The 105,539-nt window shown below is 40.1% G+C and overlaps 3 protein-coding genes across 4 annotated transcripts; 2 read left to right on the plus strand and 1 right to left on the minus strand.

Annotated features, from left to right (window-relative positions):
• Positions 1 to 496: 496 nt before the first annotated feature.
• On the plus strand, positions 497 to 31,426 carry nckap1l (NCK associated protein 1 like). The gene is made up of 31 exons (XM_087841063.1): positions 497 to 650; positions 1,824 to 1,934; positions 2,329 to 2,421; positions 6,646 to 6,702; positions 7,649 to 7,791; positions 8,400 to 8,490; positions 8,885 to 9,022; positions 9,422 to 9,470; positions 14,778 to 14,934; positions 15,401 to 15,457; positions 15,554 to 15,650; positions 15,831 to 15,940; positions 17,123 to 17,255; positions 17,348 to 17,429; positions 17,514 to 17,572; positions 17,665 to 17,810; positions 19,504 to 19,636; positions 20,038 to 20,157; positions 20,553 to 20,692; positions 21,293 to 21,424; positions 22,140 to 22,358; positions 22,536 to 22,666; positions 24,710 to 24,807; positions 26,328 to 26,421; positions 27,220 to 27,302; positions 27,548 to 27,628; positions 28,525 to 28,618; positions 28,702 to 28,818; positions 29,385 to 29,494; positions 30,666 to 30,755; positions 30,986 to 31,426. Exons 1-31 carry the CDS (start codon positions 561 to 563, stop codon positions 31,100 to 31,102), a joined length of 3,372 nt encoding a protein of 1,123 aa, XP_087697189.1. The 5' UTR covers positions 497 to 560; the 3' UTR covers positions 31,103 to 31,426.
• A 4,896-nt stretch (positions 31,427 to 36,322) lies between these two features.
• Positions 36,323 to 58,277, plus strand: LOC102783642 (dual specificity calcium/calmodulin-dependent 3',5'-cyclic nucleotide phosphodiesterase 1B-like). 2 transcript variants are annotated; one of them, XM_087841064.1, is made up of 14 exons: positions 36,323 to 36,564; positions 38,309 to 38,422; positions 40,977 to 41,159; positions 42,601 to 42,667; positions 42,791 to 42,907; positions 43,283 to 43,423; positions 44,719 to 44,819; positions 47,034 to 47,159; positions 49,366 to 49,467; positions 49,681 to 49,801; positions 55,101 to 55,182; positions 55,557 to 55,674; positions 57,132 to 57,268; positions 57,654 to 58,277. In XM_087841064.1, the coding sequence occupies exons 1-14, from the start codon at positions 36,512 to 36,514 to the stop codon at positions 57,746 to 57,748; spliced, it is 1,557 nt and encodes a 518-aa protein (XP_087697190.1). In that variant the 5' UTR covers positions 36,323 to 36,511; the 3' UTR covers positions 57,749 to 58,277. The 2 variants fall into 2 exon arrangements, with proteins under 2 accessions (XP_087697190.1, XP_087697191.1); XM_087841065.1 differs by lacking the exon at positions 36,323 to 36,564 and adding an exon at positions 37,214 to 37,699.
• A 4,357-nt stretch (positions 58,278 to 62,634) lies between these two features.
• LOC102792220 (protein phosphatase 1 regulatory subunit 1A-like) lies at positions 62,635 to 101,165 on the minus strand. The gene is made up of 7 exons (XM_087841066.1): positions 100,797 to 101,165; positions 85,725 to 85,785; positions 74,619 to 74,656; positions 74,389 to 74,452; positions 71,876 to 72,058; positions 68,123 to 68,251; positions 62,635 to 65,343 (listed from the first exon to the last, which is right to left on the minus strand). Exons 1-7 carry the CDS (start codon positions 100,875 to 100,877, stop codon positions 65,273 to 65,275), a joined length of 627 nt encoding a protein of 208 aa, XP_087697192.1. The 5' UTR covers positions 100,878 to 101,165; the 3' UTR covers positions 62,635 to 65,272.
• Between the last annotated feature and the right edge of the window lie 4,374 nt (positions 101,166 to 105,539).

The raw sequence follows: 105,539 nt of genomic DNA on the forward strand, positions 1-105,539 counted from the left end.
TGCATAATGTTGTTGTGTTCTCATGAGCAGCTGCGCACCCCAGAGAGCTTCAGTGGGTAAATATCGCCACCTTGTGTTGAAGTAGAGGATTCACTCCTGCTGTTCAATACTAACTCAATAGTTTATAAAGTTTAATATTCAAAGTGATCATTGTAAATTCTGTTAATATAATTGTACTGTAACTTTTCTTCGTTTTTCCTGTTTACAATGTTTGTTTGTTTGTTCTTGGTTTTTTTTACAAAGCAAAAGGAGGTGATGAGCACTGCACACAACAAAGGAGTGCATCAGTGTAAGTTTAACAGTAAGATAACACCTTTTGCCATTAATTCACAAATCAGTAACATTTTTTCTTACAATTTTATTTGCAGTTGTCATTTTGGCATATAATTAACACAACATGCGTAATTCACACTCTCTGCTCTGTCAGTTCCTGTCTCCACCTACACCATGTGACTTTTAGAGGGTGAGGCACTTGTGTGCACTTGTTTCACAGGGTTCAACCGCTACGCAGGACTAGGCCAAGGCTTGGACGGAGGGAGAGGCATCTTGTGCCCAGAGCCATGGACTACCAGCAGAAACTGGCTGAAAAACTCACCATCCTCAATGAGAGAGGAAATGGGGTGCTCATACGAATGAACTACATTAAGAAGGTGAGGGGGAAAAGAGGAAGAGTTAAGAGACGAATGGTGTGATCTACAAAGATGAGAAATAAGGAACTTCTTGTTCATTTAATTTATTTTGGTGTAAATATGAGTTAGCAAATGATAAAAATGTATCTAAGAGCAAACACGTAAGAACACACTGATTCAGCGCTTAGCGGTAAATTAGATTTGAAGTTATTGTGAATCATTTTCTTTTCAGTTTCCTGATAACCTTTACAAAGCAGTGATAGGTTCACTGTACAGATCACATCCTTATAGCAGCAATAAAAACAATAACAACGTTTGCTAATAGTTTAAGAGCTGAACATGTTTCATTTTTAATGCACGGAAGTAACAAACTTCAAACAGGAGCTATACCAGTACAGATGACATGAAATTTACAAATTCTCAAACTCAAGAGGGTTTTCTGAAGGTGGAGTTTAAACTCTGGTTATGAGATATAGAGATATAAAGAGATAAACTATGTGCTGGGGGCACTGTTTTGTGTGTTTACTGGCTTTGCAGGATGGGAAAACTGTCAACTGAGGCTCTAGCTGAATGTATTTTTGAGGAGAGGAAGTGCAAACAGGAAGTTGGTCTGTGCTGTCAGTCAACTCAAATTTCAGTTACTTTGAACATAAAGCTGTAAAACTCCCACAAAAGCAGTAAAATTAGTGAATAAATAAAAATATACGATCGTTTTAACCACATGTGTGTCGATAGCGCGAGTCTTGGCAATTGTAAAATGACTGGAGAGACTAATGGATTCACACCGACAACCAACACATTTCGAGAAACGGCAGTTTGCATCCATGTGCATGCACATACTGTATGTTTCTGTTCATCAAGGGGAAGTGGATAAACAGCTGAGACTTCAGCAAAACCCCAACAAATGCATTTTTCCACTTCTGCCCTCACACTTGTGAGCTTTGAGCGAAGCCTTTTGCTCTCAGCGTCTAAACAGCCCTACAGGAACAGTTTTATGTTAATGATCTTGCTCAAGAGGTTGTTTAAAGGGGTAGTGAAAGCACAGCCAAGTTACTTTACTTGTTTTCTTGTCATTGGCATTTTCTACCTAGCGTCTATCGACTCTTAAAAATAAAAACAAAAAATAAAAGCTATGAAACTGAAATGTGAAAACATGACATGTTCCTGTCCTTAATCTCCACACCGCTCATCTAGACATGTGGAGATCCCAAACTGCGCCCCTCCTTCCTGACAGATAAGGCCATGGAATCTGCCATCAAGTATATCAACAAGAAATTCCCCAACATCGACTACAGGGGAAACATTGTAAGTGCAAACCGCTTTTGTTCAACTTTACTTTTCCCCGAATGTTCGTCTCGATGTTTTTCTTCTTGTTTTGTTGGCTTGTGTTCATAAAGGTTCTGTTTCTTGAAATGAAAATGAAAACATCATTAAATATGCCAGAAAGTGCTTTGCTTGTGTTGTACCAGAAAGATTAACGTGCGAAAATGAAAGTTTGAGCTCTCGAGAACATAAAATTGATTTATGAAAGCAACACTTCTGTGTTTTTTTGCAGTGCGCTGTAAAGTATTTACCAATTTGCTGATGTTCTTTATGTATTATGTTCGTGTATTTCTTGTAATTCATCAATCACTGTCAACAACAGAGGAAGTTAAACATCACCTCACATCTAACCACTGATGTCTTCATTATTGTTTAGCAAAATCTGACCAGCATCCAGCGACAGAAATCAGAAGTGCTGTCCAACACAACGAGCTACTACGAATCGTTCCTGGATGTCATTGAATTCAGGGTGAATATAGTTGTTTTTCATCATCTCACATTTAAAATCTCACAGTTGTTTTTTGATATTGAGTATGTTATTGAAACATAATATATGGTAAATGGCCTGTATTTGTATAGCGCTTTTACTAGTCCCCCCTGGGGACCCCAAAGCACTTTACACACACATTCACACACTGGTGGAGGCAGCTACAGTTGTAGCCACAGCTGCCCTGGGGAAGCGAGGCTGCCATATCGCGCCATCGGCCCTTCTGGCCAACACCAGTAGGCGGTAGGGTGAAGTGTCTTGCCCAAGGACACAACGACCGAGACTGTCCGAGCTGGGGCTCGAACCGGCAACCTTCCGATTACAAGGCGAACTCCCAACTCTTGAGCCACGATCACCCCTAACCCTAACCCTATATGATGATTGAAAAAGTGAAAGTTAATCACAAACACTGAAAATTACTTGTGCATCATTTCTTATGTAGACCTGTGAAGACATCTTGAGCCGCCGCTCATTTCTTTATATTTTGCTTTTAAAGAACCCGACTTTCTTATAATTTTTTAAAATTGTCTTGAGCAATAGTTCTGCAGGCTTTCTGGAGGTTATTCAGTCTCTATTATGGTTGTGCTGTGTGGCAGGCAGGATGTAGGACACAGAGACAAAGTAATTAACAAAAAGGCAGCAGTTTTATTGCTGGAAAATAGACACAAACACTGGGTACATGATCACTGAAAAAGAAACAAACAAAAGATTAACTTCAACTAAGAATCATGCACTTAACTACAAATGACTAGACAAGACTTGAGATCATATGATGTGGCTAGCAGTGTTGGGAAGGTTACTTTTAAAATGTATTCCATTACAGATTACAGAATACATGTCCCAAAATGTATTCTGTAATGTATTCCGTTACGTTACTCAATGAGAGTAACGTATTCTGAATACTTTGGATTACTTAATATATTATCATGCTGTTTACAACTACATGAATGTACTATTGCTGTGATTTATTACTGTTACTGAAGGTCCGCGGCTCCGAACCGTAGTAAAGGGACCTCTGGCTAATACGGTGGGTTCTGTGTCGGGCTGGTAGCCGAAAACTAGCTTTACTTTGTTGTCTGGGTCAACTTTGCTAGCGAGAGACAGAGAGAGGCGTTGAAAGGCTGCTCCAACAGAACTTATTGTTTTTGGAGGAAAACACGAACACGGTGTACAGTCGAGTCTTAATAGCTTACTTACAACTGGGCTCGTCAGGCACTCTTCTTGGCTGCAGTGGTTATTATTATATTTACATGCTTCCAGCTCCCGTTTCTGCTCGATGACAGCTCGTACTTTTCCTTTTTCTCCCTCCCTCGCTCACAGACACATAACGTGTATGGCAGTCCATTCTCCCTGCAGCACGGACTACACTGCCTATGATGCTACATTCTTTAGAGCTATACCTGTAGCATTCTGCCTATTAGCTTAGCACAACAACAACAAAAAGGCCTCTCTCACCCAGGACACACGCAGAGAGAGAGCGGCACCCTGTAACCATGGCAACCGTAACGCTGCCGCCTGGAACAACAGAACGTAGCTGTCAAACAAAAACCAAACAGTCATGACCCGCCACAATATGAAACAGGGAAGTACCGCCGTGTAATCCATTTATTTCAACAAAGTAACTGTATTCTAAATACCACCTTTTTAAACGGTAACTGTAACAGAATACAGTTCCTCATATTTTGTATTTTAAATACGTAACGGCGGTACATGTATTCCGTTACTCCCCAACACTGGTGGCTAGGGAACCTGGCACTTATGCAGGAACACACAGCAAAAGAAGAGGACGCGACAACAAACAGGGGAAGACTGAGGACTTAAATACACAGGCAGGATAACGAGAGGATGGGAAACAGGTGGAAACACAGCTGGGACGAATCAGACAAAAATAAGACAAAGGGGAAGCAAAACTGAACACACTAATATAGTGTTACTTTGACAGAGACTGTCAAAGTAACACTTGGCATATGCACAGAGACACAGAGGCATGAGTGACTGGATATGAAATGTGGAACACGAGGAGGACACCGTGACTGAAACTAGAAGCTAAAAACAAATATAACATGAACAGAAAACCATCAAGAGAACAAAACCATGAATAACAATAATTGAGGGATAGAAATTAAACACAAAACACTGGGCCACAGACCCAGTGCCGTGACAGTGCCTCTTAAAGTTTTTCTTTGGCTGCTTTTTCACTCATTTTTTGTTCTGTCCAGACATTGTACCTGATCACTTTCAGAGGAATACTTTTGTTTGTTAAGCCACGTAACATTGACCTATGAATCATTCAAGAATAAAAAAGACACATAAATCAAGGGCTGAACAAGCATCTACACATAAACCAATTTTTATCTCGTTGGAAAGAACAGCTTTTTCTTATGTCTTTAGTTGAATCTATAAAAAATACTAAAGATAAGCATAAAATGAAACCAACAAAATGAATCTCAAAGAAAATTAGCCAAAAACCTGGCACTATATGATGAACGGTGTCTGAAAGTCCTCATGAAACAGGAAAAAATTCCAACAGAGACCAGGATTAGAATCCGAGACGTGCACCTGGATCTTCAGTTCATCCATCTACCAAAGTCCCATCAGATATGATGGTGGAACTGAAAATCAGTGAGAGTGATGAAATTAAATCATTTCTGTGCAGAGGAGTTTTTTTGTTTCCTGTTCTCATGCTGTCCTCCTATAGCCCAGCATGAGTAGAGGTCTCTTTTTTTCCTCTTGTACTTTCCCATTGTAGTGTACATTTCAGTGGTTTTTCTGTAATGCAACCGTTCTCTGACTTGTATCCCCATGTGATGTCTGTGTCGTGTGTGTAAGGTCGGGGGGCGGGTTCATTCCACTGCAGGGCAACCTACCACTGCATGTGGCGAATAAAATTTGAACTTGAACTTAAATCTGGAAGGAGAAGATCAGCAGAGAGGTACAACAGCGAGTGTCCATAGTGATCTATAACACATGGTGGAGGCTCTGTCATAGTTTCAGTCAGTGCTGTTGGGGATCTTGTGATTTCAGGCCACCATGGAAAGTCTCTGATTGACAACAGATTAATTTTTCAGCTTAGCAAACACACTGTGACCTGAATAGAAAAATATACCGTGGAACGTTATCAGTCATGGACTGTCCTCCCCAGAGCCAGGACCTCAACATTACTGAGGCAGCCTGGGATCATCGGGAATGGAACAAAGGGCATCCAGAATCCTAAGAGGACATTTGTGATGTCCTTTGAGAAGCCTGACCTATTCCTGAAGACGACTTAACCTCCTAGGACCTGGCGTCCACATATGTGGACATCACATTTTGGGTTATTTAGACCAAAATACTGAATTTTGCTCTACAAGGGCCTGATATCCACTTACGAGGACATTATACTGCTACTGTTCTATCAAAATTTTAAACGAATATCCTCATATTTGGCTCTTATTTTTCTTAAAAACAAAAATAAGGTTAAAAAAAAATCTGGTAATTCTTTGTTTTTACATTCATCGGGCCCCAAAATGACCAAATATCAAAGAGAAATTAAAAATACATGCCGTGGAAGAGTTCGGGTCTTAGGAGGTTAAAGAAATTACAAGACAGTCTGAGAGAGTTCAGCCTGTGTTGAAGAATAAAGGCGATCATGCTGAATATTGACTTACAAGCTCATTATATTTGTACAAACTCAGTTTTGGCCTTATTTGTGGTATTTCTATGTATTCTTGCATACGGTTCAATAAAATGAACCCATTTCCTGGTTTCATAGCAAAATATAGGATATAGAAGAAATGAGTGGTGGCTCAAGACTTTCACTCTACTGCATAAGAAAAGACAAACCTGAAAATAGAGCGTAGTGCTGGCTGTAAACAGAGTGCAGTTTGTCTCGTTGTTCGCGCTGCACATTCACTATTTCAGACCTTTTGTTGTTAGAATACATTTACATATAGAGTGGTTTATTGTGACCTAAGAAAGCAATTGATTATATTGCATACACCGAGGGCAGTTAGCTCATTGTGGTTTTAACACCTTTCTCAAAATATTCATTTTTCTCTGTGTGGGAGGTTGCAGCAATGCCAAGACATTCGTGGTATTTGTAAGACTTCAATCATGAAGATACAAATTATTCATGATTATAAAGTTTTCTTTAAAAATGGACCAAAGGCAAATTTTCTTATTATGCAGGTCTGTCATTTGTAATCCAATCCTCCTTTTTCCATTCAGGACCATGTTTATGAGTTGCTGAACACCATAGACGCCTGTCAGTGTTTCTTTGATATAGTAAGTATTCACTGTGTGGGTAGTGTTTTGGTGAAAACATTAAAGTTGTTACCTGTTCGCTTTGGTCACCAGTCTGCTGCTGTGTTTCTTATTCCTGCAGCCTGATGACACATTGCACACTATGTTGCTTTTTCTTCTCACGCCCGAGCTTCATCTTCTTCTGCTATTGCCACATTTAAAATTGCACCTGTTCTTTATATTTCACACCAAACTCATCCAAAATAATCTTTTTGCCTTTAATATGTGATAGGGATGCACCGATACCAATACTGGTATCGGGTATTGGGGCCGATACTGTAAAATGTGTGTGTACTCATACTCGTAAAAGTTAACCGATACCATGAACCGATACCAACTTATTTCATTAATCAGAGGGTGACTTGTCATTTCTGTTGTAGTTTGTTAGATTGGCCACTAGGGGGCCAATTATTATTTTATTTATTATTTATTTTATAATTTTTTATATTTTATTATTTATATAATAATTATTATTTTGTTTGTTTACAATATGGACACTCTGCAATAATTTAAAAGTTTATTTTATTCACAAACCTAATTTGTATTTATTTTATTCCAAACAGAAGTGTTTATTTATTATTCTGAAAGCTCGAGACAGTGCCAATAGTTCAGTGATATTTTGTAAAATTACAATGTGGAGACTCTGCAATAATTTAACAGAAGTGCTTATTTTTCAATTGAAATTTTTTTGTGGTCATTTTTATTAAGATTTTATTTTTTATCGGCAGGGAATATAATAAAACCTGTCTTCCAATTAATTGTATTCGTGTGTGTGTGTGTGTGGTAGAAGTATCGTTTTTTGTACTCTGTATCGGCAAGTACTCAGATCCAAGTATCGGTTTGAAAAAATTGGTATCGTTGCATCCCTAATATGTGACATCTGAAATGGAACGTAGAGCAAATGATGACACTAAAATTGTGATTTCAGACAACCAACTTTGACTTCACCAAAAACTACTTGGATCTGATCATCACGTACACGTCCGTTATCATCACGCTCTCTCGCATCGATGATAAGAAGGCCCTGGTGGGAATGTTCAACTGCGCCCACGAGATGACGAATGGAAGCAGGTGGGAAAAGATGGACGCCTCAGCAAACGCCGTGCAGCTTTTTAAAGCGGCAGCAAACAATTCAAATGCTAAACCAGGGGTGTCAAACTCAAATGCTCAGTGGGACAAAATTCAAAACTGGAACAAAGTCGCGGGCTAACGTTAATATTTATTGAAATATATTTATTCCTCCAGATATAAGAATGAATCTTTTCTTATGGACTCAAAGACGTTTTGCTGAAAAACTGAATATGGAACAAGCAAAGCTTAATACTAAACAATATATACATTAGCTGTATAATACCAGTAGGCCAGCTCTGATAGTAAATTGGTATGGCTTCGCGGGCCAAATGTAATTAGGCTGCAGGCCAAATTTGGCCCGCGGGCCAGAGTTTGACACCTATGTGCTAAACGCTTCATCCACAAATACTCCAATTTTTCTAATCATTATAATAAATTTGAATTTTAAGCATTAGTTACTACTTACTTTAAAAGCCACACTTTGTTTGGCTAATGCAAGGCCATTTGCAGCAACCCCAGTCAGATGTTTCTATTCTCATTAAAACCTTGTAAGTTGGATTAAAATAGTACTGCTCTTATCATGCCTATACTGAATGTGACCCTTACAGTGACCCCTCCTACCCTCGGCTGGGCCAGATGTTTCTGGAGTATGATCATCCCTGGAAGAAGCTCACGGAGGAGTTTGGCCCTCATACAAAGGTAAATTCAAAAATGTGTCATTAGCTGTCCAAGTACAAAGGTAAACTTTAAATACAGTAAAGTATTCAAAATGCTAGTTCTTTTATATAAAAGGTGTTTTTCTTTTTACCTGAAGAACCCAAGTTATTTTGCGCCTTCACCACTCTATGAAATAAAAACCTTTCTATTATAGTTTGCCTTTTTCTCCACTATTTTGTTTTTCATTGATTAAAAGGGTTTAGTCATGGGTTATCTTGAAATATGCCCGTGTGCGTGCAACAAAACAAATCACCATTTATGAGGTTTTTAATGCGTTGCCTTCTCTCAGAATTTCGTCCTTTTGGCTTTTTAAATGTTCTCACTTTCCCTCCGTCTTCCTCACTCGGTGTCCTTTGCACCTCTATCCCTCTGTCAGGCTGTGACAACAGCATTGCTTTCGCTGAAGATGGTCTACCCACGGAGGAACCTGCCAGCAGAGCAGTGGCGAAGCGCCCAGCTCCTCAGCCTGCTCAGCGCTCCAGCTGCCATGCTGGACTCAGCCTGTTGTGACACTGTGAGTCTCATTTCCTCTCATACCCTCAACTCCTGTTTTGAAATAGTGAGACGAGGTGTAGCGAAATATGACAATGTTTTACTACCAGCATAAGAGTGAACGCATTTATTCAGGTTATTTATGTGAGTTCTGTTTTTATTCTGCATCTTTAAAACACTTAATTATGAAAACTGTGTGCCTTTACCTTTTTTCTGCTTATGCCCCGACTTTTGTTATATTGAATATACTTTGTCTTGTATAAAAATCTACACTTTGGAAGGCAGCGAATACTCCTGCAAATGAAAAAGGACCAAAACACAGTATAGAAAAGGGATGTATAACAGCTGAAGTAAAGACTTTATTCATGTTGCTAACAGTAAATGAGTCTGTGGGAGTTAATAAGTTGGTTGTCTTCTACAGATGGCGTGCGAATACCTGTCTATGGAGACAATGGAGCGTTGGATTATTAGTAAGTGTTTCTATCTTTCCAATTTAAATGTATTTGTTACAGAATTTAAGTGGTTTGAGAACCTATTGGATATACCTGTTACACTGCTGAAATGATGGGCCAACTCATCTCCAGTGCAACATATTTATTTTTACAGAAAACTGTAAAGACAGAAAAATGTCTGATTAATCAGTTCTTTCGGCACGCAGGCCATACGCTGCCTCTTCACCACTGACACTACTTCTTCTAGTGTAGCTGGCATTACTTTATACAAGTAGCTTATACAGTTTCATATTCACATGCACCACTCTTATAAACTGCTTAAATCACAAAAATACATTTTACTATACGCATGAATAACATAGTGAACTCTCATTACAGTTTTATCTTGTTTTTACTTCTGTTTTGATCTATTTATAAACCTGTCTTATTAACTGTATTTATCAAACTAATCTCTTTCAAATAAATGTTTTTCTTAACATATTTTTATAGCATTCACTCTTCATGAACTAAACATAAAGCAATTCACATTTTCTCTTATTGTGCAAAATATATCTTGTGGCTTTAACCCAAAAATACACCTGCAATGAACTCACAAACTTTAGGTACAGTCTAACACTTGGATCGGCACAGGCTAACAACTGGACCAACTTGGAAATTAGATCTTTAGCTTAACATTCACCACAAACAATACATTTATCATTAATCGCCACTGCTGCCTGTCACGTTTAGAACCTCTGTTTTACATTATCAACCACCCAGCTTACCTGTAAAAACACAAAAATGTCTGATTAATCAGTTCTTTCGGCGCGCGGGCCGTACGCTGCCTCTTCGCCACTGACACTACTTCTTCTAGTGTAGCGTCAGCTACCGATGCGTACAGGACTGAGCGCCCTCTGCTGGTGGAACTTATACAACAGTAAAACTGACATTACAGTGGCCTTACTAAAAGAAAATGTCTCTGAGCATCAAATAAAATGGGGGGCTACTATTTTCATGTCTCTGTCTTTAACATAGTGCCACATACCCACATGTAACACACATGAGAAAAATGGGTGCACAGTAATAGTTAAGCCACCCCTCATTTATTTATGATTTTGTGAGGAAAATGGGAAATAGATGCAGTGATTTATAGAAATGTGCAAACATGAATAAAAACACGGCATGTAAGTTAAAAATTGAGTGTGTACACTTCTAAGGAACCTGGGCTCTCTGTCTTGTCATTTCTTTAAGTAGTCTTCATTCTCTCACCCCAAATGGTCGCGGCAGATGGCCCCGCCCCTCCCGGAGCCTGTTTTTCCTGGAGGTTTCTTCCTGTTAAAAGGGAGTCTTTCCTTTCCAATGTCGCCATATGGGGGTCATATGGTTGTTGGGTTTTCTCTGTATCTATTATTATAGGGTCTACCTTACAATATAAAGCGCCTTGAGGCGACTGCGTTGTGATAAACAACACTGTAGAAATAAAGACTAATTTGAGGCTCTTCGAAGGGTCCAAAGCTCTTCTTTGGATGATGCCTGTCTTTTGTTCTGTTCTGTGTTAAAATGATCCCACACTGCTCCAGGAATGTTGAGGTCCGGGCGCTAATTTAGCACACCTCAGCCTCTGTTCCCTGTTGCCCTTCATGAGAATGGCTTCTTGACAGCCAGTCTTCCACAGACACCAATTCTAATGAAGGTTCAGCACACAGTTGATGGTTAAACTGAAGCTCTAGATGCGTCTCTGAGGTCCTGTGTCATATCTTTGTTGGCTTTTTTTTGCACCATTTCCTAAGATCGTCACTGTCAGATACTGTTTGTCTGCTGTAGATAGTAGTTTAATCAGGCCTGGTCCTTCTTTTGTAATTCACTTTTCCAGTTTCCTCATTTTTTTTTAGGACATACTGCACACCATCCCAGGACTAGCCAAGCTTTGGACTCATAGCACTAACGAAAGGTTAAAAAACTGTGTTTATTCTCTAGGTATTGGGATACAGTGTAAAATGTAAATAAAAACATGATTCAGTGATTTGCAAATCTCATAAACCCATTTTTATTCACACGTGGAACACAGAAAACATATCAAATGTTCCAACTGAAAAAAATTAAGAAAAAAATAGAGTTAATTTTGAATAGGGTCATTTTTCCCACTGTGTAGCACCCCTCTTCTTTTAACAACAGTAAACATCTGGAGCTGAGGAGAGCAGCTGCTGAACTTTAGGGAGAGGAATGTTGTCCCGTTCTTATCTGATATTGGATTGCAGCTGCTCGACAGTCTTTTTTGTTGTATTTCTCGGTTGGTGAAACATCTGGAAACAGGCTAGTTCAGCACTTGGACTCTTCTACAGCATGAAGCCATACTGCTGTATGAGATGCAGTATGCGGTTGTCATGATTCAGCTGTGTGCAGGCAGGAATTGGACCCAACCGCAAACTCAAGGGAAACAGGACTGAACTCAAAATGCCAGCTTTTATTGCTGAACAGAAAACTTTACCAAACCTAAACTGGGAAGATTCTAAGAAAACACACACAGGGAGCCGCAGAGAGAAACACACAGCATGAGGGAGGACGCAACGCTGAACGCAGGAAGACAGAGGACTTAAATGCACACATGAGATGATCAGGAGAAGTGGCAACACATGGGGAAACAGCTGACACACATGAACATAACGACATCATAGGGGAAATGTAAAACTAAACACAGGAACACAGGACCTCTTTCAAAATAAAACAGGAAACATAATGAAACACAGACCTGACAACATGAACTTAACAAAAGACATGAAACATATGAAGGGCAAGGAAGACTTAACACTAGGGCTCCTTGAAAAATAAATAGGGGACACCTCATGGCCAGGGTTGGGCGACCCGATTGTCTTCACCCTTACCAGTGTGTGAAATTATTTTTTTAACCATTTGACAAAGTGCGTCCCTTTTCAGCTCAATACTTTTGTTTCTAAATACGGAACGATTCCGTTTTTCAAGGGACGGTTGGCAACCCTACTTAACACAGGGGATGAAAACACAAAGGGAATCTAATAAACAAATGAACTTCACCAACTTAATGAGCTTAAACAAACATCAACATCCAAATAAATTAGAACGACAGACCCAGGGACATGACAGCGGTCATGGGGCGATCGTGACTCAAGAGTTCGTCTTGTAATCGGAAGGTTGCCGGTTTGAGCCCCGGCTCCGACAGTCTCGGTCGTTGTGTCCTTGGGCAAGACACACTGTGTGTGAATGGGTGGATGATTGTGTATGGTGTAAAGCACTTTGGGGTCCTTAGGACCAAGTAAAGCGCTATACAAATACAGACCGTTTACTATTTAGAGTCATTATCTGGATGGGAGCATATGGTGTTCTAAAAGCTTTCATCACTGTTGGTGCCTTTCTAGATGTGCAAAATGCCAATTTCACAGGCACTCATAACATTCATAACCATCAGAAATGCAGACTTTTGAACTGACCTTGACATCAAGATGGTTTCTCTTCTCTTTAGTCCAGAGGATGTGGTGTCCATGTTTTCCAGAAATAACTCCAGATTATGATTCCTCTGACCCAAAGCTTTCCACTTTGCCTCAGCCCATTTTAACGACTTCTGGCCCAGAGAAGAGGGCAGATGGAGTATCCATCTATCCATCTGACAGAGGCTTATCCTGCATTTGTGTGAACCGTGTCCACAGACAGTGATTTCTGGAAGTGTTTCCGAATCATGCTTGTTTTTAATGAAGAGCCACCTGAGAGCCCAAACATCACGAGCACCTTATTTTAAATTTTGGCCGTGGTTTTGCACACAGAGATTTCTCCAGAGTCTTGGAACCATTTGATGTTTTTATGTAATGAAATTTTACGTTAAGGAATATTATCCTGAAATTGCGCCACATTTTGTGGATGCACTTTTTTGTATACTGGCAAATCTCTGTCTATCATCAACCCAGTTATATTACAGAGTGTTGGAAATTTACCTTATTAGAGGTAAAATGCTCCTTCAGCTGTAGCTTTAGTATCAGTTATTTCTTCTATGATTTTCTTAGCCACATTCCAGCTTTTCCAAGATGTGTTGTTGCCGTTAAATTCATACTTGCTATCTTAAAACTAGGGATGGGTATCGTTTAGGTTTTATCCGATACCGGTGCCAAACTGGTACTTTTGAAATGGTGCCGGTGCTTAAACGGTGCTCAAACCGGTGATTAAAGAATGGAAAACACAAAATTGGTCCAAAAACCTCTCGTGTTCAGCTGTTTTTTTTTGTTTTGTTTTTTAAAGATAACAATGTTAGCCTTTTCTGCAGCTATGGGGCATATATGGTATCACTCTGGGCTGGAAGCAGTGCTTAAACAATGGAAAAAACACAAACTTTGTCCAAAAACCTCTCATGTTTAACTGTTTTCCACTTTTTCTTTGGTCATTTTAGCCTTTTTGTCCAGGGTGAAGGGAGTATCTGCCATCAAACAAGAAGACAGCCGCATGTAGCTATGATGATGTTTGCTAGTTCACCTTACATGCATTAATTTAATAACGTGGTTAGCCTACTCAACGTAAATTACACACAAACAACATTAAGCTACTCACGCAGAGAAGAACGGCTGCTGCTGCATCATCATCCGTCATCATTTCTGCTACACTGGCAGGGCTAGGGGCCAGGACTCTCCTCTTCGGTTTTTTGGGGCATGTTGCTAACTCCGGGTCGATAACAGGCAACCCACAAGCAGTAGATGTGCTCGGTGTGAGGTCTCGCAGCAAGCTATCAAATACGGCGCATTTCTCGGCTTAAAAAAACGCTACGCGTCGCCAGGTGTTTCATCGGATTTGAGGTGTTACCTCCTTTGACAGCATCACAGTATCAGCTTAAAGCACTTGTTGCAGCTGCTGAGTTTGCATATTTTGCTGTGAAGTACAGCCAGACTTTGACCGCTTCGCCTTGGTCATTTTTAATCTGTAGCTCTGCTCTAAAAGAACATACGTACCTGGACCCGCCTACTATCCTCGGAAACGTAAAATGATTGGCTAGAATCTAAAGTGTATCATTCCATACCAGTTGGTGGCGGTAATGCACCTTTCCGTTGTTTGCCAACCGCCAATACAAATGTAAGGAAGAAGAAAGTGTATCACAGCTCAGGAAAATAAAGCACCGAAATGTGCGCTGCTTTTCGGTCTGGTTACTACCGTTTATGTCCGGTACCCATCCCTGCTTAAAACGATACATTTTCTCAGCTTAAATATCAGATACTTTTGGGAATTCGAGTTGTGAAAAGAAAGAAAAGAAAGAAATATGTAACATAGTAACTAGCAGTATTCCTTCAGTTGTGTAGACTGTTTGATGACAGTTGCTAACTGTCCTTCCTGTAGTTGGCTTCCTGCTGTGCCACAGCAGCCTGAATTCAAACCAAGCCTCCCAGGAGCTGTGGAAGATGGGCCTGCGAAGCGGCATCTACCTGACCCTCACCAGAGATGAAGTCCTCAACATACACAAAGTGTCAGAGGACCTCTTCGACAACATTAAAGGGTACGCAGCCGACGCTGCTATAGTGTACTCTGCATTGTGGACTGTGAGAAAAAGCCCCTAATTAAGAAATCGGATCATGAGTATGAAATAATGCACTCTCACATATCAGCCAGGTAGCGAAGATGAATAGATTTTGAAATGTATTTTACATGTTCTGAGATTTCAAGCTGTCAAAGCTGACAACCAGAGCAGATCGGCTCCTTAACAGACTCGCACTGTAATTGAAATTAGGAATAGAGGGATAAACCGTCTATTGATAAGAAACAGATCTTTCTGTGATTGTGGTGTGATTTACAGTATAATGTTTAGAGTATCCTCTTGATTTATAGTGCAGTATCTTTTCATATATTAATTTCTAATAAAAACTGAGACTGAGGTTAACATGACGCTAATAAAGAAAATGAAGACACTTTGTCATTATCGCAGCAATATTTGATCTTATTAACATTTTTTTCTTTTTCATCAGATATAGCAAACGAATTGCAGACATCAAGGAATGCCGTGAGCATGTTTTAGTCAACGGGTAAGCCTGGCAGGAGATTACATGTTTTTATTTCATGTGTTTTATCTGTGACATGAGCTATAACACCAGTAACCTTGTGTATTTTTCTCTGGATAGCGGGGCCATGCACAGAGAGAGGCGGCATTTCCTCAGAGGGGCATTGAAGGAATTATGTAAAGTTCTGGAGGATGAGCCTGGACTTCTGGGACCTAAGGTAGACCAGCGACGTCGTTATTTCACAAAGACACATTCACATTGTGATAATTGGCCGTAGACATCACACATCCAGCAGTCTCACATTTCATGGTAATTTAACTGCTACCAAACCAAATCTGAAACTTTTTCCTGACATTCATTTTTCTTCTGTGTTCTGTGTGCCAATCAAATCCCCAAGGCGCTGTTTGTCTTCATGGCTCTTTCATTTTCCCGTGACGAGATCCTTTGGCTCGTCAGACACTCTGAGAATATGCCAAAGTTAAAGGTTCCCGAGGACTACATTGACAAGTAAGTGCAGAGAAAATAAAGCGTGGCTATGGGCTGCTGTAGCTGCTAATGATGCTGACGCTGGGCAGAGATCAGCAGCAGTGAAATAAATGAGGCATGCCAGTCACAAAAAAAACCCTTTTTGATTTGTATATCCAGTGTTGGGGAGTAACGGAATACATGTACCGCCGTTACGTATTTAAAATACAAAATATGAGTAACTGTATTCCGTTACAGTTACCGTTTAAAAAGGTGGTATTTAGAATACAGTTACTTTGTTGAAATAAATGGATTACACGGCGGTACTTTCCTGTTTCATATTGTGGCGGGTCAGGACTGTTTGGGTTTTGTTTGACAGCTACGTTCTGTTGTTCCAGGCGGCAGCGTTACGGTTGCCATGGTTACAGGGTGACCTCTCTCTCTCTGCGTGTTTCCTGGGTGAGAGAGGCCTTTTTGTTGTTGTTGTGCTAAGCTAATAGGCAGAATGCTACAGGTATAGCTCTAAAGAATGTAGCATCATAGGCAGTGTAGTCCGTGCTGCAGGGAGAATGGACTGCCATACACGTTATATGTCTGTGAGCGAGGGAGGGAGAAAAAGGAAAAGTACGAGCTGTCATGGAGCAAAAACGGGAGCTGGAAGCATGTAAATATAATAATAACCACTGCAGCCAAGAAGAGAGCCTGACGAGCCCAGTTGTAAGTAAGCTATTAAGACTCAACTGTACACCGTGTTCGTGTTTTCCTCCAAAAACAATAAGTTCCGTTGGAGCAGCCTTTCAACGCCTCTCTCTGTCTCTCGCTGGCAAAGTTGACCCAGACAACAAAGTAAAGCTAGTTTTCAGCTACGAGCCGACACAGAACCCACCGTATTAGCCAGAGGTCCCTTTACTACGGTTCGGAGCCGCGGACCTTCAGTAACAGTAATAAATCACAGCAATAGTACATTCATGTAGTTGTAAACAGCATGATAATATATTAAGTAATCCAAAGTATTCAGAATACGTTACTCTCATTGAGTAACGTAACGGAATACGTTACAGAATACATTTTGGGGCATGTATTCTGTATTCTGTAATGGAATACATTTTAAAAGTAACCTTCCCAACACTGTGTATATCTGATGTTATCATGGCTTCAACTTTCAAATCACAGTTTTCCGTGTCCTTTCATTCTTTTCACAATATATTTTTTTAAATTTTCCAGTCAGCTGGCTGAGTTGCTGTACTACATGGAGAAATTAAGAGGTCTAATGAGGAAGTACAACAACGTAGTTCAGCGTTACCATGTTCAGTACCTGGCACAGTTTGATGCCTTAGTTCTCAACGACACCATACAGGTACCTGTGTGTGAATATACAACAGTAGTTTAAAGCACACAGTGTTTGTTTATTAGAGTTTTTATAAGAGTATTTTCTTTTTCCCATCGTAGAACATGTACGTGTGTCCGGAGGAGGAGTCAGTCCTAATGAGCTCGTTTGTTTCAACTCTCTCTGGTCTCTCAGTCAAACAAGGTAACACAAGCAATACTGAGCATTTACCTGTGAATAGATAAATAAAGACACTTATCAGTAACCATGACTGGCTTTCCCCTGCAGTGGACAACAAAGAGGAGTTTGACTTCAGAGCTCTTAGATTGGACTGGCTAAGATTACAGGTAAGCAAGTTTAATGCATAGACTGTGATGTAGAGTTCAGGTAAAATGCATGTTTGCAGCAGAAACCAGCGTCGCATCTTCATCTTTTTTAGGCCTACACAAGTGTGAATAAGGCCCCCCTTCCGCTAAAGGACTATCCCGACTTGGCGAAAGTGATGAACTTGACGCAGTTTCACACGAAGATGGTGGACGCTGTAGAAGAAATGCTGTATGAGACATCTGAGCTGTCCATCTTCTGGTCAGTGTAAATGTTAGACCATGTGATTTTTAAATCTGTGTTTTTCTCAACACAGTTCAACTGTCAGACAAAGTTGGAAGTTGTTCCATCTCTGTCTGCGATTCTCTTCTTTCATGTTTTGCATATTTCATTAGGGTTTTTTTTGACTACTTCATAGCTTATGTACCTAAAAATAATAACTCCTTGCAGCAGTTTTTAAATTTTTTTTTTTAAATCTGGTTAATTTGATTGGCTGTGCTACAGCTCACGCACACATACGTACGGAGTGTGGTTTGAATAAATGAATTGAATTAATGGTGCACACTTTCTATATAATATGCGTGTTAAATTTTATATTTGGGGTGAAATATCAAGTCTCTTCAAGTAAACCGGTTCAAGTCCAATTCAAGTCCCAGGTCATTGGTGTAAAAGTCCAAGTCAAGTCACAAGTCTTAGAATATTTTTTCAAGTCAAGTCTAAAGTCATAAAATTAATGACTCAAGTCTGACTCGAGTCCAAGTCATGTGACTCAAGTCCACACCTCTGCTTCCCTTCTCTTCTCCTCTCCTCCCCTCCTCTCCTCTCCTCTCTTCCCTTCTCTTCCCTTCCCTTCCCTTCTCCTCTCCTCTCCTCCCTTCCCTTCTCCTCTCCTCTCCTCTCCTCCCTTCCCTTCCCTTCTCCTCTCCTCCCTTCCCTTCTCCTCTCCTCCCTTCCCTTCTCCTCTCCTCCCTTCCCTTCCCTTCTCCTCTCCTCCCTTCCCTTCTCCTCTCCTCTCCTCCCTTCCCTTCTCCTCTCCTCTCCTCCCTTCCCTTCTCCTCCCTTCCCTTCTCCTCTCCTCTCCTCCCTTCCCTTCTCCTCTCCTCTCCTCCCTTCCCTTCTCCTCTCCTCCCTTCCCTTCCCTTCTCCTCTCCTCCCTTCCCTTCTCCTCTCCTCTCCTCCCTTCCCTTCTCCTCTCCTCCCTTCCCTTCCCTTCTCCTCCCCTCCCTTCCCTTCTCTTCTCATCTCCTCTCCTCTCCTCCCCTCCTCTTCTCCTCTTCCCTTCCCTTCCCTTCTCCTCTCCTCCCTTCCCTTCTCCTCTCCTCTCCTCCCTTCCCTTCCCTTCCCTTCCCTTCCCTTCCCTTCTCCTCTCCTCTCCTCCCTTCTCCTCTCCTCCCTTCTCCTCTTCCCTTCCCTTCTCCTCTCCTCCCTTCTCCTCTCCTCCCTTCTCCTCTCCTCTCCTCTCCTCTCCCCTCCCCCCTCCTCTCCTCTCCTCTTCTCTCCTCTCCCCCCTCCTCTCCTCTCCTCTCCTCTTCTCCTCTCCTCTTCTCTTCTCTCCCCCCTCCTCTCCTCTTCTCTTCTCTTCTCTTCTCCTCTCCTCTCCTCTCCTCTCCTCTCCTCTCCCCTCCCCTCCTCTCCTCTCCTCTCCTCTCCTCTCCCCCCTCCTCTCCTCTTCTCTTCTCTTCTCTCCTCTCCTCTCCTTCCCTCCTCTCCTCCCTTCCCTTCCCTCCCCTCCTCCTCTCCTCTCCTCCCCTCTTCTCCTCTCCTCCCTCCTCTCCTCTTCTCTTCTCTTCTCTCCTCTCCTCTCCTTCCCTCCTCTCCTCTCCCCTCCTCCTCTCCTCTCCCCCCTCCTCTCCTCTTCTCTTCTCTTCTCTTCTCCTCTCCTCTCCTCTCCTCTCCTCTCCCCTCCTCTCCTCTCCTCTTCTCTTCTCTCACGACTCTTTTTTCTGTTTTACAGCTTCTACCCTCGTGTCTTTGAGAAGATGTTTACCCAGAGCAGCGAGGAGGCGACCATGAAGCGTTACCTCATGGCCTTCCCTTTGGTCTGTTCTCACTTCAGTCAGAGTGGAGACCCTCTCTGCCCAGAAGAGGTCAGTGTTCAGTTATCGTGCTGAGGAAGCAATAAATCACCAGCTAAAGGTGGTGAGGACAGCAGACATGATTGTTGATTTGTAGCTCTCGTGGTGAATCGTAGTTTATGACTGCTATATGCATTATACACTGATGACAAAGTTAATAATTTTACACAGAAATAGAGACTTCTTTTTGTTGTGACTAAATGAGTGCAGATTTATGCATCTACACTCTTTCCCAGCTCAGTCTGCAGTACTTAAGTTGATTAAAACAGCTCATTTTTGCATTTGTGCTTTTGACAGTGTGTGTGTGTGTGTGTGTGTGTGTGTGTGTGTGTGTGTGTGTGTGTGTGTGTGTGTGTGTGTGTGTGTGTGTGCCAGCACACACACACACACACTTGTGTTTCTTGTGTCTCCAGGTAGAGGCAATGGAGAAGAGAAGTCTGCGCCTGTGTGTCACCTTCTTGGAGCAGATAGCCAAGCAGACCAGCACTGTTGTGTTAGAGATATGTGCTGAGCAGCGCAACCTCTGCGATCAGGTGAAGTCCCAGTCTATTTCGGGCTGTAAAAAACTAATTATCTAACAGATTTGCCCTGCCAAAACCCATATCCAAATGTAATCACACTTGCCATAGCTGGAGGCAGGGAACAGACTTGGGAATTTGAATAAAATGATAAGGCAGGTCTGCATTTCTGGATTTGATTAAGTCATGTTGTTTCTTTAATCCCTTGAGAAAAATGTGATGAAACGGTTACTTTTTGACGAGATTTCTGCACTGCGAATGAAGAGTTGCATAATGTGTTTTTGAAGATGTCACTTTGTATTTGCTTACATGGATTTAATTCTACCACCCTCCTTCTCTCTCTTTCTCAATCTGTCTTTGTCTTTCCCCTTTCTTTTTTTGCATGCACATCCTACTTGATAACCCCTCAGCTGCTGCCGAAGCACTGCGCGGAGACCATCAGCGCTGCCCGATACAGAAAGCAAAAAAAGCAGATGCCAAAAAAAGGAGAGGTCCAAAAAGAAAAGCCAGGCGCTGAGAGCCTCAGGAAAGACAGGACGGTCGCTAACAAGTCAGCTTTCTTCTTGTTTCCCCTGATTATTTTCATCTCTTTCTCAAGCATATGATTTGATTTCACCTTTTCTGAACCGGCAGATGGTTTGAGTATGTCTAGTTTAGCTGACGCACCCCTATTACTCTCTGGAAATGCTTTTTTTTTCAGCAGACCTCATTAAAGTCAAAGAGCAGTTACATAAACACACGAGAGAATCGGATCAAATCAGTTCTTTCACTGCCTCGCAAATGTCTTGCTTTTAGTTATTAGGAAAAGAGGATGAAAGTACTCTTTCGCGAGGTGTAATTGATTTTGGACTTTAAGTCCCTCTGAGGTGAATCAGTCAAGCCTTTAAATGTGAAAAGAAGCACCGTCGCCCTTTAGATGGAACACACAGCACTGTTTTACTGGCATCACGTTTTATTCCAGTGTTTTCAGCGTCTGATCACATTCTGTAAGTAGCCAAATTTAGAAAGCTCGTTAATAAAGTTGTAATTCTGTCAATTCATTTCTCCTCCCCTCAGCCTCAGCTTACAGATAAACCAGATACGTTTTACAGTGTCGAATATTTGTCTTTACAATTATACCCTCCCTTCTCTCTTGCCTCCTTTTTTCTAGCATGGACAAGCTGCACCTGATGCTGACAGAGCTCTGCTCCTGCTACAGTCTTTGCGGTGACTTTGTTGTTTTCGACCACATCGTCGTCCCTACAGAGTTCCTCATATCTCAACTTGAGACGCGTCTTTCTGAGTATGTGGGGATACGGGTTTTTTTATACTAATCAAATGCTCATAATTGCTTTAATTGCAAAAAAAGATCTAATGTTAATTTATGCTATGCAAATGTAACATTGTGCATATCAACACAATGCTCACTATATGTTAAAATACTTGAATGGGAGCTGCATGCATTCTGTTTAGAAGTGTCACCTCTATTATGAATAGAGCTTGCAGAAGTATTAAACCTAAAAAGTAATAATTTTTTTGCAGGACTTGACAGAGAGCAGAAAAAACAGCAAGCCTTTGATTTTTCATTTGGCTCTTGTAAAGTGGCTTCTCCATCTCTGTAGTGAGCCCCACTTTCTGTGTTCTACCAGCTTAAAATCTCAGAAGAGATTCATCATGTCCTTTGCTCTGTATCATTTCAGTGCTTATTGCTGTTTAGATTAGATTTTGGTACCAGGGTAACCCAGTGTTTCTCTGTATATACTTCCCTCAGTCTCGCTGCCATAGCTGATGATTATCAGCGCACTTGACGATTGGCATGCTTTCAGTGATTCGTTGAAACTGTAAATAACGTCAAGGACAGAAAGTGAGAGAATGAAGGTCTTACAAAAAGAGAAAACTGACAGCGAAGCCCTGGAGCAGCTCCATGGCTCGTTTAACCCATTTTAAGGTCCCATCTGTCCACCCTCAGTCCACTTCAGCCCAATGACAAGTGACGTTGGTTAAACATGTTTCTCCAGAATCATCGTGAGAATGACCAATTACAACCAGACCACCCAGGAGATTACCCGTCCCTCTGACCTCCTGGCAGGGATAGGAGCCTATGTAGCCAATCTGCACAGCCTCTCGTGCTACATCAACGTGGACGTCACCCGGCTGGTGAAGAGCGTACTGCTGCAGCAAACTCAGCCGCTCGACTCCCACGGAGGGCAGACTATTACAACTCTCTACACAAACTGGTCCGTCTCATGTATAGGTGTATCTACTGTACTTAAACACACATATCAAAATACAGCGATTCATGTATAAAGTATATTCATTCCTGGACAGAAACCCACTTTGCATACAGGTAAATGCTGCTGAGCTTCTATCACTTACCATATGTTCCTTGTTTTGTGGGTTTTCCTTTTATCCAGGTTCCTCGAGAGTCTTCTGCGCCAGGCTAGCAACTCCCTCATCGTCCACTGTCCTACGCTGCACTGCTTTATGAGCCAGGTTACTGACACTGAACCAAGTTTCAGAGCAGAGGAGTTCTCAGATATATCAGGTCAGCCTGGAGTTTGATTATTATTAGGGATGCACCGATACCGATACTGGTATCGGGTATCGAGGCCGATACTGTAAAATGTGTGCGTACTCATACTCGTAAAAGTTAACCGATACCATGAACCGATACTAACTTATTTCATTAATCAGAGGGTGGCTTGTCATTTCTGTTGTAGTTTTTTAGATTGGCCACTAGGGGGACATCCCGCGCTAAACAGGCACAGGGTTAGGCGAGTGAGACTGGCAGCTCCAGATAAAAAAGAGAAACTGGAGGCTGCTGTAGCTAGGCTAAACAAAATGTCAGCAGTGTGGAACAGCCAACTTTAACTCAGGTTTTGGAAAAGCGAAGAAAAATGTCAAGAGAAAATCCACGGGCAGTTAAAATAACAGAGGCTCTGACTCATTTTATTTCTCTGGATGACCAGCCAATGCCGGTCGTGGAAAACATAGGATTCTTCTCAGCATACTCGAGCTGCGATATGAAATTCCCAACCGCCCACACATCAGGGAGATAATGGTGCCAAAACTTTCTAAAGAGGTAAAGACAAGCAGTGTGTGCGCAATGTCAGTCCTCGGTTTAACGGCACAGTGGACTGATGAGGAGTTCGTTCGTCAATGCCAAATACTTTCATTATTTTGTTTGTTTGTTTACAATATGGACACTCTGCAATAATTTAAAAGTTTATTTTATTCACAAACCTAATTTGTATTAATTTTATTCCAAACAGAAGTGTTTATTTATTATTCTGAAGTATCGGTTTTTGTACTCTGTATCGGCAAGTACTCAGATCCAAGTATCGGTATCGTATCGGTTTGAAAAAATTGGTATCGTTGCATCCCTAATTATTATAATTTAAAAAATTGTCCTACAAGCTGTGCCTTTTGCAGATTTTTGTGCTATCGCCTTCTTTTCACAAAAATAAAAGTGAAAGTGAGGGTAAAAAAAAGCATGTGGTAATGATGTATTTGGAAATATAGTCTTATATTGCCCGGTTCGTTACGGGCTGGTAATTCAGAAGACATTTATCAGTGACTTGCAGGCCGTAGTATCCATAGCAACATATCCAACTTTTTATTATGAGCTTGTCACGCACTCGGTTCCTGTACTTACGCTACAGTAGCCTGAATAATTTCAGTCACTTGGGTGTAATCTGAAAGCAGATTCCCCAGCTGACACTTTTTATCCTGTGACACGTTTTCATTTATTTATTTTTTTGTCGTTTTTCTTCATTTTTATCTTTTATTGGTTTTTGCCAAACTGTGTTTGTATGCCCGATAGACTCAAAATAATCCCCCTGTGGACGTTTAGTGATGGTGATTCCAGAGTACATGAGATGACTCACTCTGTTTAGAAAAATCACGTATGTCTCGTCGACTGCTGTGACGGCATGCAGAGGAAGTGCTATTGCACAATAGCTTGTGGAGCTTGTCACTGCGGCGGTGTGAAGTGCTTTCTCGCACACGCTGTGTCATGCAGTTTATTCTGGCCCTGCTTGGATAATTTGAACTGCAGTATTGCTAATCATCTCATCCACTTTCCCCTCCATGCCTCATAATTATTCCAGCGTGTCTCTCCTCCACACAACCTCCCGGTCCACCTCCACACCACCCCGCAGGAGTAATGTACCTCTTTATGACTACACTAAGGCTATATGCACTTCGCTAAACATGTGCAGGATACAAAACACACCCCCGCACAATGACATCTTTGTTCTCTATATTTACTCCTCAGTGAGTATCTGTTTGCCTCAGAGTGAGTCACTTGCCTCTCCATGAACGACTTCCAATTTCAGCCACACACATCCTTATTTGTCCGTGTTCATTCACAAGTCAAGTCGAGTGAACGGCCTAATAGCTGCAGTTGTTTCTGTCTCACAGATTCAGTTACACTCACAAATCAAATTTAAGCGGTGTCTTTTCTCATCTCCTCGAAACAAATACGTCTTCATCTAAGCTTTCTTTTGTGAATCGAGCACCGCTTCAAACTGCTGTTGATCCCTTGCTTTTCACCATCCTTAAACTGTTCGTATTAACCTCTGAACAGAGTTACAGGCTTTGGCAGAGCTAATTGGTGCATATGGCCTGAAGTTTCTGAGCGAGAACCTGATGTGGCACATCACCTCTCAAGTCACTGAGCTTAAGGTACAGTATGAATCAGTGCAAACGTTTCGACGATTTTATTGTTTTCTTTTAGTATTTCAGTAAATGAGCATATTTTGTTTTAGGAAAGCACAGGTGTGGCTTTCGTATCAGCATTTACTGCTTACGTCAGCATTTTTCGCTTTTGCTGACTGGGTGTATGCGGCGCACACAGTGCAGCAAGTGCAGTGCACTGTTTTTTTTATGTCTTGCATAAAGGCTTTTGAGGTCTGTTCACCAAGTTCTTTCAGTTCTCCTTGGTGGCTTTTCTGTAGTCTAGCAGAGAGACAGACCACTAATAACACTTGTCTTTGCTCATGCATTGGTGGAGAAACAATAGACTCTCACACACGAGACAGAGAGGTTAATGCAGCTGTACCGGTGCACTGGCTCACCACTTTATACCTATGATTGAAATGAAACGATGCTGCCACCAGTGTTGGTCAAGTTACTTGAAAAAAGTAATCAGTAACTAATTACTGATTACTTCCCCCCAAAAGTAATCCCGTTACTTTACTGATTACTTATTTTCAAAAGTAATTAATTACTTAGTTACTTAGTTACTTTTTAAAAACACGATTTACAACCTGAATAGGTGATAAAGTGATAGATCTTTCAGCCCAATTCTACTTTTTCTGCATAATCATCATACAAAATGTAATCAAATGGAAAAGTCTCTTTTTAAAACTTGTTTTATTAGTTTTAATCTTTTAACTTTATGCATCAAGAAGAATTTTAATTATATGCAACATTCACTGACTGGAAGAAATTTGTTTAATATTTAAACCTATTTTCTGCACATTCCAGCACATAAAATAAAATATTTTGTGTGTTTACACTCAGTCTTTCAAATAGATGCAAGTAAAACACAGCAGAAAATAAATAAAGTCAAAGACTAGCGGTCCTGTTGCTCTATTTTCACCTGTAAAGCAGGACTGTCGTAGGCGGAGGGTTACCCTGGTGCAGGTGTGCAGCGGTCAGTGGAAGAATCCGCGAGTTTCTCTGTGAGTTTCCCATTACGTCGTAGCTACTCGGTGCTTGCTCGGAAGTTTAGGGGTTTTTTCGCTGTAAAAAGAAGTTTTCTTCCCACGCACAACGGACACTAATGTTTTTGTCACTTTTTATGGAATCAAACTCAAAGTAAGGTCAGTACTTCCACGCTTTAAACGCTGCACGCTCATACTCTCTCTGCACTCGATATATGATCCATTGTTGATCTGCACACAGCTGTTGTCACGAACGTCGCACTCGCTTACGTCACTGTCATGAGACATTCTCGCAAAAAAAATCACGGTTTTAGTAACGCAGTAACACAGCGTTCCTACGGGAAAGTAACGGTAATCTAATTACCGTTTTTGCAATAGTAATCCCTTACTTTACTCGTTACTTGAAAAAAGTAATCGGATTACAGTAACGTGTTACTGCCCATCTCTGGCTGCCACACAGCTCTTTCACACCCTTGACCTCTCCCTGTTTTAACATCCAACTGTTTGCACTTATGTCGCTTCCTTCTCTGCTGGTAGAAAATGGTGGTTGAGAACATGGATGTCCTGGTACAAATGAAGAACAACTTTGATAAACCTGAGGAAATGGTCAATCTGAAAAAGAGGCTGACAGGTGAGAACTGGAGGATGGAGCACAGCGAGGAGATAACAATTTAACAATGTACATATCCACACAACAACGATAAGTGGAAGAGAATGGATGGATGGATGGATAGATAATAATAATTATAATCACTTTAAATAATCACTTTAAGCATATTTGCACTGCACAAGACACTAAATAATGTGGATTGCACAACACTGGACATTATATTCCTCATTTCCAGTTAATACTTGTACAGCTGCTGTTATTGTGTATATATATATATTTATATTTCTTCATACATTCTTATATATTTCTATACTGTGTATTGTGTATTTTGTTGTACAGTTATTTTATTTTTAACTTTAATTTTTATATTTTATTTTATTTTATTCCTTCCTAGTTAAATTTACCCTTTTTAATTTTCATATTTATTTCCTATCTTATTCATAGCCTTTTCTTTTTTTCTTTAGGTCACGAGCAGTTGTCTAAGCATTTCACTGCATATCGTACTGTGTATGACTGTGTATGTGACAAATAAAATTTGAATTTGAATTTAATCGTGATAATATTAAAAATATACTGAACAGGAAATAAAAACTCTGTGTATAATCTTGTAAGTTGACCACCTTTACCTGAGTGGCATTCTTGTCCCAGTTTCACAACTTCACCTGTTATAGTTTATAATAGCACGTTCACTTGAGCCATGATTAGTACACAGTAATGTAAACCATGGATTGTCTGCTCGTTCTACTTGTGCTTGAGTATGCATGAAACGCTGCAGGAGCACAGCTGTAAACCCCCGATGTCCTTTATATGCACCTCTAGGTGGAGAGAACGTGCTGAAGAGGATGACCATCATCGGTGTGATTCTGTCCTTCAGAGCCATGGTCCAGGAATGCCTGAAAGATGTAATGTCCAACAGGATTATGATTATCTTATGATGAAATTAATTAGAATATAGTTTAGATTCGCTTCATTTCAAGGTTTTTTCCCCCATGATTGGTATAATTTTACACTAAAACTGCATTTCTTCTGCACTAGAATGAAGATAATGAATAATAACTTCTCGAAAAAAGCTCTTAATATAAAAAGGTATTTTTCTTTCTTGAGATATGATCTCAGTAATGTTTCATCATATAACTCTATAATTTAGATCCTGCATAAGCACTGCCCCTACCTGACGGGACCCATTCAGTGCCTGAGAGACTTCAGCAACCCCGAAGCTGACATCCAGGTAAATCCCAGCTTTTACAGCTAGAAAAACACATCCATATATGGAGATCTCACTCAAGAACGAATGTGTAGGAATCAAATTTTCATGGCCTGTGAATCATCACATCGCAGCTGATCGACCTTGGGTTGTGTCACCGTGGAAAAAATGAACACTGTTATTGTATTAACACTCTAAATGCACTGCAAATGTATCATTATTTACTTGTTTATGAGTATAGAATATAGCATGTACGGCTGCTCCATAATTTATATATTAAAATAACAGATGGAGAACAACAGTAGATCTGAGCTGGGGAGCTTAAAGAAACAACATTTTGGTAAAGTACCAAACATATTAAATTCCTTATCTCCCTCTGGACCAATCTGTGTGACTGTGACTCGTGAACTCTCCCTCACTTTACTTACGTCTGGCTTCTGATTGAGGCTTGACAGCCGTGCCACAGTCCGGGGCCAGGATAACCCCAAAGACGTCAGCAGCCCCCCTCATGCCTCTGTGGGAGAGTCTGATTGCTGCTGCAGCGTTGCTCTCTGAACCACATCAGTGGAAACATTTTGCCCAGACGGGCCAACCATGCATGCAACCAGAAATAGGGCAAGATCAAACGCCGTGTGTCAAGACAAAGACATCCACTGCTGACTTAGTGTAACTCCTTGGAAAGTAAACTGTTATTGCTGCGTTATGAAACGCAAAGCACAGATCAGGATCCCACAGTCTGCAAGAAATGCAGGAAATGTTTAAAATGAAGCGTTAAATTTGAACTCTGACAAGCAAGTCATTAAATTATCGTTTTGTGTACCTAAAGGGGAAACTTTAGGGTAAAAAGGGAGACGCTGCATGCAAAGAAATTAAATGCACTCTATTCAAGCACCATCCACTAATACTGTGTGACCTTACAGGTAACTCTGAGCATATATGAGCTGGCTTCTGCTGCAGGGCTACCATGTGATATCGATCCTAGCCTCGTTGCAGCTATTCGCAGCATGCAGATAGGTAACACTTAAACTATGATCAGCACCCCCGATACGGTGCATTGCACTTTAATGGCTTATTTAACTTTTTTCCTATACCTGCAGATAACACATCCCCTGACGAAGAGCACAAGCTGTCCCGTTTGTTACTCGTCTACATCGCCGTGTCCCTGCCCCTATTAGCCCTCGACCCCAACTCGTTCTACAACCGAGAACACGGAGGTGAATATTTATTTGTTCCTTTCGGCTGCTTGTCGTTTTTTGATTATTCTCCAGGCTAATCTGTCCGTCTTCCTGTCATTATTTACCGGCTGCTGATAGTGTGTAAAAGAGGTACTCCGCCCTGAAACACGAGGCGTTTTAGCATCTCTGTGTATCATACTTTCCAGTCTGGCATGGTCTGAGGCAAAGCATGTCAGTTAATGAGAAACACGTTTCTGTGAGGGACTTTTGTTTACAGATAACTTTGTCTGACGCGCATTGATGCAGTTACTCTTGGCATGTGGCCCCGCTGACCCCAAGTGCCTGGCTCTGTGCCTAGACTAAAACATTAAGAGGAGCAATAGCTCAGATTTCCATCAAAGGGCAGAGTGGCATTTGTCACAGATTATTTTCTTTGCCTCGATTTTCCATTGACATGTTTGAAAAAATGTACCCCGTAAGCCAGGGGAAATATGCTCAGCACGCTTCCTCTTAAGTGTTCATTAAGTAAATTTTCCAAAATCGTTGGGCCTCAAATTCATCCTTTCTGTGGTCGTAATAGCTTTTTTTAATTTATATTTCTTTAGGCCACAACAACAACATCCACTGTTTAGCTAGAGCTATCAACCAGCTGGCTGCTGCCATGTTCACCATCCAGAACAAGAACATCGAGCAGCAGCTCAAAGAGTTTCTCCTGGTGAGTGACACAGATGCTGATTGTGATGTGGTTTGGGCAAATTTATTACAGCAGAAATACTGAATGATTTAAACCAATGCTGAATAAATTAAATCCTGACTTTCACTATGTTTGAAAAGCCAATAACAAGTAAAACAACAAATATACAACTCAAAAGATCAGTTAGGCCGCCCGCACCATCATGCTGCATCTTTTTATCAGATGTTGACTGTTTTTTATGTGAAATGCTCGATGGGCTCTAAAAGTATTCTTAATAATTAAGCCTGCGAAGGAAAAAACACACAAACAGTTCTTATCTCTCCGTACAACAAGCGGTGTAGGTGGAAATTGAGTCATAGCAAGAAATTGTGAGAGCGGAAGGTTAGAAAACACTGAAACAAACCGCTTCACAGACAACACTCATCTGAGCTGATGCGTAGATTTTCAGCAAATGCAAAAGTCATACGGCGAAAGATAAATACCATTTTATTTATTTAGGACAGTGCATGTTAATGAACATAAATGTAAAAAAAAAAAATTACATGAATGTAAACATGCCAGATTATAGCCAAAGGCTAATTTCCATCTGTTGTCCTTAAACATAAAAAAATAATTCATAAAAATTCATCATTCATTCATAATAAAAACTCCATCACCAAACTTACACATACACACCATTCTGTTTCCAAATAAAACATTAAAACTACACAACTCATACATGATCACACACTTGATTTGTCCATAACCAGTTTTTAACCTTTGCCTTAAACAAATTGAATGTCGAGCATTCTCTAACGGGTTGAGGAAGGGGTTGTCCACCCTGGACAGAAAGGACGTTCTGCCCAAACGCTGTCCGTCTGTGGGGTATAAACAAGTCTCCTCGGATTGTAGCTCGAGTGGTCCTGTCTGAGCTTTCTTTATGCCTAATGAACTGCTTTAGTGGTGGTGGAGCAAGGGAGTGTAAGACTTTATATATTAAACACACTCTTTTGAGTTTCACGAAGTTATTGAAGTTCAGTAATTTATGTTTTTTTAACACATGACAGAGGTGGTGGGAAGTCGGTTTTTTGTCAAGTAGTTTTAAACTTCTTTTATAAATGTTTTCAATAGTTTTAAGTGGAGTTTTAAGTTTTAAATGAGGACAATTGCAGCAAAAACGTGTCTCTTTTTTTGTCCTCGCGTCCTTCCGCAGCTGGCCTCGTCCACGCTGCTTCAGTTGGGACAAAACGTGGAGAGAATGGAGATCAAAAACCGAGAGTCCATCTACCTGCTCCTGCACATGGTAGGTGTGGCAGCGTGTAGAGAATCATTCATGCGCTTCGAGCTTACAGAGAGGAATCTGCGAGTTTATCGTCTGACTAAATGGAAAAGCCTGTGGCTGTTAATTAGCTGAGGATTTTTTTCCTCTTTACAATGACTGGTCAGACCTGCAGCGTCTTCTTTAATGCCTCTCTACTTCAAAGCATTTATAATTGAACAATTAACGACTCCTTTTAAACCTCACTCACTCAGATCGTGGAGGAGTCTCCGTTCTTGAGCCAAGACATGCTGGAGAGCTGCTTCCCGTACGTTCTCCTCCGAAATGCCTACAGGGAGGTGTACAAGTCCTTCATTGTGACTCTGGGCTGAAGATCTTGTTAAAAATACTTTTCTTTTAACATTTATTCAGATTAATTTAATATGTGCTGTACTTTTTTTGACAATATCAGTGTTATAGCGCTCAGTTTACATAATAACCTTTTAAAAAATCATTTTGTAACATCCAGTATTATACTTTAGATACATCATGAGTACAATAATATATGTTTTTAAAATGTAACCCCATCCATATACATAAATCATTGCATACATAGATGCTGTATAACATTGTTTCTAACAACCTTTCCATGAATAAAGAGACAATAATACGCTTTTTGCCCTTTTATTTCCAGTCTGTCCTTCATCCTCACTTGCCCTCATCCTCTCTCCCTGGATGATAGTCCTGTCCTCTCCATATTTCATGGACAGTTTAAATGATGCACTCCAGTTGTACGGAGCTGGAAGTGCTTGTTGCTAATTTTAGGCGGCCCTCACCGATTATATTTTTGCACTAACTATATTTGCCATGTCACGCCATTCTTCCATTTTGCCCTCTCCTCGGTCTCCTCCCTGTCTATGCTGCCGTTGTGTCTCTTTGGTTACCACGGCGGAGACGTGTGCGCTTGTGTGCGGTGTTTATGTGTACGTGCGCACATCGGGGACCGAGCCCTGTCACGGGAGCACGGGAGCTTCAGTCCCCACGATGAGGAACATTTATGGAGATGAATGTTCATGAATAAACTGCAAAATTATGAACAGAATTAATCTGTACGTGCGAAGGAATATTTTTCTGTGCATTAGACAGAAAAGCGGCCTTCCTTTCTTCCTTCCTTTTCTATTTTCATCACTTTTGTCCACAGAATAGCTACATATCAGGTGGAAGATTTGCTCATTTTTATTTCATCATGCATCCCATTAAGCACCTACCCGCCTTGTAACCTTCCTTTTCTATTTTTTTATTCTTCCTTATACTCGTAAAGATTTAATGGAGATTTTTCTTTGCCTGTGTAGTAGAGTGGCTCCTCTCTCTTCACTCAGATTTGAAATAAAAGGTTTACAACACACTATAATGCTGCTATAACGTGAGCTAGATGCTGTTTGAAATCACTGGTTAAGGATTTGGCTTGTTTTATGACAAATTTGATCAAAAGAACTTTTAAAAAAATAATCCATAATTCATGGTAGCAGGGAAAGTGCAGGTTGAGCAAACCAGGAGCTAATTTGCTTTTATTTGTATTCTGAACGATTAATTAAATGTCTGCTAGTGATTCAAAATTCTATATTTGTGTTCGTAATCACACATAAAAACATGCTCTAAGAATGAGTGCTAATACCGTCGTGTCTTTTCTGCATAAGGAAACCTTGCATGCATATGAACTCTTCCCTTTGCACAGCCTATCCTGAGCCCCTGAGGACATGGTGGAAACTCTGGTCCTGATATGAACACTCTCTTGCTGATTGTATTGGTGACGCAAAGCGTCCCCAGCTGAGCGCTGAACACTAGGGGATTACACCCACATACTGTGCACACTGCAAAAATACTGCTTACATACACAGGAGACGTAACAAGGAGCAGCATAGGTAACATAAACTAGTTTACATCATGACATAATTGCACATGCTGTATTTACTTACAGAGGTGTAAGACATTTCGTATCTCTCTTAAACCAACAAACGGTGCGATCCAGAGGTCATGACACCAACGTGTAAGATACGTGGAGCAGCTGATCGAGATCTCAGCCTTGTGACATCGAGGATAACACAGGGATGGTGAGGCATTTATTTATGTTCTTACCCTATGATCATAATTTCTGTAGATTCTGTGATTCTGTGATTGTGGAGTGCAACGCTGTTGATATGATGTATTTTTTTTTTAATTTTCATAGTCTATTAATTGACGTTAATTGTCCCAAATTGCCAACCCAAAAATGATAAATTTATTCTGTCAAGTGTATAATTATAGTATAAGTATAGTATAATTCAGATAGAGTGGAAGCACAGGTTAGGGGAGTAAGCATGTCGTCAGTGTTGGGAAGGTTACTTTTAAAATGTATTCCATTACAGAATACAGAATACATGCCCCAAAATGTATTCTGTAACGTATTCCGTTACGTTACTCAATGAGAGTAACGTATTCTGAATACTTTGGATTACTTAATATATTATCATGCTGTTTACAACTACATGAATGTACTATTGCTGTGATTTATTACTGTTACTGAAGGTCCGCGGCTCCGAACCGTAGTAAAGGGACCTCTGGCTAATACGGTGGGTTCTGTGTCGGGCTGGTAGCTGAAAACTAGCTTTACTTTGTTGTCTGGGTCAACTTTGCTAGCGAGAGACAGAGAGAGGCGTTGAAAGGCTGCTCCAACAGAACTTATTGTTTTTGGAGGAAAACACGAACACGGTGTACAGTCGAGTCTTAATAGCTTACTTACAACTGGGCTCGTCAGGCTCTCTTCTTGGCTGCAGTATATCTACATGCTTCCAGCTCCCGTTTTTGCTCGATGACAGCTCGTACTTTTCCTTTTTCTCCCTCCCTCGCTCACAGACACATAACGTGTATGGCAGTCCATTCTCCCTGCAGCACGGACTACACTGCCTATGATGCTACATTCTTTAGGGCTATACCTGTAGCATTCTGCCTCTTAGCTTAGCACAACAACAAAAAGGCCTCTCTCACCCAGGAAACAGGCAGAAAGAGAGCGTCACCCTGTAACCATGGCAACCGTAACGCTGCAGCCTGGAGCAACAGAACGTAGCTGTCAAACAAAACCCAAACAGTCCTGACCCGCCACAATATGAAACAGGGAAGTACCGCCGTGTAATCCATTTATTTCAACAAAGTAACTGTATTCTAAATACCACCTTTTTAAACGGTAACTGTAACGGAATACAGTTACTCATATTTTTGTATTTTAAATACGTAACGGCGGTACATGTATTCCGTTACTCCCCAACACTGCATGTCGTGCACTGTATTGATCACCTGATCATAAAAATGATTTGTCCCTGTGCCGTGTGGTCAGTCACGTGTCTCTAGTTTCATTTGTCCACGTTGGGCTGACACGTCTGCCTTCACACCACTGCAGTGGGAGTAATATCTTTACTTATAGTGCTCGCTATATTTATGACATTTATGGAAATCTTGCTAGTTATGCAGGATTTATTCCATGATGGATTTAAACTTCATGGTTGGATCAAAATTTTTACAATTCAATTATTATGAATTATAAAACTGTAGTGGTGCAGTGATTAGCACAAGCATCATTCTCGCCTCACAGCAAGGAGATCCTGGGTTGGAGCATGTTCTGTGTGGATTTCCCCGTCTTCCACCCACAGTCCAAACACATGGGCCATAGGTGTGAGTGTGACCTTGAAAGGTTGTCTATGTTAGCTCTGTGATAGACTGGCGCCCTGTGAAAGCTAGAATAAGATCCTGCAAGGCTGAATTGGATCAGCAGAAGAAAATGGGTGGATCTCGAATGCAATACAAATATGCAAAAAATATGTTTTCAAGATTTCCCTGATCGTGTGCACAAAAAATTAAACTTAAGCTTTAAGTCTTGGGCTTTTAAGAAATCACATCACTGCTGAATCAAATGACTTGATGTGGAATCAAGACTGTAAAACAGAAAGTAATATGTATAAAACTAAAGATTATGAGGTATAATAAATAATAATAATAAAAAAATATTTTTGAGATAAAATATAATAATATTTAAATATATTTTAGTGCAAAATGAACCATAACTTTCTGCAGTGCCTATCACAACTGGAGGAAAGTGGAAAAAATATAATAATTCTGTTTTTTGTTTGATTTTGCCCTTTAGTCTTACCCACATTGCCGACTAGGTTTCAGAACTGCATCAGAAACAAGTGAAGCTTGGCGCTAAACCAGATTTTGTGGGTTTGTGTATTCATTTATTCTTTAACATTCTGTTGTAAAAACAGACAAAAACACCTCTACGTGATCTCCTGCACGGTCTGTTTCTGCAACATTGAGTTCCTCTGAAGCGCAGGAGTCACTGGCTCAGGTCGGTCCACGGAGAGAGAGCAATCGGTGCGTGTTCGTCATCATCAGAGACAAACAGGAGTGATGAGAGATAAATGGAGGGGAAAACATTAAGATAAAGCAAGAGGCTAGCAACCACACAAAGGAAAATTCTCTTTTCAAAAGGTTATACATAAGAAATACTCCTCTGCAGCCTTTAATTTACATAGAACAGCATGAATATGAGCCTCTGGTATTTCCACAAGTAGATTCTTTAATAATCTGAAATTCGATGCTGCTTTCGATGAGGGAATAAATAAATAAAAAACAAAAAAAAAAAGAAATACCCAAATGTGACACAGGAGATGGAGAATCATATGACATGATGTTACTTATCTTCATTTCTACAATATGCCATGTCATGTCAAAGAGCATGGGAGCATGAGAGTGAGTCTGACCCAGCAGCCAAAGCAGCACGGCCAAGGAGAGAGAAAAACCGGAGGCAGGGGTTTTCCCAAGCCGCGTTATTGCTCAACTCTCACAATACTCTACTATAAATAAAGGCTGGTAATAGATTTTGGGCCTAGATCTGTAAAAGTGTTTAGAGATGCGCTTCGCTGTCTCCTCTGGTCTTTTGCGCTCTGACCTTTTTAATGTCTCAAAAAACAGACAATTCCCCTTTTAGTGTCCAGATACAACGCATTTAGCGTAGTGGTGCACATTTTAGTTAATGTAAGTAAAGCGAAACCAAGAAATCTGTTGTTGAAATGAATTATTAGGATGATTTCACGTGTTTTTGAAGCTTACATTTTGTGCAACAATTGCAAAAAAAAAAAAAAGTAATCAGTTTAATGACATCGCACATTTTTGTGCATAGCTGCGCCAATAACAGCAGCGAACCTACTGCGCTTTTGCGGACGGCTTTCAAGGACACGTTTTGTTTATATGTTTTGCTTTGAGTGGCTCTGGTGGGCTTCACTGAAAGACTCTCTGTGCAGTTCTCTGATTTGCGGCCGGTGGAAAATTCTCATTTGGGATTTGAGTACACACTGCTTGAAAGCCTTGCAGTCAACACTTCATCAGCGAGTGAGGTCAACTCTCTCACACCTCACACAACGGGTGTACACATATACACAAACACTCATGGTCTGACAAAGACACTCACAGCGGCTCTCTCTCTCTCTCGCACGCACACACACACTGACACGGTTTGGGCCCGCCTAACCAATCAGAGAGAAGTGGAGTAGGTTCCCCCAGAAGTGGGTGGGAGAGTTGTTGAAACAGAAGTCTGTCTCAGGACACATAAAGTTTGCGTTGGTAGTTTGCAGAACTTTTCTGCTTACTAGTTCCCTAAAATACATTTTATTTATTTATTTTTTTATATTGGCATTGTTTTCTTTTCTTTCTTCTTTTTTTTTTTTTTTTACTGAACTCTGGGGTCCATCAGAGCACAGCTTGAGCTCGGAATGGCTGAACTGGTTCGAATCCGTAAGAAAAAGCTCCAGATACCCATCTCTAGGTAAGACAATTAACAGACTTTATGTTTAGTTCACTACACACTCCAGCTTCTATTTGATTACATGAACAGGGCAAGAGGACTTTATCAAACATGCTTGCTTTTGTTTGTTTTAACGTTCAGCAGCACAGCATTTCTATGCAGGAGATTTTCTGTTTTGCAAAAGTGGAAATATGTGACTCAAAAATACACTCGGGGTTAGAGGGTTATGGTTTGACATGTTTCAGACTTGCTCTAATTAAGTTCAACAAATATTTTGCGTTTAACCTTTTGGTCGTGCAAATATACACAGTGACATGAGAGAAGAAACGTGTTTTACTCCAAGTGTGAACACTTGTCTTGCCCACGCTTTTGCTGAAGGAGGTAGCTGTTGCAGAAGCGGTGGGTCATGTGGTTTTGTTTTGGTGAACTTATCTGTTTTTTAGTTTGAGCAGGGTTCACAGCTCCAAACCTTGTGGGGTTTGAGTGCAGACAGGGGTGGGGGTTGGGGTGACGTTGCTTTATTAATTTGTGCTTGCAAATGAGATGCCATTAAGTCCATTCTCTTGTGCTCATCTATACTTGCAGAGGACGACATTCTGCAGTGTGTAGATGTGTAGATTCAACAATCCTTGAGCCAAAGGAGAATTTATCATCTTTTTCTATAAACACACTTTCACGAGTGCACTTGACGAGTAATTTCCTGTAAACGTCCTGTCAAAGGTTCTTCTGCCGCAAACAGTTGAAACAAAAAAAGGCTGTGTTATCATGAAAGATTACTTGAGATATAGTGAGCGGTGGTATTCAGATGCATGCTATTTTTATGACTCGACAGCTTTCAAAAGCCTTTGCCAGCGTGATAAACACTTGAAAAGCTGTGAGCGTCTCATCCACAGGAGTTGGCTCCATTGCCCGGCCTTACGCTGTTTGAACACAGTCTTCTGGTCACCATATGGGCAACGCACTAAGATGTTTTGAAGAAATTATCTGCTGCACGGATACTGTATTATCACGTCGATATATTTCAGAAATCAAATGAAAACACAATCACAGCAGAAAGATTCCAGTCCTACAAACTAAGGATACGAATTTTAATGACAACTGGATCAGACGTGGAGCTTTTGGACTCATTCCCGAGAGGAGGTTACAGTAACACACGGCAGGTGGGCGACATCGAGCATTTGCTTTCTATTATGCTTCAGGGGATGTGCTTCCAGCACGTAATTCGATTAAAAGTGTCGAAATCAAAAAGAGGCAGCGTGTTCTCAGAGAACATTTAGATAAAGCACAAAATTATGATTTTTCTTTCAGGGAGTATATTTTGATATCATTTGAGTTACATAAGGGCCTAACCATGGGAAGCTTTCCTCTCATGGAAAATTTGGCACTAATGATGCCCTTTTTGGACAGCTTGGCACTTAAATCACTTCCAAATGAGCTTTTTCCGTTCATCAGGATTTCTCAACTGATTGTTAAAACGCTTTGGACGTCATTTCACTGACTCGAGACAACAACAAGTGCAGTCGGTCTGCAAAGACCTGTTCACGGAGCTGCAGGTTCAAGCTGTTCCTATTTGTATCCTAAAATAACACCGTAGGCAGAATAAGTTACAGAAAGCACTGATTTTTGTTCCTTAGCTATTGTTTCTGGACCCAAACAGCTCTTTAATGTTTACCCATCCTGCTTTTTTACTTATTGCACGTGGATGCTGAGACGTGCAACGATTTTTAAGCACCAAAAAGGACTCTAATATTTCGTTTCCTTTCAGGCTGAGGAGCATGCTGAAGCAGCTAGACGAGAAAGATGTTGATTTTGAAGAAATCAAAAAGAACCTGGAATACACAGCATCGTTACTAGAGGCAGTGTACCTCGATGGAACAAGGTAAAATAATACTATAAGAAGAAGAAGAAAAAGAAGATGAAATTGTAGATCAGTGCCGAGCTTTCACATCCTGGGTAAGCAGCGAGGGGAAAGCACTGACCACCACAGTCCTGCTAGAAAAACAATATAAGTGTAAAAGATGTTATCCAAGGAGTACATGGGACACCTACTGTGTGATTAGCTTTTATAACTGAAAAAAGATCAGTTCATGTCTGTTTGATCAGCTTCACTTACATCTTCCTCGGAGTTGTCCTTTTAAAGTACTTTTTAATGAGATCATTGCTAACACTGTCATGTTGCTACAATATGAAGTTGCAATCAGCAGCAGGTTAGCTTAGCTTAGTGCAGAGACTGAAAATTGTAACTCACCTTTGTACATCCCTGAAGTCCCTAATGAGAGCTTAACACCTGTTTTGTTTAGTTATTCCTTTAAAGAGTGACTCATCTGGGGCACATTTCACCATTGTGACTAAACTAAATGATCACAGTGTTCTCTAAGAGATATAGTTCGTTTTGAAACTGTTACAAACAGAAACTAAATTCAAATTCAAATTTTATTTGTCACACACACACAACCATACACAGTATGACATGGGGTTGAAATGCCCGACCATTAAATGACAGAAAAAAAGTTTTACAGTATTTACAATTTACAGGTTACTACAAAATTTACAAATTAACTTAGGAATTTACAGTAAAAAAAAAAAGTGCAAATAGCAGAAAGAGATTATCAACATTATAAATTATAGGAATTATAGGAAGTGTGTGGTGGTGCGTGTGGTGATGTGATGTGTGTGAGAGTCCAGTCCTACACCTGGTTCAAGGCCCGAATAGCCTGGGGGAAGAAGCTCCTCCTCCTTCTCTCTGTTTTGGCCTTAAGGGAGCGGAAACGCTTCCCAGACCTCAACAGTGAGAAGTGTCCATTGTTGGGATGGGAGAGGTCCATCATAATCATAACCAGCATGAAACCAGCATGTGTGAGAAAGTGGGATTTTGGGTTAGCTACAGATGGCTGATAGAAGTATTTTAACAATCACATGGTTTAGCAGTGAAAGTCATAAGAAAAAGAAAGTTTTCACCCGATTATATCTAATCCTGTGAAAAAATAAGTACACCCCGTTATGCGGTAGCTCATTGTCTATATGACCTTATCAGTTCTCAAATCATTGTGGAGAATTTTAGGCCCACTCTGGAGTTGTTTGACAAATGTGTTTATGCAGAGTTCTCAGTTCAGTCAGGTTGAGGTCTGGACTTTGACTGAGCCGTTTTATCACCTTCATTATTTTCTTTTTCAGCAATTCTGCTGTAGATTTGTTGGTGTGGTATCAAGGACGTGTTGCATGACCTAATTTCACCCAATTTAGCGGTTGAGCAGATGGCCCCACGTTTGAGTCTAGCATATGTGGTATATAGAGGAGTTCATGTGTGACAATGAGTGTAAAGAGCCCAAGTTCTGCTAAACTAGTCTGAAAACTATTGTACTGTTTTCAGATTGTTCCAGAAGTCTTGCGGTTTGTTTCGATGCAACTTTACAAACCTAAGTCGTGCTGCCAATTTCTTTTTGGAGAGACAAGGCTTTTTCCTGGCAACCCTTCCAAACAAGCTGGACTTGTTCTGTCTTTGTCTTATTGTACTGTTATGAGCTTTAACATTAATATGCTAGTTGAGGCCTGTAGAATCTGAGCTGTAGCTCTTGGGTTTTTTGTAATGTGTTTGACCTCATGGCGTGGTCTGACCTTGATGTGAATCTCCTGGAAAGATTGTTTCGTTGCCGTCACCTGAATGCTTCACACCAGCAAAACGACAACGCCTGTGCCTTTATAGAAGTGCCCACACCTTCTGACGATCAATTAATCAAGGGGATCTGCTTCGCTCCTGATAGCTACCTACTTTCTTATTTCCTATGGATTCACTAAGGGTGTACTTAGTTTTTCACGGGACTGCATAGAGTCCTATGAAAACTTTCTTTTTCTCCTGACTTCTCAGGACTTCCCCTGCATGTCAGATGAGGAAACTGATAAGAAAAGTTTGGTGTCATCAGCACAGCAGCCATGTAAGTGTCTAACAGCAGAAAGTGGTCATTCAGGACTGGTGGTCTGGTAGCCTGATGTACAAAGCCTGAGGTACACAATCCATGAAGTGTGGAACGGAGGGTTTTATGATCCAGTGTGTCATAGAGAAAACATGTTGCTTTGTGCAATTTTAGGTGCTGTTTCTCTGCTAATATTTGAGTGGAAGCAGTGCGATGGAGTCTCTTTTGGTTGCCTGGTTGAGTAAAAAGTGCCAAAAGTCTTTCTGGGAGTAGTAACTTCTCACTTAGCTTATTTAACAGACATACAACTGAAATTAAATTTTTAATTAAACTTTTGACGGGACAGTTAATGGAAGTATTTCTAAACAAATCTAACTGTTTAATATAAAATTATCCTTACACTATTAAAAATCTCTGAACCACAGTGATATCGCAGAGGCACATTATTAGTGCTGCTCGTTCATTCTCAGTCTTCATTTTTACCGTGTCTTAATATTGTCTAACAGTCACTGTTTCCCACAGGCAGTGTCTTGAGTCTGAAGATGACCTCCAGCAACTGCAGTCAGACGGGGTGCCGTCAGAGGTCACCGACTGGCTGGCTTCCACTTTCACCCAGAAGATCCGCCGTCCTACGCGACGCTCCGATGAGAAGCCCAAGTTTCGCAGCATTGTGTATGCAGTGCAAGCTGGGATATTTGTGGAGCGGTATTACGTTTCATTCATTTCTATTTCGGAGCTGCAAGCATAATGAATGATGTTATGGAAAGGATCCAAATGCAGGACATGTACAGTAGGGACATTATAGAAATAAAAGAAAGACCCAGACATGATAATCTAAAAAAACAGAAAATCCAGACAAAAAAATCTAAAAGGCAAAAATGATGGAAAGACACAGAACATAACCATGGATTCAACAATGAGGCTAAACTATACAGAATATATACACAGAGGAGATTGAGTGGGAAACAGGACAGTTATAGAATAGAATAGAATAGAATAATCCTTTAATTGTCCCACACGGGGAAATTTGGTTGTAACAGCAGCCAAAAAGACAAATATACAAACAAACAGTACACAGGACACGGAACAGAAACATACACAATTTTTCTTACATATTTACATTAAGGACAATGGTTACTATAAACAGAGAGTACTGTACAGTTATTAAATTAAATAAAAATAATTACAGGTAAGAGGCAAACCAGGTTGTAGTGCGAATTGGTTAATTAACTAACTTATTGCAGTTACAGCATTGATGTAAACATCTATGTTTGTTGGGAGCAGTTCAGATTGTACAGTCTGACAGCTGCAGGGAGGAAGGACCTGCGGGAACGCTCCTTCATGCATCTAGGATGCAGCAGTCTGTCACTGAAGGAGCTCTGCAGGGCAGAACACAGGAGGAACAAGTAAAGGGAGGTAAAAAAGGCTGAAGAGGAGCAGATCATAAAGGAAAGAAAAGACAGAAAGTAAATGAGAAAAGCTGCCATGAAGCTAAAACTGGGACACTGCTACCCAGAAGACCAGGAGAGAGATGCACAGCAGGTAAAAGCAAACACAGGGAACCACAGGGGAACGAGAACTATACGAGAACAGAATAAAATAAAATAAAAACAGGGGCCAAAGACTCAATACTATAACAGACAATACCAGACATCACTAGAATGACAATGAAATCTCAAGCTCAAAGTGTCATGACCAGAATCGTTATGAAATCAAAATTTCAATGCGAAACTCAAAATGATAAACAAGAACTCAAAACCCTGGAATTGTTTTTTTAAAACAGCAATTCATAAAATACTGACTGGAAGACACAGAAGCCGTCATACAGCAGTAACTCTCTTTTATGAAACTTAAATAATAGGAAACAAGGAAACAAGCATCTCATATAATAAAAGTCCCATTATAAATCACTGATTTCATTGTCTGTGCAATAAGTCCGATACAAGCTCACACTCTGTTGTTATTATTACGTCCACAGCAAACACATGACTGTGAAACATTGTCTCCATTTTCTTGTTAAAACTTCCTTCCAAAGCAGACAGGGACTTTAGAGGATTTATATAAACAGCTCCTAAACCGAGGTCGCTGCACAGCGTCAACATCTGAACTTTAACTGAACTCACCGTAAACATTCCCCTTATTCCAGGATGTTCAAGAGGGCCTACACAGCAGCCATGCCGGACCAACCTGCAGCGGTCGTAAATTGCCTCAGGGTAAGCCCCCTCTGATCATAACTCTCACAGCGGGTTGGATCTTAGCTAAAAATATGGACATCACATAATCTATCGTATACACACCAAAAGTATACACCGGTGCTTTCCTCTCTTGCTCTTTAGGACGTGGACCGTTGGAGCTTTGATGTGTTTGCTCTGAACTCAGCCAGCTCCGATCACGCACTCCGAACTCTGTTCTTTGAGCTGATCACCAGATATGAGCTCAACAGTCGCTTTAAGGTCTTTTAACTTTGCATTTCATCGTTTCGTTGTATATAGTTCATCGTCTATACAATGACTCATTACAGTCATTGGAGAATTTCAGTGCTTTGGATGGAAGATCTCACTGTAATATAATCAGAGCCACTCTGAAGGAGTGTTATTGCGAGGAACTGGTGTTGTCATTTGCAGATATTATCAGGCATATGGGTTTTATTATCCTTTGTGATGTTTGGAGGGCTAACGGGTTAGCAAATTATGTGTGTAAATCACATGCATCATGCCTTATTACAACATCCAGGTTGTTTTAGCTTTGACTGTTGACATAAACTTTGTGAACCTGTGGTATTTTAAACATAGCTTTACTTTTGATGATTATGTAACCATTTTTTGCAGATTCCCATCTCGTGCCTCACAGAATTTCTGTCCGCGCTGGAGAGAGGATACTGCAAATACAACAACCCCTACCACAACCACGTTCACGCTGCTGATGTAACTCAGACTCTGCACTGTCTGCTGCTGCGCTCCGGACTCGTGGTACAAAAGACTAACCTGGATTTTCTATTAAAGGATAAGGCCGGTGTGATCACTTTTCTTTTTAATTTTCTGAAAATTCCATGAAAAAATCAAAAGGAAGAATGTGTAGCGGCCCACCTTTTTAACACTTTCCAAGCTCGCTGGCCTTTCTGTGGCACTGTGTCCCATTTGCTTTGACTGAATAGACAAATAGGTAACAAATATATTTCTTTAGGAGTCACTTTCCTAATTTGCAGTGATCTGTTGTTTTTACAAATGTGGATTACACTGTGTAAAATGTTTTTAAAAAATATACCGACAGACTAAAATATCCTAAAAACTCTTATGGATTGCATTTACATTTATTTTTAAATACATGTGGCATTCATTATCACCCTGAAGATGAAGGCTAATGACCAGAGTCACTGCCTGACTTTAGCACCACAATAAGGATCGATTGTAGAGCACAAATAACAATCAAATTCCAAAATGACTTTTACTTTCAGAGCCTGCAGCCCTGTGACAATAGAAATGATACTTCCTGTTTTGGTGGCGATGGCGTTGCAGGGAAACAGGATCTGTTCCATTCTAACTTTTTCTTTAAGCCACTAAGCACGGCTGTTTCAGAGTGAAAATTATGGAGACTAAATAAAGAGATGATGGCCTTGATGTTTTTCAAGGCCTCCCCCACGTTAGGGAGTTCCCATGTCAGGACTTTCAACTTGTTACATTGTATCTATGCACTCTATGAGTTGCTGTCTTCATCATCTGACCTTTATGAAGGATGTCTCTGGAAATATTGCACATACAGACTTTTGGCTTGGCAAGTAAAGCATAATTTATGGTCTTGCGAATGTGTCTGTGTACATTTCCGTTGTACATGGTTCCATTTAGACAATGAGCGGAAAGGGGTCTTTACCCACCACCCCGATGTGCTCCAACATCCTAACTGCACATGACTTATACAAGCGAACCATAAAACATTCCAATATAAATAAAAATGCTGCATTAAAAGCACAGGCAGTGACTGCAGTGGACACTTTGCATATTTTTAACACTTGTAGGCTCTGTGTGGGCAAGCACCTACACCACTGGACATGAATGTGGAGCTATAAAAAGTGTCACGGGTGAAGCTGCTGCGGTGCGCAAATACAACCACCTTGGTGGGTGGTTGTATTCTGCTAATTCTAAGGCCAGATAAGGACCAGATGACTTTTATTATGTATATATTTAACACTTTTAACTGAAAGATGGTGTACTTTCTTTTTACCATTATAGTACTGTTTTTTAATGGTTTTATATTTGTGTCTATCAAGCACTGGCTGACAGAGCTCGAGGTGATGGCATCCCTGTTTGCTGCAGCCATCCATGACTATGAACACACGGGAACTACAAATAACTTTCACATCCACACAAAGTAAGCTCTTTTTCTGCAATATTTTCTCAGCTATATATGAGCCACCTCCTGTTATGAAACTGTAAAATAGTAAGAGATATCAGGAAAAACAGAAATAGTGAGGTACGCTTTCTTAAAGCGTACCTCAGTATAGTTTTCCTCTTTCCTCTGTATAGTTTTAGTAAGCGAGCGAGTGAGAACCCTCTAAGGCAAACACAACTTCATGGACAGAACATCGTATTTTTAGACTTTCCACTTATGAGGACTGAAGAACGTAGTCTCTTGGCACCCATCATCATCATGCTTTATTTTGGGAATAAAGTACAAAGATGCCTGCCCACAGTAAAAGCACACATCTGAACAGCAGATCTATCCCAAAGTCAGTAACTCTACTTGGAACATCATCTGACTTTGAGATAGATATGTAATATATACGATATGGGCTGAAAAATCAATGCAATAAGTTATTATGTATAGCACCTTTAACAGCAGACTTTACAAAGTGCCTTGCCTGACAAGCAAAAGGACACAAAGAGAATAAAACAACAAAAATAACAGGTGCAATTTATTTAAAGTTGAGACAGATTCAAAAGAAAAAAAGAAGATTAAAATGTGGGTGCAAAACAAATAATGAAAGGCTAAAAAAGAAGACGAGAGAGATGTTATTCAAACATTAAAAACCTATAAAGGACGACATCACTTGAAATGGCATGGCATAAAAGCACGTCTATAAAAATGTATTTTACGAAGTGATTTATTGGAAGCCTCTGATTCTACGAGACTTCCTCATTTCAAACATTTCTCCTCATTTCATAGCTGACAGGCCCTGATGGGAAAGGCATGACTGCATTTGACATTAAGCCTCAACTTTCAGGCAGAAGTGCTGCGTGAATGTGGCACAGGGCCAGACACGAACATGTGTTAAATGTGATGGCACTTAAAATCAATTCTAAAACAGGCAGAGAGCTAGTAGGGGATCAGGATCGGGGTAATGTGTGTCTGCTAAAATGAGTAGGAACCCAAGAAATTAACTTTCCATGTAAACCAGAGGAGAACGTAGTAGCCTGGCGATTACCAAAGGAAAAGTACTCTACTGTGCAGTACTGTGCAAAAGTCTCGAGCATCAAGTTCTTGTGCCTTGACCATTTTCAGAGGAATGTTTGGGGTTTTTGTTTGATGATCTGCTGCCCACTGAAGCCTCATCAAGAAAAGACACATTTTTTCTCATTTTCCAAGCAGAAATATAAAGAAATGAGACTTTTGCACTGTAATTTGTAAGATTAAGTAACATAATTTCTAATTTTCAGGTATTGAGTTGACGAAAATGTTCCACTCAATATTTACGAAATATAACTATATAGACTAAATAGTTATAAAGTCATCAGCTAGACTTTTAGGATCACTAGATTTTTTTTTTTTTAAAAAGTATGTCTCTGTCATCTGCATAGCAATGAAAGGGAAAACATTATGAATAAATGAGCCTGGTTCTGTCTGAGGTTTCTTCCTGTTAAAAGGGAGTTTTTCCTTCCCACTGTCGCCAAAGTGCTTGCTCATAGGGGGTCATATGATTGTTGGGCTTTTCTCTGTATGCATTATTGTAGGGTCTACCTTACAACGTAAAGTGCCTAGAGTCACCTGTTGTTGTGATGTGGTGTATAAATAAAATTCAATTGAATTGAATCATGAATATTAGGAAATTACAGACCCACAGAAGTCTTACCAGTATTTTTCCTTTTTTACCACACACTTTTTACACTCCCCAACAGACCACTTTAACACACACCTTTGTGTTGTCTTTAAAACCATTTCCTTAAGTGTTTTATTCAATGTTTATTTTCATGGTGAAAGGTGGCTGGAGCTTAAAAATAAATACTAATTGGAAAACTGTCCACAGTGGGCTTTATTACCCATTTTAACAGCTGAATGACAATGAGTGGATGCTTGATTGATGAATCCGTTAATTATCTTACTTTAGTGAGTCATTAATACCCACACTGTGTCATTTTTCATTACATCCCACCTCCTCTTCAGCACTTTAAAATTCATCATTAAAGACTTGCAGTCACAGTCATTAAATTGTTCCCAGAGGACTCTCCTTTTATCTCAGTCTCACCTCCTTCACTCAGAGCAACTGTCGTATTGAAGTTTTCACTTTAATGCACAGGAACACTTTACAACCTGCCCATCTGTCCGTCGACTGTCTGTAATAATCTCCACTCACCTTCTGTCTCCAAGGTCAGAGTTTGCATTGATCTACAATGACCGGTCTGTACAAGAGAGCCATCACCTGAGCGCAGCCTTTCGCCTACTGCTGGATGACCAAATGAACATCTTTATTAATTTGACGCGGGAGGAATGGATGTAAGACCTCAAAATTTTACAGTGTTAATATTATTTTTATATTTTCATAACCTTAATAATAATTAAGGTGATCTCTTGTTGGAGAACCTTTTTTGCTGTCTGTATGTATGAACTTCACAAGTCGATCTGTTGGTGTTAAAGGGCATTCTGAAAAGTCAAAAATCCCCTCCAGAAATAAATGTGTTAACAATGTTACAAATGAGGTTTTAACCAACAGCAACAGCAACATTTAGTTAGAGTCTGGGCAAAGACAGCTGTTAAATGTAGATTTGGTTTGCAGTAAGTCCTCATATGCGTGTATATGCATAGGCGTGATACAACATTACGAGAAGAAAAATAAATAACGGAGAATTCATGCTGCAGGAGAATGTAGGAGAGCTATAATGTGTTTATCTTAGTGTGTTTCCAATGTGACCTCTAGGAAAAACTAATTGGGGAAAAAAGTAACATTTTATTAATTAATACTTTTGTTTTATTTTATTATGGATATATGGAATCGACTGAAACAATTGCAATACATTTATTCACTAGTTTTAAATACCAAATTCTGTAGTGTGGAGCTAGTTTGTGGCTTTTGACAACATTTAGATTTTTATCTGTGACGACATTTATAATTATGTCATTATTCTATTTTATTAGTGTTATTTTACATATAAACTGACATCCTGATGCTTTAAGGAAACAGCCCCCAGACCTCAAGTTGGTTAGTGCACTTATGGGAAAGCATACAGTGTCTCTTATAGCCAGTGTTGGGGAGTAAAGGAATACATGTACCTCCGTTACGTATTTAAAATACAAAATATGAGTAACTGTATTCCGTTACAGTTACCGTTTAAAAATGTGGTATTTAGAATACAGTTACTTTGTTGAAATAAATGGATTACACGGTGGTACTTTCCTGTTTCATATTGTGGCGGGTCAGGCCTGTTTGGGTTTTGTTTGACAACTACGTTCTGTTGTTCCAGGCGGCAGCGTTACGGTCGCCATGGTTACAAGGTGACGCTCTCTCTCTCTCTGTGTTTCCTGGGTGAGAGAGGCCTTTTTGTTGTTGTTGTGCTAAGCTAATAGGCAGAATGCTACAGGCATAGCACTAAAGAATGTAGCATCATGGGCAGTGTAGTCCGTGCTGCAGGGAGAATGGACTGCCATACATGTTATGTGTCTGTGAGCGAGGGAGGGAGAAAAAGGAAAAGTACCAGTTGTCGTGGAGCAAAAACGGGAGCTGGAAGCATGTAAATATAATAATAACCACTGCAGCCAAGAAGAGAGCCTGACGAGCCCAGTTGTAAGTAAGCTATTAAGACTCGACTGTACACCGTGTTCGTGTTTTCCTCTGAAACAATAAGTTCCGTTGGAGCAGCCTTTCAACGCCTCTCTCTGTCTCTGCTAGCAAAGTTGACCCAGACAACAAAGTAAAGCTAGTTTTCAGCTACGAGCCCGACACGAACCCGACATATTAGCCAGAGGTCCCTTTACTACGGTTCGGAGCCGCGGACCTTCAGTAACAGTAATAAATCACAGCAATAGTACATTCATGTAGTTGTAAACAGCATGATAATATATTAAGTAATCCAAAGTATTCAGAATACGTTACTCTCATTGAGTAACGTAACGGAATACGTTACAGAATACATTTTGGGGCATGTATTCTGTAATCTGTAATGGAATACATTTTAAAAGTAACCTTCCCAACACTGCTTATAGCTGACCCTGATCTTTGACCTCCTAAGATATTGTGTAACGACATATTCACCAAACAGCAGAGGAATAACAAACATAACAAACTCTGACTACAGCGTCTAAACTTGGAAATGTAGTAAATAAGTTGCATTTGGTAGATGCTATAGGAATGTTGTGATACATACATTTAAAGTAAAAGTTAGCCGTAGTTGATGGTCTGCGGTGCAGTCTGCGATAACAACATATCTATACTCTGCATAGTTTCTGTATTGGCTGCTGGTTCATATATTACTCACAGAATATGCGATTGGGGGAGCTGTGCAGATATCACACAAGATAAACCCCAGCTGCATACTTTAGTGGGCTTTTCTAGCAGTCAGTGTTGCCATGGGAACAAGGAAATCTATTAGGAAATCTAAACAGGTTACAACCCCATCGAGCCTTCCTGTCTGTCATTTTTACTCACTCCTCATCAGCCAAGGTCAACTTGTACACTGTGTGTTTTTGCGTGTGTGCGTTCTCACAGGGAGCTGCGGTCACTCGTTATAGAGATGGTGTTGTCCACGGACATGTCCTCCCACCTTCTCCAGGTCAAAGCGATGAAATCCTGTCTACAACAACAAGAACGGTACTGCTAATAGACTGTGCTGTTGTTTGCACTGTGCCGCATAATCAGCAGGCCATGTAATGGATGCTTGGAGTGCAGTGAGCTGATTAGAATAGCCTGCACATGATGCAGGCAGTTTAGTTTCAGGCCGGCTGCTGTTTAGTCTGCTTTTCAGTCTGGAGACACAACAAAACAACAGTTAAAACAGTGATTGCCTTATGCTCTCTACACCAGGATTGACAAGCCCAAAGCACTGTCTCTGTTACTGCACACGGCTGACATAAGTCATCCATCCAAGCCTTGGGCGCTGCACTCTCGCTGGACCAAAGCCTTGATGGAGGAGTTTTTCAGACAGGTAGGCACTATATATATATATATTCTGCTTAACAGGCCTGAGATATTTCCTATTTGTTGTTTGTCATCTCACTATGCTCTTCTTTTTATTTCACACAAATTCAAGGGCAGAGCTCCTCTCTGCGCCTGTTTTTGCTGCAGTTTCTTTCCTGTTATCAAGAATTTTTTTCTACTTTCTAAAAGTGCTTGCTCAGTGGGTCTTTACCCTCCACTATTAAGCACCATATAACTACTATTTTGACTAGTGATGAGCATGGATTCATGTCAACAAGGATAACTAGAGATGTGAAGGAGAGAGTGCAGGGAGGGCAGAGTGCGTGGAGATGAGTGTCAGCTGTGATTTGATTGGCTATGACATGTGGCTTAGAGGTGGCAAAGTCACCAAACGTAGTCCTCTCTGTGTTGGGAGTGACGAGGGTGGACACAATTACAAATGAGTCCATCAGTTAGAGTTAGAGAGATGAGCCTGAGATGGTTTAAACATGTGCAGAGGAGGGATCGAGCATGAAGTGGACAAAGCATGTTGAATGTGGACCTTCATGGATATAGTGAGACAGAGGAGGACAGTGTGGCAACACCTAAAGAGAGAAGCTGAAAGAAGATTTGTTTTGGATAAAAGAATAAAGTACTTGTTGCCCACAGTTAGATGAGAAGAGGAACAGTAAATAGTGTGTAGTCAATAAAGAGTTTAAGCCAGCAGCTCCCCAGCTCAGCTTAGTGCAAATACAGAAAACAAGGGGAACAACTAGCTTTAATCTCACCAACCAACAAGAAAATCCGCCTGCTAACTTCCAAACTCACTAATTAAAACAGGACATCTTGTTACTGGATAAAAACAAAGTGTAGCCACTGCGATGCCACCGTTCTTACATCACCGATTCCACGTTGGAGTCCAGATTCAAATTTGTGAGCTTTCTTGTTCACTGCAGATGAATAATGGTTGTAGATGATTGTAGAGGAAGTCCAAATCCTCCAATTTGATCCCTCAGTGGTGAAAAAATGTTACACTGGAGCCTGAAGCCATACCTCAGAGAGAGCTTAGTACATAGTATGTTAGGCCTGTCTCTTTATCCTACCATATTAGACATTTACTTCCTCTATAGATCTTATCAGTCTCTATGCCTTCACTTACTTCCCTTATTTGCCAGGCCTCTGTCGTTCGACCTTGCTGATGACTAACATGTTATGCTGTACACTATTGTTGTTTATCTGTTAGGATTGCCATTAGCTGTGCCTTAAACACAAAGCCAACAAAAGTGATGTACAGTGGGGCAAAAAAGTATTTAGTCAGCCACCGATTGTGCAAGTTCCCCCACTTAAAATGATGACAGAGGTCAGTAATTTGCACCAGAGGTACACTTCAACTGTGAGAGACAGAATGTGAAAAAAAAATCCATGAATTCACATGGTAGGATTTGTAAAGAATTTATTCGTAAATCAGGGTGGAAAATAAGTATTTGGTCAATAACAAAAATACAACTCAATACTTTGTAACATAACCTTTGTTGGCAATAACAGAGGTCAAACGTTTACTATAGGTCTTTACCAGGTTTGCACACACAGTAGCTGGTATTTTGGCCCATTCCTCCATGCAGATCTTCTCAAGAGCAGTGATGTTTTGGGGCTGTCGCCGAGCAACACGGACTTTCAACTCCCGCCACAGATTTCCTATGGGGTTGAGGTCTGGAGACTGGCTAGGCCACTCCAGGACTTTCAAATGCTTCTTACGGAGCCACTCCTTTGTTGCCCGGGCGGTGTGTTTTGGATCATTGTCATGTTGGAAGACCCAGCCTCGTTTCATCTTCAAAGTTCTCACTGATGGAAGGAGGTTTTGGCTCAAAATCTCACGATACTTGGCCCCATTCATTCTGTCCTTAACACGGATCAGTCGTCCTGTCCCCTTGGCAGAAAAACAGCCCCATAGCATGATGTTTCCACCCCCATGCTTCACAGTAGGTATGGTGTTCTTGGGATGCAACTCAGTATTCTTCTTCCTCCAAACACGACGAGTTGAGTTTATACCAAAAAGTTCTACTTTGGTTTCATCTGACCACATGACATTCTCCCAATCCTCTGCTGTATCATCCATGTGCTCTCTGGCAAACTTCAGACGGGCCTGGACATGCACTGGCTTCAGCAGCGGAACACGTCTGGCACTGCGGGATTTGATTCCCTGCCGTTGTAGTGTGTTACTGATGGTGACCTTTGTTACTTTGGTCCCAGCTCTCTGCAGGTCATTCACCAGGTCTCCCCGTGTGGTTCTGGGATCTTTGCTCACCGTTCTCATGATCATTTTGACCCCACGGGATGAGATCTTGCGTGGAGCCCCAGATCGAGGGAGATTATCAGTGGTCTTGTATGTCTTCCATTTTCTGATGATTGCTCCCACAGTTGATTTTTTCACATCAAGCTGCTTGCCTATTGTAGATTCACTCTTCCCAGTCTGGTGCAGGTCTACAATTCTTTTCCTGGTGTCCTTCGAAAGCTCTTTGGTCTTGGCCATGGCGGAGTTTGGAGTCTGACTGGTTGAGGCTGTGGACAGGTGTCTTTTATACAGATGATGAGGTCAAACAGGTGCCATTCATACAGGTAACGAGTGGGGGACAGAAAAGCTTCTTACAGAAGACGTTACAGGTCTGTGAGAGCCAGGGATTTTCCTTGTTTGAGGTGACCAAATACTTATTTTCCACCCTGATTTACGAATAAATTCTTTACAAATCCTACCATGTGAATTCATGGATTTTTTTTTCACATTCTGTCTCTCACAGTTGAAGTGTACCTCTGGTGCAAATTACTGACCTCTGTCATCATTTTAAGTGGGGGAACTTGCACAATCGGTGGCTGACTAAATACTTTTTTGCCCCACTGTATATACTTTGGTGCCTGTAGCGGTTAAATCCAGCATTTTATCATTCGGCTTCTTACATGCACTTACATGCACTTACATGCACTTACATGCACTGGCTTCCCAGTATATGTGATTTGATTTTCAGGCTTGTTAGTAAGGATGGCGGTCATTTTCTAAAACAAAAGTGTATTAGAGTTTATGTAGCCTGTCTCCAGTGTTGGGGAGTAACGGAATACATGTACCGCCGTTACGTATTTAAAATACAAAATATGAGTAACTGTATTCCGTTACAGTTACCGTTTAAAAAGGTGGTATTTAGAATACAGTTACTTTGTTGAAATAAATGGATTACACGGCGGTACTTCCCTGTTTCATATTGTGGCGGGTCAGGACTGTTTGGGTTTTGTTTGACAGCTACGTTCTGTTGTTCCAGGCGGCAGCGTTACGGTTGCCATGGTTACAGGGTGACGCTCTCTCTCTGCGTGTTTCCTGGGTGAGAGAGGCCTTTTTGTTGTTGTTGTGCTAAGCTAATAGGCAGAATGCTACAGGTATAGCTCTAAAGAATGTAGCATCATAGGCAGTGTAGTCCGTGCTGCAGGGAGAATGGACTGCCATACACGTTATGTGTCTGTGAGCGAGGGAGGGAGAAAAAGTAAAAGTACGAGCTGTCATCGAGCAGAAACGGGAGCTGGAAGCATGTAAATATAATAATAACCACTGCAGCCAAGAAGAGAGCCTGACGAGCCCAGCTGTAAGTAAGCTATTAAGACTCGACTGTACGCTGTGTTCGTGTTTTCCTCCAAAAACAATAAGTTCCGTTGGAGCAGCCTTTCAACGCCTCTCTCTGTCTCTCGCTAGCAAAGTTGACCCAGACAACAAAGTAAAGCTAGTTTTCGGCTACGAGCCCGACACAGAACCCACCTATTAGCCAGAGGTCCCTTTACTACGGTTCGGAGCCGCGGACCTTCAGTAACAGTAATAAATCACAGCAATAGTACATTCATGTAGTTGTAAACAGCATGATAATATATTAAGTAATCCAAAGTATTCAGAATACGTTACTCTCATTGAGTAACGTAACGGAATACGTTACAGAATACATTTTGGGGCATGTATTCTGTATTCTGTAATGGAATACATTTTAAAAGTAACCTTCCCAACACTGCCTGTCTCAAAGGTTGTCCTTGATTGCATGTGGTTTAGATGCCAGCTCATTTGTAGTTCTCATGGTCGCAGGCTTATGCCAAACAATAAATGTAAATTCAAAATATAAAAGAACACATTATGCTATATTCTTAGACATCTCCATATCTGCCCTGGTGCTCCTGGTCTCCATCTGACTTATTAGCTCTGTTATTAACTGCATGATTGATGAGTCAAGGGGCTGTATGCCTAATAAGAGGCAGCAGTTTTTGTAAACTGCTTGTATAGGGAGGGTGGATATTACGTCAGAGCTAAAGAAATCCATAAAAATAGCTCGTTGATATGACGCAGAGGCAGCAGAGAAGGAAAATCTCTCCTAACAGGTTATTCTGCATTACTTTGGTACTGAAAACATTAATCGATCTTAACAGCTCAAGTTTTAACCCTTTAAAGCCTGAAATATGAAATAATTGCTTTAATAATAACTGTTTATTGAACATTCTGACAAAATAATAAAACATAAATTGAATATCAAAATTAATTTTGCTTTATTTTGTAATTCGTTGCTTAAAAATGTATTTTTTTGTTATGACTTTTTTCAGATCACACTGACTATGTAGTCGCATGTACATGTCATATATAATGTAATGCCCTTGGCTTTAAAGGGTTACATATGGGAAATAGAGGACTGCAGAGAATCAGTGTTGTTGCCTTTAAAGCCTCACAAACCCCAATAGAAAGTCAAGCCGTCATGTTTTTGTTGACCTTTGGGGAAAAGTATATAATAAAACAATATAATGAGCCAAGAAGTGGCTTTTGGTCTCGACTTTAAAGCAACAGCTGACGCTATAGCTGCTCTTCAGCTCAGCAGGAGATGCAGTTATCCAATCAGGTGGAGGGACTCTTTCTGTTGATGTCTGAGTTACTATGAGAACATAATTACCCCACAGAGAAATTGCTTGCTGTGCTGATTGTCTGGCTTTTTGACGATGTTAGCTGGCACGACTGTAGTGAGTGTATTTACAGTGACTGCTGCACTAAGCTGCTCCCTCTGCTTTTTTTACTACCTGGATCTGAAGGAGATCAGAACAGAAGAGGTGTGGGAGAGCGCTGTTGTTTCAGAAACACGACGTGTGCATACCTATGAAACACGTTTTCGTTCTGTTTGGCTGTTAATTAAAAAACGTTTGAACAGTCTCACAGTTTAAGGAGGCGACTGTTGGAACAAACTGACCTTTTAAAAGTTATTTTCAGGTGTTGTGTGGGATGCCCTTTAAGTATCTTCTTTCTCTCTTTCTATCTTTGTGAGGGTGATAGAGAGGCAGAGCTCGGCCTCCCCTTCTCTCCACTGTGTGATCGACAAACCACCCTAGTAGCTGAATCCCAGATCGGTACGTCTCATAAATCACACACTCTTTTTTTAAAACCAGCTTCTTCATCGCTTTTGTCTGTTGTTTATGCCTTTGTAAGATTTTTAATAAATATCCATCTCAGATACATAAAACAAGTAAAATGTATTCTCTAGTGAAGCTAATCACATTTTTTCTCTTTCCAAAAGTAACAAGCCAGTGGCAGGATTTATGTTAATTTTATTTTGAACAGTTCACAGTGATATTGCAGCATATGCCCTTTGAATTTTAGTGTTTGAATCACTGAAATGCACTCAAATTTCTTTACTGGCATTAAAGACATAATGAGGTTTTAGTATTTTTGAGTCACTAACAGTTTACTTCACATGTTGATATGCTGGATTTTGTTCTCGCAGGTTTCATAGACTTCATTGTGTATCCTACATTTTCTCTGCTGACCGATATGGCTGAAAAGATTGTTATTCCTTTGGTGGAAGAGAACCCAGGTCCACCAGACCCCTGCAACAGACATAGGTAAACACAAGGCCTGTGAAACCTGCTGGGAAAATAAACGTTATTGCACTTTTGGTTTTAGATATTAATATGTTAACAAAGTGTTAACACCAAAGCATTTGAGACACATTAGAAGTCTGTTTTTACTGTGATATTGAGTGGCACACAGAGTTTGACTAAAACTGATTTTAAAACTCTTGAAAGCCTACTTAGTTAGTTAGTTACTTACTTAGTTAGTTAGTTTTTTTTTTAATCAATTTTAAATCATGCTTTTTATTTGTTTTTGTTTCTAATGTCTCTGTAAAGCACTTTGAATCACTTTGTTGTTTAATTGTACTATACAAATAAACGTGCCTTGCATTGCCTTGCCTACTTCCTTTGTGTGTCTTAGGACAATTAGTCACTGAATGGCTCCATCTGTCACTCAGATGGACAGACACAGCACTGACACTGCATCATTTTTTTTTTTTTTTAGCTTTAATAGAATTCTACGGAGCCCCGCAGGGGACATGGGAGAAAAAAAATTAAGACGGACTTTTGCGAGATCTCGCAAAACTAACTCTTTTGCGAGATCCCGAGTTTGGGATCTCGGGATCTCTCAAAAGTTTTAGCCGCATTCTTCCCGTTAGCTCGAAGCTAACGGGAGGTCGAGACCTACTACAGCCGGGAGGAACACCGCTTTCCCGGCACATCGTGCCTCGACCTCCCGGTCGGCTTCGAGCCAGCGTCCGAAGAAAACGTTTGCGAGATCTCGCAAAACTTTTGCGAGATCCCGAGTTAGTTTTGCGAGATCTCGCAAAAGTCCGTCTTAATTTTTTTTCTCCCATGTCCCCTGCGGGGCTCCGTAGAATTCAAACTGGGGACTTATTTAAAAATATATCTATACAGTTGTCCCAAAAGGAGGAAATTAACTTCAAACTTTTTTCAGGCTTTAATTATGCTGTAAAGCTGGTCAGTTTAACGTGAAGGTCTACTTGAAATGCTTTTGGAGTCAAGCTCTGGTTTTTCAGGAAACTTCAGTTTCTGGCTCTTTTGCAGTTTTACACTTGGAGCAGTTTCACTAATTCTTTGTTTTGTACGTATATGTTGATCATGTACACCATGTTTTTTATGTTACTATCATTTGCTGAGTTGGTCAAAAACCTGTAATTATGACTTGATCATTTTGACAAAACGTGATCATTATTCAAAGGTGAATTAATCCAAATTTGTAGCAGTAACTGCTCATTTTAGACTCACCAGAAGGATAACCAAAGTCAGTAGGGACCTAAAAGTGTCAGCGCAAAATCCTGTTTATGTGTTGCTTATTTTCTTTTTACTTTGCTTTCTTTTTATTGAAGATATATTTGAAGATAATTTCATAGGAAAAAAGTGCGATCTTTTACCTTGGTGTAGAAAATCTCAGGTTCAGCTGAGTCATTTGTTTTCATGACTGGAATATGAATATGCGTACAAACAGCACTGTTTTCTTTCACCAGTAATCTTTGGAAGGAGAGCTCCAGAGGCCTGCAGTGGAGCCTCGCACACATCACAGCTGAGCTGGTGAGCTTCCGCTCCACTTGGACACGGCACACTGAGGACAACAAGCTCAAATGGAAGGAAAGTGGCTCAAATGGTGGGTTTATACGTGCAAAAATCACAAATATGCATTAAAATATAAAAAATATACACGATTGAGGTTTTATTTAAATGTCTATACTTAATTTTATCTTCTACTTAGTCTCATTTTCTGCTCGCACATATTTCAACAACTCAAATTTAAAAAGATCACCTTTAAAAAGCTTGACAGCCTCTTTTAAAGTAGAATAAAAGACCTGTTGCTGATCTGGCTTAGAAAAAGCCTCTTTGTTCCATAAATGCGCTCAGTACCCTTGATTTGATTTGTTATCTAAATTCATTTTAGAATGATCTCATGTTGAGATAAATTCATACAGATATTATTTTCTATTCAACCTAACTAGATTTTCTGATGTCTTTTCCCAATCTTCTATATCCTCCAGGATTTTCAGACCCCGGCGAGACAAAAGAGCAGCGATCGAGACAAGAAGTGCTGTCGGAAAAATCCCTGCAAGACCCCACTACAGATACAAAATAGCAGACGGCAGTTCATTTGTAATACGTGTTTGCAGAATAGAAAAAAAGTAACATTTTTGTAACAAAACTCAGATACCTTTTACTTTAAAAACTGAGAGATCTTACCAAGGTAAGATGTAGCGTAATCACAGAAACTTCCTCATGTCTCATTTTAAATGTAGCATACTACAATAATTTAAACACAAAAGTACACATGCTGGTCATGTTATACAGTCTAGTCCATATCATTAATTTAATTTGTCATCTAAACAGCTGTAAGTTACATTTGAACTTTCAAAGCATAAAACAATCATTTAACCTTAAAATAAACTTTGTGTCATATATGAGTTTTTTGTAGTCTGTTTCTTTGTCTGGGACATATTTACACATGGGCCAGTAATCCAGACAAATATAGGAACTTAAGTTAAATCGGTTATGTTTTGCATTTTCCAAACATACAACAGTTAACTTTTTTTTTTTTTACTTAAAAGCAACATTTAAAATTTCTTTTGAAGAGACTTTATTGTAGAAGGTAAAATTTGATATTACTCACTGTGGTCTGTATTAATTATCTTGTATTTAGAAAGCAATCATACCATAGTTCCTTGGTTATTGCACCTCAAAAATAATGATAATGAATTAAAAAGTAATAATGTAACTGAACTAAAGAGGCTCTTAGACTTTAAAAGGGAGAAATACTTTAAGGAATAAGTAGCAATAATAAAGAGGTAGAGGCCAAAATGAACCATTATAAGATGGTTAAGCATGTGTTCTCTGCTCTCCCAGCAAGAGGAGCTATAGAGCAAAGACTGCAATGGCCCAGGGGTAGTTCACACCCAGCTTCATATTTTAATGCTCGTCAGTGAAGCAGTTTGGAATTGCACCATCGTTCTTCTTACAACAGATGGGAAAAAATGTTTTTCTAATTTGAATCAGCTGATAGTCTTTAACCCTCATAATGTCCTCCCGATTTTCATACACCTGGGGTGATCAGGGGTCAAAAATGTCCCCACTTCATTTGAGTGTTTTTCAAAGTATAAAGTATAAATTGTCAATCAATTCAGTGTTACATCTTAGTTTTACTTAAGACCAACACATTAACACAAAATTTACCCAACATTTTACATTTTAGGGCCACCACACCTTGTTTACAAAAAATACACCCTGTTTTTAAGCGAAAATAAAACAAGAAAATTAAATATTTAATTGTTTAGATAATTTTGACTATTTGACTAACTACAGAGTGCTATATGTTGAACTTCAGTGAGAATTTTTTTTTTGAACCATTTAAATTTTTTAAATGGCAGCACATAATCACACCTGGGGTGCTCAGGGGTCAAAAATGTCCCCACTTCATTTGACTGTTTTTTAAAATATAAAGTATAAATTGTCAATCAATTCAGTGTTACATCTTAGTTTTACTTAAGACCAACACATTAACACAAAATTTACCCAACATTTTACATTTTAGGGCCACCACACCTTGTTTACATAAAGTGCACTGTGTTTTTAAGTGGAAATAAAACAAGAAAATAAAATATTTAATTGTTTAGCTAATTTTGACTATTTGTCTAACTAAAAAATGCTGTATGTTGAACTTTAGTGAGAAAGTTTTTTTTCAAGCGTTTATAAATTTTAAATGGCAGCACATAATAACACCCGTGGTCCTCAGGGGTCAAAAATGTCCCCACTTCATTTGACTGTTTTTTCAAGTATAAAGTATAAATTGTCAATCAAGTCAGTGTTACATCTTAGTTTTACTTAAGACCAACACATTAACACAAAATTTACCCAATATTTTACATTTTAGGGCCACCAGACCTTGTTTATAAAAAATACACTGTGTTTTTGAGCAAAAACAAATTGAGAAAATAAAATATTTAATTGTTTAGATAATTTTGACTATCTGACTAACTACAGAGTGCTGTATGTTGAACTTTAGTGAGAAAGTTTTTTTTGAAGCATTTATAAATTTTATATGGCAGCACATAATCACACCTGTTGTCCTCAGGGGTCAAAAATGTCCCCATCTGGTTTGATTGATACTTAATTAATATGAAGTCGATTTTTCCGCCACTTTTAATTAAAACTTAATTCAAACATTTTTAAACATTTTTTTTATTCCATTTCAAATTTAAGTCTGATAAAAACCTCATAAAAAGGAATTTTTTCTTTGTTTTCGGGTAAAAAATAAATTAAATCATCAGTTATCGTGATTATCGTTTCACAACCAGAGTCGGTTGCTTTAACAGATGATCACAGACGGGTTTATGTCAAAGTTAATTTAGAAAGCTGTTTTTAAACTACTTCAAGTTTTTTTACTGGCAGCAAATAATCACATCTGTTGTCCTCTGGGCTCAAAAATGACCCCGTTTGCTTTGACTGTTTATAAAGCAAGAAGTATAAAATATCATCCATCTCTGTGTTTCAAGGTTTTATTCAACTTTATTCCAACTCGTTACCTGACAGTTTTCTATATTTTGGCATGGTGGGAACACCAGGGCATGGGTCTGAGTGAAGGCAAACTTTCATGAGGACAAAGACGTGTCCATATTTGACACAAGGGCAGGAGGAAGCTCAGGTTTATTCCTCTGCACTGGTCCCATCAGGAGGAAGCTCAGGTTTATTCCTCTGCACTGGTCCCATCATGGACAGCTTTCTTTCTGCAGTTGCAGGCCAAGGGTCATATACAGTAAACAAGTTGTTACAGGTGATTGTTTTCTTTTGGAAACCTGCAATGTTAGGGACAACTCGCGTGTCCTGACTGCAGGAGACGGTTTGCCATCGTACACTAGCATGTTCCATGTACAGCTGGACCTGCATCACATGCTGCCCATGTTTGTATTTCATAGTTCCCTGGTTTACTTGGATGTTCTGTTGGACAGAGTCCTCTGAAGGGGACTTGGTGCTCATACAGTCACATCAGTACCAGGATCTGACATCACAGCAGGAGACACGCCCACTTGTTCCATACACCTCAAATGGGAGCACGTTTGTGTCATGAACGATGATCATAAATATTAGCTATATTTTCATTATCTTCTAACCCTGGATCTTCCTGAACATTGATTCTTCCTCCTCATTATACTAGAGGACAATATGTGCTTTGTCCTGCTGGTCATTGCTTTGCACAACATGGTAAAAAAACGGAAGAAAAAAAAAATTAAGACGGACTTTTGCGAGATCTCGCAAAACAAACTCGGGATCTCGCAAAACAAACTCGGGATCTCGCAAAACTTTTGCGAGATCTCGCAAAACAAATTCGGGATCTCGCAAAACTTTTGCGAGATCTCGCAAAAGTTTTAGCCGCATTCTTCCCATTAGCTCGAAGCTAACGGGAGGTCGAGACCTACTACAGCCGGGAGGAACACCGCTTTCCCGGCACATCGTGCCTCGACCGCCCGGTCGGCTTCGAGCCAGCGTCCGAAGAATGCGGCTAAAACGTTTGCGAGATGTATTCTTATAATTGTTACCTTTTTCTTTTACCCCTGGCTATTTGTGTTCATGTTCTGTTGTTTTGTATACTTCATCTGTTCGTATGTTGTATACTCATTGTTTGTTAAATAAAGTTTAAAAAAAAAAAAAAAAAAAAAAAAGGAGGGAAAAAAAAACAAAAAACAAAAAACTTTTGCGAGATCTCGCAAAACTTTTGCGAGATCCCGAGTTAGTTTTGCGAGATCTTGCAAAACTTTTGCGAGATCTCGCAAAAGTCCGTCTTAATTTTTTTTTCTCCCATGTCCCCTGCGGGGCTCCATACAATACGAAGCACTTTGATGCGACTGTTGTTGTGATTCGGTGCTGTGTAAATAAACTTCCATTGAATATAGAGCACCTGCCTCCTCATTGTGCTGCCTGTTGTTGTTGTTGTTGTGGTTGTTATGACCTTTGCTTGACCCCACACATCAGTGATCCAAGATCAAAGATGTTTGAAAGCAGTATGTTGTGAAAATACGGCTCTTTGCAACACTTTGTACTTTGGGGTCATTTTTGACCCCTGAGGACAGCAGGTGTTATAAAATCCAATAAAAACCCCATAAATAAATCAAATTACTTAAAACTTATTCCAATCACGCATAGTATAGTAATGAATAACGTCTGTTATTTTCAGACCATTTAATGAATAAAAAACACATTTTTGATAGCAAAAGATTTCTTTAGAGGACAAAAATGACCCATGGACAGCACAAGGGTTAAATGAATAAATGCCACGACAACAACTGAAGACACAGCGCTGCTGCTTGTCAGTATGATTTGAGCTTCCATCCCAACACCCACTTTGAATATAAAATGAATATAAATCCATCACACAGCAAGACAGTAATGACTGTTACACAAAGAGTCTTGTGTTAAACTGTTCTGTAAGATATGGATACCCTTTTTATAATTCAGTAAATTTTAGGTGCAACAGCGTAAATGTACATTACAAAATTTTTTTTTTAAGTCTCTCTAACAGTTAAAGTGCAATTGAGCTTTTATTCTGAAAGGATCCTTCACTATGTCCACCTCCAATCACAAAGGTAAAACGCTTTAACAGCAAAACTTGTTCACAGCAGTCTGTAAAGATACAGTATCCCACGCAGCTTAAACTGCTGCAATGTTACAAAATGCATTTGTGAAATCTTGTCCTTTTATGAAAAATATATGTGCTTTTAAGCTCCTGCTTCAGACTGCATTAAATTATTTAATAGCAGAGTGTCTATTTTTAGAGTAAAGTTAAAATCAACTTTAGCTGAGCGCAGGACCAATGATGCAACGATACGTGAAGGCTTTAAGAATTCCTGCTAAAATACATCTGGGTTTCTTTTTTGACACTTGAATGGGAAAAGCTCTCCTGGTTCTTTGCATCTTCATGCTAAAGCTGCTGATGAAGTTCATATAATCTTTCCTACAAAAAAAAGAAACCAATCACCAATTTAAACATTTTATTGTATCAAACAAATTTAGATTACAGATGTAATCATCAATCAAGTAAATCTAGAACAAAAAAAAAAAATCCATGTTATTCAAGTAAAGTATACTACTACCATTCAAAAAACAAGTTTACCCATAAATACATTGCAGGAGAAAAACATAAAGCTTGCAGAGGAATGTTTTACTGTTCTTCTTGTTCATCGTGGATAAAGTGACCATCGTTGGCAACTGAGTAACAAACAGCTGTTGCTGTGGCTGATTAATCTCCTAAAGTGACACTGAAACCTCAGATTTAGTTTTGTTCATTTATTCCATTTACACATGTCAAGTATGATGTGAAGGTTATAGAAAGATTGTCACATGATGCCACTTCAGTGATACAAAGACAGATTACATGACAAATATTTAATGTGCTGATGACTTTAAGATGTCTTTGTTACGAACTAGAATACAAATAAAATGCAACATTTTTAAAAAAGTGTTTAAATTTGTTGTTTTTTTGTACAAAATGAAGCACAGTAAGTACCTTGGGCGTAGACAACAAGTCACTGTACATTCAGTGCCATGCAAGAGGGTGTTTCATGACCAGAATTTAAATTCCCAAGAACCATTCATGTGTCAAAAATGAGGGTGCAATTTACTCACTGGGGATGGATTCCTCCTTGTTAATCCTAAATATGCAAATGGAGCTTTAGAGACGATCGCTTGTACCCTGTTTATCAACTAGACATTTACAAGAAGGGTAATAGTCTAGTTATCAGTACATGCATTACTGTAAGCTGACGTAGCTTTCTACTTCTTATTGAGTAACAATTGCTCACACAGGGTTTAAAGACTTAAAGACAGGCTTTCTCCCTCCCTTTATGATAAAAAGAACTCAAATGACTTTGGGGAAAGGTCAGCAGTGCTTCTCTTCAGCTGTCGGCATGTGTGTGACTGACTGACAGGAGTTTGAATCTTAGCCACACAAACAACAAACTAAGTAAACATATCTGCCCTGTAGCCTTTAAGCTACAGTTAATCGTTAGCAGTGGCCCTGAAGCATAACCAGGGGAGTCAGAGTCAGACCAGCAGTTAGATGTGGTTTAATGTGCGGCACTTTAGCTTGCAGGTTGGTTTTTCTGTTTTCTCTCATTCAACAATCAGTGCCTTCCTATTTGTATCGGGAGTAATTCTCTATTCTGAACAATGAAAACAAAAGCAGAATGACAGCTGTTCCAGTATAATTAGTCTACTTTTCTGATGGCTGGACTGATTTCTGACTGGATTTCTTTTTACATCTGTTTACAGAGTCAATACCTGCAGGCTTGGGATGATGTTAAGGCTGCAAAAAATGTGTTTTCTGGGATTATTTGTGAATCATTTCATCTAGAAATGATCACATTAAAAATGACATTATACGTTTTGTCTGTTTAGAACTGCAGAGCATGAAACTGCATCTACACAGAGCTCTGTGTGTGTAAAAGTATTGATTTTGAGGTCATTTCGGAAGCTTTCAAAGCCTTGTTGGATGCAATCACTGCAACTGTGAGTGCAGAATGTATTAAAATAGACTTAAAGCATGAAAATAAACTTCTATAGATTGAATTTCATTGAATGCCCAGTGTGATTAACCTATGAGCGACTCTTCTGTCAGACATATGTGGGACAAACATATGAAGAAAAGGTCTGAAATGTGCTCTGTGTAGACACAGTTCAAGGCTGTGGTTACCAAACCTTTTCTGGCACGCCCGCCTTCAAAAGTCGAGCCAGGATGACAGCTCAACAAAATACAGATCAACGGTACACCATCATCAGCCTCTTTTTACATTTTAGTTTAGTTTCACCTTATTTTGTAACTTTGGTAATCACAGCCACCCACACACAGTGCTTGTCGGCCCCACCAGGCAGGCTCGACAGTTTGAGACCCACCAGAGCCAAAGGAAATCATAATTATGATCAAAAATGGCTTTCTAGTTTCTTCCATGTGTTTAATCGACTAATTATTAACAATGTAAATAAAATTGCAGCCGAGTTGTTCAAAAATCCAAATATATGTTTACTATAAAATATCAATAAACCCACATTTATTTCTGTCTTTACCGATTGCTCACACGAGACGGCATTTGAATTTAAATCGAAGGTTTTGTCTCTGGTTACTTACAAGGTTCTGATGCTATTTTATTGCTACGAGATGGAACGATAAATGTTGAATTCATGGCACGTATAAATTGATTGAAAATGTCTACATTGATTGCAAATAAAACATTTGTTGTCTTTGAGAAATCAACGGGACATTAAACCTGTGACAGATTACGATAATATATGTGTGAGTAAGACACTATGAAAGCTTGTCCCATTAACCAGATAATAAATCCCAGTTGGGGGATACAATAGGCTAGTTTTAATTTAGTGCGGGGGGAGCTTTAACAAAAACAAATATAATTATACAACTGTCTCTCTACACAAGATTTGTGACACAAAATAAATGTAGAAACTTTTGTTTTTTTTTCTCAAGGTGGTAACTAAGGCCTGGCCGTAGAGGAATATAGAAGCCCTGATGTTTTGGAAAAGTGAATCTGCAGACACAATCTTCTGTCATTGTGTAGGGCTGACTGAGCAGACTGAGCAGCGTTGTGTTGCACAGAGGACTGCTCTATTTCTCTGTCTTCAGGCTGCATTTCTTTGTCTTCTCCTCTGCCGGCTGACTCGCTCCTGCTTTTGTTTCTGCAGAAATATAGACAGAGACATAAAAGAGTGAGTGAAGAGGCTGACGCTGGAGATTTTAATGGACTTGTGCAAATAAACAATAAATATTTACAGCTTATTTAGTATTTCTCCAATTTTTTCTTTTTGCTGCTGTGCTTCTTTTTTTTTGGGGGGGGGGGGGGGGGGTTTGCAGATGAACAGTAAGGTAATCAACATATTGCTACTTAAACATTACATGCATTTAGCTTTTCATTGAGTACTATGGACACATGAGTGCATGTCAGAAGTAGCGGATACCAGATGAAGCCTGAATTTAAACCTCTTATGTGGGATCAATAAAATCAGGGGTTACCCTGATTCTGTCATATTCTCTATTTGCTGTCATCCCTCTAAACCTCCTGCCTGTTAAAAGGAGATGATAAATGAAACAACAAACCCAAATGTTTTGGAAAGCACAGGTGTGTTAATGATGCTCGATTTCCCCTGAAGTATTCAGCTGATCCAGGATAAAGCCCAGACCTCCATCTCTCTCTCTCACTCTGGCTATCTGCAGGTATCTGCACACTCATTGTTAATTTAGTCTATGGTTGTCAACATTAATTTTTTTGTCATGCTAAAATAAATAGCTAAAAATAACAGCTTCTCTGAGCCGAGTTCTGCTTTTGTCTGATATTTGAAGACTGAGTAGTGAAAAACTGAAGTGCAGTGTTGGGGAGTAAATGGTAAATGGCCTGTATTTGTATAGCGCTTTACTAGTCCCAAACCCCAAAACGCTTTACACACCCAGTCATCCACACATTCACACACTGGTGATGGCAGCTACATTGTAGCCACAGCTACCCTGGGGCGCACTGACAGAGGCGAGGCTGCTGGACACTGGTGGGCCCTCTGACCACCACCAGTAGGCAACGGGTGTCTTGCCCAAGGACACAACGACCGAGACTGTCCAAGCCAGGACTCAAACCGGCAACCTTCCGATTACAAGGCGAACTCCCAACTCTTGAGCCACGATCGCCCAGTAACACAGTACATGTACCGCCGTTACATATTTAAAATACAAAATATGAGTAACTGCATTTCGTTAAAGTTACCATTTAAATAGGTGATAATTAGAATACACCTACTTTGTTGAAATAAATGGGTTACACAACAGTCATTTCCAGTTTCATATGTTAGGCTATCCACTCTCTAATTTTAGTAATTCCACACATTGCCAGAAACCCAAACAAACGGTTCTAATGTAACAACGTCAGTTAAACAATGGACCCGGAGCCAGCACGACAGAGGCAGCAGTGCATGGGCAGGAATTCATTTCTTATTTGGCAACTCCGACACCACTTCACATTTAAAGAAGAAAGGAATGGGGGAATATGACTGTGCAATGCCAGCAACCAAGCTGCTCTCAGCATCAAACCCAAAGAAACATCTGGAAGTCAGTTCTTTTTAAAAAACAAATGTTAGCCTACTGCAACTACCTGTAGCTGAGGTAGCTACCTGGGTTATGTGCCACTTCAGTACCTTCGATGTACTATTACTGAAGGCTACTCGCAATATACCAAGTAATCCAAAGTATTCACAGTATGCTACTCACATTGAGTAACTTAACGGAATACATTACAAATTACATTTTGGCGCATGTATTCTGTAATCTGTAGTGAATGCATTTAAAACGTAACTTTCCCAACACTGCTGAAGTGACATCATACCTGGAGGGTATGTCCATTATTTATATACAGTCTTTGGCGTTTCACTGTCATGGTTTATAATATTGGAACATGGAAGTGAGGCATCATTAATTTTACTTGTGCTTTCCTTACTGTGACAAGTCAAAATGTGTGCTGTGAAAGATTTACAAGATGGAAAGCAGAGAGAGGAGACAGACTTGTTAACCAGCTGATAGTGGAGCTGGAGCAGGTGTGCTGAATCTCTCTGATGACCCAAGACTTCACACCAGGCATGGATAAATCAGATTGGGTTTTCACAACCCTAAACTGTGCTTCTCCAAACATAGCTCATTAAATGTAACTCTAAGATTTGTATTATTCTGCATCCATGAGGCCAAAACAGTCACTCAAAATCCAAATGTGTGAGAAATTAAGTCAAGTGAGTCACGCAACCAGCCAAGTGGTGTATTACCTGCAGTGGTGAACTTGTAGTCACAGGTTTCCCTTTGCTCACATGAAACTTACTACAGTTGAAATCAATGAGCAGCATTTGTATCATCCTATCAAACGATCAGCAGCCAGGAGTGAGCTGTGTTTGTCTCAGCATGTGACATATGATTAAAAGATTTTATATGAATTTTAAAAGCACAAGACCGGAGAGATGTTGGGCTTATTTCAGCCGTGGGTTCACTAATAACACCATCAATGCCTCATGAAAGATTTTAGGACTCACAGCAAGTCATAGAAAAGAAATGACACATTTCAGCGAGAAAGAAAGAATGAAATACAGAAAGGGAAAAAAACTACATGCTCCATTTGCTCCATTTGCTCCATATGCCAGTATTAGCTCTCCTCCTGCCCCCTTTTCCCAAACCTGATTTTTCCACTCGTGTGTGTAGCTTCCTCTCAGAGTATTTCAGCCATGTCGGTGCTCTGTGAAATGGGGATCAAAGCCACTTCGCAGATGTTTGTTGACGAGCCATGATTATATGACAGCAAGCCAAAGCTGTTGCGCAGTTTAACAAATTTAAATAAATCCTGCCGGCTGCGTGGAGGACGAGGAGTCCCCTGAGGAAAAGACCACGTTGGAGACATTTTCTGCAAAAAGCAAGGCTCTAATGACAGTTATGTACCTGCTTGTGCATTGTTTTGTTGCGATGAGGGATCTGCTACACTGGCAACACTGAAACAATCCTCTTTCTCCTTGGAGAGGGGACACTCGAGCCCACCGGCAGCCTCTAATAGACTCTCCCTCGAGAACTCTGCAGAGGGCAGAAAGACGGAAACAAGATGCAATGGAAGTTCAAACTGAGTTGAAAAGGATGAAGATGTTTTAGTTATTTCAACTAGTCTCATCAACAATTGCACCTGAAGCGTCCAGTTGGTGATCTTTGACAAAGCTGCCAACAACTGATGTTAATAATCATTCATTTATTTCCCCTGTCTCACTGTTAACTCCTTTCACCCGGACTGAGGACTTAATCTGCAGCTCATCTATAAGGTGAATAATGCAAAAAGATAAAAAAAATGTCAGTGTAAAGCTTTTTAAGCTTTTACACCACAAACACATCTGTGTTACAGCGAATTTAAAAAAAAATGGCCCTGTGCTATTACAGCTTCAGAAAAAAAGAGTCTTGTCCACTCATGATGCATTAGTCCCGGCCAATTACTAAAGTGTACACAGTGTGTGCCGTGACCTTGTATCCACCTTCCATTACACTGAACTGTTATCCCTGACCCGAAAAACTCACCTCTGCTTTTGTCATCAGACGAAAACAGAAGCAAAGCCAGGAGATCGTATCTGTTATGGTGCTGCTTTGATCTAGGAAGTGCTGTTTTTTTTTTTTTTACTAAAGGAGAGTCAACATTAGTACTGAATATTACAACATCTATAATCTGACAAAATATCAAAACCAAACTACCTGGGTATGGCGAATGGTTTCTGCAGTGAAACCCTGTATTTGGTGAGGTTTCACTGGAGGCTGAAAAGGTTAATTCCTAATGGAGCCTTTGGGAGCACGCTGACCTATTTAATTTTTTTGGTGCTGCTTGTTTTGGCTCTAAAAAGGGCCTCAAGGACAGCCGAGCTGCTCTTTGATAATGCAGAGAAAGTCTTTCCTTATCTGGACAGCAAAGTAACCTGGAGAACAGACATGGTTATAACTCGTTTTCTTTTTATCAAATCATCTTAAATGATTTGTTGCATGATGTGTCAACATTACAGTATGTCATCAAAATAACATAAAAGTTAAAATATACTAATTATGTTAAGCTAACTATGTTATTTGTATTAGATATTTCCTGTTTAATTCCATCTAGTCTATCATGTTAAACTAAACAAGCAGCTAGCTAAATTTTTATTGATGATACTGAGACAAATATGGTTTCTTCACATCGTGACAAAGAAAACGAACAATTCTTTTAAATTCTGACTTTTCTTTTAAGCATGTTTCCTCATATTTTCCCATTTTTATCTGATGCCTTTCTTTCACGTCGACCCTCCCCCTTTTCTCCTGATCCATCATCGATTTACATAAATTCCTTCCCGACATCTTAATGTTTCTTGCCTCATTTTCTGCTTTACTTTCATCCCTTTCCCCTTATCGAACACCCCGGGCTCATATTAATGTGCTGTGTTTGTTATTTCCAGTATTTTCAGCTTTCTGTTTATGATGCCACACATACCACTGGCCTCCTTATCTTCTCTTTCCACTTTAGGACCTTCATACTGCTTCATAACCATCTTTTCATTAGTTTCTATACCCCTTTCCCCCCCCGCAGTCACCCCTCAGGCTTTATTCATAAATTAATTTATGTTTTGTAAGCAATATTTATTCCCTCTTATGCTACACTGACTGACTGAGATACAAAAATCAAAAGCAACCAAGCAGATTTACACAAGTATTATATTCATGTCCAAATAAGGGAGAGGAAGTAGAAGTTGAGTTGGCTACAAATAGAAGGCGAGTAGTTTGTTTCCCAGTTCTTCCAGTCTGCATGAAGAAATGTTCAGAACCCCAAATTGTCTCTGTTGCATCCAGAGATGGGCAGTAACGCGTTACTTGTAACGAGTAAAGTAAGGGATTACTATTGCAAAAACGGTAATTAGATAACCGTTACTTTCCCGTAGGAACGCTGCGTTATTAAAACCGTGATTTTTTGCGAGAATGTCTCATGACGGTGACGTAAGCGAGTGCGACGTTTGTGACAACAGCTGTGTGCAGATCAACAATGGATCATATATCGAGTGCAGAGAGAGTATGAGCGTGCAGCGTTTGAAGTGTGGAAGTACTGACCTTACTTTGAGTTTGATTCCATAAAAAGTGACAAAAACATTAGTGTCCGTTGTGCGTGGGAAGAAAAATTCTTTTTACAGCGAAAAAAACCCCTAAACTTCCAAGCAAGCACCGAGTAGCTACGACGTAATGGGAAACTCACAGAGAAGCTGCCGTATCCTTCCACTGACCGCTGCACACCTGCACCAGGATAAACCTCCGCCTGCCCGACTCCTGCTTTACAGGTGAAAATAGAGCAACAGGACCGCTAGTCTTTGACTTTATTTATTTCCTGCTGTGTTTTACTTGCATCTATTTGAAAGAGTGAGTGTAGCACAAAAAATATTTTATTTTATGTGCTGGAATGTGCAGAAAATAGGTTTAAATGTTAAACAAATTTCTTCCAGTCAGTGAATGTTGCAGATAATTAAATTTTTGCTTGATGCTTAAAGTTAAAAGATTAAAACTAATAAAACAAGTTTTAAAAAGAGACTTTTCCATTTGATTACATTTTGTATGATGGATTATGTAGAAAAAGTAGAATTGGGCTGAAAGATCTATCACTTTATCACCTATTCAGGGTGTAAAGCGTGTTTTAAAAAAGTAACTAAGTAACTAAGTAACTAAGTAATTAATTACTTTTGAAAATAAGTAATCAGTAAAGTAACGGGATTACTTTTTTGGGGAAGTAATCGGTAATTAGTTACTGATTACTTTTTTCAAGTAACTTGACCAACACTGGTTGCATCTGGCATTTTAACAACAAAACATTGTATGACTGTGAGTGTGAATGTAACATCACAGGGTTTTATAAAATCTTGTTTGATAATTAATTGAAATAATTGCTGAAATCTGAAGAGAACAAATATTTTACAAAAAACAGGAAAAGAGGAGATATTTATGCAAATCTTAGGGCCTCTCAGAAATATGCTCTTGTGCCCTTTGGAGGAGTCTAATTTGCAGGGTTGGGAAGCACAGGATTGAAAAACAGCGAAGGCACTGAGGCCGAGCAATATTCAGCTAACAATCCTCACAGGGTGCACAATTATAGCCGCTTTTCCACGCCTATAGCTGCCACTCGAAGTTGTTTTGCAGAACACTTTTTCATTCTGTCACTTTGTCAATGTCATGTCTGTTAGTATTGGTGCCTTCTTTGTTCTGCAGCTGAGGGATCTCTCTGCGGCTCTCTGAGCTTCAGGCTTTTCAATGCATGCAGACGGAGGGGCGGATCATTCTGTCCGATGTAATGATGGAAATGATGATTGCTTGTCGCTAAGCATGACGGCATGTAATGTAGGTAGTATTAGAGGGTATTTTTTACCCGTTATTTGCAAATAACTCCTACCTACTGAAATCCACTATCACTCCAAAATATGATTTGATAGGTTGTAGAGGTAGATAAATATCCACTCATGACCATATTCACTGAAGATTATCTTAAGGGAAAATCCACATAAACACAGAAATACGGTAGGTCTCAGTGGACCAAGTGTTGAGTGTTAGTCATTGTGTCTAAATTAGTACTGTAGCAGATTTTAAGGATGCATCTGTTGCTGAATAAGCAGCTGCAAGCACACAAATTAAATCCTGCTTGACAGCCTCCGCACATACCCTCCATTTGGCAACGCAGTTTCTCAAAGGCCTCTGCAGTGGCCTCATCGTCGTGGGGGAGCTCTTCTCCCGTGGGCACCGAGTCGGGGCTGGGCCGGTCTGACAGGCAGCTCTCTGAGGAGCATTCGTCCCCAGCTCCCTGCTGCTGCCTGTACAGGTGGTGCTCTACCAGGAACTGTAGCTCTGGGAGGTAACAGAAGAGGTAAAAGAAAAGCAGGGAAGAGAAGAAAATGACAAGAGGTTAGATAAGTGGAAGAGCTATCTTGCGAAGGAAGAGGAGGTGGGTTTGCAGGAATATTGAAGTTAAAGGGTAAATTTAAATGCAAAAAAAATCACTAGGGAGGTGAGAGTAAGGAAAGAAAGAGGAGTGAGATGAAGGCAGCCAATGGGAGAAAAGATGGGTCATGAATAGCACAAAGGTAACAGAGATGAAGGGAAGTGTAGGTGGAAAACATATTGTGGGTTAAGAATCTAATAAACTGGCAACATTTAATTAACCCCCTGCACAGTTTGGAGTGACAGCGCAGGTAAAGACACATCAGAGTTTGGGTATGAATTCTTTAATCGCCGTCTCCGGCCTCCTCCATCTGTGGTTTATTAGTTTTAATCCCCTTGTAGTAGGAAACTAAAGCACACTGATTATCTCCTCTGCAAGAACTGACTCATCACACTCAGAGCATGCAGTTTAGCTGTAAAACTAATTGAAAAGGAAATATCCTAGAGCTTCCTATTTCTTTTATCTCGTCTTTAATGTTCTCTTGATTCACTTTTCGCAAACGCTCCATGTTATTGCACGTGCTTTGCATGAAACCATTTACATGTTGTGTTTGTATGTAAGCTGAATTGGTTTCTTAAAAATGGATTTGCATTACATTGCTGGGTCCAAGTACCCCATAGAAGTAGAAATAAAGATAAATAAATAATTTGCCTGTTTCATGTGGTGCAGGACCTTAATCTCAAAATTAGAGACTCACTCTTTAAACTGAAAACATAAAAACTGGGACGAATTCTCATAAGACAACGGGAAAATGAGTGTCGGATTGAGTGCCGACCGGCTCCAAATATAACACCCAACACCAATAAAAACATGTCATCAACTTAAATGAGAACACCTGGACTTCCACTGGATGTTTTTATTTGGTTAACGTTTGGATTTGATTCCTTTAAAAAAAAAAAACTTCTATAACAATTTTAATGTTGAGAGGTTTAAATGTGGAGTGATCTGGCTAACACTGGCAAGCCACTTTCTTAGCGAATAGAAATCTTTCATTTTGTGCAAAAAAATTTACTTTTTTGAACTAAAGCACTTACTGTATGTATGAGGCGTCAGCTAGTTAGTTTATTTTTTTATCTTTGTGTTTCATCAGCTTTGTGCTGAGCAATATATAAAAAAAACCTTAATACTGACTGTTGGAGCTATTTGTTCTTATTTTTTCTTATTTTGAAATTAGTTAGTTTGTTGTTAGTTTACTTATATTTTGGGGTTTATTTATAAGTTATTTGTCGGTTAATATTTTTGTTTCAAAGTTTGTTTGATGTTAGTTTGTTAAATTAGTCAGGAAGAGCTGTAGGGCCATTTTGTTTTCTATAAATAAAGCGACTGGTATAGGACCAGCATGCACTGGGGTGGGCCTATGGTTTTTTACCAGCGCAGGAGAAGCAGCAGGAAGTAACAAAAAAATGGATCTTGTTATTGCTTGCCAAACTGGATAAATAAACCATAAAAACGCAACTTTCAAGTTTGGACAGTGGACTTCTTTTGCCTGCGTACGAAATAGTCTCTCAGTGCAGCAGTGGCTTGTGGACTTTTAATTGTGGGATGTTTGATTTGTCAAACAAAAGGAATTGCCACTACACTGACTAATACGCTGCAATAGTTTTCGATTTCAATTCAATTCAGTGCTACTTATACAGCACCAAATCACAACAACAGTCACCTCAAGGTGCTTTATATTGTAAGGTAGACCCTACAATAATACATACAGAGAAAAACCCAACAGTCATATGACCCCCTATGAGCAAGCACTGTGGCAACAGTGGGAAGGAAAAACTCCCTTTTAACAGGAAGAAACCTCCGGCACAACCAGGCTCAGGGAGGGGCGGGGCCATCTGCTGTGACTGGTTGGTGAGATGAAGGAAGACAGGTTTTGGTTGCAACAATATTTTTCTGTGTGGTAATGAGTAGTGTTAGTCATAAAGAGCTCATCTGTGATCAGTTGGTGTTTTATCAAAAGAGCACACAACAACTTAACAGAGATTACATAGAGTACTGGTTTATGGTACTTATTATCATTTTGACTCGAGCAGCTTACTAACCTTCTTTGTCCCTTCAGTCATTACCACAGTCTTCACTGTGTTACAGTAAAGTAGTGACGGAGTATAAAGCATTGTCTTCCAAAGCCAAATGTGACTTTTGCATTTGTTTCTCAAGCACCAAAAGTGTGCTATAATACCTAAAGTACCAGCATCACACTTACTGTAGTATTGATGGCAATGCTTATAACATAGCTCACCTTTCATCGTAGGCGTTCCCTTTTGCCCTTTTCGCCGTTGCCGAGGGGAGTTCAACAAGGCTGCCTGTGAAACATCAGCGCTGCACGTCAGCTGGGCAGAGAGCTCTTAGATTGAAGATATTACTATAACATAGAACTAGCTTCAAATTGAAACCCAGGATTCACATAATTTCATTTTCGTAATCTCGTTACAACAAAATCAGACTTTAATAGAGAAGAAACTAGATTACCTTGTACAGCTGATTTGGGAGACGATCTTCATCAATTTCTATGAGAAAGCAAACAGTAGAATGAGGACAGGATTAAATTATGAAAAGGCAGACACACACATGATAACTGCACAGAAAGTTTCCACGTATTTCACAGTGTGGTTTTAACAGCTTATTCTTCAGTGTGACTGCACTGTCGCTGGAGCACTTGTGTGTTTGAACAGTGTGGAGCACAGTGGATATAAGGTGACCTCCAGCCACATGGTTATCTGACACGCTGTAACCACAAGCACTGCAATATGGTTTGCTCCATTTTGATCCAGAATTGTTGGTCGTAATGTTTTATTTTTCATCACACGTCTGAAGGATTCTTTTTATGATCCACTTACATCTTTCAAATAGACCCCTGTGTATGCTCAACAGCTGTTCTCAGATACACACCTAAGCACGTGCAACACAAAAGGGAAATAAATATACATCATACTGTGGTGCACTCTTGAGCAGAGCTTAGTTTGACTGCAATTATTCACATATTATATATATATATATATATATATATATGCATAAAATTCTTAAGAATCTAAAAATGTTCATATAAAGTATAAAACTTTTACAGCGAGGTAAAGAATCTAAAAGACTAGGCTACAGCTGCCTGAACACTTAAATATTCTTTATTTGTTGTTAAGCTAATTTAGTTTGATAAAACTTGTGTGCTTGTACTGAAATGACATTTTAAAAGCAAGATTTTTACTTCTAATTAATCACTTAAAGAGTTTTATAGCACTATTTATTTGGATACAGTTTTTGCTTAGCAGTAGACAGTGTTGGGAAGGTTACTTTTAAAATGTATTCCATTACAGGTTACAGAATACATGCCCCAAAATGTATTCTGTAACGTATTCCGTTACGTTACTCAATGAGAGTAACGTATTCTGAATACTTTGGATTACTTAATATATTATCATGCTGTTTACAACTACATGAATGTACTATTGCTGTGATTTATTACTGTTACTGAAGGTCCGCGGCTCCGAACCGTAGTAAAGGGACCTCTGGCTAATACGGTGGGTTCTGTGTCGGGCTCGTAGCTGAAAACTAGCTTTACTTTGTTGTCTGGGTCAACTTTGCTAGCGACAGACAGAGAGAGGAGTTGAAAGGCTGCTCCAACAGAACTTATTGTTTTTGGAGGAAAACACGAACACGGTGTACAGTCGAGTCTTAATAGCTTACTTACAACTGGGCTCGTCAGGCTCTCTTCTTGGCTGCAGTGGTTATTATTATATTTACATGCTTCCAGCTCCCGTTTTTGCTCGATGACAGCTCGTACTTTTCCTTTTTCTCCCTCCCTCGCTCACAGACACATAACGTGTATGGCAGTCCATTCTCCCTGCAGCACGGACTACACTGCCCATGATGCTACATTCTTTAGAGCTATACCTGTAGCATTCTGCCTATTAGCTTAGCACAACAACAACAAAAAGGCCTCTCTCACCCAGGAAACACGCAGAGAGAGAGAGAGCGTCACCCTGTAACCATGGCAACTGTAACGCTGCCACCTGGAACAACAGAACGTAGCTGTCAAACAAAACCCAAACAGTCCTGACCCGCCACAATATGAAACAGGGAAGTACCGCCGTGTAATCCATTTATTTCAACAAAGTAACTGTATTCTAAATACCACCTTTTTAAACGGTAACTGTAACGGAATACAGTTACTCATATTTTGTATTTTAAATACGTAACGGCGGTACATGTATTCCGTTACTCCCCAACACTGGCAGTAGAGGACAGGTCCATCACAATATGAAGTATGACTTCTGAAGCTCACGGGATGAAGAAAAACTCAATAAAAAAATCAATATATGAAACATGGCTCTGTTCGAAACAATGAAGGACCGAGAAGGAAAGAAAATACAGCTCAGCAGAGTACAGTGAAACCATTAACCGGGATCAATAGCGAGCGTTTTGAACTTGGATCCAAATCAACGTTTTACAGCTTTAAACTTTTTTTTCTAGGACACCACCTTGTTGCTTGGCAACCTATGCATCCCCAGGCACTGGGAAGGCACTGTGTGTGCACCAAAATATTCCCACTAAAAAGTACGTGCTAGACTGCTGAAAAATGCCACTGATGTGCTCGTTTCTTTTTCCATCGCTCTCTCTCTGTCTCTCTTCACCACACACATGCATGGGGGTGTAGGAAACATGGCATAAAAGCCAATAAATTTCATTTAAAAAAAAAGATTCATCCCCGTGAAGCCGAATCCTATTAACACAGCATCCCAGGAGTTTTAGAAGGTTCATATGACATTATGGATGTTTTTCATATTAACTTGTGGGCTCTCCTTTACGTCTCCGGATCATGTTTGATAAAACAGTCTGAAATTATCAGTGAAAAAATACGTGTATTCTATGTTTCTTGAGCAGCACTAAAACCTCTCACTGTGTTTGCTATGAGAGGCTGCAAATATTATCATTAGAGTAAATATGTCCTGCAATCCTCAATATGATAAACTGGAGAAAGTGGCTGGATGCACAGTTGTGAAAATATATGTTAAAAGGTGGTCTTGTAGAATTTTTCACATTAAAAGCTTGATAAAGTTGATATATGATAAAGTTGTCTCTGTAAGAGGCTATGGCCTTATTTCTATGTAGAGTGTAAACCATTAACTATCATTAGCCAGAAAAACAACAAAACAATATCCACACTCGCTGTAACACCTGTGGCTCAGGTGGTGGAGTTGGAAGGTCGGTGGATTGAGCCCACAGTGTTATGCAGTCTGAATGTTGAAGTATTCTTAAGATACTGAACCCCATATTGCATTGACTGGAGCATGTATGCGTGTGTGTGTGTGTGTGTGTGTGTGTGTGTGTGTAATGAAATAGATAAAAGTGCTGCATGAATGTGATTGTGGTTGGGTGAATAAGACTTGCCTGGGTATACAGAAGGCTAGGGGGAAATGGTCCCCTGTGTCCTTGACCCTAATTAAAAACTTGTGTCTATGTTCAAATTCCTATTACTTACAATATATTGTTTATTTTTTAAAATATGGTCCCCAGAAGGACAGTTAAGCTAAATTTGCTTTAGTGCAAGCCTTACCCTAACAGTGACGCAACCCTCGTCAGATTCATGTGCTCGTAACATCTTTAATAATAATGGATTGGATTTGTATAGCGCTTTTCAAGGCACCCAAAGCGCTTTACAATGCCACTATTCATTCACTCTCACATTTATTTTTATTTTATTTTATTTTTTTTGTTTCACACATGGTACAGCCGTAATTCATTTCCCATACACAACCTTCCTTTCAATTAAAGTAAAACTGTTTCCATGCATGAAAAGGAGCATTCTCCTCCTTCTTCTTATTGACACCTGCCCCCTATCTGTGATAATACAAGTAGGCACTTACAACCAAAATTACACTCTGACAATATTCTGCACATAACAAAACAAAACAAAGCAAACAGAACAATATACTCAACAATGAGCAATACCACTAAATCTCAAACTAAAAGGATCATTTTTCTACAATTAAATTCTATTATTTTCAACTTCTTCATATTGGTTTATCATTTTATTCTTATAGCAGATTTTAAATTGAGAAACATTTGTACAACACACAACACATTCACACACTGGTGGAGGCAAGCTACAGTTGTAGCCACAGCTGCCCTGGGGCAGACTGACAGAAGCGAGGCTGCCATATCGCGCCATCGGCCCCTCTGGCCATCACCAGTAGGTGGTAGGTGAAGTGTCTTGCCCAAAGACAAAACGACCAGGACAGAGAGCCCAGGGATCGAACCGGCGACCTTCCCAACCCCCTGAGCCATGGTCGATTGCATAACAGCTAAAATAATACATACCAGTCTTATTATCTTGTTGTTTACTCAATTAACAATCATATTTCAGTTTTATGATGTGAAATATAGACATGTTGCAAAATTATTGTGACGTTCAGTAGTAAAAAAAAGACGTCGCCTGGCAAAATACAACCGCTTCAGTGGACCAAAATTGTGCGTCCAAAAATGAAGTATAAAAGACGTCACTCTGACATCACCTCAAGCAGCAGGACACTATTTCACATTTTAGACTGCTGCCTAAAATGTATTTGTGCTTATCTTAGTTTTTCTTAGGTTTTATGATGATTTAAGTTAGTATTTGGGATAAGCACAAGTTTTAAAATGTTTAATTAAATCAAACAGCACAACTATTAAAATGTGTAGCAGTAGAAAAGCTAAAAAATAACTTGGGTAAAAGAAGAAATGTTCACATGGCTGATATTCAGATTGTTTTGTCTCGTGTTGGGCCCATCTGTGATGCAGAATGAGAGAAAAGGCCAATAAAAAAAAAGCCTTTTCAGCACTGATGAGTCTATCACTGCAGCTCCCAGCTGACTGTCTGACACAACGCCAGATGAGAACAGAGAGGGTCTTCTGCCTCCACTTTACTCTGCCAAGCCGCTCCAATTTAGCTATGCACTGCTGGTGTCTGTTTGAAGCAGCCCTGGTATATCTGATAAAGAAAAAGCAGCCTTGCAGTAAATGAAAAGGAAACACTGTTCTCACACTTTGCATCTGAAAGGCTTGTTTTTCTGTGTTCATGTTGCAGTTTGTTACTGTTGGTTACAGAGAAGATGGGAGGTGAAGTCTTTGGTTTGTGCACAAATAATAATTGCCTGCTTTTAATTTTAAAGGCAACATTGTTCCTCCTCCTACACTCAATCCCCAACAAACCAGTTGCCACTTAATGCATAAGGCAGATATCAGCTGTTTAAACTCAAACAACCGTATAATGTTGAAATGAAAAAAGGCTTAAGGGCTGGACGTCTAAAGACTGATCAGAAAAGTGTCTTTCCTCTTGCATATAACAGAAAACCCACTTTATTATTAATAGTATGTGCATTTTAATCAGCGCACACACCCACGCGCCATTCTTTTTTGTTTTGCTTTGTTTTGTTTTAATATGCTTATTTGTATTCTTGTCAGCAGTCACTTGGCTTAGGTACAAAGATTTTTCAGTCTTGCCTAAAGTTGTTGTTTTTAGTCCTGCACCTAGAAACAGCACAACACAAAGCTTCCTGACGCCTTTTGGATTTAACATAAACACAACAATCACGCTGTTTTTAACATCCATGGCATTAAAATGGAGTGTAACATAAATACTTTCTTTTACTTTGTGCACAAAGAGAGATTACAAAGTGGTAGGTCTGTGAAGAGTGCGCTATTTAGTTTGTCTTATTCTTAGTGAAACATGGTCTGTATGTGTAATATTCAGAAGACTACACATATATATGATTATATCATATCATATCATGTTGGAAATTCCTACTAGTTTTAAATGTGCCAAAGTGTGTCAAGTGCCAGGATCCACTCCTACAAAGACAACCTGCTGCTGCTTGTGCTCATGATATGTGGTTAAAGTATTTCATATATAACAGTTCCATAACCAGTGTTGGGAAGGTTACTTTTAAAATGTATTCCATTACAGATTACAGAATACATGCCCCAAAATGTATTCTGTAACGTATTCCGTTACGTTACTCAATGAGAGTAACGTATTCTGAATACTTTGGATTACTTAATATATTATCATGCTGTTTACAACTACATGAATGTACTATTGCTGTGATTTATTACTGTTACTGAAGGTCCGCGGCTCCGAACCGTAGTAAAGGGACCTCTGGCTAATACGTGGGTTCGTGTCGGCTCGTAGCCGAAAACTAGCTTTACTTTGTTGTCTGGGTCAACTTTGCTAGCGAGAGACAGAGAGAGGCGTTGAAAGGCTGCTCCAACGGAACTTATTGTTTGGAGGAAAACACGAACACGGTGTACAGTCGAGTCTTAATAGCTTACTTACAACTGGGCTCGTCAGGCTCTCTTCTTGGCTGCAGTGGTTATTATTATATTTACATGCTTCCAGCTCCCGTTTTTTCTCGATGACAGCTCGTACTTTTCCTTTTTCTCCCTCCCTCGCTCACAGACACATAACGGGTATGGCAGTCCATTCTCCCTGCAGCACGGACTACACTGCCCATGATGCTACATTCTTTAGAGCTATACCTGTAGCATTCTGCCTATTAGCTTAGCACAACAACAACAGGCGCTCTCTCACCCAGGAAACACGCAGAGAGAGAGCGTCACCCTGTAACCATGGCAACCGTAACGACCTGCCACAATATGAAACAGGGAAGTACCGCCTGTAATCCATTTATTTCAACAAAGTAACTGTATTCTAAATACCACCTTTTTAAACGGTAACTGTAACGGAATACAGTTACTCATATTTTGTATTTTAAATACGTAACGGCGGTACATGTATTCCGTTACTCCCCAACACTGTCCATAAGTGACGCTGCTCTTTTGCATTTGGAGAAATGTGAACGCATTTTTAAAAACTAGTGCAACAAGCAATTCAAACCTTGATTCCTTGATTAAAGAGCACTAATATCAGAGCTGCCATAGTCAGTAGATATTTATGGAGCTGTGATGTACCATTTGTGCATACTGCAATATTCAATAAATAATATGTGATGAGATTTTTGGGCCACCACTGGGTTTATAATCAAATTTGAGATACGGTAGAAACATCTCTCATAGACTTTCAATATGGTAATCAGCATGTAATTTCAGATGCAGCCATTATGGCAAAGTTTAATTTACTGTAACGAATCAAATATTTCTTTTTCATTTCTCTCAGTTCTCCTCGTCTCACCCTAAGAGTAAGTAAAGCTCTTCTTCAGAGAAAGCTGTAGTGAAATTCACCACTTGCTTGTAATAAATTCAGTTTCCTCCTTATTTAGCCTGCAGTCTGCGTCCCGGTTTTGGATAGCTGTTCCTCTGATGTGCTTTTGGGGTTCACAGTGCACAGGACAGAGCAATCTGCAGCACATTAAATAATGCAGGAATGTGTGTGATGTGGGGCACAGCAATTCTGCACCAGCACAGCTCCTCTCCCTCGTCGTCATGCGTGCTCCCCATCCCCCTTTCCGTTGCACATCCGTGTTCTGTCTCGGGCTCTGATTACATTTCTGTCTCTGATTTGATGTCAGTCTTTGCCGCTGCTTGTGAGGATCACAGGTAGCAAAAAAAACAAAAGTAGCTTGTGGGGCTGGAAAGTAAAGCCAATGGATAAATGCCTTAAGCCTGCCTGATTTTTAACGGCCAGCAGGGGGTGAATCCTTTGGTTACAAAAAATAAAATAAAATAAAATAAAATTGGAGTGCTTAAAAGTTTATGGGAAAGCAGCCAGCAGCTATGTTATGTTTATAAAATAAAAGCATAAATAGGAGTTCAAAAAGAAGATTATCCAGGGTATTCTAATGCTTTCAGCCAGTGAGCCTGCTGAGCTCTCAAAGTCACTTCTTGCTCTTTACACGCTGTTTTGAAACATCAAGAGGCCAACAGCTAAAAAAGCTCCAGTCGAGATTTCACGATTCAGTTTCAATAACCAATCGCCGATTTTACACTGGTACCCATTTTTTTCTGCTAAAAAAAAAAGAAGAAGAAAATATATATTTGTCACTATCTGATTTCTATATTTTTACATTCTAAATAAAGATAAATAGAATACACTTTAAAATTCCCTGAGGCGAAGTTTAAATCTCTCTGCTCAGTTTGATCTGAGTTAATGGTTTTTAAAGAGGTGTGAAAGGAACACTAGTGATCTACAAACCACAGCAAGGAGCCATGACAATAATTTGCTATAAATTATTATTATAATAAAATCATAGTGTAGAAATTAAAAGTGTGTACTTATAAATGGGCACCATTGTGACAATAACACTACCTGTATGAGGCATGTAGTGCAACAGCGTCTTAACAGTGTGCCTCCCAAGATGTGTCCGAGTAAAAAACTGTCAACGTGTATCAGTCAGGGAATCACTCACTTCTCGCTGGTACTAAAAACTATTCCTGCAGACCAGCTTAGCAAGCTAACTGTGCTTTACTAAGGGCTATTTGAGTCACTTCTCATTTTAAGTGACACTAAGGCAAAACAAGATAAATCCATATTATGGGATAAGTGGAAACTTTCTCCTGTACGATTCTGTGGAACCTAAGAGACCTTTTGGTCTCTAGTACGTTTAATAAGTTTAGAAAGAAAAAAATGTTTAAAAGACATTTAAAATCAGAAGCCTGCAGTCAGTATCATCTTTATCAGGGATCAGCACAGCGGCTCATCTGCCTTCATCTCCTGTCTTTTTGTTAGTGCCACCATCTCCAAACCATACATCATAGCAGCTCTCTTGTAAACCTTCCCTTTCACTTTTGCTCCTGTCTTTCTGTCACAAATCACCCCTGACACTCATTTCCACCCACTCCGCCCTTCCTGCACTCCTTTCTTCACCTCCGCTGTGCACTGTACATTGCTTTGGATGGCTGACCCCGGGTGTATCAGCTCATACACCTTCACTACCTCTAATAACCTTTCCACCTGCCTCCCCCTCATTCACACATACATATTCTCTGTTTTTCCTTCAGTCCCTGGAATCAGTATAATAAATATAAATGTAAGTAAATTACACTTTTATGTTTTCCGGTTTTGTCCATACTTATTCATCCTCCTATTCCTTTATTTCTAAAATGACTTTGCCCGCTGCACTCCTCTGCACACCCTTTCGAGTTCCTTATTTTTCTTTTCTCGTCTCTGATCTATGAAGCTAAGGGGATTGTTGAGGATTCGCTCCGCACTTTTATTCAGAGATCAAGGTTGACTTTGAGACGCTGCACATGCTCAGTGTCCAATTACTGACTCAAATAAATGCAGAGGCACATGCACTTGTGAGCACGCTTTCACAGTGGTTTGCAGACACCAGGCATATCACAGGAAACACTTAATTTTAATCTGTCCAAATTAGACTGTTGTTCTTTGCAAGATAAAAAAGCAAAGACATGTCATCTTTCTGTGATAAAATGCTTTGATATGAAGAAAATAACAGTTGTGTTCCCCGAATCTGTCCACAGCGAAGCAAAACACGTGTTTTTTTCTTACTCAGCAGGGAGTATAACCCTCAGTTTCCTCACCTAAAAACGCCTGTTTCTGCCCCATTCCCTGCTGATCATCTGTTAATTCTGCAGTAGGTCACATTACACACTCACAGAACAAAGTAAAGCAAAGGAAGCGGGGAAGCATGACTCATATAGCAGGATAACTCTCAAGAGGTCCAGTGTTGTGTTTGATCATTAGATCCCATGAGTGGACGCGCACGAGGCTGTTTCATCTTGCTTTGTTGCAGCAGGAAGATTCATTTGGTGCATGATGGAGTTTAGATGCAACGTCACAACAAGCAGGAGAAGATATCAGTGTGAAACATACAGTACTGTAATTGAGGTAATTTGATTGAGAGTGGGCCTGAATTAATTTTGCGTCCAGTGTTGGGAAGGTTACTTTTAAAATGTATTCCATTACAGATTACAGAATACATGCCCCAAAATGTATTCTGTAACGTATTCCGTTACGTTACTCAATGAGAGTAATGTATTCTGAATACTTTGGATTACTTAATATATTATCATGCTGTTTACAACTACATGAATGTACTATTGCTGTGATTTATTACTGTTACTGAAGGTCCGCGGCTCCGAACCGTAGTAAAGGGACCTCTGGCTAATACGGTGGGTTCTGTGTCGGCTCGTAGCCGAAAACTAGCTTTACTTTGTTGTCTGGGTCAACTTTGCTAGCAGAGACAGAGAGAGGCGTTGAAAGGCTGCTCCAACGGAACTTATTGTTTTTGGAGGAAAACACGAACACGGTGTACAGTCGAGTCTTAATAGCTTACTTACAACTGGGCTCGTCAGGCTCTCTTCTTGGCTGCAGTGGTTATTATTATATTTACATGCTTCCAGCTCCCGTTTTTGCTTGATGACAGCTCGTACTTTTCCTTTTTCTCCCTCCCTCGCTCACAGACACATAACGGGTATGGCAGTCCATTCTCCCTGCAGCACGGACTACACTGCCTATGATGCTACATTCTTTAGAGCTATGCCTGTAGCATTCTGCCTATTAGCTTAGCACAACAACAACAAAAAGGCCTCTCTCACCCAGGAAACACGGAGAGAGAGCGTCACCCTGTAACCATGGCAACCGTAACGCTGCCACCTGGAACAACAGAACGTAGCTGTCAAACAAAACCCAAACAGTCCTGACCCGCCACAATATGAAACAGGAAAGTACCGCCGTGTAATCCATTTATTTCAACAAAGTAACTGTATTCTAAATACCACCTTTTTAAACGGTAACTGTAACGGAATACAGTTACTCATATTTTGTATTTTAAATACGTAACGGCGGTACATGTATTCCGTTACTCCCCAACACTGTTTGCGTCTCATAGTAAGATTTTCAGTGAAGAAGTGCTTTAAGTTTAGAATTATAGGTTTGGCTGTGAGCTGTGGGAGGTTAGGCATGTAGTTGTGATATCTGTGAAACTGCACAAACTCTATTTGTGCAGGTTTATTAACTCGTCACTTTTTTGAATAAGGGGACCCTTCATTACCATAACGTCAAAAAACAAAGAGACGAAAGCACCTAAACCACCTTTCTCAAGGTTTCACCCAAAATAATGGAAATGGTACCTGACTGACCTTGAAGCCTTTATGTGCACACACTCGAGCAAAGATGAATGAGTCTGCTTACAAATGACCGAGTGGATCAGCAGTGCTTTTTTTTTTTAATTCTAAGACTGAATTCAGCCTTGAGTAAAATATGCAGTTATCTCATAATTTTAAATGAGGTCACTCAAAAGGGTGCAAACAAAGACGACTCCGGCAGGTAAGCTGAGCCTTTCTGCAAAATGCTTAATTCCATTATGCGAATATAGTTGGGCTACTGTGCACACACCTGATAAGAGTCCTCTGTAATGTGAATGACAGCTGCTCACCTGTCATTTAGCACAATAAGGGATAAAATAGTTAGCAACACTTTGCAGGTGTAAAAGCACAATATCGTCACTCAGCTGCCTGCTGCTCAAACCACAGCTCTCAGAACTGTATGTATGTCTCCCCTGTGCTTAAAGAAAGCCCAATTCTGCTTTCTTAACAACCTGTCATTATGTCAGCCCACAGATAATGAACACAGAGTAAGTTGATACACAAGTGACAAATATAGTGTGCGTGTTTGGGTTTCCTTACCTGGTGACGATTGATCACTGGATGCCACTAAAGTGGCGGGCGTGGGTCTTCGTCTTCTGATCTGAAAAATGTTGAGAAATTTAAAGTGAGACTTTAATCTTTACTGGGCTGAAAAAGCCCTCGAGATGGTACATAATAACTCAGGCATTTATGTTTCACAGCCATGCCCATCAATTTTTATGCTTTTTTCTCTACCTGATCAAAATGCTAAGCAGCACTACAGCAATTTCTCATATTTTTTCAACTAACCAATGAGGAAGAGTCTAGACTTGTTCGCCAATGATCAATTCAGTATCCTTTTTCTCTGCATGATGCTGTCAGACCAGCCTGGACCTTTGTGTTTGGTAGTTAAACACTCTGAAGATGCCTGAGCTGAACAACAGCAATCCTGCAGTGCTGAGCATTGAGAGCAGCAGGGCAGCATGCTACTGCTAGCTCCTACTAGCTTCTTCTACCACTGTGGACTGTGCTAGAGACCATTCTAGGACAAAATATTAAAGTACATGCATTTTGTATTTCTGTATGAAACACACTGACTTTACACTTTAAAGTCACCTTAAAAACAATGTGCCTGAAACATTCCTCAGAGATTTTGGTCCATATCGACACGACAGCATCAAACAGTTGCTGCAGATTTGTTGGCTGCACATCCATGATGCCCATCATGTTCCACCACATCCTAAAGGTGCTCTATTGGATTGAAATCTAGTGACTGTGGAGGCACATTGTTGTGGCCATTTTTGTTGAATGTTTATAAAACGCAATTTGTATTCATTTTTGTTTTTTCTTTAAAGTTGTAAGAATATGCTGACCTAGTTTTATGTAAATTTGTAATTCATTTTATTGGAAAAGTTTTTTGGAAAGTGATTGGTTTATTGGCTTATGGACCCTCCCATTAATCAGGGGATTAAGAGCACCCTGGAGGGGTGTGGTAAGGATGGTTTTTTGTTTGCCAAATGTCTGATGGGAAGACGGGAGGGTTAAAAAATGATTTTTTTGACCACTTTTGGAGTTGTTAAAGCAAATTAAGTTAACTTTCATTTAATTTTAAGTTGTAAGAAGTTATTTGGTTGATTTTTGTTTATAATTTTGCACAAAATAAACGACATGATTTTTAAACAATGGAGTCAGAAGTGCGTTCTAAAACAAACCTCCCGTTGCCACCCATGGCCTTTTCTTGGACTTTTTTGGTGTTTGGAACATAAAAGGCCGTGACACACATTATCCTAATGAAGGAACCATCAGAACAAGCGATACTAAGGGCCACTAAATGTGCAAGTTAATATCCTCTATACCAGGGGTGTGCAACTCCAGGCCTTGAGTGCAGGTTTTAGATATCACCCTGGGTCAGCACACCTGAATCAAATGATTAGTTTATTACCAGGCCTCTGGAGAACTTCACAACTTGTTCAGGAGGTCATTTAGCCATTTGAATCAGCTGTATTGGATCAAGGACACATCTAAAACCTCCAGCACATGAGGCCTGGAGTTGCTTACCCCTGTTCTATACTGTCTAAGGAGCTTGCAAAGAAAAGCGTCTGGACTTCTTTAAGTTGCTTGAAGATGTTTCACCTCTCGTCCGAGAAGCTTCTTCAGTTCTAAGGTCAAATGGTGGAGAGTCCCAGATTTAAACCTAGTGGGAGTTTCCCCCCACAGAGGGACAAAAGGACCCCCTGATGATCCTCTAATCGCCTGAGCCAAGGTGTGAAACTGGGTGTGGGTCCCAATCAGCCAGGGTTTCGGGGGAACTCATTGTGAAATCTGGCCCCACCTTATCATGCAAATTCCTGAGCTCAGATGGCCCAGGATGAGAGTGGGCGTTAAGGCGTCTGGGGAGGGAACTCAAAACCTGCTCTATACTGTTACACCACTACCTGCCTAAACAGGTGATTCCAGCCAAGCTTTCATGTTGTAAATTTGAAACTCATCAGATCAGGGAATGCTTTTCCAGTATTTTATCCTCTAGTTTTGGTGAGCGGGTGAAAAATGTAGCATCAGTTTCCTGTTCTTAGTTAGCAGGAGTGACAGCAGGTGAGGAACGGTGTTCTGCTGCCCATCTGCTCCACTGTCCAACATGTTGTGCATTCAGAGATGCTCTTCTGCACAGTTGGGTTGCAACGAGTGGTTGTTTGAATTAGCGTTGCCTTCCTATCAGCTTAAAGCAGTCTGATCATTGTCCTACGGCCTCTGGCATCAACAAGGCTTTTTCTCCCAGGGAGCTGCTGCTGTATTTTTTCTCTGACCATATTCTGTAAACCCTAAAAATGGTTGTGCAGGAAAATCCCAACAGATCAGCAGTTTCTGAACTTGCATCAGCCTGTCTGGTATCAAGAACCATGCCACATGTAAAATCACATTTCTGCCCCATTCTGATGCACGTTTTGAACTTCAGTAGGTCACCTCAACAGTGTCTACGTGCCTAAAACGTAGTTGCTGACATGTTATTAGATATTTGAATTAAAATGTGTACTTAACAAACCGGCTGTTGAATGCATGAACCACATCAAAAACGTTACAAACATCAAGACCTTTGTTGGCCGATGATCACATTCAGATATGTTGTGCTTTGTAAAATGACTCAATATGTCTGACACTGAGTATAACGTTTGCGTTTTCAATAGGAAAATGTTTCTTCTCAAAGATTTCTACATTTCTGAGCTCATAACACAGACCCGCTGGACTTGTGGCTTTAATCTACCCGCAACCTAAACTGCATTTTTTTGCTGCTGATGGATCGTTTTAGACCCAACATGACAGCAAAGACGTGCAATTGTTGAATGAAATGAGTACAGCACCTTTCATAGCTTGCTAATTTCCCTTTGGCTTCAAAATCAAATGATGACATTTCAATTATATTTTGTTCATAAAAAGGCGGCGATATAGTAATTTAAACAGACAGTCAATTATTCACAAACACAGGTGCACACAGAAGCACAGACATAGCAAACGGGGTTGCTGACTAATGCTGCATGTCATGTCTGCTTCTGTCCTCCGTGCATCTTTCCTAAATGCTGCTTGTGCACTGAAAACAGAGCAGTCTGCCTCAGGCTACACAGTGTAGCATCACGTGGTAATTCTTGTTACAGTTTAAATGGGCTAGTAGCGAATGACTTCAGAAGATCCAAATTTGATCAAAAATTGGGAGTTTTAACAATATCTTAAGATGTATCAGAGAAAAACAAATATGTCAGATGAGAATCGGCGATTAAATCAGTGGCACAGGTTTGAGTTCAAGTCTTTGGTGAGGCTGAAAAGTGCACAAAGCTGTTTTAGACTTATTTCTTCTGGATCGTTGCTCTATCTGGTCTCTGCAGACGTTATTATTGCAAAAGTAATATTTCCCCTGAGGTGACTCACATGTAATAAATCAGCAATTGGAGCTGTGCACGGGTATAGACCTAAATTGATTAGCTTCACTCCGTAAAGACGGAATACAGATGTAACCGCGTAACTATGGAAATAATGTGCAGTAATGAAAAATGAGCAGAGTCAGTTGTATCGCTGCAGCAAAGTCTAATTGGGTATTCAGATTTGAAGAGGCTTCATTGCTTTTGAAATCACTACCATGGAGCACAAGAAAGCCCTGAATGAGAGGAGACGCCGAGTGTCTGTTCTTTCTGTTAACATACAGGCAGATATTTTACTGCTTTGAACATTTCACTTTGGAGAAAATTGCTGACCTCATATCCTGAGACACATGCCAGCTCCCTGTGACTGCAGCCTTCTCTTTAGGCTTGTGATTTTTTTGATCTGTCTTGTTGTATAAATGCTCATGGTAGTTTGCTTTCACAGTAATCGCTGTGTCAAAACACAAGCTGGCTCCTCTGCAAGTGATTGTGTGAAAATTGTGTCAATTGGATAAGATTGTAGTTGTGTATAAACACTAAGAAATCCAAGCAGCCAAATTGCTAATTTTGTGAGAGTCAGTTCATCCATCTGTTGTCACTGATGCTCATCCGAGCTGATATCAGGTGAAAAGCCAAGTGCAGTCTGGACAGGTCAGCAGTCCATCACATCACTAATACAGAGAGAAGAACAACCACTGATCCACACCTTTACTTTAGCTGTTCTGCACAGAACGACCTGAGCTGACAAACAGGCTCAAAACCAACAACAATGAGCCAACAATGCTCACCACTTTCCCATTGTGCTCTCTGCCACTACTACTATAATATCTGTTCAGTACAAAATCACATACAAGCATATACAAAATTAACTGCCAAATAGCTAAGACCGAATGAAGCACTGAGCAGGCATCACTGCCCTCTTGTCTGACTGCAGGTTTGGCGCTTTTCTTCGATTTCTGTTGAAATCTCACTGAGAAAGCAAAATGTGCACCGATGTGGCCTTACACAGAATGAATGGAAATAAAGCACTCTGGTATACCGTTGGTTTTTAAATGTGCTATATAAATAAAGTTTCATTGTAATGTATATTTCAGTACCGCTTGGTGGTTAGTGGATGAGTGCCAGCAGACTAGTCAGCATCTTCCATGCAAACTAGCGATCAAAGCAATCAAAAGGAGGTTTTGGTCACCTGGTGACCACAAGCAGCTTCCAGAAACCCCTCACCAATCGGTGGGAGAATTCACATTTGTCCTGAGTGATCAGAGGTTGCCAGGTGGTGTTGGGTGGCCGGTCTGTAACTCTGTGTGACTGAGGCCTCCCATATGGAAAATATATATATAAATCTTATAAAGTTTGTATCTGTCTTGTTTGAAACTTGTATGAAAAGCACAGAAGAGCGAAAACAGATATAAGATCCCTTGAAAATTATATGAATGAAAATAAAACAACATATGAAAGTAATGAGAAAGTGGCCACTTTCATGAGTAAATCATATAAGCCTATGATTCACTATATGAAGCAAGTTTTTCCTATTTCTTTTGCATATGGGCTGCTGATCCGATGTGGAAGGTTTCTTAGGAATAGCACGCAAAACTGCAGCTAATTTTGTGTAGTGTCCCTTTAAATGACAATAAATTTTACATTCTCAAAGTAATTTAAGTGATTTCTCCCCCTGAAGAGACATATTATCTTAATTGATTTATCTGGTATGTTTGCAGCTTACTTAACCTCATGAGAAGCAGGGCTCAGAATCGAGAAAGCTGCAATAGAAAAACACTCGCGTATACTATAAATCTTGCACTAATATTTAAGCCCTGTGTGTGTGTGTGTGTGTGTGTGTGTGTGTGTGTGTGTGTGTGTGTGTGTGTGTGTGTGTGTGTGTGTGTGTGTGTGTTTTGTTACCATTTCAGAAAATCCACCCCGCCAGCTCACATTAAAGCACAAACAGGCATGGCTGTGTAGAACTGATTATTCCCAGAGACATTATTCTTCTTCTCACCCGGCAGCAGAACAAACTCGCTGATCCTTCACTCGCATAAATAACCCAGCTTACTGGACTGCTCACCCCCCTCAAACCGCCATGCCTGCCTTTCAGCCCACAGTCCATTTGAAATGCACTTTTGCGCTTTTCACAACAACGAACAAAAACAGCCTGTGAAAGTGACGGGTGGGCAGGAAAAGCTGTGCATGCCTGGTATTTCTGATGTGTGGGGAGCGGCCGACAAACCACCTCTGACTGGTAAATGTAGGTCAGGCCACAAGGCGGTAGGGTCAAAGTCTTCTTACAACGATGCCCGCGAGTTGTTTGGATGTACAAAAATAAGATTAAAAACGAATAATTACATCCACCTTTAGAATTTTTCTTTTCCTCTTGACTTAATTTTACACGAAAAACAGTGAGACTAATTTTTGTAATGCTGGAACAGCAACAGCTATCGTTCAAGCAATGACTGGAAAATGTCTTTAAAAAAAACAAACCTCAGCTCTGAATGAGTACAATACTTATTTTAAGACTATGGTCCATGCTGTCCCTTTTAAATTACAGGATGAAAGTTATCGTATGTGATCAAACTAATAATGGAACAAAACACTTCTTTGGACAGTTTTACATGGAGCCTCCTCAAAGAGCGAGACACTTCTGTTCTCACACTTGACCTCTAAAAGCATCTGAGACAATCTATAACAAGATGGAGAACAAGCACTCAGTTATGAGCACGCTAATCTTTGCTACTAGCTTGAAAGCTGCAAGTTAAGGAGCCATTTTTATAGAGAGCCTGAAGGCTCCCTACTAATCCCCACTAAGTGTTGTCATGCAGGCCATGTTTCAGACTTTGTCAGATGCCATCACCGTCTCTCCTGGCATTGATGCCTTGACAAATCACCTGCAGCAGCATTAGACAAAGTAATGTCGGCTTATGACCTCGGCTTATGACCTACCAAGTGCATGTTTCAGGCTTGTGAGTGATAGAATTAACTTCCTCTAGATTTGTGTTTCTTATTTGCTGATAACATTCATGCACTAAAAATGACCTCGTAAGGGCACTAAAAATATTACATTGGTTACATTTAAACTTGTTTTTGGTTGAAATATCTCTGCACACTGACAAATGTTGAGCTGAGAGTGACACCCCTGTCTTAACAATGTGATAATCGGATGCAACATGGCACCTTCTGGATAGATGAATCCCCCAAAAGGCTTTTTAAAAATGTAATTTATTAACACCCAGACAGTCAGTTACCAGTACACAGTGTTGGGAAGGTTACTTTTAAAATGTATTCCATTACAGAATACAGAATACATGCCCCAAAATGTATTCTGTAACGTATTCCGTTACGTTACTCAATGAGAGTAACGTAACGGAATACTTTGGATTACTTAATATATTATCATGCTGTTTACATTTACATGAATGTACTATTGCTGTGATTTATTACTGTTACTGAAGGTCCGCGGCTCCGAACCGTAGTAAAGGGACCTCTGGCTAATACGGTGGGTTCTGTGTCGGCTCGTAGCCGAAAACTAGCTTTACTTTGTTGTCTGGGTCAACTTTGCTAGCGAGAGACAGAGAGAGGCGTTGAAAGGCTGCTCCAAAGCAACTTATTGTTTTTGGAGGAAAACACGAACACGGTGTACAGTCGAGTCTTAATAGCTTACTTATAACTGGGCTCGTCAGGCACTCTTCTTGGCTGCAGTGGTTATTATTATATCTACATGCTTCCAGCTCCCGTTTTTGCTCGATGACAGCTCGTACTTTTCCTTTTTCTCCCTCCCTCGCTCACAGACACATAACGGGTATGGCAGTCCATTCTCCCTGCAGCACGGACTACACTGCCCATGATGCTACATTCTTTAGAGCTAAACCTGTAGCATTCTGCCTATTAGCTTAGCACAACAACAACAAAAAGGCCTCTCTGACCCAGGAAACACGCAGAGAGAGAGCGGCACCCTGTAACCATGGCGACCGTAACGCTGCCGCCTGGAACAACAGAACGTAGCTGTCAAACAAAACCCAAACAGTCCTGACCCGCCACAATATGAAACAGGGAGGTACCGCCGTGTAATCCATTTATTTCAACAAAGTAACTGTATTCTAAATACCACCTTTTTAAACAGTAACTGTAACGGAATACAGTTACTCATATTTTGTATTTTAAATACGTAACGGCGGTACATGTATTCCGTTACTCCCCAACACTGCCAGTACACTGGTAAGCTAGCTGACTACATGGCATTGCCAGCTTATTCAGGCCAAATTGACAGATAGCATACAACAAATAAAGCTTAGTTTGGTTTAGAAAAGGCTAGAAACATGATTTCAGCTCCTGTGCTCTGTAAAGGAAAGTGTAAATGGGGACGTATCTGTGGCACTTTGTCTACATTTGTTTAGACAAAAATACTCGAAGAAGTTTAAAGATCATCTCAAATCAAAATGTGCATTTATTTTTAAACTGTGCAAATCAGTGGCAAGTATGGCATTCATCTTCATTAAATAATGACCACTGATAATCTGCTGTACTTGAAGGTTGTTCCTGGAAATCGCCTCCCTGAGGTAATAAAGGAGAGGTGTTTAATAGCTATGTTCTCAGTAAAGGACGAAGACCACCTGCATGGGGAACGCGAGGACGGACATTGTCTCAGCACTTAATTGTCCATAATAAAATTATTTCAATATGTCACAATTCATCATCTAAACAGGGAATATATTGCTTTCATTTATGAGCGAAGCTTCTTCAAGCGAGCGCCGCTCATGTAAATGAAAGATGGAGTTTAATATGAGCTCTCTGCAGGACAATGAATAAGATTTGATCCTTATACAACTGAAATAACTCTGTTAATCAGCTTATAAATACTCCAATTAATTCCTCACTAATAATAGCGCTAAAGGAATATGTGAACTTTTTAGATATTTTATGCTTCCTCCTGGGGAACGAAGTTCATCACTCAAAATGTAGCTGGAAACACTGGGCTTGCTTTTCTTAGCATAAATACTGAAACAAAGTGAGACAGATAATGTTCTTTGCTCATCCACAATCAGCAAACCTACATATCTGAAGGTAATTTCCCTCAACGGTAATCCAACAGCAGAAATCCGTCTGGTGTGACTTGATCAGTGGAGCGGGGGAAGAGGTAAAATAATGAGTTGGACTGATGATGGATCAAGGCTTTTCTGTGAGTCAGGACTGTAGCGTTGTCAGGTTTCCGGTTATTGTCCGTGTGCAGGCAGACGGAGAGAAAGGACCCAAAATGCAGGACTCGGAGGCAGACAAACTCAAAAGACTCAGCGTTATTGCTGATAGCAACAGAACAGGAACCTCACTAAACTGGGAATACAAAAACTGAACTCGCTAGGCAGGCGAGCAGACAGAACACACAGTTAACATGAGAGTAGAAGACGTTAACGACACGCTGGGCTTAAATACACTGAGGGAGTCGTCAAGGAATTAGAGACAGAAGAGGAACACAGCTGGGAGAATAAGGCCCAACGAGACAGGGAGAGCAAAGCTGGAACACTGACATCAGACAGGAACAAGAACCTTCAAAGTAAAACAGGAAACAAAACACACTTTACTAAGACACTAGACTTGACACTGACCAAAACCTACTAAATAATAATCATAATCAAAACAGTATCACCGATTAATCAAATCATAAATCATAATCTAGAAAAACACCAAAACACGAGAAACAGAAAGCCGGGTCAACATGACACAGAGCTGTGACAGTTATGTCTTTAGGATAATGAGGTGTTCACAAAGTAGCCCTGTGCTCACAGCTATGACTCAAGTGTCCAGGTGCTCGTGTACAGGAGAGCTCCATGGTGGATCTGCCCAGTCTGAGTATGCCAATTATGTGCTCGACATAAAACTCCCGCATGACTTCCATAAAACCTCCAGGAGAGAACAGATGCTATCACCAATTACCATATCCTGGATTCAATGTGACTGTTGAACTACTACTTTAAACAGCCAATCAGCTATGAGTATTATTGTTACAATAAATAATAGAATATGTATCTATATAAATGATATGTTAAATAATATAAAAACATTGAAAGAACACTAAAAGCAAGTAACAACAATATGCAGATTATTTTCTGTAGCTCTTGGAAGAAGAATCTCCTTTTGGTACGCCTGCACTGCACGACTGAGACGACATTATGAGGTCTGTTTCTACACTTGGCTCAGGGCAGGTACGCTCCACAAAATAAGGAAACTGTGAGTTACTGCTTACATGCAAACACACAAAAATCATTCTAACATTAGCTGTGTTAGCTAATATTAGAAGAAAGTAAAATGCTACTTTGATTTACTGCAAGAAAATCAAAGTACTACCTTCATCCACACTCACTGAAGCAACATAGAGAGAAAAATCACACAAAGCTGCACTGATTCAGCTCTGCTGCTCCTTCGGGGCCACAGATTTAGCGAGCGGATAGCACATTAAATTCAAACCCCTGTCCTCTCCCCTCGGGCAGGTCGCAGCTGCCGTGCTTAACAACTTTTTATGGTGGAAACCTTGCAACACACAAAAAGCACCAATCTCAAATCCCAGCCCACTCCATCTTCTTGTTGTGGTTGTAGTTGCTGCTGTGCAAGCCCCCAGCTGCCTATTATGTCACAGAAGCATTAGGTGTGCAAATGTCAGGGGAGTGGGATAGTTACCCTTCCCGAGGCCAACGGCTTTTGTTCATGTGACACCATCTGGTCTTGGCCTCTGTCAGGTCCAGTGTCAGATGTACGGCTATAATATGAGATGATTGTGCTGTATTATGGATAAGAGGAGTGAGCGAGCGTTTGGGTTTTTTTGTTTTGTTTTGTGTTTTGGTGATTAAGGGTCAGAGAGGTTCCTCTGTCTGGTGCACAGTTCTCCACGGAGGCTGAATCACCATGCTGGGAGGTGTCAGGTTGCTGGGATTACTGAACCGTGGGTGAAACCTCCCGGTGTGACATTCGTACGAGCTCGTGCAAACCCAAACACACATTTCCTTTCTTTTTTTACTATATCTGGTGGTTCCCTTTGTTTATTTTCTTTCTCTTTATATCTGACTGTTCATCTGTCTCATATACACCCACACAAAGACAAACACATAAATAAATATATACACTGTATAAAACCACACACTTGGCACAGGCTGAGGAGGCCACTCGCAGAGGTCTTAGAATAAATTGAAAATGTCCCAGTGGCAATCAGGCACGCTTTTGGTCATGCTTATTGAGGCTGTGAGCTAAGAACTCTCTTGAGTCTTTGCAGAAAAAGTAAAGCAAGTTTTACTCATATAAACCTAGAAGGAGATCTATCTGCTCGTGAAAGAAAGCAGGTAAACACACGGCTGAGAGCCGTTTAAGTCTTAAATTGAACGGCTGCAGCCTGGAATCAGACGCGTAACTGAATAAATACAGACGACACCAACTCCCCAACACTCAGACACAAACAAGACAGACACATGAAATTACGTCTGCATCCTGCAGATGCCCTTGCAAAGCCGGATGTTGAGGAAAAAGAACATGCACTGCAGAAATTTTGAGAGCGTGAAGCGTGACCAGACCCCAACAGACTCAGTTTGAGACAAAGATTGTTTGTTTGTTTGTTTACTAATGAAATGTTTTCACATATGTTATAAAACTCTGTAATCTCCAATTATCTCTATATTTTATATAGATTACAAGAACCCTGACGTTTGAAGCCCTGTTGCAACCCTAATCTGTTTTCAGTGTTTGGAAGGTTACTTTTAAAATGTATTCCATTACAGATTACAGATTACATGCCCCAAAATGTATTCTGTAACGTATTCCGTTACGTTACTCAATGAGAGTAACGTATTCTGAATACTTTGGATTACTTAATATATTATCATGCTGTTTACAACTACATGAATGTACTATTGCTGTGATTTATTACTGTTACTGAAGGTCCGCGGCTCCGAACCGTAGTAAAGGGACCTCTGGCTAATACGGTGGGTTCTGTGTCGGGCTAGTAGCTGAAAACTAGCTTTACTTTGTTGTCTGGGTCAACTTTGCTAGCGAGAGACAGAGAGAGGCGTTGAACGGCTGCTCCAAAGGAACTAATTGTTTTTGGAGGAAAACACCAACACGGTGTACAGTCGAGTCTTAATAGCTTACTTACAACTGGGCTCGTCAGGCTCTCTTCTTGGCTGCAGTGGTTATTATTATATTTACAAGCTTCCAGCTCCCGTTTTTGCTCGATGACAGCTCGTACTTTTCCTTTTTCTCCCTCCCTCGCTCACAGACACATAACGTGTATGGCAGTCCATTCTCCCTGCAGCACGGACTACACTGCCTATGATGCTAGCATTCTGCCTATTAGCTTAGCACAACAACAACAACAACAGGCGCTCTCTCACCCAGGAAACACGCAGAGAGAGAGTCACCCTGTAACCATGGCAACCGTAACGCTGCCGCCTGGAACAACAGAACGTAGCTGTCAAACAAAACCCAAACAGTCCTGACCCGCCACAATATGAAACAGGGAAGTACCGCCGTGTAATCCATTTATTTCAACAAAGTAACTGTATCCTAAATACCACCTTTTTAAACGGTAACTGTAACGGAATACAGTTACTCATATTTTGTATTTTAAATACGTAACGGCGGTACATGTATTCCGTTACTCCCCAACACTGTCTGTTTTTTAAGACTCGGTCACTGTTAAATGATTGCAAACTTCTTCTGTATTGGTAACCATCTATGCCATGACAGCACAGCACAAAGAGTGATCTGTGTGAAAACAAATACCAGTGTAATACCTGTCATGTAATATGTAATTTCCATAGCAGTGCAATCCAACATGTTTTCACCTTACCTGTGAAAGGTGGCCATTTTTATTACATTTAAAATCAATAAATCAATAAAAAACAATTCCAGCACCTTTGATACCTCGTGTTCTTTATTACAACAATATAATGGACCCCCTCGTAACTTTTACCCATGCTGTCTGAAGGTATTTCCATTTTATGGTTCTTAATGATTATATTTCACCGCATTATACTGCTGAAGTCAGTTACTAAGAACATTTCTCATATTTTGAAGATGCTACATGATTTAGCAAAATAACCGTTTGAAACTAGTTGGCAGTGTTTTGTTATTTGTAAATCGGTCGTCCAGCCTGGGTACAGAGTGAAAGACTAATCAAGCTACCATTTAGTAACTGGCTCCCTCCCAAGTTCCCCTCAGGATAACTGGTGCTCGCGTCTCACGGTTTTATCTGGAAAATGAATCATGGGAAGTCTTCAGGCTGAAATGATCGCAATCTTTTCTCAAATTTGAAAGGGTAAGAGCCCGGCTCGCTGGCTGGGAGCAAATGCAGAACTGTGTGCGAAGAAGTGTTTATAAAGAATTACAGAGGACTTCGTATTGATTTATGAGTAGCTGGTGCGACCCAAACTATGATTTAAACTGGAGTAAAATAGCATAACAATACATCCCCATTATGTGTGCATTTAGTGGAGGAATGAACAATGTTTATCCAAAAGATATTCCCTGAATTTATGTTCTGATGATAGCTGTGTTAAAGACATTAAACATTAACCTCCTGAACAAAAAGCACCACTGACTTTTTATCAAGACATCATGGGTGGTGCTAACTTTTGGTTAGCCTAAAAGTCAGGTTTGTCCTGCTTGACCCTGGTTTATCCAGGTTATTCCAGGTATCCTGTAATTTGTCACCTGCCTGTTGTATAGTTATTCTTAAACATAAGAACAAGAACATGAGGATATGTGGACAGCACTGCCCAGTATATCCAAAATCTCCCACAAAAAAGCTAGCTAAATCTAAGCTAGCTTTAGATTTAGCTAAATCTAAGTTAGCTTTAGATTTAGCACGTTTAATACGTATACATATGAAATCATTCAGCCACTCCTGGTGCCCTTTAAATTGGGTATTTTCATCACAGAAGAGACCAACTCTGACAAGGATAATACAGTTTATTAGAGAGAACAGTTGTTAAAGCCCAAAATTAAAGCAGTTGTTTGGTATTTGAGTAAAATCCCAGAAAAAAACTCTCTAACTAATAAAAGCTTGATATAGCTTCACCTTGTTCAACTTTACCCACTGACAGTACATAAGTAAAAACACCACTTCTAAATTTGTGACCTTTTATATGTTGTTAAGGAGGCGTTTACTCCAAAAGCTCAACATCAAGTCATCAAACACTTTGCAGAAGTGACACTGAGATCATGTGACCAGTGTAGCTTGATCTTTTATTTATGATGGTTTCAATTACATGTCAAAGATCATAACAGTGGCTTTAATAAGTGAAGATTACCTTCCTGAACAAAAATGGCAATTTTTCTGCAATCATCCAGCAACAATTGATTTTGTTATCGAGGGAGCCTGGGAGGAGCTAGGATCTTCTGGGTTTGCCTACAGCATTATTACAGCAAATCACCGCAGGGGCCGTGGCTCCAGGTTTGTCCTGTAATTTGCCTTTATGTCAGAGAGTGCTCTTATTCTTAAACATTGCATTTAATTAGTTCTCCTTTATATAAGAAGCACAAATTGTTTTCATGCAGAAGTAGACACCAAACCAGACTGGAAACGGCTCCAGATTTTGTACCATCTGTCTTATTTTGCTGTATACGACTCTGTGTGTGTGTGTGTGTATATGTCAAACTGATGTTACGCTGACTGAAATGCATGTACACACCAGCAGATGCAGCCATCTCATATTCAGTTTCTCGTATCTGAGGCTTGTAATCATACATTCTCCGCCTGCTGCAGTAGCTCTATGTCTTAACTTAACTCTCAAACTGAAATCTCCACACAAGAGCAAACTCTCTCTCTCTCTCTCACACACACACACACACACACACACATCCATAACATCTACCTTCCCTTTGGGTCTCATAGTATCAGCTCGGGAAAAACTAGTGAGCTCGGGAAAAGCAGCGAGTGAGACAGAGTGCAGCCAGACTCCTAAATCCTTGCCAGCTTTACTTGAGCTTCATTCATTATGAACGACCTGTCCTGTTCATGTTATATTTATAAAAATGAGAAAACGGGACACCTCTTTTCACTCTATTCCCAACAGAAGGATGGATTGCACTCACTAAGCTCCTTCAGACACTAACAGGAGTGGTGTTTGCCACAAATCAAGTTGAGTTGTGCAGTTAAATGACCTTAAAAGTCCATTAATGATGAATGAGTTAAATTCATTCACCCTGCCAGCATTTCATTGCTGTAGGATACAAGCAGTCAGTCACTAATGAAAAACAAAACACTGACCTCCTAGAGACATCAATATACTGCGGCACCCCGCTTAACCACCGCTGAGATACTATGCATCTCGGTAAAGCCCCTCACTGCGAGTGCAGATGGAAGAATCAGTTATGAATTCATCATCTTCACATTAGAGCTGTAGTCAAAACATACGTCAGGCTAATTAGATGCACAGAAAACTCATCAGTGTAAACTACAGCATTTGGGATGTAGCATGCTCAGCTGCTCAGCTCTGACTACACCTGCTTGCTTCGACAGCTAGATTACACATGCTTTAAATATGTGTGCAGAGATTTTGCAAAGAGTTGCAAGTATAAAGCAATTTTTTTCTTGCATCTTCACTAGTCATCTTGATTGTTTTTTAAAAAAGTGGGAGTAGTACTCTAATCGTGTCCCACTGATGCAAAGAGGAATCCCTTAAAAGTCCCATATCACCCACACCTCCTGCTCCTTCCACCTTTCCTCCTGCCTCCTTTCCCTCCACCTTACCTGTTCAGCTGCCTCTGGGTCCAAGTGGGTGTCCAGTAGAGGGACGGTGAACTGTATCTTCCTCGGGCTTCCAGTTTCCATGGTGGCACTGTCTGTCAGAGAGGAAAACGGGAGGAAGAAGGGGATGATCGAGAAAGGAGAATCCGTACGAAACCAGGAGGATAAAGAGCTGAAAAATAAGTGAGCTCCAGCTTATTAAAAAAGAATCAGATTGTTTGAGTTTCTGTCTGACTCTTTTCTGTTCTTTACTTTTGCCTTTAAACACACTTTCCCCTAATTGCCTTGTTGTTTTGTGCCACCCGGTCTTTAATGATTTTCCCTATCTTCAACACCTGCTAGTGTCTCTATTCTATCTTCCCTCTCTGTCTCTCCAGGCTCTCAATGCTCAAGCAAGGGCATTCTCCGCAAGGAACACCTCTCCTTCACTCTCATTCGCTTTCACATCAAGTCCCACCCTCTTTTCACGTTTCTTTCCGTCTTCATTGGCTGTCTGAGCTCAGGGTTGTTCTGCAGCAGCCCCTGCACAGGCGAGAGAGCGAGGATGACAAAGGCATGCTCTCTCGAAGGGTTGAAACGGGTTGGATTTATCCAGCCTCTTCTTCATGAGTATTTTTAAAATCACCTGCCTACACATGCTTAAAAACAGCCTACGCTGTATTTTAGATACAAGTGGTCTCATTCAGAATGAGGTCAATACAAGCTGACATCTACACATATATAAATGTGTTTGTTGGTTTATTTAACACATGCACAGTTTGCATTACTGAGCAGCTCTGTGCGTAGTCCCTACACAGATGGTATAGTTACCTGGGAATCATGCAGTGTAATGCAATTCTGAGTCAATATTGACCATGTGAGAGAATAATCTGAGCTTATAAAAATAAAAACATATCGTTGTGCACACTAAGCAGTTCTTTATTTGCTGTGATGTTTTACACAAAAAGGTTTTTCTCAGACTTCTGCAGTTTTCTGCCTTTTGTTTGATACGTCCTGATGTAGGAACAGTTTGAGGTGTGTGTGTTCTGTTTTTGATGATTTCTTTGTTCATCACTGGCCAGGCTTGTCCTGTCTGACGCCTGGCCAGCACAAGCTTTATTGATTGTCTCTTAGCCCCAGTGTCCCCACACCACATGTCCACTGGGCCCCGATACCTGACACCAGCCAAGGAGCATACGGTGTGTCAAATGTGCAGTGCTTTTTGGGAGTGAAATAAATATCAAGCGTGACGCCTTTAAACTCTGCTCTGTTTTAGGATACATTTCAAGCAGGCGTGAAGAGCAAACTAAACTTTAACTCCACACTAAATATGAAAATTCTTAATATTTCTGATGTACAGTCTAGTGGAAGAAAGCACTCTCACTGTTTCAAAAGACCATGCAATATCTTTTTACGCATCCATCGCATTTCCATTTTAGCGTGAACGGTTCATCCAGAAACAGCAGACAACAAAGGAGTGAAGCAGGAGTGAAGCAGGCACACGGGAAGCACCATTTGCATCTTTTACAATAACATTTGTATTTTGCTATAATTCCTCATTTTAAATGCTTTAGGTTGGATAATAGTCACTCAAAAAGTCTAAACATTGAGAATATTTTGGTAAATAATCACATCTTTTTTTTAAAAAAAAATCATGTAAAAATGAATAAAAACAACAGAATTCTCTGTTTTCTTGCTGTGGTGGGATTGCATATTTTTTGTCATGTAGCTGGTAGTAAAGGAGTGAGAGCAATAATAAAAAGCTGCCAACGTAATTTGAGCTTTTACTGAAAAATGTCTCTGTCATCAAAGCAGAAAACAGTGTTAATAAGGGGCGGTGTGCTCTATGTGAGTGTGTTTGTGAGAGACAACAGCTGGCTGCACGTTTTCCAGAGCAGCCTCCGATGTGAGCAGCGAACGAAGGACAAAAGCTTCGTCTCTGCTGCTCCTTCACATCAGCAGAGTTTTATCTCTCTAACTCTTTTATCGAACTTTCAAAGGGAAAAGGTATTAGCCAATCACATAATCTAACAGAAACTGGCCAAGTCCTGTTTGGTGATAAACTGTTGGCACTAAACTATAATATACCACATTTATTAACATTTAGTCTCTTAAGGTCCTGAAACAGCAAGTCTGGACTTTGGATCACTGCAACACTTTGAATCTTTTCTTTTTCTGTCATTCTGTTTGAGATTTGCTGCTGTGGTTGAGAATCTAAATTACTGAGTGCTTCTAATTGAATCCAAAGTAAGACAGAAAAACAATTCAATCTGCCTACAAACTGAAACCAATTTAAGTCTCAACTTCTTCTTTAAATAAAGTGTAGACCTCCTATAATTTTTTTAAATGCATACTGTCACTTTCTACTTTTTTGCTGCATGTAACAGCAATCTTTTGGTTTCTTTGTGTACTTTAATACATATGCAAATTTAAATATGCTTAATTTGACTTAAGTTGACAGTTAAGGGGTAAAACAAGTAAAGAGGTGACCGAGGTGGCATGGAAAAAACACCTGTTGCCTATTTTTAGTGTTTCCAACATTATTTATTTTGTATATATGGTGAAATTTTAAAGGTGCAGTTCAAAAGTTTCCACTGCGTGCAGCAGAGGACAGATTCCCGTTTAACCTTAAAGCTACCTTTGCTTTTCTCTCCAAACAAGATCATTTGATCACACTGTAGCCATTAAAGCCTTTTGTGTGTGTGACAAATTGTGCTGTGTCACGGTCATAACCACTAATGGCTGAGACCTCCCTCGTTGCTGTTCAAGGTGGCTGCCATCCCAGATGATGACCACGAGGGAAAGTGGAAGTGTGGAGGTCGAATAAAGGTCATCAAACAAAAAAGAAAGGCTTCTGTGTGTGTGTGTGTGTGTGTGTGTGTGTGTGTGTGTGTGTGTGTGTGTGTGTGTGTGTGTGTGTGAGAGAGAGTGAGAGTGTGTGTGTGTGTACCTGTTTAGACATCTTTGTGGGGACCAAAAATAGGCGGACAATTATGTCAATTAGTTGTCATCACTAAGATATGAAAACAAGAATGCGTGTGTGTGTGTGTGTGTGTGTGTGTGTGTGTGTGTGTGTGTGTGTGTGTGTGTGTGTGAAACAGTGCTGCACACAGGAGCTGCCTAAAGCAGTCTTTATACCCAGTGTATCTGTCAGTCAGTCTGGGTTTTCGATCTCGCTCTCTCTGCAGCTTTCTGGTATAATCACCGCACACACAGATGTTTTGCCTGAACCCCCTGCAGACTCATGAAATTCAGATGAGCCGACTTTCTTCAAGTCAGTTAAGCTGATGAGAGGCTACAGCTGTGTGGACAACAGCACCTGCTCTGCCTCTGTTCTTTTCTTTTGTCTCAATATGCTTCTTGTTATCTCACATTTATGTGTCATTGTCAAAGCTGGTATGTAAGACAGATGTAAGTCAACGCCACGCATATCTTCAAGCACAAGTGAAAGCAGCTGAGGGTGTGTGGGGGTGCTCCACACGCTTAATGTGAACATTTAAGCAATCGCAATTTCCAGTCTACACAGGCCACACCTGAACACTACTTGCTTGAAGATGCTTTGAAACAGCAGCTGGCCAGCACAAGCACACTGCTCATATTTCATATAGAGTCTCTGTTTATGTTTGATAAAGTACTCATATTAACAGGTAAATACTGTCATAGATTTGCATTTATTTTCACATTTTATTTCGAATGCACTCAGATTCCAGTCAGCTTGACTTCCAGTCATCATCACCTGTAAGTAATCATCCAATCAGGGCTCTCTGTGTGCAGCACAGGTTCCCTTTGTTCTGTGCCACATGTCTTGTTACGCTCTGCGGTCAATCTTACCCTTTTTGTTTTGTAACAAGGTTTTCATTTTATGGTTTTTGTTTGTTTGTTTTCTAATTAGAACTGTAAAGAGTCCAGAGGCCGGGAGCAATCTGCTCAAACCTGTGATGTTACGACAACAAACACAGATTAAACCACAAACAAGAATTTAAAGTTACATTTGATTAAAAATAACCAAAATAATAATAAAATGACTGAATCATTGGTCATTAGTCTTAAAAGCCCAACAACATTACTTTATTTTGTCTTCTGGGGTGTTGCAGCAGAACCAGAGCTCGAGGTTATAAAAGACTCATATTAAGTGGGATTGACATGCTTTCCTTCCCAGTAATTAGCGGTGGACACCAGTAATGTGTAGAGTAATTGCATGTTGCTGTGTTTTAATTAGTTGCATGCTGCTTCCCCAGGTGGCCTGTAAATAAGCCACAGACACAGAGAAGTGCTGACCATCACGGCACACTGAACACAGGATTTCCATCCTTATCTCACTACATTAACCCCCCGCACGGTGCTGTTTGTAGAGAAATAAAAAATACTTACATTACGATCGTATTTCATTCGTCTCTCTGTGTGTGGTCTCCACTGCATTTACATTCCCCTGATGTGAACCAGCACAGACACATTTCAGTTATGCTCTTGTTTATGGCCGAACTGATGTGAGTACTGGCTGCAGATCCAGCAGATATAATAACGTCCTGCAAACAAACAAAAAATATACCATTTGTCCTCTGATGGGATTTAAAAACAAGGAAGACTGATATTAGAAAAAACAAACAAAAAAATGCTAAGTGCTGAAATAAGCTAAATGATTTTAAGCTTTTTAGGCTAAAAAAGCTCATTTATTAGTTTATGAGCTGATAAAACAGTTACAATAAAAATAATAAGTGTTGGCTGGTTATAGCTTCCAAAATGCAGAATTCACCATTATCTATTTTA

This window comes from Neolamprologus brichardi, chromosome 5 (assembly GCF_056152115.1).
Source record: "Neolamprologus brichardi isolate AB-2024 chromosome 5, ASM5615211v1, whole genome shotgun sequence".
Classification (NCBI taxonomy): domain Eukaryota; kingdom Metazoa; phylum Chordata; class Actinopteri; order Cichliformes; family Cichlidae; genus Neolamprologus; species Neolamprologus brichardi.

What these genes read in the sequence shown, in the direction of transcription:
- nckap1l (XM_087841063.1), top strand. Translation starts at nt 561, where the DNA reads ATGGACTACCAGCAGAAACTGGCTGAAAAACTCACCATCCTCAATGAG. An exon ending in GAATGAACTACATTAAGAAG is followed by an intron (nt 651 to 1,823) that starts GTGAGGGGGAAA and finishes CCGCTCATCTAG; the next exon opens with ACATGTGGAGATCCCAAACT. An exon ending in GGAGTTCTCAGATATATCAG is followed by an intron (nt 22,667 to 24,709) that starts GTCAGCCTGGAG and finishes ACCTCTGAACAG; the next exon opens with AGTTACAGGCTTTGGCAGAG.
- LOC102783642 (XM_087841065.1), top strand. Translation starts at nt 37,635, where the DNA reads ATGACAACTGGATCAGACGTGGAGCTTTTGGACTCATTCCCGAGAGGA. An exon ending in GTGTACCTCGATGGAACAAG is followed by an intron (nt 38,423 to 40,976) that starts GTAAAATAATAC and finishes TGTTTCCCACAG; the next exon opens with GCAGTGTCTTGAGTCTGAAG. An exon ending in GAAGGAAAGTGGCTCAAATG is followed by an intron (nt 57,269 to 57,653) that starts GTGGGTTTATAC and finishes TATATCCTCCAG; the next exon opens with GATTTTCAGACCCCGGCGAG.
- LOC102792220 (XM_087841066.1), bottom strand. Translation starts at nt 100,877, where the DNA reads ATGGAAACTGGAAGCCCGAGGAAGATACAGTTCACCGTCCCTCTACTG. An exon ending in ACCCAGAGGCAGCTGAACAG is followed by an intron (nt 85,786 to 100,796) that starts GTAAGGTGGAGG and finishes AACATTTTTCAG; the next exon opens with ATCAGAAGACGAAGACCCAC. An exon ending in CAGTGATCAATCGTCACCAG is followed by an intron (nt 74,657 to 85,724) that starts GTAAGGAAACCC and finishes GCTTTCTCATAG; the next exon opens with AAATTGATGAAGATCGTCTC.